Here is a 144,179-nt window from a genome sequence, read left to right on the forward strand (position 1 = left end):
ATGTTTTGCTATGGTTTATTCATTTAGAATAAACAAAGAGAAGAAAAAAGTACAGAGCCTTCTTTAAAGGGTGGATTTCAATAGATCATGGATCTAAATAGAATATGGATTAAATCATATCCTTTCAAAAGTAAGCTCCCTCTAAAAGTGGTTGATATACTATTCATCCCATTCCATGAAACGTGAGGAGTTAAACCCAAATGAAGCATTATGAGGGTAAAAGGTAAAGGACTCGGTGCCTAAAATAGCTTCATGTAAACACCTTGGGAAACCGAGCCAATCATCTTTTAGTAACACCCCCAAGGTGATGGACACAGTAAATCAATAAAAAGACGCTCACCCAGGAACAGCTTCCTGTGATGAGCTCTCGCTGTGTCACTGACCAGCTGCAGGACCCGGGGCCTCACATGTCCTCGTCAGAGTTTGAAGTTGTGGCTGTTCCTTGGGGGTAAGAAATAAGCGTCTGCTTCTAGAAACAAAAGAAGGTAGGGTTATACCATTAAGTATGAAGGATGGATATAGGCCCTTAAACGAGAACATTAGAGTGTGATTTATTCCTTTCAGAAGCATTAAACACACACAAACACGCACACACATTCATGAGTACTGCTATATACACTAAAGAAATGAAGTTCTTTCCTTTTTCAGGTGTGGCACAGTTCCTGAAGAAAGGAAATTTTTGTAATGAAACATATGTTCAATCTCATTATAAAGTATAATTTTCCCAGAATATTTGAGTGCCCAGAAGTAAACTACAGAGATGTGTACAAAGTGAAGCTGTTTTCCTAATGAAATCAATGCCAAGTAAAAAAATCCATTCGAAAGAAAGAAATCTTCAGTAACATAGTGTCGTTCATGTCTTAGATCTAGTTTTAACAGGGTAGCAATGAAAGACCACAACAGCAACCCAGGAGTACTGGCCAGCTGTGTAGGCTCAGCTGTGACACGTCTCATGCTCATCTCCCATGTGCAGATGTGCAGAACTTCCACGGGCTTCAGTCACACGGCCTGTCCCGCCCACCAGCACGCGCACTGGACCAGCCTCCTCGCACTCTGGGCCAATGTCTTTGACTGAATGCCGAACCATCCCTTTCCAACAGTCGTCCAATCACTTAGCTCCCTTCTCACATGGGAACACAAGGCCTCGAATGATCTGGTCCCCATCATACACAGCCAGCCTTCTCTTGGATCATTGCTTTCCACCAGTCACCCTCTTCGGAGTGCCAGTTCTCCACCTTTGCCCACGGTAGTCCCTCAGTCTAACAATATATGTCCCAGCCTCCCCAGCCTGCCAGGGGCCTGACCTAGGTAGCTTCTCGTGCTTCAGCCCTCAGCTTCAAACATGGCATAGCCTCTGGACTTCACTTAGATCAAGTTCCTCCTCCCACTACATCTCCCCCAAACACATTCTCCGGTTTCTAATTGTAAATGTCTCCCTTGGTTAACTGTATGACCTGTTGGGGGATGAACTACATTTGTTTTCTTGACCAATGTTCCTCCAGTACCTGGCACATAGTAGTTACACACACACACACACACACACACACACACCTGACAAAGATTCTGCTTATAGCAGGTAGCCAGCAGAGTAGATATTATTTTTGTTTCTTTAAAGTCTCAAATACAAGGAGAGTGCTTTCTTCATTATAGTGAAAGTTGTCTACCTCCCATGTTCTGAACATTGTATTGCTACGAAGTTGCTACAAATGGCGGCTTTTCCTGTCATTCATTTCTCCCATGACAAAATAACTTAGTAATTCTGAAAAAGTTATCAAATTGAACCTGTCAACAAAGATAATACTTTGAATGGCATTTAATCCAAATCAATTACCTTGTGCCCTACACACACACACACACATACACACCACTCACACGCACAAACACCTCAGACACATGGCAGTTGGGACTTCCGTCTTGAGAACAGTTTGTAGTGAGAGATGGAAAAACAGAGTAGAGGGTGTGGATAGCTTGGGTTAAGGTCCATGTAGATTCAGTATTTTGTGCACCTAACAGATACTTTTTTTAACTTTTAAAATAAAATAAAAATTATTTCTCAATTACAATTGACATAATATTATATTAATTTCAAGTTTACAAAAATAATGATTTAGACATTTATCTAATGATTACCAGGTGATCACCCAGATAAGTCTGGTAGCCATCCGACACCATACATAATTATGATAATGTTAACTAGCAAATCTTTTTAAGAATCTATAATGTATTCATTTAATCATAACTATGAAGTTCCTGTGATTTTTCCAGGCCTGTGCCAGGTGTGTGACTAGACACAGTGTTCTCAGTAATGAATGCAAAAGGTATGATCTCTAAGCGTATGACGCTTATGTGCTTGCGAGGGAAGATAGAAAACAAACCAGGTAGCAAGTAAATGACATAATTACAATCATATGTGCTATGATGTGCTGTGAAGGAAGGGGTCAAAATGCCATACCAGAGAATACTGGGGCATGTGGCAGGACCCTCCTTTCTGCAGGATGGTCAGGAGGGCGCGATGGGACGTTTCAATGGAGACCTGGAAGCAGCAGCTTCGAAAGGTGTGTTCTGGGCAGTGGAAAAGGTGTGTTGTAAAAGCCTGGGGAAAGAAAGCCTTCGCATGTCCTTGCACCAAGAGGAGGCAGTGTGGTTGTAGCTCAGAGGAGATGAAGCAGTGTGGGGTGCAGGTGAACAATGATCCCAGTTTGCCCAGGACTGAGGGGTTTGCCAGGGGGTTGGACTTCCAGTACCAAACTGGGACAGTCCCAGGCAAACTGGACAGGCTGGAATACCTCAGGTTCAAGATGAATTTGGAGAGACTGACTTGGAAACCACCCACACATTTTTTTGACTCATCCGCAGAAGCTAATTATATAACAATAACAGAATATTTGAAGAACGACTTACTTATTTGTTTAAATGGAATTAAATCGTGTTTGTTCTTATAGGTTTATTTCTGGGAAAATAAACACAGCATCTTGGAAAGAATTGGTAATACTATGACAATATTAAACAGCAAATGTTAGAAAAATTAGAAAATTTCTTTAATGATGATAGCTCAATCATTACTTAAGAGTAATCAGACTAAGAAAATGATATGAATGAACTTTGACTTGGAAACTAATCTTATCTTCCAAAGAGGTGTGTGTGTGTGTGTGTGTGTGTGTGTGTAATATAAACAAATAATTCCTTCCTTCCTTCTCCCTTCCCTTCCTTCCTTCATTCCTTCTTTTCTTCCTTCCTTCTTCCCCTTTTCCTCCTTTCTTTATAATTAATGCCATTCTAAAAGGAACTGAAATTGCTCTTTTTGTATTGAGTTCTAGCTTTTCAATACATGATCATACTACCTTATTAAATCCCCACAGTAATTCTATCAAGTAGGTGTTATCTTCAACACAAAGTAAGACTATAAAAATTCAAGTAAGTTGTTTGACATCACATAGTAACTTACTACCAGAACTGGGGCCAGAACCCAGGACGCCTAATTCGTAGACCAGAGTTGTTAATAACACTACCCTGTGCCAGTCCGCTAGCTTAATGACAGGATTTTGTGGAAATTATAGGTAAGCTTAAAGGAAGGAACTATAACTGTGGCGGCAGTTCTAGGAAAATTATCCATCTTCTAGAAATAGTCTGCCACACACAGCAGAGTCATAGTGAACTGCCAAGGACAACAAAATTTCTCCTGGGTCTCATCACCTCATGCCAGGTCACCTTCACAATAGCTGGGGAACTAGACCCTCTTTCAGGCTCTGACATTTTGGTTGCCACTGTGTACACTGAAGGGCATGGCATTTCCCACACCTTTGAAAACATCAGAGAAGATGGAGGAAATTGCTCTCATCCTACACTTTACCTCTGATGGACCAAAGGTTTTGCTGACAGGGGAAGAATAAAGACAAGAAAGGGGAAGGTCCCATAAAGAAGAGAGAAAAGGAACAGAGTCCCGGGCACAAATAGCAGCTGACCCATGTTCACACTTGGTAAAATTTCTTCCTATGATACCTGCACTCTATACCACACCTTTCTTATTGGAAGGATACACTAAAATCTTGAAGTTCTTCTCTCATCTGTCCCCCCAGGATGACTGAGAATGTGGCATTTGCTCAGATGAAGAACCAACTCACAGACATACCGATGGTTGAATGTCGTTTCACTCAAAGAGTTATTCTGAAGGGGTTTGACTACACAAACCAAATAGCCCGTTGACTATGGCCACAAAGGATGTGATTTCCTCAAGGTCACAGAGAAAGTGGAGAACAGAATCGGATCTCGAATTCACACCATCTGAAGACCGCGTTGTGCACCCCAGCTTGCTCCCTCTGTTCATTCACTTGCTTCCTGTGAGTCAGCATTTGGGTGGTTAGCCAACCCATGTTCTTAGAACCACTCATTGTATTGCACCCAGTGTTAAGACTCTGTAATACACTGAACTCTAATTCCTGGAATCATTACCATGTGATCATGACATCACAGAATTCTGACATTCAGTTTCCTGATGTTACCAACTGAAGATGGGGAAGAACTGGGGAGAAAGTCCTGCACAAGAGAGATCCAATTTGCGTTCATTCTCTCCTCCTTAGCGACCTTCTTAGGTGGACTACTCATCTTATTCATTTCCAGGATACTATGGAGGATCATAAAAAATTGGCAAAACATCAAGGGAACAGGAATTCTCTTGGTCAGTTTTCTTATTTGGGATCCCACTGTATGAAGATCAGAGACAGGTTTGACATGTGTTTGTGTTTAGAAAATGATTAAGGCTTCACTAAGCTTTCACAGGCTAACAGATCCAGCTCTGACCTGGTACCTTAGAAAGGGGCTGATCCTCTGGGGACTGAGAAACAGGCCCCAGGCTGCTATTCCAAAGGCCTCAGGTACAGGGCCAAGCCGCCTCTCACACCACTTGGAGAAGAAATGTCTTGTGCGAATGATGATGAATGTTAGCTCTGGAAACAGATTGCTTCCCTCCCACCCCAAAAAATCACCACAAACATTATGTTTATGCCTCTATTTTGAATTTCAAAATAACAATTGTGCTAGGTCCTATGAGGGAGGCAAAAAAGAACACCAATTCAATCTCCCTTTCATAAATTCAGCATTCATGATGCATATGCATTCACGTATGTATACTGCCTTTGATGTACCATGTTAACACAACACATCGAGTTGCACATACCTACACATGGACACTCATGCACACACACAGATGACATCCAGCCTCACATGCAGAGACGTTTTCATGTCAAGACAAGTTTTGAAAGGGTGGGTGCTATTGCATGACAACTGCTAAATGATGATGACACAAATAATGGTATATTACCCAGATAAGATGTTGCTTAAGAGCTTGAAATAAAATTCTTAAATTCTACATAATGGTAGTCTATTACCAGGGGCCCACGGCAAAGAGCTTTATTATGCCCTGTGTGGCTTATTTCTGATTTGTGTTTCCCAATCTTTGTTTCTCTGATTATAGTAATTTCCATAACAGAACAAATTTCATCTGTGCAAAATAATTAATATTGAAAGGCTGCTTAAAACATTTATCTTCGTGCTAAACATTGACACAAAATAACAGAATTTATAATGGCCTGGTAACTTTTTAAGATTACTGGCAATTTATAATATGGAATTCAGGTTTCTGCATTTGAGAAGTACCCAATATTGAAGTTCATAAATTTTGTTGTTAAATAAGTTCACTCTATTACTAAGTATTTCTACAACTTAAGCAGTGACATAAAAATTTGGGAAAGATTCTAGGGTACTGACTTCTTAACAATACTCACAGAGTACATGAATGGACAAGGTGAATCAGCCTTTTTTCCTATTTTCAATGCCTAATTCATGGCAGAATTATTTAATCTTCTTAGACTTCTGCTCTAGGAAATATATCTTCTTTCCCATTATGTTCATTGGCATGTGGTTTCAAATATGTGAGAACCCATTTGTCTATATATATTTACTGCATTTTAAAAATTTCTTTCTTTGAATGTAATTCCTTCAATCCAGAGGTACCTGTTAATTTCAGATAGGAAGCAAATGTTACACAATGTTAAGAAATGAGATCCAACCAACCAGAATACTATACTGTTCTGCTCTTGAATCTTGAGGATTTGAATGGAAGTTGAGTGACTTCTCAATAATTTGTTATATTAATGTAAATTGAGAGTGCTGTATTTTTTCTCTAAAGTTTTGAGAAAGTTAGCCTAATGTAAAAATGTCACAAATCTGGTACTGTCAAAAGTTCTTTTAAAAATTATTTGGAAAGTCACAATATTTCTCCTTAAATGTGCATTTTTAAAAGGTTTCCTACATTAGTAAGATTTTATTACATCTTGTTTTTCCACAGCTGGTACTTCTAATTTTTGAAATTCAAATGAGTCTTGTATATTAATGTCATATTGAATATTTTTAAAAAATCAATACTCAAGCATCTCAGGAATGCACATGGTGAATTATAGGGCAAATCATGGATCAAAATATGAACTCTATCCAATAGTCATTTACTGAGACTTTTCTTCCAACCACTCAGAAAATATGAGTAGAAAAATTAAGTCATTAAAAAAACCCTGGCACTACCTAAAATAAACTTTTCTACAAGTCAGAGGGTCTAGTCTGCATGGTGTGGTCGGTCCTAATTTGCTTGTGTCTTTCTCGGTGGTAGTTCAAGACCATCGACAGGCATGGAGACTATTTTAGACTCCAGTCTTTCCTGATAGGCAAGTTATTTAATTTCTCTATGCTTTGGTTCCCTTATCAATATAAAATGGATTTAATCACACTTTTTGTAAATCATAAGATTATTATAAATGTCAAATATAGTTAGGTAAAGGCATTGTGCAAATGTCAGGAAGGGTTTTAATTCAGCCAGATATGATACTAGATAAGGAAATAAGAGGAACATCAAATTCCTAAAACTTGCCTTCCTCTTTTTCTCTCAAAGCAGCAGATATTTAAGTATTTACCTGAAAAATCGATTTGTCCATGTATTTTTGTGTGTGTGTGTGTGTGGTACGTGCCCCTAGCGAGAACCAAATCCGGGACTCTCTGGTCCGGTCCACAGGTCAACGCTCAACCGCTGAGCCAAACTGACCAGGGCTGTCCATGTATTTTGATGGAAAAGGATAGGACCCTTGTTCCCAGGGCAGAAAGAAGCATGGTGCTCCCAGACCTGATCGTTCCAATAATGTCAGTTTGAAGGGTCAGGGTTTTCGAGTGTTTGAGAAAAGCAAGATGGAGACTGTAGAATCCAAGGTTAGAAAGCTGTGCCGAGACCTGTGAAACGCAAACTCAGTCAAATTCACCTCTTGAAATACTGAATAAGTGACTGCAGGGCTCTCTGGGTTGGGCTAGGTGGGGTCATTTCTGGCTGAAACCACAGCAGGAGAATCTATCAATTGGTTACTTTCTCTGAGGTCCAGTTCACACTCAATTTCTTTCTCTCGCTTACAGAACCTCATCTTGTCAAAGAGCACCGGTAAAAGAAACTTAAGAAGTCTCTACCTCCATGGAGTATTTCGTGATCGTATAGAAATGTTACTTTCGGCACAGACCTTTGTGGGGCAAGTGTTGGTGAGTACATTTTTATTGTTACCTTGCTAACAAACGTGAGCCACGAGCATGGTTATTGTCGGTATATATAATTTTATCATGCAGGTAAGCATCTAATGTTCCCTAATGGCCTTATCTAAAACATCACTGCCTCCCAACTACCATCCCCTACCTCCTCTCTTTAGCCACTGTTTTGCTTGTTTTTTCTTTGGAGTGAATATAATTACTTGGCAGTATATTTTACACTTATTGTCAGCCCATCCCAGAAGAAAAGCTTGATTAGGGCAATGGTTGTACACAGTTTGTTCTTGTACGGATATCTGGCACATAGCAGATGTTCAAGAAATTTTGATGTTTAGTGGATTATCTGGCCTGAAATGTACAGCTATTTTCCAGTCCTTTGACTCCAATGGCCTCTTTTCTTCTTTACATAAACTACTCATTTTTTGCACTTCCATTATATTTATCATTTTACTTTGTGTTTTTTATTTTTATTTTTTTATTTTATCCTCACCCGAGGACATTTTTTTTATTTTTTGTTCAGATAGAGTGGGAGGGGGGGAGAAAGAGAGAGAGAGAGAGAGAAACATCGAGGTGAAAGGGACACATAGAGTGGCTGCTACCCGCACGACCCAACCAGGGCCAGGGACAAACTGAAGCTGAGGTACGTGCCCCTAGCGGGAACCGAACCCAGGTCTCTCTGGTCCACAGGCTGACGCTCTAACCGCTGAGGAAAACCGGCCAGGGCTACTTTGTGTTTTAATCTGGAAAATTTGGACATATTAAAATTCAAACCAGACATCATCTCCTTGCAAAAATCTTATCTCCATATTAAGCTAAGAATGTGTCTCTAAGGCTCTATAATACGCATCAAGCACTGTTATTAAAATTATCTGTGCACACGCCTCTCTCCCCCGTTACCCGGTGAGCTACTTGAGAGAGAAGATTATGCCGAGAAATGTCTGTATCCTATTGTCTGGAAATACCAGATGCCCTATAAATGAATATTTTACTGATCATTATTCCAGTAGTATAGTTTGATCTGAAACATTAAAATTGGAATCTGTAATCTGAGGGTATACTGCCATCAGATGGTGGTATGATAGAGGAGACATATGTAAGCTAGAGTTTCTTCTGCTTTTTTATAATTGATGAAAACATTGTTACTTTTTAATTATTGTTGCTTAATTCAGATGTGATTAATTATTAAAACTTATTTGGAAGTACATACGTAAAATTGCTTTGATAAAATCTGCAAGGAATGTAGAATCATCTGGGAATGTCTCTCCTTTTTCTTCCTTCTAAAGTTTTGTGTGTGTTTTTTTTTCCCAAAATCTCTGTCAGAATGATCTGTTAGAGAAGAATTTTGTGATTTTTCTCTGATTATAAGAGGGCTCTCTTCAAATGTTCTAATCATGTTTGATTGTATGAGGATAATGTCGGGGTAAGGCAGAAGAGAATATATACACTCTAACAATTTCCTCTTTTTGTAAGAACCCCAGTCATATTGGATCAGAGTCCACCCTATGACCTTTGCTTAAATTGAATACACCAGCAAAGACCCTATTACACTTTAAATATACCAAAATTATTATTTTGAATTATATGAGTCAAGAATCATTAGAGAGAGATTTTTAAAATATTAGCTGTAAGGTCTTTGTTTTGGGTTCTTTTTTTCCCCCTGGGTTTATTTATTTATTGTTTTACCTATTTATTGCACTCTATTCAGTTAATGTTTTCTGTCTACTTTGTGTGTTTCACAGTTTGGATTTTTTGTGGCCAAATATATGTAAGTGATCCAAACAAGATCACTCTCTGAGGTACTAATATGCAGGGCTTCAACACATATTTTGGGGAGGATGCCATTCTACACATAACCATTGTAATGATAAATATAACAAACTTCAAACAAGATATGACATTACAAATAGCACTACAACAAAAATATAAGTTAAAGATAATGAATAAACGAGACATACAAGAAATGAAGAAGAAATATTAAAACACAAAGGTAGTAGAAAATTTTAGTTGTTATATCAGGATATATAAAACTGGGAGAAAAATCATCATCATCATCATAAAGACCACAGTAGCTTAATTAATAAGATTGAGCTGATTGAAATGGTCAAACTCCACATGCTGAAAACAGAATTAAACTTACAATATATATGGACAATTTCTAAAAATTCAGCATATATTTGGCTACAAAAAATCCCAACTATAAAACATACAAATTAGAGACAGACAACATTAACTGAACAGAGTGTAATAAATAGATAAGAACATAATAAATAAACCCAGGGAACAAAGAACCAAAAACAAAGACCTTACTGCTAATATTTTAAAAATCTCTCTCTTTAATGATTCTTGACTCAGATACCTCAAAATAATAATCTTGGTATATTTAAAGCATAAAAGTGAAAACACCACATATCACTTGCACCTATAGTATAAGATGAGAATGATTTCAGATTAAATGCATACCATTAAAAATTTATTCTGAAAAACAAAAATATTAAAATAAATGAATTAAGGATCCATCTCAAAAAGTTAGAGAAAACACATTACATCTAAGCAGAATAAATATAAGAAGTCAGAAATTAATGAGTTATAAAACAACTGATTATTTGAAAACAACAATAAAATAGAGAAACCAATAGTCTAAAGAGGGAAAAGGCACAAATACATATGAAATAAGATATTAAAATGAGAAAACAAGTACAGATATAAAGAAATGTAAAAGATATATTTAAAGTTAAATTTGAAAATTGGATGATTCCTTAGGACAATATAAATTACCAAACTGACCATAAAACAAAGAAACTTAGACCAAATATCTAGAAGAAATACAGATGTTGTCAAAGACCCACATTAACATCACCACCACCACCACCCCTTGTCCTTCTCCTATGGGAGACCTAGATGATTCCAAGGCCTGTTCTAACAAGTCTTCACTGAGTGGATTTCTCTAATGATAATTCAACAGTTCCAGGACATAGGAAATAAAAGAAAACACCCACTTTCCTTGTTAGTGAAGGTACAGTATCAACATCAAAACCCCTTAAAATGGCAAATTAAAAATCTCTACAGACTAATGTCCTTAATACTTTGAGGGGGATTCATGGCCAACCACCCCATGGAAGAAGAAGAAATGGTAGGGAGAGGAACGGGAAGGTGAAAAAGAGAGAAAAAGAAAAAGATGGAAAATAAGGAAGAGGAAGAAAAGGATACCATCTAGAGATTAAAACATAGCAAATTATCAATCACCTCTATGGTTTTTTGTTGTTGTTTTTTTTTCACCCGAGGACATTTTTGCATTTTTTGTTCAGATAGAGTGGGAGGGAGAGGGAGGGAGAGAGAGGAAGAGAGAGAGAGAGAGAAAATCAACGTGAAAGGGACACATCGAGTGGCTGCCACCCGCACGACCAACCAGGGCTGGGGACAAACTGCAACCAAGGTTCAGGCCCTGAGCGGGGACCGAACCCGGGTCTCTCTGGACCACAGGCCGATGCTCTAACCACTGAGCCAATCTGGCCAGGACTGGGTTTTTTTGTGTTTTGTTTTTCAAGTTATCACAAAGTTTGTTTTTACAACTACTTGTGGGATATTTTCTTTTTAATTTAGTTCTAAATATAGTCCTAGTCTAAAACAGTATGTTCCCTCTTTTGGAGGGGGTATTGTTAATTATGTAATTAACTATGTTTCTTTGATGGTTATACCATTTGGAACCAAAATCTTTAGTAAATATATCTATTTTTAGCCTCATTCTAGACATACATTATGTATACATTCTGTTTTTCTGTCTTCTCTGACTTCTATTTTTTAGGTAATCTAACATTATGCATCTTTGTATTCTGCCTTAGCTCCTTCCTGTAAAAGTGAACTATTTTCTGTGAATGTGTAATATTTTCTGTAAATAAGCCCTTAGCTAGAGCAACAGTTGTCAATCTTGGTATACAGAACAAATAACTGAGCAAAGAAAGCATTACAATTCATGTCAAAATGAGGAAGGGTGTTTCAAAAATGATACTGGGAAAATTGACTAAAAATTTATTTTGCTGGATTTTGCTCATTTTTGTAATGTAAAGCTATTTCTAGAAAAAGAAATTATAAAACACACTACAAATGATCAGTCTCTTCACACTTTACATCCATTATTTATGTTAAAAAATTAAATTAAAAAGTTTTTTCTACTACCTTGAAATATATCTTCCTATGTTTCTCCCCCCCCATTTCCTTTCTTATTTCATATTTTATATATAATATAACATCAAGCATCAGGAACTCATTTTGTTATATAGTATGAAACTATGCTTTAGTTTAGAGATCTTTATCACATGAATGAAGCAAAGACTGGTAGGAAGAACAATATTCACACTGACTATTTCTGGATGATTTCATTGTCTTTTTATGCACATGATAAAATATCAAAAAGTATCAAAGAGTACATAGTAAAAAACATGGTTTGTTTCTTACCCCTATTTCTATCCACGGCCACAGGTTTCTTCCTTCAACCCTGCAGATGCTTAGCATCACTATCAGGTATATTTTCTTTAGTTGGTTAGGTAACTTAATATAACTTTTTCCCCCACCCCCATAGTTATATCTAGAAAATTTAAATTATGAAGTGATACAATTTATTATTCCCTATGGCAGTTTTTAATAAAGATTAGTAAAGTGCATGGTTAGTGGAGCCAGCGGAGGTAAAATTAGATCTGAATTCAGGGTAGTCCACTCAGCTGGTGTCTTCAAAGTAAAATGCACCCCGGGAAGGAGGGGTGGGTGTCTCAACAGACTTCTGAAGGGTCAGCAGACACCATCACTTCTCCAACTTTCATTCTTAAACTGGATCTACCTGAGGACTCCTCATATCAGTACTCTTTTCCTATCATCCTTTCACAACCCATTTTACAAAAGAGAGGTACTATTATTACCTCTTTTGATAAATGAGAAATTTGACACATAGATAAAATGTAAAAGTTATAAAATGGAGATGAATAACAGAATTTATAGATAGTTTATTTCAACGAATAAGTTAATATATAAGATGCTGAACCATATATCAGTATAGAAATAATTAATATCCATAAATACATACCTTTAAAAAATCCAACCCTGGCCGGTTTGGCTCAGCAGTGAGAGAGTCAGTCTGTGTACCAAAGAGTCCCGGGTCCGATTCTAGCCAAGGGCACGTACCTCTGTTGCAGTTTGTCCCTGGCTCCAGTTGAGGTCATGTGGGAGGCAACCAACTGATGTGTGTCTCTTCCTCCCATCCTCCCTTCCTCCTGTTCTATCTGAAGATAAATGAAAAAATATCCTCGGGTGAGGATTAAAAAAAATAATTTAAAAAAATCCATCTCAATTGTATGAATTTTCTACAAAATTTTGCTTTTTTATAATGATCAGAATTTGTAATATTGTTATATTGCTTTAATCAAATGTATCTTAACTACAACTGTAATGATAATTCAATCCATATGAAATTTAAAAAATATATTTAGAGACAGCTATCAGAAAATTTAGATTCTTTTAGTTTCTGGCACCTCACTTGAGATTTAAAACCTGTTGCCCCATTTCTTCATTCAGTTACTATTTTCTAAGGGTGTTAAGCAATAATTATTGAATGCACATGACATAGGAGGATCATAAACCAGGTTTTTGCCAGTTGTCCTGGTGTAACTGTTAAAAACGATTCTTAAAAGAGTATGTGTGTGGACAACAAATAATAGTGCCGGCTTTGTTTTCCAAAGCCACAGGACACGTTCCAAAGAAAAAGAGCCACTAGAGATAATGCAACTTTGAAGGTCTCCTTAACTGCTCCACAGATTCAACTCCACCTCTGGTGACAACACTTTTTATTCTCTCTCCTAATTTACATCATTCCCTTCTCATGATGGGCCATGTCCCTCCCTTTGGGTCTCATTTAGCCTTACTGGAAATTTATATATTTCATTAGTCTCATTATATATATATATATATATATATGAATAATCAATATATTTCTATCATTATTAATTCTGGTACTCTGTTTTTTCCTATTTATTGTGTTTAATTTCCTTTCACCCCAATATCCACTCAGTTTTAATGAATGATACTGTATCATACACAACCCTACCAGTTTAGGGTGAGAATTTTCTAATAAGCCTTTTTTTGACACTAATTCTGCTTCTTTTCTATCATCCAAAGTTGGGGAAGAGTTGACTGGATGGGCCCTAAGTTTATTGGGAGAAATCCCCAAATTGACATATTTCCCTTTTGCAAGGAGATGGCTCAGGGAGAGTAGGTTGTAGCCTCAGAAGAAGGAAGGATGAACAAGCAATAAACATGCTGCTCCAACTGGTAAAGTTTACCCTTCAAAAGCAATATCCTTAATCCACAGGTTATTTTTTCACCGTGGCAGTGGCTCACATTGTTTATTGTGAAGGCCCTGGGCTCCTCCCAGCCTCTCGCCTCCCTCTATCGCCAGTGCTAGCTGGCCAGGTGCAGTTGGCCTCTGCAATCCTGTGCACGTCATGTCTCCTCTAAATCATCCGCCTGGGCTGCGGACAGCCTCCAGCAGCTCCTGCAACAGTTGCTTAGGCACCACCATCTGCAGGTGCTTCTCTGGCACAGAGTAACCATCCTCTAAAAGACCAGGAAGTGCCTGACCCGTGTGGCTCAGTGGCTGAGCTTCGACCCATGCACCAAGAGGTCGCCAGTTCGATTACTGCTGGGGGCACATGCCCAGGTTGTGGGCCCAGTCCCTGGGGCAGGGCCTGCAGGGGGTGGCCAATGGATGTTCTCTCTCCCCCCTCCCTTCCTTTCTAAAATCAATACAGAAAAAAGTTTAAAAAATAAAAGACCAGGAAGCGCTGATCAGCTAGTGGCACGGGGACCTGGTAGAAAGGGCCACTCTTGAGGTTGGGTCAGAGCCTGGTGGGCGGTAGTGTGGGAGCTGTGTTCAGGCTGCCTGTCGCTCTGCAGAAGCAGCATGGCACTTCCCAAATGGCTTGCTTTTCCACCTTCCTGAGTCTGTGCCAGGAGGTTCCCTGAGCGCCTTGCTGCCCCCCAAACCTCATGTTGCTCAGTCACTGCTCCCTGGTCTCCAAACAGAGTCCGCGTGTGTTCCTCGCCGGGGCAGCTTTGATGAGCCCAGTCTCCCTGGGGTGTCGCCAGTCAGCTCTGCCAAGGATCTGCGCTCCTGTCCCCTGTCTGTCTGGGTCCGGGTGTTCAGAACCCCGGGGCGCCGCCTGGGTGCCCAGGCCTGCACTGCGCACGCCCCGTGCCGGTCCCACCACGCGAGCCGGGTCCCCCACGTGTGCGCAGACTTCTCCGCGGCTCTTTCTGGCTGCTTCGGGTGAATTGGGATTTTTTCCTCCCAGTACTTCTTTGGTTATATCTCGCCGAGTTTGGCAAGTAATGTTCTTATTTTCATTGGTGACGATTTCGTCTTTACGTTGTTTTAAACTTTAATTTTTTGTTTGATGGAGGGATGTGGCCTGCTTTTCTTTTCTTCGGGACAGAACCAATGTCTTCCTACTTCGGTAAAATTTATGGACCAAGAATATCGCTGCCTTTACGATATCTAGTTTATAGAATTAATGGAGAAATTGTTACCTAGTATAGTATCACTTTTTATTACTACTTAATGAACTTTTGAAAGAATATGCGTAGTATCTGTTCACAATCTGAGCACTATTAATTATGTTTCCATATCTATAATTATTTAATGACTGATTGAAAAGGGCATGTCAAAATTTTTCATTTCTGATTTAAAGTTTTATCAAATATTTTGCATTTCCAACAGGTTTTGAATATAACATCAATTAGTGCTTAAAGTTATCTATTATAGCTTGGCTGACTGTGCCTTTTATCAATATGAAATAGCCATTTTTGTCACATTCAGTGTTAGTTTGCTTGGCTGAAACATTTTAAAATACAATATTCATATGTAACATTGCTTCCATTTTATTCATACTTCATTGGGATGTCTTAACCCAGCTCTCTTTCAGTCTTATTTTCTTTTAAGTGTGTCTCATAAATATCATGTATCTGGATTTTTACTCTTTTATTGACTTAAGAATAAATTTATGTGTTAATTCTCCAGGGGACTTATTCTTCTTATGGTGATCTGTTTTGTTGGTCTTTATAATATTTAGATATTGAATTTGCTGCATAATAGAATATCTAATATCAGTGACTTAAAAAAATGAATGGGATATCTGTTAGTAAAAAAAAAAAAAAAAGGGAGGGGTGAGGAGAAGATTGGGTATGGATGCACAACCAAACTCATCCCAGTCCAGGTTCTGTATCTTACTGGAGGGGCAGAATTACAGGGTTATAAATTTTGGGAGGCATGGATGTAACATTGGCTCCTCCAATTGAGCAAGTTAGTTTTTCTAAATTGGATTTCATTCTTATCATGTGAATAACCTCCTTTAAAGTATGGTAAGGAAACCCTGGTGGGTTGCTCAGTGGTTAGAGCATTGGCCCTCGGAATAGAGAGACCCGGGTTCAGTTCTCCTAAGGGCCTGTACTTTGGTTGCAGTTTGGTGGCAAGCAGTCCATGTGTCTCTCTCATCTCACATCCATGTTTCTCTCTCTCTCTTCCTCTTTCCCTCCTGCTCTATCTGAAGATGAATGTGAAAATGTCCACGGGGGAGGATTAAAAAATAAATAAAGTATTGTAGGGAAAGTTATATGATAATGCATGTAAACCATCAGGGTGTATAAGCACTGACCATTAGCTGATATTTCAATTTCTGATGCTTTATTTTTTTATTACTTTTATTTATTGTCTTGTATCTTTGACTTGGATAATTCCATTCTTAATACAATAGCCTAGGCACAGCAGGTAAACCAAATTCAGAAGAAACTTACCATTCTGTATTCTCTTTGTATCTCTGCACATTTTATACCTACATCCTTCTCTTGCACGAGGTCTTTTCACACCACCCTTCTTTCCTTCCAGAAATTGAACTAATCTGGCATTCAGTTCTACATTGCTGTTTTGTTTTTAGCATTATACACCTGTAAAGATTATTTTTTAAATATTTGCTTTAGGGTCAAAAATTGCATTATTTGTACCTTTCATTAGGCACCACTTTTATCTTTCTGGTTTGTTTGTTTCTCTTGAGTACTTCCCATATTCATTTGCAAGGGAAAGTATGGGTGGCATAATCTCTGAATCCTTGAATATCCAGAAATGGTTTTTATCTTGCTCTCACAAGTGAACAACAATTTGGTTGGAGGTAGAATCCTTGGCTTTGCAATCCTTTTTTCTAAAATCCCCGTGAGTGTTGTTTTCAATGTCTTCTAGCACTGATGGCTACCTGCTTATTACTAAGCTCTTATCTCTCAGCTCCAAATCCACCTGCTAGCCTCTGCTTTGTGATGTGAGGCCAGGACTCAGCAATTACATGGATTTTTTGTGAGCTCCCTTATGCTCCTACTTAGGCTTTGCTGACTTGGGGTACAAGAGGAGACGGGACTGGAAGCAGGGGGGGGGACCTGCTCCTTTCGTGTTTTGTGTCTGTATTTTTCAGCTTCACCTATTCAATGGCTTTTGACTCCTATAGCAGTCAGTACTTGAATAACTATTGGAAAAAGGATTGCTAATTTTTGTTTCCAACACTGCCAGACCGGGCTTACAGCATCTCCTCAGAGGTACCATCACCAGCCAAGCCGGGACCCCTCAGTCCAGGCCTGAATCTCAACTCCTAAGGGTACCTCTTGAAAGATGATAAATGTTGATAATTCTGACCTCTTTGTGTTGATCTCTCAGTCAGTGTTGGGGTGCAGCTTCTTGCAGTCATGACATCTGTGTTACCTTCACATTCCCTTTTTGCCTTTCAAATCCTCCAACACTATTTAACAGATTTTTAGAATCTCAGGAGAAACAGTAATTGTAATTTTTAAACGTTTAATTACACAGTCTATGTTCACTCTTTCATTGAAGGTCATTTCATCTGTTTTTTCTGCCTGATCCTTCTATTTTCTTACACTTCCCATGTAAATGACAATTCCCTATTGTCTGCTAATATTCATCAGTGAAGGTTTAGAGAATTCATAGTGTCCTTTGATAACCTCCGTGACTGCTGTTTGTGTCCTGAAGATACCCACAATTATCCGCCAACTAACCTGGGGATTTAAGCCCCACTGTGGAAATCAAAGCCTCAATTTACTGTGTATTTCCCCACACAAACAACCCTGGGGGATAATGCCGTGGCCAGCAACTCTGCAAACGAGGCTCTCTCGGGATGAGGTCTCAAATTCTTCAGTTTATTTTTCTGACTGCTTTCCAGAGTGTTTCTGAGAAAAAACAAACAAAACAAAAAAAACCACAAAAACATGTTGCTGCCAGCTCAGAGGTCCCTCCTCAGCAACTGTGTGGCTTCAGAGAGCCTCCTCTAGGCCCCTCTGTCTTTGTGGCTCCAGCTTCGATCTGTGCCTTAGGTAGAAAGCTTTCTAGATTTTTCCATGTCCACCCAAGACGTCTTCTCAGAATTATTCCCCACATCTGCCTGACTCCCTAAACAGTGTTCATAAACTTCTGGTCCCAGTGCCTTCTTTTCATACGCATTTTGCTGTTTGTTATATATTATTTCTGGATAATGTTCTTTGGGTTTGTGACACGAGGTTTGTATTGCTCTCAGTTTCAATAAAACTAAAATTTTCTTCTTTTTTTTATTTTTTATTAATTTCTATGATCTGGAGGGTTGTAAACATAGGGCCTACCACCATCGTCTGGAAGCATGTCAATCTATGATTTATACTTGAAGAATCACCTATGAAATGTAGTAAGCGAGAAAAAATATATTCATATGTAAAGAAAAGAAAAAAGATTCCATTAAAAACTGTCTTAATAATTATTAATATGCTGATCTATAAATGTCCCCATATCCACTCCCAGCATTTTTCCTGAGCTTAGCAATATCTCATCAATACTTAATTTAGATGTTGAAGTAGGTGTCAGTAACTCCAGTGTTTTAAGTGAGCTGCAAACTGCCACTTACAAAGCAGGTAGAAGAAACCCAATTCAAGCTCTTAGCGTATTACCCAATCACATGTACATTAGGGCAAGTTGGAAATAGAAAAGGATTTTTGGAACAAGTTCTGTTGTTGCAGAAGTGTGGCAGTATATCCTCTCATGTCAAGCCTAAAGAAAGAGGCTTGTAAAAGACCACTCAGAAATTTCAATTTGCATCTCTTGGAACTTTGAGGACACCTTGAATCAACATCTGGCTCACCTCTGGTAAGGGACTGTCTGGCGAGCTGCCCAGTGCCGGAGAGGTTGCCGCACTGAAGATAATCTCTCCTTTTGGTGTTTGTTGAGGCAAAGAATGACCATGTGAGAGCTCTTCTTACCTGCTCAACGAAGTATCTGGAGGGTAAGGGTTCCAGCAGAATATTAGAGGTGGTGTATACTGAGGAAAGATCTGTCAAGATTTGTAAGCAACCAGTGAGAGAGATGCTTTCATCCAGTTCACGGGAACCACAAACTGGACACATAGCAATGAAATATTATCAAGACTGTAATTCTTCTGCCCCTTCCCCTTGCATTTCTGATCCCCTTTACTTTGCTCTACTCCATTTTCCTACCATGTGTCTTCTAATATACCATAAGGCAGGGATCTTTGGATAGGTTGTTCACTGATATATCCCAATCTCTAGAATGGTACTTGGGTCATGATAAGTACTAAAGAAATAGTTGTTGAATGACTTGAATTGGGTTCTCCAAAGAGCATTGGAAAAACTCATGAAAGTAAACATTCAATACCTCCCATGCAGAGACAGCCCCAGGGTGAGAACATAGTGATCCAAACCAGTCAAGTCCAACATTCCCAGCTCTGATCTTCCCTTGCTGGTCACTACTCCACACTGACCTATAATTCTGCCAAGGCCATAGATAGATAGCCTAGTCATTGGGCAACTGAAAACCCCCAAAAATATTAATAGAGAAGAAACTGACCTCTTTCTTAGTTCAGTCAGTTTGCCCCAGGAATACCTGAGCTGGAAGAGTGTCAAGCTTTAATTGTAAATACAATTTATTTTTTATTATTTATGTTATTAATACTTCACTGAACATATTAAAGAAACAAATGATTGGAAACTGGAAGTAACTGGAGGAACATTTAGTTACCTAAAGTTGACCTGAAAAGTCAGCAGGGTTGTGAAAAATTTCATCTAAAGGCATCAAGGCTTTTGGATGGGTAAATGTCTAATTCTACAAGCTTTGCTTATTTTAGAGACCAGGTACATTGGCAGATTAAAAGCATTAATTTTTCTTGCTGTAGCACTATCCCTCCTGTCAAAATTCTGACCATCTTTTACATGGGTATGTTTGGGACTGTTTCTTCTACAATTCAACTCCAAAATCTATTTCCAGTAGTCCTCATTTGCTAGCATGTAATAAAGTACATAATTTATATTAAACATTTAATAAATGATTGATGAGTGAATGAATGAATAAGTGCTAAGAATTATTGAGATTAGAAAGTTTTAGGAGCAGAAGGAAGGACGAACTATTACGAAGTATGTGAGAGTTCAAATTAGGTAAGTAAAATGGGTGGGGTACAAAATCATTTATTGAATACCCTGTAAAGGTCTGATCAATTTACTTGAAAGAATTAATAAATAAATCAATTAATGAATACTAACATAAATGAATTGTGAAAATGGCTACATCTGTATAGGCAAAGTAAAAAGAAAATAGTTTTGTTGATCTGTTTATTCATCTATATTCATGTCAATAAAATAGATTTGTACATTTGTCTCTGTTTTATTTTTTCAGGTAATCCTTGTCTTTGTACTAAGCATCGGGTCCCTTATAATTTATTTCATCAACTCTGCTGAGTGAGTATAATCCCTAGTCATCTGTGTCTTCTATATCATTAGGTTGCCAGTGAATTTGGAAGTTTTTGTCAAGAAAAAGGGTTAATATACTTTCCAACACATTCACATACACAAGCTCATAAAAAAAGGATAAGTGTTTAGTTCCCCCCAGGAAGTACTAAAACCAACTCCACAAACATGCATGAATTGGCGTGCGCCCTGCAGTGCTGTATTGCTAGGGGCTGGGGTGCCCTACACATATGTCCTCCCTTGGCTCTGGGACTGGAAGCCTCCAGCTGTTGCCTCCTCCTATGGGCCAGTTAGGAGGGTTTTATATGCCTTTGGCTTCTTGAGAAGTTGAAGTGGAAGCTCTGTGGTCATTTCAGGGGTTCTGATAGGTTCCAAACAACGTTGGGTAGTCTTGAGAAAGGAAAGTGCTAGGCCTTACCTGGGATAAAAAGGAGAAAATTATTGTCTGCTCGTCTCTGAAGGCAATTCCTTCGTTTTGCCAAAGTGAGCATGGTTTCTTGAACAGAACTCAATTTCATCTGAATTCCATGCTGATCCTCTGTAGCTGAAGTAAAATTGGGATTGCAGGGTCACAAAAATCAGGCAGCTTTAGAGAATCCCTTACTGACCTTTTAAAAAGTTTTGTTTTTGTTTTTTCTTTTAAAATGTGGCTTGTGTCAACTCATTTGACTTAGAGTAGCTGTATTTCAGAAGGGTTCAGAAGCCTAAATTTCCTGCTAGGCAGATGGTCATGCAAACCAAGGAGAGCCATACAATGTCTAGGCCTCCGAACCCCTGTCGATAAAACAGAAATGGAAGCAATAAACTCTATGAAAGGAAGAGCAGGTACTTTTCCTGTTATTTTATTTTTTATCCTCATCTGAGGACATTTTCCCATTTTTGCTCAGATAGAGTGGGAGGGAGAGAGAGGAAGAGAAAAAGAGAGAGAAACATTGACTTGAAAGGGACACATTGAGTGGCTGCCACCAGCACAACCCAACCAGGGCCAGGGACAAGCTGCAACAGAGGTACATGCCCTTGGTGAAAACCGAACCCAGGTCTCTCTGGACTGCAGGCCAATGCTCTAACCTCTGAGCAAAACTGGCCAGGGCATTCTCCTGTTATTTTTAATCCCATGCACAGTCTAGTGGTTTTATTCATGCATCATGCATACCTCTACTCCCAAGGTAAAAGAAGTATCCTGAGATATGAACTTAAGTGTCTGGATTGACTATTCCTGGTGAATAAATACAAATATTGCCTTCCCTTTCTTTTTATTTGGTTCTGTGTAGACACAGCTTTTAAAATGTATGTCTTTTATAAACTGTCCATGTTTCTCTTCCAGCCCTGTTGGAAGCTGTTCTTCGTATGAAGACAAAACCATCCCTATTGATTTGACTTTCAATGCTTTCTTTACTTTCTATTTTGGGTTGAGAGTAAGTACCTGTTGGAAGTGGGGGGTAAACAGACAAACACAACAGGTACAACATAAAGAGATCTGTGTGTACCTTGGTTACACAGTTGGCCTGTTTTTTCAGGCTCTGCGCCCTAAATTGTTAAGTGTATAGTAAGACATAGTAACTCTCTCTCCTGCATCTGAAGCTGTAAATCAGGACAAAAATTCCAACACAAATGAAGGTTATTTCTTTTTAAAGTAGCATCACCCTGTCACACTGCCCTCCGTATTGGCTCCCCACCTACCATTCAGAACGCTTTACTAATTGTCACAAACCAGCAGAACCTGACTAACAAGCCTCTGAAAATATCCTTGGCTTCTCTGATGGCTACGTGCCATGTGGCTGTATAAAATACCTATCTATCTTTGTCTCATTTCTGTTCCACTCATATATGAAATAGTTCTCTCGCCCCACAGGCATTCACTGAGGACCCATCTGAGACCTAGATTCCAGTGTTTCCCATCCCAGTTTTTATATACATGTAAAAGATATGTTATGCATTTGTTTGTAACTTGTATTTCTATGACTGCCCTTCAGAATGTGCTCTGACCACACTGAGCATCGGAATCTGTTTACAGTGAACGCTCCCTTCTGGAAGTGCTTACTTTCTTAATCTAAATAGGGAAGCTCATAAACACGGGTCTTGGCCAGCCAAGCTTCTAGATAGCTACCTTTTCCATTGAAGGGCACCCTAAATCAGGTTTCTTTATTGCTCACAAATAGAGGGTTTCAGCTCTGTAATTATAAAGCTCTAGGAGCAGCAGGAAGGTCAAAGTATGAGGGTTAAGTTTGAGAAGTAAGTGTGAGAGTTAAGATCCAGTAAGTAAAATGGGTTCATGTTCATGTATTGCACATCTACTAAAGGTACAATCATTGTATCTATATAAATATATTATATATAGCTATATAAATATATATGTGTGTGTATATATATAGCTATATATTGATATATATAATAAAATTTAATGAAAGTGCCAGTTGATGAAATAAAATGTAGCTGAATAAAGCCACTATAGTGTTCACTTTAAAATTCTTAAGGGTAACAGAATTTGGGATCTTTTGTTTCAATTGCATAGTTTTTGGCAGCTGATGACAAGATCAGGTTCTGGTTGGAGATGAATTCAATTGTAGACATCTTTACCATCCCACCAACTTTTATTTCCTATTATTTGAAGAGTAATTGGCTCGGTAAGTATATTGTGGGAATCAGATACAATCTCTATAAAAAAGCCTCACCATTCATTCATAAGTATCCTTCATTTTCCTGTAATGCCTAAGTGCCATCTTCAAGAATTCCTCATTGTACTTGTATGGTTCTATAATATATTTTCAGAAACCCCCCTTTTACTTACCTCAGCACCTGGCAGTGTGATGCACTTGATGTGCTGCAGGTGTGGACGTTGGTTCTTTCTAATGCACTGGCTCACCCACAGCTTGAGAGGCAAGGCCCCAACATCCCATCCCCCTGTGGTCCCTTTGTGCTGGGACCCCACATGGACTGGGACAGGTGGAAAGCCTCTCTTGGTCTTTAAAAGCTATAAGTCATAATATCCCAACATATTAGAGTTATATTCAGTGGCTTAGTCTTTAAGGAGGAGGTATGGACACTGCATGGGAGTTACATGGCTTATACCAGTTTTATGTAATTTTATTATCTAAAAAATATTTCTAGCTTTTATTCTTATCAGACATAAAGGAAAGCATCAAACCAATGTGAGGAACATATCATAGACATTCTGTAGCCAGAAATTTATTTGTGGACAATTTGCTTTTTATTCTAAGGAAGAATTAATTAAAGTGTGAATAGTGCTTATTATATGCTTTCTATCAGCTCAGCAATACTATGGGGTAGGTACTGTTCGCGTTCCCATTCTATAGATGAGGAACTAGACAAGTTGAGGACATTGCTTTAGATTATCACAGCTATTAAGTGTCAGGGCTAGGATTTGAACTGGAGCTCACACTCTTAAACCTACAACATAATATATTATATTTGAGCACTTCAGGGAGAGAAAGATTGCATTCACTCCCGAGTGTGTTATACTTCAGATCGTTCTCTGGAGAAACCTCTTCTTTCAGCAGCTTTCTACTTTCTATTGCTTTCTAGGTCTAAGGTTCTTAAGAGCATTGCGGCTGCTAGAACTCCCTCAAATCTTGCAGATTCTGAGAGCCACCAGGACCAGGTAAATGCCCTTCCTCAAGGACTCCTCACTTACTGGTTTGGACTAGGAAATTAAAATGTGAACTACACCTTTCACTCATTTCTCATCAGAATTCCAGGGCAAAATCATGAAATCCCATAGCTCCCAAGATATCACTCGCTCAAGTTCTCCCACTGCATTAACATCACCCACTGGCTGAAAAGTTGGCAGTTGTTGTGAAGGTTTTGTTTCTTAGATTTGTAGAGCTACCATGTGTAAGCCCATTTAGGCTTTAATTCCCCTACCACCACCACCCACATAAGGAATCAAAAAAAGTCAGAGACTTTGGCTCTATACATTTGCTATTATGAATCATGTCTTTCCTGGCTAGGAACTAAGACAAGCCCTCTGAGCATGAGAGCTGTCATGTAGCCACAGTGAATTGCTGCTTTACAAATATCTAAAAAAAAATTTTTTTTTCCAAACTATCCTTGAGCAGCAATACTTCTAAAGTTTTAAGCAGTTTAGCCTTGTGTTACTCACTCAAAATCTCCATGGCTCTACATTCTCACTAGAAGCGTCAAATATCACAGGCCAGGTGGATCTCGCTGCTAAATGTTGACACATGATGGAGGAGACAAGATCATAAAGGCCCTTGTGTGATAGTTGGCCCTCCCTGAAAACCACAGAGATTTTAACTAAACACGAGGGCTTTATTCAGGAGACAGGAGCTTGTCTGATCCTCCTCTCTCAAAGACCCTGGTATGAATTTAGCAAGACGGAACTACAGTTCTCTAACCTACTCTATTTCATTTCGCAAACCCACTCTATTCCCGGGACACTTCAGTTTGTACAATTACTTTATGCAATATAGCAATCTATTAAATTTATGTTATGATGATATGCATATCATATGCTTTTAAAACCAGTATAATATTTGGCTAGTGGATATCCTAGCAATATCTGAACAAGCATGTGTAACGGGGTGTATTTTAGAACTGTGTACCTTTAACTAGAATGTGTGTATGAATCAAGCAGAGGATCTTTGACACCGCAGATCTGTAGCTAGGGTGGGGCCTAGGATTCTGCATTTCTAATACACCACCAGGTAAGTGTATTATTGCTTGAGGTCTGTGAACCATACTTTGAGTAGCAAGATTTTGGAGGATGAGGTATTTGTGTTGTTCTGGAAACTGTCAGAATCCAACGGCTCTTTGTCTTTCTTCCTCTAGCAATTCAGTGAAGATCTCCAAACTGATATCAATAATTCTCAGTACCTGGTTCACGGCTGCAGGATTTATTCACCTGGTGAGCATCTCATCAAACTCTAATGTTGCCAGTCAGCATAAATGTCTTTTCTTTAAAAAATGAAGGCAATGCTTCCGAGCTCCTGTCTTCATCACTGTAACTAGTGTGAGGTTTATCTTTTTATTTCCTTTCTCAGGGTTTTCTCCACCCCCATATTTATGACAAATTGTCTATCTCCTACACTCAAGGTATCTATGTTCCTTCTTCCAGCTTTCAAAACCTATGCTCAGAAAAGAATCTAATAAAGCTTACCCTTCAAAGGTGTAAGCAATATGGAAAATGTATTGCTGAATCTTCATAAGGGTTCCAGCATTTTAAAAAAGAATAAATGAATGAAGCCAGTGAGAGAATTTCATACTTATAAGTTGGAGAATGTGTGTGTGTGGGGGGGGGGTGCTGAGTTGCAGAGGGGAGCTTTGGGAATTTCTTGGTTCTCCTGAAATTAATCTTTACACATAGTTGCCTCCTTTGCCTATTAAAAAAGCTGGTTTTTAGCTCACATTAATCAGCAATATAATAAATGGACTTCAATAGTAGGAAAGAAACTCCTAGACTTAATGCTCAAGGACAGTTGAGGAGCAGTCATTAGAATATGCAGAAATTGAAGTGGGCTGTTAAAAGCCTGCAAAAAGGCCTTTGAGAAAAGCAAAGCAAAACAAAAACAATAGCAGAAGTCATTTTCACGTGAGTCCTCCTCTCAAAATTAATTAAAACGACAGAAAAAAAAGAAAAGAAAAATGTTGAGCACCAAATGCAAATGGATAGGAACCTTCAAGAAATCTGAAACCAGCTAAATCCTTTCTCAGCACCGAAGCAAGGAGAGAGATTCCCCTGAAACAAAATGTCACCAGCAGTAAAGGCAGTTCCGTGGATCTGCAAGACTGGTCCTGGGGGCATGGGCATCCCATGGGAGAAGCAGTCATCAGTGTCCTTGCGGAGACCTGTTGGCCATCAAAGAATGGTAGGAAGAGAGTGCGAAAGGAGAAACCCTGGTAACAGGACCTTTTGCCTTCATAAGCAGTTCTAATAAGGGGCTCTCGGGCTGAATGTGGCCTATAGTCATATTTTATTTGACCTAATTATGTTTGCATTTTATTTTCCATTTTTTACTGCTTGCTAACTTTTATGTAGAACTCACAATAAAAACACAGATTTGTTTGTGGATATTTTTGAAAATAGGAGGTTCTGGCAACTCTTTCTACCAAGGCCACCAGTAGTCCTAGTGGAAGACGAGCTGCTCCCTGTGAACAGCATGCACTCCTGACTCGAACACAGTCTCTGCCGGTCTTACTTGAATCGCTCAGGTTTTTGCTTTGCTCTCCCAAGCGTGTGAGTATGTGTCCTTGTTGGCCGTCCAGCCACCCGGGCAAGGAGAGCTCCAGGAAGGATGCATGTAGAAAGGAGGAGACGCAAACACACGGCTTGTGACTTAACGGGATCTACTGTAAGTCACACCACCATCTGGAATGTTAAAAACCTAGAAGAGCTATATTCCAGAGCAAAGAAAAGAGCAGATTCTGTTGAGAGGATATTTGAAATGATAACCCAAAATAAAAGCTATGATTGTCCCAACTCCCCATCTTCCCATACTCACAGCTAAAAGTTGATACCATTCAAAGGTGAGTATTACAGAAAGTAATCAATACGGTGCCTATCCTTAAATTCTGCCAGAAAGAACAAGGGAGCATGATGGAGAGCAGACATCAGTTTAAAAACAGTTACATAATATAGCAGTTATAAGAACAACAATTACTAGGTAATTTGCCCAAGGAAACAAAAATTAAGAAAAATCCCCTTATATTTGAAAAAAACAAGAAAAAAATACAGGGCTTTAAAAACTGAAAATGATAATTCAAACAAAACATATAAGATTTTAAACAGTAGCAGGAGTTGAAAATGGGCTGAAAGATAAGAAAGAAAAAGGAAAAAGTAATACAGAGCTGAAACCCACATTAGGGAAAACCCAAATTGAACACATGTGACAAAAACATGCTCAGACACATGGTGGGCAGGACTGAGACAGAAACACGGGCGTGGAAAAGAACAAAGATGCTCAAGTGGTCGCTGGGGAGAAGCGTGGATGCTGGGCCCGGCCGGGTCAGCACACTGTTCAGTTGGTGCTTCTGAAGGAAGGACACAGAAAGTGGCACCAGAAAAAAATACCTAAAGTTCTGGATTTGTAGATGAAAGGGTATCCTGAATCCAGGGAAAAGTACTCCTTTTTTTTTTTTTTTCAACCGTATTTTGGAGCAGTTTACTGACTTTTGAGGATAAGGAGAGAATCCAAGTAGAACAAAGCGAAGTCTGTAAAAGGGGGAGAAAAATCAAACGAGCCTCGGATTTCTTGGCAGCATCACTCAAGACAGGAAGAGGATACAGCAGTGTCTGCAAAGTCTGTGTGAAAGGAAGTGCGACCTATCCTGTCACGTTAAGCACCCAAGAGAAAACAGCACCTATGAGTCGCTTTAAAATATGTGTCTTAATGATGAAGTCCAGCTACAGAGGAGATGAGCCAAAAGTAAGAACTCAAGAATGAAGAAACATTGATAAAAATTAGTGGTGGTGATTATCGAATGGCTTTAAATAGAACTAAGACATAATTAAGGGAATTATGGTTATAGACTAGAACACACATATACAATGTAAAAATAATACAACTAATACAAATGATTTGGAGGTAGGAGGTGGGAGAGTGAACTTCCATCCTCTTCTTCTTTAGCATATATAATCCAAAATTGAAACACACAATTTGAAAACATAAACATTAACATGCTTTGAAATAGGGAGTTAAAAGTAGATAATTCAGTATCATAACTGATTATTGGTCCATAATCCTTTATCTTACCTTTCACTTCTTTCCCATCTCGGACTGACAGGTTGAGGTCAGCATGTTAAGGAGGAAGGGCAAACTGGACAAGCCAACCAGCAGAAGGCTGCCATGTCTTAGAAGGCTGCTTGGGGAGTGGGGAGGGATTTGAAATATTAAATTAATGCTCCCAAAGAGAGTGAGTTAGACATTACATTGTTAAACTATTGTGAAGGAGATTTCCAGGTTGAAATAAATTTAGATTTAGTTCGTACATGTCGTACATGGATATGATTGAAACCATGTGCTAAGATGTTATTAAAAAACACTGTAAGGTCTTAGCTAAAAGGAAACTGTGCCAAGTAATGTGTGTGTGTGTGATTTAAACTTATTTTAAAAAGATAGATAGATAGATAGATAGATAGATAGATAGATAGATATAGTGCAATAGTCTCAGAAAATAGTGAAGACTCTAGAAGCCAGTAGAAATAAATTAGTATGTTTTGCAACATAATCCACTACCAGCTATGGAAATTAAGTGTAGACATACAATGTCTTTCTTCTTTTGGAGTAGGATATTATAGAAGTTCACACTCATAACCTACTCATCAAACTTAAGAAAGGGTCAGCACTGGGCATATAGCTTTTAAAAGGTGATCACACAACTAAGCAAACTACATTATTTTTAATTTCCATTCCAGTTCTTAACAATAAAATAAAACAAAAAAACTATTTTCCCCAGGCATGTTTAGTATTTTATTATTTTTGTGTCAAACAGAAAAGGAATATGTCTAGGGAATATATAAGCTATCTGGAAACATGTCTAAAAGTTGGGGAGGGGGAAGAAAAATTGTATAGGTTCTATATAATTGCTATATATTATCTGAATTGAATTAAGAGATTTTGCCTATTCTTTACAAACGTTCCCTTGGATTCCATTCAGAGACCTTTCCTGAGTCTCTCTCTCTTTGGACAGGTGGAAAATTCTGGTGATCCCTGGATCAAGGGTAGAAATTCACAGACTGTAACATATTTTGAGTCCATTTACCTGGTCATGGCAACGACGTCAACTGTTGGCTTCGGAGATGTGGTAGCCAAGACATCCCTAGGACGGACCTTCATCATGTTTTTCACTCTGGGGAGTCTGGTGAAGAACATTTTCATTATCTTTTGAATATAGCTACATAAATTAAAAGCATTTGGTTAATGGTGAGAAACAAAGTGGTACTGGTTTGAGAGTGAATGTTACATTATTCAGGGGTCGAATAAAAAGGGAAAGATATGTGGATCCCATGTTTTCCCAAACGGACTCCCCTGGAGCACATGATGTAATTGTTTGTTGCCAGAGATGAGAATGGTCAACAAAGGAGAGTAGACTTTCCTTACTAGCCTGTACATTGATTTGCCCATCAGATTGAAGTTGTTCTTCCAAAGAGGAAGGACATTTGAGGTTTGATCTGAAGAAAGTTCTGTTCTTTCCAGCTCAAATGGGTAAGCTCTCCAAACCAGCATTTTACTTCAGATAAGTGAACATACATGTGTGGTTCAGGAGCGTGTGTCGAGGACAGTGGAAGCCTCCTTTTCTTTTAGTTTCTAATTGAAATTCCTAGAAAACCATACCAAGTCCTCTACTTCGCCTTTCTGATAGTCCACTGCTCACGTTGCTACATCCCCTCATTTCATTTTCCCTTAACTCTGCTCTGTCTCATCTGCTTTGTTTTTTTCTTCCAAGGCCCTAAATAATAGCAAGTCGAAGAATCAGAAGGGCGCTTTGGAATGATGAGGGGGCAAAATGGGTGGGGAGGTTGCCTTTCTGGTTGTCCTTCCCCTATCATTGTCATCATTTTGAATGCTAAAAAGCATTTTATTCCTTTTTAACCAAATGCAAAGGCTGAAGTAAGAAAGAAAAAAAATGGTCTCTCTTTAAAAATACAGGTCACAGCGATGCCCCTCGTAGATGAGAGAAAGTGTTGTGTACCTTCTTTCTCTTTTACACACTCAGAATTTTGGAGTGAGAGCCAATGTTGTATTTGCTGATGATTTTAGGTACTATTTGCAAACTACGTCCCTGAGATGGTGGAACTTCTTGTTAACAAGAGGAAATACACCAGTTCCTATGAAGTGCTCAAAGGAAAGAAGTGAGTAGCTTTCAGGTATAATTTCTATAGTTTGAGATATTCTGCTAATCACATTCCTTTCTAAACACCTGTTGCTTGGCCTAGGGGAACATATTGCAGGATCCTTTATTCACTAAAGAGGGTTGTTCTAAAATAAATACCATGAGATGATATTTGCTACTTGATACAAACTACTAAATAGATGCTCATAAGGGCATTAAGTCAACTAAAATAACAGATAATGTTGTCATTCACCATCAAATATTGATTGTGACAATGTTTGAAACTTCCTTATCACTAACTACTCTCTTATATCCATTACTAATTGTCTTATTCATTTTAAGCATGTGGTTAAATCAGGCTAATTTCACATAATGGATCAAATTAAAGCCACAGTTCCAATTTAAAATAATGAATTCAGTTGTCTTAGCCAAAGCTCCCCTAAACTGTATTCCTGGGCAGCGGTTTGCTCGAGTGAGGAGCAGTCAGCCCCTTCGCCACAGCTCCACAGATCGGCTTTCTTCATGCTTCAGTCGTTTGTTCCAGGAGCTAAACAGCTGCTTCAGCGTGTTTCTCTGCGGAAATATTTTACCTCAGTTTCCATTATGCTTGTTCACATCTAAGACAAAAAGAATGAATTGGAGATCTTAAACTTGAAGTGATTCTTTGTCATTTAGTCGCAATCCACTGTAGAGGAAAGAGGCACAATGGAGTAGATTCTCTTGGAGTGGTCTCTCAACACGGTGGATGGAAACCAAGACTGACCCAGGACTAAGAAAATAATGAAATGAATGAAAACAATGAAATAAACTAGATAAGGCAAAGTTCGATCCACTTTATCTCAGGAAAATGATATGTGACCCATGCTAAATCAGCCAGTAAGGTCTGGAACATGTAAGGTAAACTGAAGCTAAAAGTAGGCTTTTCATTTTCTTAAATGACTACTAGAGGAAAAAGTAGGTTAAAAAATATATATTTCTTATATACATTAAATATATATACATTAAATATATATATTTTTAGATATAATAAATATATATTGAATATATATAAGTGTGTGTGTGTGTGTATATATATATATATATAGAGAGAGAGAGAGAGAGAGAGCGCCTAAGGAAATTAACAACTATTTTCCACCATAAAAATTACATACTTGTAATTTTGCACCTGTCCTAGGTGTCTCTCCATTGTACTCACTTTTTTGTGACTACTAGATAATTGTAGATGTGGAAGATAAACACAGATAACCTAGATTCTAGCGGTACTTCAGCCATAGCATTTAACTCTGGGAAAATCAGTGAAATACTCTGAGCCTCGATTTGTTCCTCAGTGAAAACGACTATATCAGCCAATCAGGAATCAAGTGGAGAATCAAATCAAATCACACATTTACAAGTTATAAACAGCCATGAAAAACCTAGCAGTTATGTATTTATTGCTGTATTCCTAAAAAGCTATGTGTAATTCAGATGTTTGGAGTTAAACCCTGTATGACGTGAACTACTGATAATTTTTTTGTATTATAGAGACGCGGTTCTGGGTGTTTCTATTTTTCAAATCTGAGTGATTCAAATACCAAATTTACATAAAACTGAGTGTAAGCCAATTGTCCATCTCTAAATCTAGACAAGAAAATACTTCTGTTCCTCAGATGACCAACCTAACAAGTCCTTGCTGCCTAGGTTCATCGTGGTCTGCGGAAACATCACTGTTGACAGCGTGACTGCTTTCCTGAGGAATTTTCTCCGTCGTAAGTCAGGGGAGATCAACACCGAGATTGTTTTTCTGGGAGAGTAAGTGTATCTGTTTGGCTCATCAGCTCTAATTAATACTTGAAATATGTGTGTGAATATTTTTAATGGAAGAAGGTTACCCTTACAATATTCATAGAAAAATTAAGAAATAAGAAGCAAAAAGAAAAGAAAAAGCAATCTCATGATCAGTGTTAACTTCTGAAAAAATTGGGAATATATCTTGCCAGATGTTTTTGTGTATATGTACTATTAAGTTATTTCCTATCATTAAGGTTATTCTATACTTATTACCATTATATATTATATGACCATCATTTTGTGCACATGTCTGGTACACTTCATAATTATTATTCTAACTGTTAATTATCAGAATTGGAAATCTAAAGTGCAGATAGATAGATGCACAAAGGATTGTTTTGATGATGTTTTTGTCCTGTGCAGTTTACTTTTTCACAAGCAGAGTCCAAGTCAAATATTTTTAAAACACTTGGGCAATGCATATTTAATACAAAAAGATTCTGAAGTAAGCAAAATGATTTCTCATTGTTTTATTATATAATTTTGTTTTGTTTTGTTTTTTTAATCCTCATCCGAGGACATTTTTCCATTTTTTGTACAGACAGAGTGGGAGGGAGAGAGAGGAACAGAGAGAGAGAGAGAGAAACATCTCGATGTGAAGGGACACATCGAGTGGCTGCCACCCGCACGACCAACCAGGGCCGGGGACAAACTGCAACCGAGGTACGTGCCCTTAGCGGGAACCGAACCCGGGCCTCTCCGGACCACAGGCTGACGCTCTAACCGCTGAGCCAAACCGGCCAGGGCTATTATATAATTTTGGTTCCTAGTGAGATGAAACAATTTTTGTGTGGTTTGAAATTCCTCTTTAATTTATCCTCTATCCTATGAGGCTGGTCATCTATTATTTTACTGACTTTTAAGCACTCAGTGTATTTTAAATTAACTGTTTTGTGTCATAAGTTGTAAATATTTTTTCTCTCTCTTTGCCTTTTAATTTGTGAGCTTTTATTTTAATTTGGGAGTATTTGATTTATATGTTCTTCAATCCATCCACTCTTTTTCTTTTTTCTTTTCTTGGTTTCTTGTTTTTTTATATTCTTTGGCCTCTCTGTTCTAGGATTAAGTAAATATCCCTCTAATATTTCTATGTTTTCACATGGAATTTTTTTTATATTTAAGCTCTCTGGAATTGACTTGGTGTAATATGAAGGCAACTAACTTCTTTTTTTTCCCAAATGGCTAATCAGTTATTTAGATATCACTCAATAAGTCAGACAGATTTGAAGTGACATTTTGTTCTTATACAGGAATATATAAGGGATTCATCTCAACCTTTACACATTTTACAGTTAAAACAAAAACCTAAGCGTTGTCTTTGATACTCCTGTCTCTCTCAAACCCTGTGTATACTTTCATCAATATCATCAACTTTGTCTCCTAAATAAATTCTAATTCTATTTTTACCATTACATTTCCACAGTTATAACCCTGCTCAAAGTTAATATCTTCTCTCCTGAATTTCTGTAAAGGCTACTTCCTTGATAGATTCTTTTTGCTTCGAATTTCTTCTACCTTCATACAACCAGTTTATTTTCATCCTTCAGCACTCCGAGAGAGCTTCGTGACCTAACCTATCTAAATTAGTGTCTTCTAATCCGTCTGTCTCTTTACTCTGCGACATTTCCTTTAAAGTACTTATCAGCATCTATAATTGTGGTAGATATTTCCTTTAATGCAGCCATTAACATTTCCACCACTTACTGTGCATTCATGCTGCCCCTCTCAATAAAAGATGGAGTCTCTTTCTCCTCCCTTGGAATCTGAACTGGCCAGTGACTTGATTTGATGCGGCAGAGAGGTGACACTCTGAGGGTCTTAGGACTGGCCTTTAGAGGACTTGGCAGTTTCAACTTTCACTCCAAGAGAGTCCTAAGCCCTAAGCCATCATCTACGTCAGATTTCCTGGGAGAAGGCCCAGGCAGCTGCTCGAGCCAGGTAGCTGGGACAGCCATCCTGTGTGTAAGGTCACTTTGATCATTCCAGCGGCCCGTCAAACCCTCTGATGAGTGTACCCACGTGAATAGCCACAGCCAACACTGTATGGAATGACATTGCTGAGACCAGCCAACCACAAAATCATGAGAAACAATATATTGTTGTTTTAGGTCAAGAAGTTCTAGAAGGGTTTGTTTTTCAGAAACGAAAACTGGTTAGTGGAAGCGGGTGCTGTCATAACAGAAGCCACAATGTAGTCTTTTCCTTGGAACTTGTGCTAGTCAGAGGCTGGAAGGGTTGCATGGAGGTTCTTAGTAGAGGCCAGAAAAGCAATGAAGGAATTGCTATTGCGTGTTAGAAGAAGAGCAGAATTTTGGTAACAATGTCACCAAAAGTGACATGGAAGATAGAAAATGCACCAAGTGCAGTTTTGAAGCTGGCTAAAAAAATTTTCCAAAAGACTGTTCAGTGTCATTTGCCATCATATAATCGTGTATGGTAAGGTAATAAAATTGAACTGAAGAAGAAAGTCTTTAGTTTTCAGGCAGAACCTAAAACAAAATATAGAAGTCCCAGAGCAGTCTCTCTAGCTGACCAAAAATTATCAAACAGGAAAGTGACTTCAAGACAAAAAAAGAAAAAATCAAATCCAGGATGCCACCTATAAAATATGACCTCAAGGTCAAAGGTGAAGATCCAATCAAGGATGCAGCTGAAGACCCTTTGTTAAGACATCAGAAGGATTTAAGGTGGTGACTTATTAATGCTCCTCTCAGGCAGGAACAGGGCTTCTAGGAACATTCTTCCCAGAATCTTAACATTTTCCAACTACAGGTCTGTCACCAGAGAAACCACAAATATGACTTTGTGGGCATGCCATGAACCCGAATAATATGTATAGAAACTTGTCTGTATTTTAGAAAAAATTCACTGGTAAAAGTACTGCCAGCTTGGGGTAAAAGGGACAGAGAGAGTTCAAAGTGAAAAAAAAAAAAAGCCTCTGGACCTTCGATGTAACACAGGCAGGAATCAAGCTGAGAAAGCTACTAACGTACAAACATGGGACATTTATTAGAGAAAAGGAAGGAGGACTCAGAGGATCAGAGGAGAGAGACAAGAATCAAGAAGAACAGCAAATTAGCTCGTAAGGACAGAACTGGGCTCTAATGAAAAAATAACACCGTCTGGCCCTGGAATAGGGGGCCCAAATAATATGTGCTCAGATTGATTACAGAATTTCTATGTTCTATTTTCTAGTGATTTCTGCTCATTACCACCCTCACCTCTTTTGTTTGGGAATGTTTATTGCGAGTTTTCTGTTCCTTATCCATGGTATGTTGGGTGTGGAGATGAGGATAATAAAACTCGTCTCCAGTTCATCAGTCTTCAGATGAGGAGGAACTATACCAGGGGAGCCTCATCCGAATCTAGACCTGACTTAAGATGACAAAATTCAGGACTTTGACCTGATTGCTATAAAAAGATGAGACTTTTGGGGGACATGATGAGAGTATGCTATACAGGGGAGGGATGTGGATTTGTTTTTTTTCTGTTGTTTTATTTCCTTACCTGAGGACAATTTTCCATTTTGTTGTTCAGATAGAGTGGAAGGGAGAGAGAGAGAGAAACATTGACATGAAAGGGACACATCGAGTGGGTGCCACCTGCACAACCCAACCAGGGCCAGGGACAAACTGCAACCGAGATACATGCCCTTAGCGGGAACCGAACCCAGGTCTCTCTGGACCACAGGTTGATGCTCTAACCGCTGAACCAAACCAGCCAAAGCAGGATGTGGATTCTTATAGCCAGATGGATGACTGTGGTTTTTAAAAGGTGACTACTAGCTGTTTCTCCCAACCTGAGCTTCAGACCTATCCGAGGAATTAGGCTAGTGGTGTCAAAAAATCACCTAACCACGTGGGCTAATCATGAATGGAATATAGATGTGTCCAAGAAGAGATGAGAGGTTCTGTTAAATGCAAATAAATAAACAGTCTCTTAAGCAAAGTCAGTTATTTATTTATTTATTTATTTATTTTCATCTTTGGTCCTACATTCTTTGTCCAGGGTTCCTCCTTCTTTGGAATTGGAAACCATATTTAAATGCTACATGGCCTACACAACTTTTATTTCTGGATCCGCACTAAAGTGGGAGGATCTGAGGCGAGTTGCTGTAAGAACTAATTTTTTTTCTCTCCTTGTAGTTAGCCTCAGCTGCAACAATTAAGATGATAGGGTATGTTCTCTTTCAAAAAAATTACTCCAGACCCCCAAATTGGGGAAAATATGACTTTCTCAATTTTAAAAACGGATCATAAAGGAAATATAGTAATTGACTTCCAGTTTCTCCTTGACAAATATCAAGCAGACCTCATTATTTATCTACACTTATAGTTAAATTATTTATTTCACTAAATTCTCTATCTAGAGCAGTTTTATTTTTAGTCTAAGAGATCTGGAAAAATTATGGATAGCAAAAGTGTGTTTGATCTTACCATTCAGATGGGATTCTTACCAGAGGACAGATTTACCAACTTCTAAACACACTGATGTGCCTTCTGATAGGAGAGACATGAAGGAAAATAGCAGAGATCCCACTAAGGTTGGAACTAAAACTAATGATTAAAGGCCAACCCTCTAGACAGTTTTCATTTAAGATCAAAGCCAGCTTCTCATTTTGTAAGTTTCACAGAATCATATAAGCTAAAAGGCTTCAGTTTTTTAAAGCAGAAATCTGTAGAGTTAACGTAAAGAATTAAAGCAGAAAACGACAGACTCAGAATAATCTTTCTCTTTGCAACACTTTGGTCTTTATAAAACTTTGGTTTTATAAGAGCCACATCGATAATTTTCTACAATCTTAAGATTCAGAACCCAAGTTATCGAATGACTACCTAGTTTAAGCTAAGCAGACTTCCAGTTCCTCCATCCTTTGCTGTCCCGAAAGGCAAATAAGTATACAGGCAGTTGCTTAAAAAGATATTATTACTTCTCAGTAGGCATTAACTGATGGTTATGTTGGTAGGAAAAATATAACTATGCACTTGACTCATTTTAAAGCAATTAGCGTCTGTGTCGGAGACCCTGTGCCCTAGTCCATCCACTGAAGCCTCACAGGTCTTGCAGCATCTGCAAGGCTGTGATCCTGATGTCACTGCATCCTTATTACAACTCCTTCCCAAGTGTTTTCTCTTTCTTGTTGGAAATGTTATGAAAAAATATATATAAAAGAAAACCTAATAGAGGTACACTATAGCATTTCCCATGTAATTAACAAGATGGTTACTGTTCAATCTTGAAGAATAGGTGGAATCCGCAGAAGCGTGTCTGATTATAGCCAACCCTTTGTGCAGTGACTCGCATGCTGAAGACACTTCAAACATTATGAGGTAAGAAGCTAACACTGTTTCTATGCTCCAGTGCTGATTTATTTCTGCCTCTCTTAAATTACAGCCTGGTGCATAGGACTGAACAGAAGATGTCATGTATCACAGGTTCATCATATTCTAGGTTTCTTCCTATTTTAGTACGGATGTATGGAAAAGTAATTGAAAATAGAGTCTCTTGAGTGTCTTTCTGAAGTTTCATATCGATAATAGCTATCTAAATTTAAAAAGTAAGCATACAGATGACTGATAACTGTTCAGATAGCATTATTATAACTAACACCTTCTCCCCCTCAAAAATAGAGATGCTATTGGTGATACATGGACCCAATTAGTAGACTTTGCCTACTGGGGCTTTTTTCCAGTAGTTCTGGTGAAAGATTGTGCATGGTTCAGTGCGATGTGTTTGTGACTGCTGGGAATCGTTTCTAAGATGACGGGAATTAGTGTTCCCATCCTTCACTGCCGATGCCTCTGAGCAGGAACTTGACTTGTGGTAACAGGTTCAAACCATCCTTGTGAGGGCAGTGGCATTTTTTCTCACCCACATGCTCTTTTGGCCCCCAAGGCAAAATAAATACAAATAACTGAAGGTGACTCTACAAATAATAAGAAACAGCTGAGAATTTTTAGCATGCATAATACAGTAAATATGACACAGTCTTTAATTTCTTAATTTGTAAAATGAGAAAGCTGTTTAAGAGAGTCTGAGTTATTCCAAGCTACAGACAGTAAGTCAATCTCTACTTTTTCTTATAATTAATGTGTTTCATTTGAAGGCTAATATATACATATGAAACTGTTTATTTCCTTCTCAAGAACTTGTTTCAGAAGACCATAATCTCTTCATACCAAGAGCTGACCTTTCCATAGATTTATTTGACTAAGTCACTAAAACATCTGTACCTTTCGATGGGTATTCTACTAAACAGAACATTTTTAGAGAACAGCATAATAGTGAAACTTACAACATGCCACTTTATTATGCTAACCCACATATCAATTTAACTCTGAATTGAATTATATTACAATATGTGGCACATCACTGATGAGCATATCTGTTGTTTCTGTAGGGTACTGTCTATCAAGAACTATAGCCCTACCACCAGAGTCATCATACAGATACTTCAGTCCCACAACAAGGTATTGTAACTTTCTAGCCTATCTAGTCACCTTGTCTAGATGAACTTAGTTCAGCTAAGTAACAGATGGATTTATTGATGTGTTTACATGTGAAAGGTTTTGCCAAATGTAGGTAAAATTCAGAGTCTCATTAAGATTGTTAATCACTTACAAATGTAAATTCAGAAAGAAGTATATTTGCGTACTTTAAAAACTGCTGCTGAGGGTCTAAATTCCACTCAACGTGAATGTAGGTGAGGAATGACCTCTGCTTCGTGACACTCTACTGGGAACCACTAAGACTAAAAGAGGCTGATTAGACAATTACAAACATTTGAGAGACAACCAAGAGCTAGGTCAGGGTTGATTGATAAGGTTCACAAGGCCATTCCTTTAAGATTAGGAGAGGTTGATGTTTTTTCTAATGCATAAAACCAACACAGAGGGTCAAGGAAAATGAACAAACAGAAATATGTGTTCTAAACAATAACAACAACAAAACCAAGATAAAACCTCAGAAAAATGCCTTAATGAGAGATAAGTGATTTATCTGACAGTTTTCAAACTATCATTAAAATGTCACTGAACTTGGGAGAAGAATGTATAAAAAAAACAAGCGAAAATTTCAACAAAGAGGTAGAAAATAGAAAGTCACACACCTGAGGTATGCAATAACTGAGCTGAAAAATTCAAAATAGGGGCTCAGCCAGACTAGGTGGATCAGAAGACAGGATCAATGAACTGGAAGATGGAGTAGTGGAACTCACCTAACCAGAGCAGCAAAAAAAAAGAAAAAAGAATGCAAGTGAGTGAAGACAGCTTCAGCCCACAACATCAAGTGGACCGTTTGCACTATGAGTTCCACAAGGAGAAAAGAGAGAGAAAGAGGTAGAAAACTTATTTGAATAAATAATGGCTAAAAACATCCCTGACTTGGGGAAGGAAACAGACATTCAAATTAAGGAAGCCAAAAATTCAAAATAAGAGGAACTCAAAGAGACCCATACCAAAACACACTAAAGAGTCAAAAGTTAGCCCTGGCCAGTTTGGCTCAGCGGTTAGAGCATCGGCCTGTGGTCCAGAGAGACCCGGGTTCAGTTCCCACTAAGGGCATGTACCTTGGTTGCAGTTTGTCCCCGGCCCTGGTTGGTCGTGCAGGTGGCAGCCTTTTGATGTGTCCCTTTTGCATCCATGTGTCTCTCTCCCTCTCTCTTTCTCTCTCTCCCTCCCTCTCTATCTGAACAAAAAATGTAAAAATGTCCTCGGGTGAGGATTAAAAAAAAAATTTTTTTAAAAGAGTCAAAAGTTAAAGACAACCAAAAGTGTTTATTTGAGACTTTTTTTGTTTCTTGAGGTAGGTATTTATTGCTATGATCTTACTTCAATGCCAAATCTAAAAGTAAGAAAACAAAAAAACAAATCCTGAACTCATGGATACTGAGAATAGATTGGTGGTTGCCAGAAGCCAGGGATGAGAGTGGGCAAAATAGGTGCAAAGTGTCAAAAGGTGCAAACTTCCAGTTAAAAAAATAAATAAATCACAGAGGTATAATATACAGCATGGTGGCTATAGTGAATGATACTTTATTATATATTTAAAAGTTGCTAAGACAATAAACCATTACCAGTTATCATCACGAGAAAATAATAACCACTATGGTGATGAATGTCAACTAGACTTTATTGTTGTAATCACTTTTCAGTGTATATAAATATCAAATCATTATGCTGTACACCTGAAACTAATATAATGTTATAGGTCAGTTATACTTTAATAAAAACAAAACCCACCAAAAAACAAATAAACAAAAAAAGATTGCAAATTCAGAGTAGAAACAGAGGTCAAAGCCATTTGACCTGATTTTGCAACTATAGCTAGTTTCATTTTAAAAAGTGAAGCATTTGACCACTAACCATTTCTAAATGTTGAATATGTTCGTATCACTTCTGCTGACCTGGGCATAATAAGTGCTTTAAAGTAAGATAAAGATATTCATCTAGAAAGAAATTTCTCAAATTATATTTATTGTTAATGTTTGACCTACTTTCTACAATGAAACAGGTTTTTCTGCCAAAGATTCCCAGCTGGAACTGGGATACTGGAGACAATATCATCTGTTTTGCTGAACTGAAGCTTGGATTTATCGCCCAAGGCTGCTTGGTGCCAGGCTTGTGCACCTTTCTAACATGTCTCTTTGTTGAGCAAAACACTAAGGTAACCTTGTAAATTGATGTTGAATCTTGGCTCCATCCTCATGTTCTCACGTATTAGGATCAGAAATAGATACAAAAATTGAGGAAAGCAAGAAAGCACCAGCAAAGGAGATTTGACTTCTACTTGAGCTGGGAAGGAATTACGACATCTACATTGAGTTCCCATGTACCACATTAACCTTGAAAAAAGTTATTTATTTTATTCTTGCCCAATAATATTTATCTGCGAAATAGAGACCATAACTCTGCTTCCTACCTGCTCCATGATATTATGAATGTAAATGTATTCATAAATGCAGAAGCACTTTGAGTTATTGAAAGTAGAAATATAATTAAAGGTTATGTTATTAGTGGAGAAGTCACATACTTAAATATAAATTAAATACAAAATAATCAACATGATAATAAATAATTATATTCATCAAACAAAAATAATAATGCAAATAATAGTTAAAATCTAATTTTCCAGGTCATTTGGGGGGCATTCCATACAGTAATAATAGTAATGACCACATATTGAGTGCCTACTATGTGTTACACATTTTCAATACATTATGTTTCCCCTCAGTAATAGTTCACTGCAGTATCCCAGTGATGGGACAGTGATGTTAGCCAACTTGGTCATATAGGAAGTGAGTAACAGAGCTAGAATCATCTGACATATGGTCTTACCACTGTGCCCTGTGCCTGTGAGTGTTGGGTATCTATTCACAAAATTCCACGCCAAGTCCTAGGATACCTTTGAGACAAAATAGCAGCTAAAAGGAACTATTGGAATGAATTAACATAGCAGAAAGTATGACTTTCCAAATGCCATTTCCATGAAATGCATAGAGAGTTGTTCTAACCCTCAGCTGGGTCTGATATCCTCTTGTCCAAAGCCCCTCCAAAGACTGACCTTTCTCTCCATTTAATTACGAGTCCACATGTGCCTTTTTTTATGTGCAATTTTCCTCCTGGTCTCTCTTCACACTTTATGTCCTTTGTTCAATAAGTTCAAAAATTTTTGCATCTTCTCTGGCTCTTTTTCTGGTGCTGTCAAGGAAAAGCAAAAGCAGGGGGAGGTGCTCTGGCCGGCACAGTGCTGGCTGGAACTCCTGGGACTCTCCTGCAGCTCCTTCTGCGACGGAGGAGACATCGCCTGATGGACGGAATGGCCACCAGGCAGCAGGGAACGAGCTTGGTGCTACCACCATGACCACGTTTCAGCCTCCACTTGGCGGTCACTCTGTGCGGCCTAGGAAAAGAGGTCAGGAAGTCCTCTTTGTGCTCCAGGCTTGGAAAGTGGAAGATAACTGCAATGTCTGTTGTGATGACTGTGATTTGAATCCTTGTGGCTGGAGAAAATAAAAGGAATGAGTTCTCTCTCTGAAGACCTCATCTCTCTCATAGAAATGGAGAAGGTAGAAATGTGAAACCAGCCCTATTAGACTTTTCTTTTTCTTTTTTATCTAAAGTTGTAACCTCCTCACTGAGATGGTTCACTATAGATGGTTATCTATAAGTCATCATAAGATGGTTTTTGGAATACGGGAATTGAGAGAGATCTGTGGTCATGGGTTTTTTATGGTTTTTTTTTGTTTTGTTTTGTTTTTAGAAGTGAAGTCTAAAGCTCACTTTCAGAAAATCTCAACTGGGCAGAATCAGATAGAGCAAGATGTTTTTAATGCTATATGTTGCCCTGGTGCTTTAGATTCTGTAATTAACTGTTTACTTGTGTTTAATGGCTAGGACTCCAGTGTCTTATGTCCCATTTTACTTGGGTCCTCTGCCCCTCGGGTAGGTTTAGCCTTTTTGAGAGTTATCCCTTCTCCCTTCACATCTCCCACCTCTCTAGAAACCTACTGCTATCCTTGATTTTTGCATTTGCATTTTCATTAATTAGGGTGGCTCTTTGGGTTCATTTGAACAGATGAAGAGGTCTGATACTGGGGGGAAAACATGTATATTTTTTTCTTTGTGGTATGCGGTTACAGGTAAATCTCTGAGATATTGCAGGTTTGGTTCTAGACCATCGCCATAAAATGAGTATCTCAGTAAAATCACTCATAATCTTTTTTTGCTGATAGAGGGCTTTGCCTTCAGTTTGTAAAAAACACATCTGTGAAGTGTAATAAAGTGTAATACGTCTTGGAGGCCATCTGGGAAGAAACTCAGGGTGCCTCCACTTTGTTCTGGACTCTTTAGTGAAAGCAGTTGAGATGTATGTTAAGAGTTTTAGTTCTTCCTTTGACAGTTCTCCAGTTAAGCACTAGGACAAATCTCCTTCCTATCACCTAATGGGCATGGTTTGCTGCTAAGCAAAATACACAACTTGAATTATAGTTTCCCATAATCCATGTCGGGTGCTTCATGTGTTATGATTGTATATCACAGGTTTGTCCTAAACGGCCCTGGCAAAAAATCTTTTTAAGTAGCCTGAAGAACAAAATCCTGACTCAACGTCTTTCTGATGATTTTGCTGGAATGAGCTTTCCTGAGGTTTCCAGGTAAGTTAACAGAAACACTCTCCTCATTTTTTCATGCAATGACATTCTTTCACCAATGGTCATTGATGGCATTTCTGTAGGCCAGGATCCAGGGCAGGCACTGAAGATATAAGAATGTAAGGTACAAGAATAAGTCTGAGTCTCTGCAAACTAGAAGTTGTGGGACACTTTTGTCTCTGTCCCTACAAGTGGGAACTCCATGCTGGGGAGGCCCCTCCCTGCTGAGGCGCTGGTGCCCCCAGGTGTGAGCACAGAGCAGGTCACGGTGTTGTGGAGTAGTGCCCTGCTCACCTCCCTTTCCTCACGACCTTGTCTCCCTTCCCAGGTTCTGCTTTGTGAAGCTGCACCTCATGCTGATAGCCATCGAACACGAATTCTCGCTTTCCAGTTACTGGTAACAATGAGGCTTCGGACCTCTTCCGTTTTTGTTTTGCCTTTTTCTGTTTTGTTTTGTTTTGTTTTTTAAGTAGACTATTTATGATTAAGACTTTTCTAAAAACTACAGCCATAACTAAGCTTCTGCCATTCGTTGAGAGCCAGCTATGGGGCACGCAGGTTGCTGGGTGCATTTAGTATTATCTGGAACAAGGGGGTTTAGGGCGGTTCCCCGGTGACAGGCGCTTGGCCTCTGCCCCTGTGACCCTGCCCCAATTCTCATCAGGAGGGGCCACCTTCTCAGATCGGTTCCTCTTAATATATTACCAGATCTTGTAAATCTTGACCACGAAACTATACTATGAAATAGAATTACTTATGATAAAAATGTTCTCACAAACTCTAGTCTTAGAAACAAATCTGCAAAATGTGGCAAAATGAGAATTTGACTGGCCTGCTCGATAGAGGCTGTTGTTAACAGGGGAGATGAAAGAAAGAGATAACATTGCCCGTATTTCCTGAGAACCCATATTGGATAATGTGAGCAGTAAGAGAAGTTATCATGTCAGAAAAATAAAATTTAGGACAAATAGAGAATCAGCTACAATAATATAGAGAGAAAAGGTGATGAAAAATAAAAAGCAGGGGCTTAAGTGGATGGGGAACAAGAAAGACATTAACTTATGCATGGTTCCCAGTGTAAACCTAACTTGAATGAGGATCGACACACTAGATTCTAATCCTGGTTATGATGTGGTAGCCTGGTGGCCTTGCAAAGTGCCCGTCATCGGTAAAGTGAGGAACTCGAGTTAATGAACACCTAAGACCACTTCCAGCTCTAAAAGCTACTTAACCAGGAACCCTACAATTACAGGGAAGTAGTCAGTTCAGTAAGTTTGAGTGGTAGCACAAAGGGATGGTTTTATGTGAAAGGTCAGAAAGAGCAACAGCTCTGTGCAAGCAGAGAGCTTGCAGAAAGGATCGGGCAGAAGCCATCAGTGGCGCACAGTGCAAAGCCAGCCATTAAGAAGAGAATAGATGATATTGTCTGGCTGGTTAAATTCTTTCTAGCAATCCTGCCCTACTCAAGAAATCTCAAAGTCTAACCCTAAACCAGGCACTTGAGTTTCAGACTGGTCCAAAATTTGATCAAGTTGTAACATCTTTTTGGCCTTCAACAACCCGGGCTACCCATCAGGAATATTTGCAAAGTTTTAAAGACATATAGATCTCAAAACTGTACTTCTTAACTTTACAGAATCAACATCTCCAAGGGTGAGGCCTGAGAATTTTTTTAAGTCTCCTTGATATAGTCAGTTTATTCACTGGCATTTGGAAACAACTGGGCCAAATGCATTTAAGATCCTTTTCAACTCTGACATCCTGGATTTCTCTAAATATTACTAGAATGACTATGAGGACATCATAGACCAGAAGCATGAGTATCTATTAAGCCACTAACTTCTACATCTATTTGAGAATCCTGGTGCTGTTTACTGTCAAGCACACATCTACCCACAATGAAAGAGGTGCCTGGTCTAACATAGATTTAACTTTGGTTTTTCACCCAAAAGTCAGGTGAATGAAAGGAATTAAATCCTGATTTGGCAAAGGTATTGATGACAGATCTCTTACGTGATTGCTGGTTCATGACCAACAGTGCTGTAGGCATTTTACATGAACTCTTGAGTCCTTACAACACTGTGAGATGTGCACAACTATTAGTTCCAGTTTACAGCGGGGGCTGAGGCCCAGCAAGGTTGACTAATTTCCCAAGCTCACACTGCGTCTAAGAGGCAGAGGCGGAATCTGAACTCAGTCTGGCTCCAGGGGCTGAGCTTCTCATCACCGAGCTGTACTAAATCCACCACAGCCATACAGAAGTGGAAGAAAATAGAGCATCTCAGTGACTGGGCTTTAGGCGAGTTTATTGAAACACTGGTGGAAACCTCTTTCTCATCTTTTATTTTCTCTTCTAATTGATACACTTGAATATACTCTAAGACTTGCAAAACCCCTGGACAAGCATAAAGATGTGTCTTATGGAATAATTTGTCACCTACTAGGAGATAAAGTTGGACCTGACCCAGTTAGATAGTATCTGAGATTGTTCCAGTAGCAGACATTCTGTAATAAAGCAACTGGTCATGATTAATGAGGAGGGGAATTAAGCAATAATGCCAGTTAAGAAAAACCTTCAAAAGTTCACCTCTTCTTTCAAATGCAACTAGTATCTGCATAACTAAATATTTAGTAAGAGTTCAGAGGATCATTCCTTTAAAAAAGAAAAAACAAGGAGATATGAAGAATCAACTAAGTGTATGCTTCCTAGCTAGTGAACATTAACCAGTGAAATTGGGGGTAGGAGGCACAAATCCATATTCTTCCTCTTTTAAAGTTAAAGCAAGCATCCTACTCATTCATACCAGTCAGTAAATACTCAGAAAATGCCATCCAGTGTCTCAGGTAATAATCACCTGAACATAGCGACTCAGCACTTTCTACTCTGGCATTGTGCAAGCCCTTTTATTTTTGTAAGTCTCTAACGCTTGCAAGTTACTTGGAGTCCCCTAAGAGCAGCAGCTTTCCCAGAATTAAGACTTAACCTCTTTCCAGTGTGAGTATAAAGGGAGCGTCTTAAAGGAGGAAAGGGACGCTTCTCTCGTGCAGATGAAGTGCGGGGAGTTATACGGTTACAGACCTTATCACACTAGAGGTCTGAGTAAATCAGGAGCTCTGATAAACGGGGGAAATGTGAGGAACTCCCACTATAGTCATAGGAGAGGACTGCACCAGGGAGTATCACGTCTGAAATAAGAGCATTTTCAAACACACAAACCATAAGAAAATCGAAAATCAAAATGTTCAAGTAATGTAGAAATAGAAACAATTCATGTTCCTGCTCTCATAAATCTTGCCACCAGGAGACAAATATGAAGTCAAAAGAAGTATGCAAGTTCAGAAAATGTATAGGCAGATGAAAGGAACTTTTTAACACAACTGAACAGTAGACTAATCTAATTTTAAAGGTCAAGTAGGCGAGGGATGAACACCACTCGCAAGTCCAGCAGCTGTGTGGCCTTGGCCTCGATAGCAATGGATAGCCTAAGTCATCAAGGCTCCTTCATACGTCTGAGCTGGTGTGACCATCTCAGACTCAGGACACCGTCCAGGGAAGAACTCAGCCTTAGCTCAGCTGTGTTCGCAGCTCAGCAGTCGTGTTGTGTCCTGGCTTCCCTGCGCGTATTTAGCAGCAATGAGTATCAAATATAGTCACATTCACATTTTCTGCCATGTTTAGCAGTGAAAGGGGATTGAGTCCTGGTAACTCTGCAACTTAGAGGATCCATTGGTAATGACAGAATGAAACACCAAATATCGGCACAATTATTGAAGGAAAAAACTTACTGTATTTTTATTTTTTGTCTCTAGTGGTCTGTTACTAAATCCACCTGCGCAGGTTAGGCTGCATAAGAACACATTAGGATTCTTTATTGCTGAATCTGCAAAGGATGTCAAAAGGTAATTTCTTTTTATTACTTTACAGGGAGAAAGTCCTAAAGCACATACAACTTAATGGCAGGCGGACTGAGTCAGCGCCATGCTACCTTAGTGTTAAGCCTCACATAAGTCATTCTTGATTTGCTTTCATTGTCCAGAGCCTTCTTTTACTGTGCCACCTGTCACAGTGATGTGTATTCTCCTGAGCTAATTGGAAAATGTTGCTGCAAAAGCAAGAATAATCGACACTTCCCAGGTAACTGCACTTTACATCTGGCTGTCCTCAGCCCAGCTTCTGGGGGTGTGGCCAAGGAACGAGGAGAGGGTCCATCCTTTAAAGGACAATGCCCATTTGAACTGGGCCAAGAAGTGGCGGATATTCCCCCACTGTGCATATAAGACCTGACAATCGGCCTTTGAGGGCTGAAAGCAACCTGACTGGTTGTCTAGTTCAGCTCGTCCACCGGCCAGGCAAATGAGTTCTAACGGAGATTCACTGAGGAGCAGGTCCAAGGAGCTGCTCGTGTAAAATCAAAGACTCTGTCTCAACCCTGTCTCCATTTTCTCTGAATCTTTCAATTTCCCTTTGGGACTCTAAGACAGTTTGGAGCATAGAAAAAATAAACAAATAAATAAATAACTATTCCTATATAATGTCCTAAAATGCTTCAGTCTGAAGAATATTGTTAATTAAATGAGCTTTAAGACCCTATTTTGGATTCAAAAATTAAACATTGACTCTTTTTGAATTCTATGACAATACGAATATTTTTTTGAGGCCATAGATGGGGCTGACTAGGAAAATGTCCACTAAAGAAGATGTGAATAAGAAGGATAAGATATGCTACAAGTATCATCTAATTGTACATATCTTTATACAATGTGAAAATTTAGCATGGTTTCATACAGTAGACATATTTCTATAAATACGATGTACAAATAAAACTTTTGCAAATAAACTATACACACTCATACACTTGCACTGCTATCAAAAATGTTTTATAAAAATGAGTAATCACCCCTTATTTGGCTGACTTTTACGTGTGGTTTTACTATAAATATTTTAAAGCAAGAAGTTGCTCCAGTATAAAGATGGAAATGCTTTTGTTTAAAGAGAAAGGCTCTCCCTTCATATTTGTATGTACGCCAATGTTCACCCACTTCTATGACATGTATTTGATAGTATCAAAGGAATAAATTAGTGAGATTTTCAATTTACAACATAACATTTGAGCTTCGATGTAGTTATCACATTCCTCAGAATTTTTTATTCTTCTCATAATAGAATTATTTCTTCTTCCTGCTGCGTACTGATCCTCAGTCACCACCCCTATAAACCCTGCCCCACTGGATTCAGAACTCTATGAATCTGGTATTGAGTCACTGTCCTTGACTTCAATTTGCCAGATGATGGCAGCAGAGTACCATGAAATGCTCGCTGGTCTGGCGAGTGAATTTGAATCCCAAGAGTTCCTTCTAGCCAACATGTTGCCAGAGAGGACATCATTGTAGAAGCTGACTGCTTGGCCTTAACAGGTTTAAAAGTCATGATAATATCTGGAAATTCTCCCAGAGAATTAACTTTCAAAAAAGGACTTAGGAACTTACCTATGGATGCTGAAATAGATACTTGACTGACTTTATTTCACATTTCAGGGCCAGATAAAGGGTATCTATCCCGAGTCTACTCCCTTCAAATAAGTACCACTTTATTGAGCTAATTAAGTTTGCTCGGTCCCACGAGCTTCTTCCTCCTGCTATACCAAATGTGAAGACTTGCAGAAGACTTGAATTCTGGCCACCGCTGTACCACTCCTTAGCTGTGGTTGAGGGAAAACATGTTACCTTTTGGGGTCTCGGTGTCATCATTCCCATACTAGGAAGTTCCCATCACCTCTGTGGCCCTTTTCCATTCTGATATTCGAGCGATTTTCAACCGGTATGCCACAAGAATTTTTAAAACATGCAATACCTAACTATTTAGTCAGGGGCACTTACTTCTTTTCCCTTATTAGGTTGTCAAATTTAAAAAAATGATAACAGCCAACACAATAGCCATCTGGTGTGAATGAATCAAAATTAGACCTTATTTTTTGTTTGTTTTTTTTTTTGTTAGATCGGCATAATGTATATTTTTTGATGTGCCACAGAATTTTGGTAGTCAGTTTATGTGTTCCATGAGATAAAAGAGGTTGAAAATTGCTGTGATATTTTATGATTCATAATCCCTCTACTTTTGATTACTTTCTTTTTTAAAACTAGAACCACAGCAGAGGTTCTTCACTTAAATTCATAATCCAGAGTTTTAGAGAGGCATCAGGTTGCTGTGGTTAGTAGAACATGGATTCGGCGTTAGTCACTTACTAGCTATGTGACTTAGGGCGAATTATTTAAGATCTCTCTATGCTTCATATTTCTGCAAAATGTTGACGACGAGGTTACAGATCTCAGAGGGTTAAATGACAATATTAGTACTTAAAGGGATACTAGTGGAGTATATTAATATAAAAAGCATTAAGACCAGTGCCTGGCAAATGATAAGTACCACATATATGTTAATTATCATATTACCTATGGGAACATAAAAAGCATCATTATTTTTTTTCTAATCAATGAAATACAGGTAAAATAAAAATTGGCAGAGACGTTCTGGTGGATTATATTTATTTTGACCCATTTCTCGATTTCCTTTGGGGGGTGCAGAGCGTGAAGACTGAGAGGGCTAGCCTTCAGGGCAGGAGCATGATTGTCTTTCTGCTTTTCCGTGAGTTTGATAAGTTATCGGGCAGGAACTTCCCCAGTGCCAACTGTAGAGCTCACTGCCGGCTGTTTCAAGTGGAAATTTCTAATGGCCGTGGTTTTAGAGAAGGTCCGCAGCCAGGGCAAGGAGGGGCACTTGAGAATCATTGTATGTGACGGAGGGGAGGGAGTGGACAACGTGGACGTGGCCCTCAGGAAAGTTGTGGCACCTCCTGGGAACTATTTCACATTCTCATCAGAATGCTAATGTTTGTGATGGACTCATACCTAAAAGAGAGAGGAATTATGAAAATGAAACTGAAAGAGGGTGTGAAAAGAATTAGAAATGGTTTGAATAGGTAACCCAAATTTGAATTAACCTCACTTCACAGTTTTCTTTAGGTGTGGCCCTGGGTCACTTTTTTCATAAACATCCAAGAATAATTGACCCCTTTAAGAAAAGAATCAGAGCAGCTAGTGTCACCCTGATGACTCCACCAGCTCCTCTCCCCAGACTGGCTCAGCTCCGCGGCTCTGAAGTCCAGGGAGAGCTCTTCCTGTACCGCCGGCCTTAGGTAGCAGAGAGTCGAAGGTGTTTCTGTGTGACTCTCCTCTAAAGCACGGTCAAGACCACATGCCCACTGAATTCCAATAAAAAGAAAAGCAATTTGATAATAAGTCCACAAAGCACATACCAAAATATCTTGAATTCCTATATTCAGGACAGTTGTTATTGCTCTTTCTAATCCTACAGTTGTCTGTGGGGCTCCATATTCTTCGGTCCTTATTGTCCATTTCCACCTCAGCTGTGCCCCTTTTACTTCTCATCTTAATGATTGCAGTAGCTTTCTAGCTGGTTTCCCTGGATCTAGCCTCTTTTCATGTCAAATCCTGCCATTTTTCATGGCTATAATGATTTTCATGAAATCAAGTTCTGGTCAGGATGGATATATAAAGAAATAAATAGATAGATAAATGTTATCCTTACCTTTGCAAGACTAACAGATTGGCTGGATCTGTTGTCCTGTTGATTCCTCAGCTCCTACGAGCAGTAGTTCTTATCCAGAATACATGATATCAATTTTTAGGTGTGTCACAATTATCGGTAAATAAAAATTTTATGAATAATTGCACCAAATTAGCTACTTAGTAAATTGGAGAAGATTCAGAATTACCCAAATAATACAGGAATTATTTTCACTCGTTTGAACACGTAAGATTTCTTGAGGGAAATAGAAAGTAGAATTATTGCTATCCATATGGTAATCATATATGGGGCATATCTTAATATGTGGTCTTATCATGTATGCCAGAAAAGGATAATGTTTGCACGTAGCTTTCAAGGAAATCCCTTCTTGAAAAATAGAGAGAGAGAATTATAATGTTGGCCAGGTATAGCACTTCAATTTTTTCCTATCATTTGTAGGTCTTAGATGCCATATCTTTTGGGGTATCTAATGCTTTATTCAGAAAACTTTTAAAGAATATCCATAGGAAAGTCATGGTACGTCATGGCAAGATATAATCAGCCTAGCTACAGTGTTAGGCAAAATCTATTCCATTTTTTTCTTGCCTAAAATATGAAAAACTAATTACTCGCACACTGTCAGCTGTAGATAGATATATAGATAAAAATATAAATATAAAAAGATCAAACTGTTTTAGAATAACTTAAGAGAGGTGACTTTGTCTTCCTTTTTCATTTTATTCTTTGCTTTGTCCCAAAATGTCCAAAGCAGCATAGAAACTGGGGTCAAGGGCAACAGTAGATTGCTGCTCGTTCTTAACTGCCCTGTCTGCACCCTACTAGAGAGAACACTTTTCGACATTTTTTAAAGTCATTTGGATTATAGAATTCAGAATTGGAAAGGGCCAAAAGAGATCATATGTACCAATTTACCTTTTACCTTCAGGCCACCAGCACATAGCCAGAGACTTCCTCAATCCTCATACAGGCTGCTCCCCCCCCGGCCCCCCCCCCCACACACACACACATACCTGCACATACTTCGATAATTCTGAAAGCTGCCAAAATTGTACAAACCATTAATGTGTTTTCAGAAGACATTTTATTAAGAATGACACAAAGAAAGATTCAAAGCTTTAGCAAAAATTGCACACTCTGTTTTTAGTACCGGGCAAATGTTGCTGGCTGGAGAGGTAGGCTTTGAGAAGGCTGAGACTTCCCGCAAGTGCCATTGTTCCTGAGCCAGTGTGAGCATGTTGCCTTTCACATCCCACAGCTCAGCTTCTCTCACATGCAATAAGCCGCTGGCCTTTAGAGACTGACAGTTGGTAATGCACTAGTTCTCACTCAGACTTTTCTTCAGATGTTCCCTCCCTGGGCCATTCCCCCAGGGCAAAAGGTAACCACGAAGTAAGGAAACATCAGTCAACTGAAAGTCCCCATCAAGCCTCCATATGTAAGTGGAGGTTTCTGAGGATTACAGGTAGGGAGCAATCTTATGCCAAACCTGGCTCTTCGCACACCTGGGTGATGCAGTAACTGATGATTTAAGCTGACAAATCACATATCCAAAGGACATCCCTCTTCTTCCAGAAGGTGCACTTCAACTCAGTTGGTATTTTCCATGGATTATAGTGGTTCAGAAAGAATTACAACAAAAGAAGAGGGATACCAAGATTTTCTTGTGGCTTTTTCTGTCTGCCGTTATCCAAAGCCTGGTGGTATATGGGTTTAAAGCCTTGTTCCACATGAACTCCCCATTCTGAGTAGTCTCAGTACTGAGATGATTCTTAACACTGGAGGTAAAGGCCATGTATGTCTCTTTTCTCTACTTGGGTGGGTGGGGGAAGAGGAGTAGCAATGATGTCTACTCCGGAGGTTATTTTTTTATCATAATACCAAGTGCCAATCGACCGATAAAGGCTTCCTATCCCAGTGTGTTGAAAGGACTCCTAAGCCGAATGTGGGTTCTGGAATAAGAATGGCATGTTGTATGCCAACATGTGCATGCAGGCAGAAGTAATGGCTCACGTGTCACCTTTTCCATTTCAGTGCAGCTCCATGTGGCTCATTTAATTATTAAATTTGAAATATTCTTGCATTTATCCTCACAATCACCCTCTGACGTCCCAGTATTATCCCCATTCTGCAGATGAAAGAGTTATTTGCTCTTGCATTATTTCCAGATTTTGAACTTTAAAAATGTTTTGGGAATTAATAATAAAGGAAGCCATGGAGGAAAAAATGAAAAGGAGGCAGTAGCCGAGTAGAATGAATTGCAACATGAGCGCTATCTGTAGAAGGGAGAGGGGGACTTGCATAGGGTTTTTTTCTTAGAGTCCTATAGTGTAGACCCTGCCTGTACCAAGAAGACTCCCTAGATGCAATGCTTTTGGGTGAAATGAGAGGAATGATGGACTAGAAAAATACAGCAGCAACCCAGTAGGTGCTTATTTGAAGCATACTGTATGGTATTGAAATCCTCACATTTTCCACTCACTCTCAATTCTATAGAAGGAAATTACAGAGTCCTCTAAAATTGGTCCTTTTAGAACTAGTCTGTAGCTAAGGGATCCCCAGCTTCTCCCTAGTTAAGGACCTGGAAATGTCTCAGCCAACAGTAAGTTTCAAAATCTCCTAGGAACAGATACTATGCCAACGCACTAAGATTGCTGTACTATTGCAGGGTCAAGAGTAATGGTAAAGACAACCACCGCCCCGAAGGTCTTCAGTGAGCCAGAACTGTTTGACCCTTTTCCATCCTCACATCTAAAGAGGATTAGCGCCTTGAGCTCGACCACCAGGTAAGAGCCTCAGAGAACCCCGGTCTCCTGTGGCCTCTGAGAATTTCAGGGCAATAAAAATTTGACTTAAACTGGAACATTTGCTTTATCAGCTCCTGTTCAGACCACTGGAATTGTTTCTCACAAAATAAATTCATCTTTACTTCTCCCAATATCATTAAGCTAAGTAAACATACCTCCCACAACAGACCTGAAATCATTTACACCTATGATAACCAAAAGTTGTGTACCCCATTTCTTTCAAATCACCTTTCAGTCACTCTAGAAATGTGGGTTGGGATGACATTTCAACTATTCCCAAGTGGCTTTTTAAATTATTAATATATTCCCCATTTCTAACAAATTGATGATGAAATTGTCTTTGTTTCAGAATCTACAAAATAGAGTCAGTAAATCTCCCCCCACCTCACTCTCTTTCTCCCTACAGATCTTTAATACATTAAATCTTTGATTAACTAGAATGCAGGGTTGGAGGGGGAGGGAGTTCTGTCTAGTGATTTTAAATAAAGGGTTGATCTAAAAGTTCTATTACTCTAAACTTCGTTATGAATAACTCTGTCATGTGTTGGCAACATTGCAATTTTAGTATCTGTCCTATACCAAGAAAGCCTTTAATGGCCGAGGAATGCGATCATGGGCCATTCAATATTATATTGTCAGCAGAGCACAATCACCATGTTCTGGCTTTGCGTAAGGCAAGTTCAAGTGCTGGCTCCAAGCTGTGTGATCTTGGGAGAGTTGCTGAACATCTAGTGTCTCAGTTTAGATATCGTGAATGAGTAGAATAATAATGAATTCTTTATAGGACTTTTGTAATGAGATTAGGTGTTTAAAGCACTTTTCTTGATTCCTGGCTGAGAGTATGTGCTCATTAAATATTTCTTAATATTGAAATTATCAATTATTATATCTAGGAAGGTGTACAAAATTGGAATGAATATGTAATAAGTGCAGAGCCTTCTAAAGGTGTGGATTTTGAAATAAATCCTTGATCTTATTTTTGCTATAATTCACCTATTTCTTTTATTGATTTCAGAGAGAGAGGGAGAGAAAGATAGAAATATCGATGAAAGAGAACATCAATTGGCCACCTCCTGCATGCCCCCCATTGGGGATCGGGCCCACAACCTGGGCATGTGCCCTGACGGGAATCGAACTGGCCACTTCTTGGTGCATGGGACAATGCTCAACCACTGAGCCACCCCAGAAGGGCTATAATTCACCTATTTTCTTTTCATATGTGAAAACTCATGCTTTTGTTAAGGGTTCTGGATTGATGGGACTCTTAATGGGGGCTTACTGTACCCTTCTAAAGGAGAGGCAGGCATTCATCGTCCGAGCCACCAAAGGCACCACCACTACGTGTGTGCACTAAGAGGAATATAAAAGTCTCAGGAATTTTAGTTTCTACCCTTCCTTGCCTTTCAGTCCAGGATTTTGTAAAACTGAGATCATCTGTGAGAAAGGATTAAAAACTATTTAAAGAAAAGGTGCTGTGAAATTTTGTGAATTTATATTTTCCCTCACTTTTCATGACAACAAAACAGCTACAGACTAACACTAGGATTTGCAGATAATTTTTTTTCTTCTAAAATGGTTGGTAAATAGATATGTATTGAATTCCTCGATGCGCTAAGTAGGCACTGTGCTTGAGTGTCTTTAGATATAGATATAACAATCGCGTTGCAACTCCTAGGCCATCTACTTGGATAAAGGAGATGAATTAATATAAAATCAACCAGAGGCCAAGTAAGGCAGCATTTCTTCAAGTGTTGCATTGATGATTCCAGCAGAAGGTCAAAGGAGGAAGAGGTCAAGGAAAGCTGGATGGGATTTGGGAAGGTAGATGAGCGTGGGAATCTCAGCTCCGCTGTGGGATATGCCGTGGGCAAGGCATGGTACCAACATGCACCTCCCATGTGCCAGCCCAAGGAGAAGAAATCATGGCAGAGTGGTGTGAGAAATGACGTTTCCAGTTGTTTAAGAATACGTTCTTTGCTATGGATATTGGGCATGTGTGTATGTGTGTGTGTACATTGTCTACATTAATGCAAAGTTGTTACAAAAGTTGTTCAAATTGCAAACATTTTTGGATAATATAAAGACAATATGTGTAATAACACATGAAGTGCTCCAATCGTGTTTAAATTTTCATCTGTCCTTTGCCATGTCTTCTTTGTAATGATAGAGGACTGGCAGTTCGTAGACAATCAGAGCCACAGAAAAATCCTTAAAGGTAATTTTAGCCATTCAGTTTCACTGACTTTTCCCCACTATTCTTTAACACAGCTATAAAAACAAAATAATTTAACATATTGGTATGTTTACCGTTGTCTTTACTTCCCGCATTGTCTATGATAAATAAGGAAATGGTCTAAAGCAGGCATCTATCACTAGGATTGGTCCACATGGCCTAGTCCATCCAGACTGGGCCCATCAGCCTCACATCTGGCTGGATGATCCCTGAATATGTTTTAAAAACCTCTAAATAAGGTGAGAGATAAATGATGCTTAATTCACTTGTACCTCTAAATTTAAAAGCAAGATGTGTTCACGTGAACTAGAGGCTTAGGGAAAAACACTGGTCACCCTGGCTAGTGTGGCTCAGTTGGTTGAGTGTTGTCCTGTGCACCAAGAGGTTGCAGGTTCAATTCCCAGTCAGGGCACATGCCTGGGTTGTGGGCTGATCCCCAGTAGAGGGTGTGTAGGAGGCAGCTGATGGATGTTTCTCTCACCCTCTCCCTTCCTGTCTCTAAAATCAATTAATAAAAAAAAAAATACTTAAAAAAACAAACACAAAAAGAAAAACCACTAATCAGAGCCATACTGCTGATTTAGATAGTGGCATACCCTTAGATAGATAAGCACCATTGGTGGGTGAAGTTCTGTAATTCTTCATCAATGGAGTTGGTTAGCTCAGCTGATTTAAATGCAATGTTAATGGGATCAATGACAGATCCTGCTCCCACTTTGTACTATGAAATAGGATGGCTTTTTGTTTTATTTTTCTTTCTTTTTTTAATTTTAAGGGAAAAAGTAACTCCAGCCAGCAAAATGGCAAACATACGTCCTGGGTAACAACAATGAGTGATACAATGGACTAGATGGTTTAATAGAGACGAAAAGGCATTATTGGAGGGGAAATGTCAAGTGTGCGATATGTGCTGTTTGTGATCCATTTTTGATGTTTTAATAGTATTAAATTCACATACCCAGATCAACATAATATTATTTATAGTTTTACAGACAGTGGACTCGATGCTTTTAAAGGTGTTATCTTCAGGCCAACAGTGGGTTTTCTGGTCAGTTCAGAAACTGCAATTTTCTGTTTTTAGTACTTAAAGCAATACAGACAGCTATAACTTATATAAAAGTTGTGCCCAATATACCATGGCATGCCTGGTGGTCCTCATTTCCCATAGTATAAGCAATGTTATAAATAACAGTTAGGTTCTTAGACTAGCACACAAAAGTCTATTTAATAGATGTAGTTGAACATGTATTTGTGGAATGAACACTAGCTCTATTCACCTGAGTTCTGTGTCCTTAAATCAAAGGGTTATGTAATATGAGAGAAGATGAGTGTTTTCTCTTCCTTTTCAGAATGATAAAATTAGACCTATGCAAAACTTTAAACATTTTTTATTGATTTTAAATAGAGAGGAAGGGAGAGGGAGAGGGAGGGGGGAGAGAGAGAGAGAGAGAGAGAGAGAGAGAGAGAGAGAGAGAGAGAGAAACATTAATTGCTTGTCTCCCATATGCTCCCCTACTGGGGATTGACCTGCAACCTAGGCATGTGCCCTGACTGGGAATCGAACCTGTGACTCTTCGATGCATAGGATGACGCTCTAACCAACCGAGCCACACCTGCCAAGGAAGATCTATGCAAAATTTTATGATAAAGAAAATGCATTTCAACCATTCCTAGAACCCCTTTGTTGGGTTCCCATTTCTTTATTCCGGTCTCCCTACTTTGGATGAGCTAAGGGGAGGTTCTGCCGATTTTACCTTTTCTACAAATATCATTCTCTTCCTCTTCTTTATCACAATTCACTTCTTCAGTAAAACTGGTTTTAATTAGATATTAAGAAAAGAATTAGATACAACTCATTCATGGTATGGTGTGACTGACCAATAACACAATATCCACATCAAGTCATTCAGTATAATTATAAGCAGGTGTTTATGAACTCAGGTAAATATTGATAGATATCTATTCAGTGAAACAAGGATGGGCATATATTCCAAACACTGTATGATAGATATGGGCCAGGAGAGGAAGCTCTTTCTAATAGAAAAGTTTGTCTTCTTTGGGCATATCAGCCCTTCTCTTGCCTTTCTCCTAGTGGGCCTTCTTAATTCAACTCCGATAAACTATATTGAAATCTGAACATATTTTCCCACATAATGTCCTTCCCCACTGTGTCTTTGTGAAGTTTATAGTCAAGGTCATATTTATAATACCAACTTCTCTATAGTCTCCATGTTCTTCCAGAGATACCAGAGACCATGAATGTTATTTTTTTTTTCCCTCTTTTCTAATGTCCAACCCAGCCTTAGCTCTTTAAAGGTCAAGGTGCCCACAAACATCAGACCTGAGCATTGTCACTACAGCAGGCATGAGCCCTCGATCACCATTCTCTTTAGCTTTTAAGCTTCAGTTTTCTCATCTGCAAAACTGAAATCCTTTTAGATCCTAAACAATTGAATTGTCATTGTGAGGACTGGATGAGATGAACAGATTCCGTTTTTATGCAGCGCCTAGCACAATAAAAATTGAGCAAGTAAAAAACGATTCATGTCACTATTATTCTATTCCCCCATAGCCCTCTGTCAACATTTCCCTGGCTCTTAGAGTTCCATGCTTTGCAACCAGTTTTTTCACATTCAGAGGGAGAGGGTTTGAAGTTTGAGACCTTGCGAAATTTCACTGTCTACGACACACCATCCATAGGCCATTGGCTCCCTAAAATATATCAACCTGGCGTTCAGTGAAGATCTGCGATGCAGTGCCTCCCACTGGTTCGTGAACTCTGCCACACCCAACTCTGCCTAGAGCTGGCCATTTCTCTCCAGAACGCTCTTTCATGGCAATTCCAGCTTCTTCCTGGGCTATTTCCCAGTGCCTTCCAGCGCGACTGATCCCCTGGGGCCCTCGTTGCTGAGCATACGACAGTCCACTGAGAAGGACTGCCAGCCTGTCCTCTTGCAAGCCGGAAGCATATCAGTGTAAAAGGTACACTGACCCCCAGGGCACGAGAAACCCATCCGACTGGGAGGAATGATTTGTTCTCTTCCGGCTCACCCTGTCCAGCCCTGCGGACTTTATGACCAGGCAGGACTCCTGAGACGTCTGTCCCAGTGACCGCTCACTTTCATACCCTCCACCACACACACACACACTCAGAGTTTACTTAGGAAATGAAACAGGGCCCTTTCTCCATTGTTACTTTCAGCTCTGCACATCTTATTGAAACCTGTGCCCCAGATGATCCTGGCAAGAGAAACACCATCTTTCAGCCTCAGTGATGTCTGGAATCTTACTGAGGACCAGCTTCCAGGTCTTTCCAGGGGCAGAATATTGGAGAGAAATTGCTCTACATGGTTTTTCTCTATCCATACACATCTGTCTGAACTTTCTACAGAAACTAATCATATGAGATCTGAGCAGATAGTTCTCTCCCCTTCTTTCATTTTAAGCTTTTAAAATGGCTTTCCGTCTCGACAAGCGTACACTTTCCTACTTGAGTAAAATATAGTCCGTAACTACGAAATCCAAAGCATACCATTGGTATGAAATTTAATAAGCATTTTATCAAGTTTCAGTCCAAAGTCCAAAGAAAATAATAATACAATATATATTCATATATAGCTACAGGTACAGGTACGGGGGTGGGGACAGAGACAGACGTACATATACACATACAGAAACGGTCTTGTTAAGCACAACCTGAGTTCCAAAGACAGGAAAAAGGCTAGTGTGGCAGAGAATACAGAAGAATAAGAATTTCAAAGAATTGAACATGTACTTTCCTTTAGACCCTCTAAATACCTCTTTTCCAGTTCTTGTCTTGTTCCTACCTAGGCAAAAATTGGATTTTTGAGAAGCAATGTACCACAACTCTAGCAAAATAAAATATAGGGACAATTCATCAAGTATGTATTGAATAAATGAAATTTTTAAATTAAAAAACAATATTTTATTATTATTACTTGAAAATAGAAGACAAAAAATCCTTCAGGCTTCATAAAAGTGTCAGAATAATACCACAGAAAACTCAACATGTCCCTCCATTACTCTCGTCGTCCTCACCCTGTCTGTCTGACTAGCTTAGGAGGCTGTAATAAAGGAGAGACAAAGGCCTTTTAAAAACCTCTTTGTGATTCTGTGGACAGGTCATAAGAAAAATGAAGTCAAATTCTCCTAGGACTTGTGGTTATGGAAATTTCCATTGATTCAGTTGGGTGGTAAGACGAGGGAGCAGCCTTCATAACATAGGAATAAAAATTACAGTGTGACAGCAGATCATTTGCTGAGTGTGTATATTTATTTGCATTAAATAATTAGTTTTTTTGCATGTTCTCATTCTTCTGTATAATCTTCTAAAAGGCAGGGATGAGATCTTGTCGGTTTAGGGTCGTATATAAAAGGCCAACTCGACAAGACAAGGTGAAGATTATGTGAAGCTCAGTCACTGTTTTTAAGTAAAACTATTCAAGGACTAAGGACATGACAGATAGTTTCTAGGGGAAAAAAATGTGAAGCCGGCAATTGCCTCAGACTTTTCATTCTTAATTTCTGCCCTCCATTTGACACTCTGCCGTCACCCTTCCCAGGGACTCACACCCCTAGCTACTTACTGCCCCCATCAACATCGATTTGAAACATCGTTTGCAAAAACAAAGTTTAAAATATTAACCCTTCCAAGGGTAGCTTTTCTTTGATCAGGGATCCAGGACTTCAGCTGAGGAACAGATCTCTAACTGGGACATTTCAGGCATCAACCAGACGGGGAGGTAACGATTTTAGGTGACATTCAGTAAAGGTCTCCTGGGTGCATCAGTACCACACCCCAAAGCCTATTGCATGCTGTGGCATGTTTGTTTTTAGGCTACAACAAGAGTGATCAAGGAGGAGGCACCCAGGCCTCTGACTACCATGTGGGCTGTCAGGGGTCAGATCTCAGCTCTTTGACTTCCATGCTACGTGATCATGAACAGGTCCCTTATTGTTCTGTGGCTCAGGTTTCTCACCTGTAAAACAAGTGGTATGAATCTCACAGGGCCAGTGAGAAGATTAAGTGTGAGACTCTTGGCCAAGCTCTCAGTAAATGTTAGCCATTGTCACGATACGGAGGACAGCGTTGTCCACAAAGCAATTGAACCCATGATTTGGAGACTCACCTCAAAGCAGCTTTCTGCTAAATTTTTACAAGCATTCTACATTTGTGGTGGTACACCAATAGCATAAGTTGGAGAGAGAGGGGACTTAGAGATAAATGTAATTTTAGTTAAAAGAGGAGGGTGGCAAGGCTGCCGCAGGACTCATCCTTAGGAGAGTGAGAGGCAGACCCAGCTCCTGTCCCCCATGAAGCAGTCTGGTCTTTTCCTGGTAAAACTTGCTTCTTTTTTGTTAGCCCTTTCTCTAAGGACATGAGACTAAAAGAATTTGTAGCCTATGTTAGACACATACTTGGCTCCTAAAGACCACACTGGCTTTGATAGTGAAAATCTAAAATAGGACCAAAATCATCCTGAGACAGCATCACCTATCAGGGGCGTTCACTCAATAGATTATTGGCTTTCATGCAGTTATCTATAACGTTTCATTCAAACTTGCTATGAACAAGTTAGAGTTTGTAACAGTTCCCAAATAACTGGGAAAATCTTTCTTGCCAAGAGAGGACTAAGAAAAGGTACCTTTAGCAAACTGCTCTCCTCTTGACTCCAGAACCCACAGCCCTTTCCCTCCCTGGGTCCGGTCCTTTTCTACAGCCACCGGATGAAGGCAAACGAGGGGGCAGCACTTCAGGGTTGCTGGGCAGCTTTACACCTGAGCAGCTGTTTTTAGCGCATAGCAGCTATCAGGACGTTAAAACATCGCTCAGTTCTTCCACCCCACAACCAGTTAGGTCGGCTGTAAATATTGGAATGCTCGGTCAACACGCTGGGAGATTGTGCTGACTTGTTAATATAAGTGAAAATGCAATTAGATTTATAACACTTTTTTTTCCCCGACCATAATTTACAACAACAACAACAGAAGAAAAAAATTCTCTTGCACTGCTGAAATATCATTATTAAAATGCACATGAAAAGTCAATTATGCCAGAGGGAGGCATTTAAGAGAAGTGAGTTTCCATGCCCTGGGATTACGCCGTGGGGATTCCATATTTCTTATTCACTTATTTATTTATTTTCCCTGAGATCTCTGCTGCTGCCAAATGAAAAGGAACAGACATTTTACTTATTTCCCTCTGAAATACTGCTGCAGGTAGTGCTAAAAAGTAAACTAGAGAACCTGGCTCCCTGGAAACCTGCTCTCTCTCCCCAAAGCCCAGGAAAAAGCCAAGTCATCCCCATTTTTTATGTACAAGTCCGTCTCTCTTTAAACAATAGTTCTATTCCTTCAAATGTGGAAATTAAATACTTTTTCTAAACGTTATTTTGTTTTACACTCTAAAGGAGTACATTATTATATCTAATTCTATGGAGAATCCTTATGTAAAGGCAAGAAATAACCCCTTTTCATTTTTTTTTTAAATGTGGAGTTTCCTCTACTCCCTGTGGGGGCAAGACGCCACAGGGGCCGCCTCTTGCCCTCCCACACGCTGGCACCTGTGGGCTTGCTGGTCCCTGTGCAGGTGCGGCTCCGCCCCTCTCCCAGAGGCTGGGACTCTCATCCCGGTGCCCATTGTAATCCAGAGGGTTTGCTGCCCTCTGCTTTCTGGTTTCTTCATAACGGAATGTGGGTATTATTATATTTTATCTGCATTTAAGGCACCAGTGGGGGAAAGCTAGTTTTTGAAAAATCATAAAGCATTGTATAAGTATGAGAGAAGCTTCATTTTTAATCTTGAACTTCTCCTAATATGTTCAGTTTAGATAATGGAAGAAACTTTTAATACATGTTCTTTAGAATTGCTAATGTGTATATTGTGGATAAATTACCTTTGGGGGAAAGTCTGGTGTTGCTGTGTAAGAATTAATAAAGTAAATCATATATAAATATATTTGTACATATATGCACAGATGTACGTATATGCACATATATGCAAAGATGTATGTATGTGCTTTACTTTTCACATTTATACTTTATACACCCTTCACATACATACATTACAGCTATATATATTTACAGAATACCTACAGGAGCCGAAATGGAGAGTAACAAACTTACAGACTTTGATTCATAGTAGCATCACAATCCATCCGTGTGGCTTAGTAATTGAGAACAATGCGAATGGTCTTCCAACATAAAAATATTCACAGTTTTTATTTATTTACTGATGTTGTCATATGATTAATACCTTGATAGTCACATTTTATTACAAGTAAAGAGCACTTTAATATGTCTTGTTCTTAATATTGCCTGCAAAACATTTTCGTACCGATTAGTTAGATTTGCTTCAGCCAAATAGTCTGTTGCTCTCCCAGTCGGCCACGCCTGGTGCCTGGCTTTTGCCCTGATGGGGTCAATCTGAGTGTTGTTGGATCTTTCAGAAGATCCCTGGTTTCAGCTTTTGCCCACAGCGTGAGTAAGTATTCAGCCGTTAGGATCATGTCTGTGTTTTCCTTTTTTCTCTCTTGAATTCTGTTTTATTCCTTTGAGGACCGTTTTCCGTGGACCAGTTTTAAGAGATGTAGAGATGGCTCAGAGGGAAAGACAATTGCAAAGGATTTGTCAGGCAGGTCGAGTCCCTGCTTGGCCTGTGAGCTCAGCTTTCCAGGGAGACTTCTCAGTAGCCACACCTCACCCAAAGGAATTGACTGATCCGCATCCCTCAGCCTCACCAGGAATAAGCTCCGAGGTAGGGTGAGAAAGCCAGTGAACCCAGGGGTCCCAGCTCTGACCACTCCCGATGGATTCTGTCTGCTTGGCGTTTTGTTTGTTTGTTTTTTAACAGCAAATTTTTAGGGGGAAAGTGTGAACATTTTAAAGTGTAAAATAGGGTAGAAACCATCCCAGCCCAGTTAATATTTATCTGTCTCTCAAAGTCAAAGGCCTGGGTCAGATGACTGTAAACCTTAGGGACACTGGGGACCAGGAAGAACCCAGGAGAAATCTGTTTTTATGATCCATGTAAGCAGATAATCTCTAAAAATCCTGATGGTATTCCCCCTTCCAGAGGGTCTTTCACAGTCTACTTTCCCACCTACACTATTTTTCTCCCTTGGGAGGGAGCAGGAATGAAGAGGTTCTGAGGGAAGCACCGTTTCACCAGATATTCTCACGTCTACCTCCAGACCTCGGAGGGGCCCCAGGCTCCCTTTCTCCTTCTCGCCTCTTCTTTACCCTCCCTCATTGTACTGTTTCAGCCGCTAAATCTTATCATCGTGTTTGTCTCGGTGTATTTTCCCAAGCCAAGAACTAGGATGAGAGTGGATTGGGTATGACACCGCAGTTCCCAGGAGTGTGGGGTGTGTACTCAGGCACGCAGGTATATAAACGTCAGGTAACAGGAGGCCTCTTTGAATTGTGTCTTGACTCGTGATCTAATACCCCCCCTGGCCGGCCTGTTTTCACACTCAGAATCACAGTGGACAAGGCTAGGTGGTAATGATAGGAACAATGAAGTTGAAAAGAAGTGAGAAGAAATGGAGAAGTAGAAAAAAATAACTGGATTCTGGAACAATTTTACTATACCAAATTAGGGAATCAAGTTATAACATTAAAACTTTTCCCAAGTACCTGACTTTTGCCTCTGTTCACTCCACTCAGAAACACACGGTAAGGTAGGCAAAGACAAAAGGCAAAACGAACAATGAACCTGGACAGATCAGTAGATGCCTGACACCTGGGCTAGCAGTCTGGATAAGGGATAAAAGAATTGATTGAGTAAGGAAGCTGAGACAGATTTCTCTACTAAACTCAATCAATTCTCGTGTTTACCATGTTTTACCCCTAAAAAAATCTTGAATCTCTCTACCTTTTCCATCTCTAATTCTACTCCCAATCCAAGCCACCATCTCCTCTTTCCAGACCACCGTTGAAACGCCTTTTGACGTAGTCTCTCTACGTCTCCTCTTGTCTCTTCCTGTGTGTTCCTATATTATACTTATGATGATGTATCAAAAGTGAAAATGTGGCAATATTGCTTCCCTTCCATGGTTTTTCGGTGCCTTTAGGAATGAGATCAAAATTCTTAACACTGGCCCTGGCCAGTGTGACTCAGTTGGTTGGAGCATCACTCTATGCACCAGAAGGTCACAGGTTCAATTCCCGGTCAGGGCACAAACCTAGGTTGAAGGTTTGATCTCCAGTCAGGGTGTATACAGGAGGCAACCTATCAATGTATCTGTCTCACATCAATGTTTCTCTCTCTCTCTAAAATCAATTTTTTTAATTAATTCTCATTTGAGTATATTTTTCTATTTATCTTCAGATAGAGTGGGAGGGAGAGAGAGGGAGAGAAAGGGAGAGAGAAAGAAACATCAATATGAGAGGGACACATCAACTGGTTGCCTCCCGCACCCCAACCAGGTCCAGGGACAAAACACAACCAAAGTACATGCCCTTGGCTGGAATTGAACCTGTGTCTCATTGGTCCGGGGGCTGACACTCTACCACTGAGCCAAACCAGCCAGGGCTCTAAAATCAATTAAAAAAATTTTTTTAACACTGCTCTAGATCATGTGGTCCCTGCCTCTCACAAACACCCTCTGAACTCAGTACTACTATATTCTCTCACTTCTCCAAATATGCACCGTCATTCTTCCTGCCTTGGGCCTGTGCACATGCCTAGAATGTACTTTCCTTCCCACCTTTGTCTAGTAAATTCTTACTGTGTTCCAAGGTGTACTCCAAAACTCAACTCAAAGTACCCTGGATTACCAAGATAGAGAGGTCTTTGTATTTGACAAAATCCAGAAACAGTCCAGCACCTCCTAATAAGGCACAAATGCCTTTCTAACAAAAATAGGTCTCTCACATTGTCTTTATAAAGGTGATTTATCAATAGAATGTACACATTTCAATTAATGCCCAATGACTTGCAAGTAGCAGAAATCCTTCTAAAATAAAAACAAGAAAGTTTCTAATAAGGAATCACAGAACAGAAAATATGTAAGGGAGAAGGTGACGTATGCCTTCTGCGGAGACCGGGCAAGGAAGTGGAGGTCCGTATGACGGGAGGCGGCTGCACTCTGCCACTGGCCACCGGAGCTGCTGCACAGGCTGCGTCCTCTGTACAGTGGCTTCCTGCAGCTCTGTTCTGCAGCAGGTGGCCACTCCTGTCCTAAAGCACCATCCCAGCGTCGGTTCTACAAACTAGGTGACTAGGTTCCCAATATCCCAGCTTCCCATTTCAGGAGGAGAGTATCTGATTGTACCAGCTCAATCAGGTTCCCTGACTCGTCCAGTCAGATCCAGGAAGTGGAGTCGTCAGGAACAAACTTAACCATTGTGTGGGGGCTGATGCACTTCTCAAAGAAGATGTGCAAATAATGGACCTGGTAGGCACCCCAAAGGTTCTGCTCCAAATGAACACCAGAACCATAATCGCAATACATAAATACATTTAAACACTATCACATCAAGTAGAGGGTATATATATCATGTCCCTGCACAGTACACAGTGGTATAGTGAGCACTGGTGGGGCCCATTAAATAGTAAATCTATCCTCAGAGCATGTATGTGATATGCAAGAGAAAAAAAAAACGAGGCATCAGTTAATTTTAGAATGGACCTCATTAATCAATGCACCGTGTATTTCCACCTAGTATTTGATGAGTAACTTTGATGTGTATTGTGCTTTCATTGTGCTTTCGTGGATTAATTAATTACAAGGTCGCTTTGAGGGATGGGTCAGGTATTGTGCCAGAGATCAGAAAATTAGTAGAATTAATAAGGAAGGCTTCCTGCAGGAGGCGGATCTCGAGCTAAGTTTGAAATGCCAAATGCTTTAACAGCTGGCCTACTGTGATCTGCATGACTGACAAGTAATTACCACAAGGCAAAGCAACCCTGCGGGAAGGAACGCGCAGGTTGGCTTTCCTCCTGTGCAGTTTACCTGGCTGCTGGTCAACCCTGGGCCTTTCCTCAAGTCACTTTCCCAGGTATTCTTGAAGGCCTGCCTGGAGTGGGCTGCTGTGGAGATCAGTGCGTGGATTAGGTATTTGTAACATTTTAATAAGGCTTGGAAGCTTGTATGTTATTCACTGGAGCTGCCAATCAAGTACCTGCGTGAAAGCAAGACAAACATAACAGTAAATGCTCAGCACTCCAGTGCTCAGCGATGCTGGCAGGATGCACTGCGGCTTTTGTGAATGTGTGAGAGTGAATACACAGAAGCTTGGGAAAAGGTCATTGGTATTTTTGGAGCAATAAATCAAGTACGGAAAGATTTGCATTTTGGCTGTATAACATACCGGGCTGGATTAGAGGGAGAGAATACTTTGAGGTAATATTTCTCTGCTGACTTGTTTTATTAGCTTCCTTTAAACATGTTACATTATTGCTTATAGAATTTCATTTACTGGGATTGGCAGCTTGATAAATACGTCTATTGGCGATGATTTGGATTGCTCTGGGCATTAATATTATTAAAACCTGTCACAAGGAAATGTCTGAAAGATGACTTACTGTAAAGATTACAGCATGAAATAAATCATCCTGTGGTATTTGTTACCATTTATGGCCTCTTGGAGCTGAGTCAATCCCTTTTTATGTTGCATTATTTTTCAAGTTTTTATAGCCTTACATTATATATTGCTGTCAGGAATGAACAGATGGGGTGTCGAACATGAGCTTTCTGAATAATTCCCACCCTCCAGTTATTTGTATGAAGGACAAGTGCAAAACTGTGTGTTCTCAAGCAAAGAGGAGAGAGGAAGTGGTGGAGAAGCTGCTGTTGAGGAAAAGGGATCCCTTTTGTCAGATTGTTTAGGCCAATTCCACCAGCTGGTTGGAATCCCTGACTGGCATTCACCCTGTTTGGGTTTCAGCAAGAGCCGATGTGGCTGTAGTTGGCTCCAGACAACCAGCCAACAATTGCCGTTTTCAGATGCATTTTCTCAGAGTGCCTCTTGCTGAGACACTTCCACACTTGGAGGTGAATGTGTCATACTGTCTTCCTAAAAAGCTGGGACACTTGTTTAAAAAAAAAAAAAAAAACAACCCTACACAAACAGTAGAACAACAAGAAGAAAGACGTATTGAAAAGGTTTCCTATTCTTTACGTGAGTGATGAATGTGTGAGGACTCTGTGCTATCTGAACTGTTCAACCATCTGAACTGTTTAGAATAAGCATAAAAGGAATGCAAGAAGCCCATGGAGATTTGAGACCCCTCATGGAAGAGGCAAGAACAGAGGTCTGCAAGGCCAGATGTGCCTTATTCTCCCTCCTCTGATGGGACCAGGAAGCTGCTGAATTGTCCCACAAGCTCCTCTGCAGAGTCCGAAGGCTCTGCCACCATTGAAGAGGAGAGGAAACTCACCCACGAAAATGCCAACCAACTTTTCTTTTTTTAATCCTTACCAGAGGATATTTTTTATTTATTTATCTTCAGATAGAGTGGGAGGGAGGAAGAGAAAGGGAGAGAGAGAAACATCCACAGGAGAGGGACACATTGACTGGTTGCCTCCAGCATGACCCCAACCAAGGCCAGGGTCGAACCGCCTCCGAGGTGTGTGCCCTTGATCTGAATCAAACATACAGCTCTTTGGTTTGCAGGGCCTGATGCTCTAACCGCTGAGCCAAACTGGCCAGGACAGGCCAACCAACTTTTGAAGAGGATGTTGGGTGGGGTCAGTATGTGTGAATTTTCCTCACTTACCTACCCTACCCACCACTGCATCCATTCTGAGCTTTCTACGAAGTACCAGCACATTGCAGAGGAACACATAACAGGTTCAATGACTGGCATTCAGCGCTTATAGTCTTGTGACTTTGAGTGAGTCATTTGATTTCACATCATTGCAACTGTGGATGAAAATATTTTTTTTCTGCTTACCTCATACTATAGCTGCAAAATGTCAAATCATACAATAGATGCACATGCGTGCGCACACACACATACACCGTAAAGTTTACTGGCACCTATATCTCTCAAAGATAGTTATTTTAATCACCATGGTGCAACCAGTCTCTAGCCTTGTCTCTTATAATATCTGTATTTTCTTGAATTTATCATTGTCTTTTACTTGTCTGATCCCCAGGTCCCTTAATGTCAAGCCCTCCCTCCACCACCTCTTAAAGTTGTTACCTTACTAGGAGTGATTTATAGACAAACCATCTGAGTTTCAGTAGCCACTCCCCAAGACCACACCCATTCTGTCATACTGTACCTCTGACTCTCTTGTCCCCCATCTCTTTTCATTTGTCATCTTCCTAAGACATTTTCTATGAGCTTCTGTTTGTTTGTTTATCTCATTTGCATGAAGATGCCATCGGGCTACACCCATACAAATGTTGACATTCACCAGTCACACCTGAAAGACCCGGGCTGAAGAGGACCGCTGCATTTTTGGCAGTTCACAGTTTGGCTGTCTTTCATTTGAGATTTCACTCTCTAGCAGCACAGGACGTTTTCTGTCCTTAGCCCAGGCAGGGAGTACCGCAGGATACATTTCACATCCTTGGTAAATTAATAAAGGCAGTCAATGTTATGCAGAGTTGAATTTCTGTACCTCTGTAAGAAATAGCGCTCGCGCTCCCTCTCTCTCTCTCTCTCTCTCTCTCTCTCTCTCTCTCTCTCTCTCTCCCCCTCCACCATTGCCCCTCACAAAGGAACATTTGCATAAGCCCCATCCCCTACCAAACCAAACTGGCCATGCTGAGCCTCCATAGTCTAACTGAACATAAAACATCTGTCTATAAAGTATTCAGTATTCATTTTTTTTCTTTTTTTTTCCCTTTACTTTCTCCCCTCCTCCCTTATCTTATTTCTCTCTTCTCTTCTTCCTTCCTTATCTTTAAATGTTTTTTACTTTTGCATCTGCAAAGATGTACCGATTTAGTCATCAAAGTTCTTAGCCTCTTTTGAATAAGCACCATGACATCTGTGTTTCCATATATAGTCTCTCTCTTGTCTCAGCTGAGACCATAATTCGCTAAGTTAAACAGTCAGAGAATTACTTTTTCTGTACCCTGGAAACTTGTCATGGACCTGCTGCCTTCGATGACTTCTTATCCACTCCCATGCAAGAAATTCCCCCATTAATCTGTGGCCTTCTAGACAAAGAGAAGGGTGGCACTAAGCTTGGAGCTCGGATCTCTTATTCACTGGCAGCCTGGTAATTTCTCTAGGCTAAATCCCCTATCTTTAAAATTAGGAGATGAGATATGATCATCTAAATATTCTTCAATATTTAAGTTATCACTTGTTCTTGCCAGATGCCATAGTTGGAAATATCCTCATAGTAACTGATTTCTCCTTGTGATTTTCCTTTTCTGGAGAGAAAGGGTTCCCTGATGATAATTACCAGTGTCTTTTTTTTTTTTTTTTTTTTTTTACCAGTTCCTAGATCCTTCTCTTCCTTGTTTTAGCTCTAATTACTAAAGTTATGATAAATCCACTAAAACCGTTAAGCCATTTATTAAACTACCTTAAAGGTTTGTGTGTGTGTGTGTGTGTGTGTGTGTGTGTGTGGTGTTGGAAGTGGGGTCAGGAAGAGATGCAGTATAACCCAAACTGACATGACATAATAAAGCTTCATAGCAATATCTAATTACTGCTACTCACCTCTTTATTATTAATTCCACAATTCCAGCACATAAAATAACTTAATCATTTTAGAATTTGCATGACTAATGGAGTGAGTTGTGATAGAATAAGGATAAGTTTCATAATTAGGTTTTGCCGGGAACTTGTGCAAACCAGTCTATTTATAATTTGGTCAGCTCCTGATTTTTAATGAGGGCACTGAGAGTGACTGAAGCCTCTGGCAGCATTCACTTTATATTTTAATTACCCACAGTAATTCTGACAATTACACACATGTCATAAATCACATTGTAATGACCCATGAAGAAAGTATATTTAATTACTGAAGGGGGAGTTCTCAGATTGAACAGGTAGATGGGATGTGCTGCAGTGTGAACCACATTTGAAAGCTTAGTTTTTTGAGTCCATGACATGGAAGAACCAGCCTCCGAAACTTGCACTGTAGAGAGTAAGACTGGACATGGCCAAATGTCCAGTTTTAGTTTGACATGTAAAAAGCTTTGAAGTCATCACTCGTGTCCTTACAACAAGAAAAACCTGATAAAACTGAAAATTGAAGACTTTTCTTCACCCATCAGAAAACTGAAGTTGTGGGGTAAGCCATCACCCCAAAATCTGGAGAGTCATAGCCAAGATTTGTCTACCTGGAATCGGAGTCACTGGAACCATAAACTTGTAGGAACTTACATGGTAATTTTGATGAATTACCACAGGTTGAGAGTGAAGAAGGTACATAGTGAGACACTCTTGAGGGCTATAAGCTTAGAGGGACCTCCACACTTTGGGGAACTTTGTGTCCAGGGGTTAGGCTCAGTTCTTATAGTGAAGAGCCCAAAACAATGCCCTCAGTATCTCTGGCTGAGGGAGAGGAAGAGTAACTATAGTGAAACACACCCAGGGAAATCTCCATAACAAAGACCTACTTTCCAGGGAAGAAGATTTTACCAATGCCTTCAGGTGAAGGAATAGCATTTCTCCCACTCTAGCTCCTTCAAACCTTCCTGTCTCACCTGAGGGGAGCAGGGAGCAGCTAAAATACACTTGTGAAGATCACAGCCCTGAGATACAGACCCCACTGAGAAACTGAGCTTTAACCATAAAATTGGGTAATCTTCTCTTCTACAATTTACCACCATACTAACAGGGTTCCAGCATAACAACAGTGAATTATAATAGAAAGAACCTCAAGATGCAGACTATTCAAGACAGATTTCTTAGAGAAACGCACAGTCAATAAAGGATACAAAATCAAGGACACTAGAGCTATTTGAAACCTGCAGAAACTATGGCTACAGCAAACATTAAACACAGTGCAATTGTTAGACAGATTAATATACAGCCTCACACTGCAGATCTATCTGCCGTGGTTCCTGTTATACAACACACCACATCTCATTTTAAGAGAATGACAAAACATCTAAAAGCCAAGAAAAAATTCTATCTGAAGAGAAAAAGCAAGTAGTAGGACAAGATATGACATGAATTTGGAATTATTAGACAGGGAATTTAAAAGGAGTACGATTAATATGTTAAGGGCTTTAATAAAAAAAGTAGACAACGTGGAAGAACAAATGGGTAATGTAAGCAGAAAGATGAAAACTCTAAAAAGGAATCAAAAAGGGCTGCTAGAAATATAAAATATATTGTAACAAAATTAAAAATGCCTGACAAGCTTACCTGTAGACTAGATAGAGTGGAAGAGAGAATAAGTGAGCTTGAAGATATGTCATCAGAAATTTCCCAACTGCTATGAAAGAGAAAAAGGAAGGATTAAAAAACCTATAAAATACTGAAGAAATATGGGATAATAATGTGTAACACGAGCATAACTAGTATATAAGGAGTAGGAAGAGAATGGAGCAGAAGAAATATTTGAAGTAATACTGAGAATTTTCCAAAATTAATGAGAGCAAATTATAGATTCATAAAGCTCAGCAATACCAGTTATGATGAATAACAAAATAATTACAACTGTGCATATCACATTCAAACTAAAAAATAAAGACAGAGAAAACTGCAAAAGAAGCCAGAGGGAGAAAAAACACTCGGCTTATGAAGAAACAGGGTAAGAATTATCTATAGTGGTCTTTTTTTCTCAGAAACCATAATAAGTATTGAAAGAAAAACACCAACCTAAAAGTTTATATATAGTCTATGTTTTCCTTCAAAAGTGAAGGAAAAATAAAGACTGTCTCAGACAAACACAAATTTTGGAAACTTATCACCATTAGACCTGTTGTACAAGAAATGTCAAAAGAAGGTAGGAGTTCTTCTCAAAAAGAACCAAAATGATACAGGTTAAAAATTCAGATCTACATAAATAAAAGTACAGCATTGGAGAAGGAATAAATGAAAGTAATTTTGTATTATTTTTCTTATTCCTAATTGATCTAAAATATAACTGTTTAATAACAATAAAATTATTTTAGGTAATTATAGCATATAGGTACATAAAATGAATAACAACAATGCTATAAGAGATGGGAGAGAGGAACTGGGAACACTTTGTTATAAGCTACTGGTACTAAACATGAAGCAGTACAGTATTATTTGAAGGTGGACTTAGATTAGTGAAAAATGTATTTTTCAAATTTGAAGAAATAATTTAAAAAAAAAGATGAACAGGTAATATAATAATAGGGAAAATAAAATGGAATAATATAAAATGCTCAATTGAAACCAGAGAAGGCAGAAAAAAAGGAGGATGAGGGAAGAGCAAATACAGCAATGAGCAAACAATTACTAATATGGTTGACAACCCAACTATATCAGTAATCACTTTTAATTAGAATGGTATAAATAAAATGAGATATTGTGAAAGCAGATAAAGGAAGAGAGCCCAATTATATGCAATCTGTAAGAAACCTACTTTAAATATAAATGTTTTAACTGGTTAAAAATCAAAAGCAGGAGAAAGTTAAGCCATGCTAATACTAACTAAAAACAAAGCTTGAGTAATTATTAATTTTAGTCATGGATAAAGAGAGGCATTACATGGTTATAAAGAGGTCAATTCTTCAAAAGATATAGCAGTCTTAAGCATGCATTTACCTAAAAACAGAACATCAAAATACATGGAGCAAAAATTGTTAGAACTGAAAAGGGAACTAGACAAATGAAAAATTCACTCTTGAAGTTGGAGACTTTATGATCTCTTATGCAGCAATTAATCAAGATATCAGTAAGTAAGTATACAGTTGATCTAAATAACATGAGTCAACTCGATCTAATTAACATGTGTAGAATATCCAAACAGCAGCCTATTCTTAAATGTACAGAATATACTACATTCTATGCTACAGAATATACATAAAAAATTTAAAAGAAATCACATAAAATGTGATTTCTCATAATATAATGGAATTACACTAGAATTCAGTAACCAAAAGGGAGCTGGAAAATTCCCTAAGTATGTAGAAATAAACAACTTCTAAATAACATCTAGGTTGAAGAAAGAGTCTTAAAGAGAAATTTAAAACCATTTTGAATTAAACAAAAATGAAAATACAAATGATCAAAATTAGTGGGATGAAGCACAAGGAGTGCCTACAGGGAAATTTATGGCATTAAATGCATATATTAGAAAAGAGGCGAGAACTAAAATAAAAAAATCTAAACTTCTACCTTAAGAAACTAGAGAAAGAAAAAATTAAGCCTAAAGCAAGCAAACAAAGTAATAAAATTAAAGGATAAATTCTCATTAAAATGAAAACAGGAAAACAAAAAGGAAAATCAACAAAACCCAAAGGTAATTCTTTGAAAATATCAATGAAATTTATAAACTTATAGCCAGACTAAAGAAATAAAGGGTCATAACTCCTGATCCCATATACATTAAAAGGATAATTTGGAATTCTATAAATTTTGTGCAAAGATCTGACAATTTAGATAATATAGAACAATTCCTTGAAAGACACAAAGTACCAAAACATACAAAGAGAAATAATATTTATTAAATAAATGATCCAATGATTAATAAACTCCCCCACCTTCCCCTCAGAAGCATCAAGTCCAGAAGGTTTCATTAGTGAATTCTACCAAACATTTAAGAAATGATTACAATTATTTACAGTCTCTTTCAATAAATACAAGCAAAGTATATACTTCCTAACTCAAGGCCAGCATTACTCTAGTAACAAAATCAGATACAGATATTATTAAAAAGGAAAACTATAGGCTGATATCTCATAAGAACATGCAAAATTCATCAACAAAATGAAGGCAACTCAAATGCATCAACGTATAAACACAATAATGCACTATGACCATGTAGGTTTATTCCAGATATGCAAAACAAAGCTGGTTCAACACTGAAAGTCAATCAATGTAATCAACTACATCAACAGACTAAAGTAGAAAATCATATGCTTATTTCAGTTCATGCAATAAAAACATTTGACAACATACAGTACTCACTCATGATTTTAAAAAATCTCAGCAAATTAGGAAAGGAAAGGAACTTCCTCATTGTGATAAAGAATATGTACAAAAAAACCTACAGGTAACATCATATATATTGGTCAGAAGCTGAATGTTTCCCCCTTAAGATGATGAACAAGGCAAGGATATACCTTCTCACCACTCTTATTTAACAACATACTGGATGCCTTAGCAGGTGAAATAAGGCAAGAAAAAGAAAATAAAAGTTCTACAGATTGGAAAAGAGGAAGTAAAATTATCTTTCTTCAGAGATGACAGGATTATTTATGAAAACCACCAAGATTTTACAAAAATATACCTGCAATTAAGTGATTATAGCGAAGTCACAAGATAAAAGGTCACTATGCAAAAGTCTATTGTTTTCCTATATACCAGCCACAGACAACTGGAATTTGAAGTTTTAAAAATACCATTTACAATAGCAACAAAAATTTATGTATAAATTTTACAAAATATATATAGAATCTATACAGAAAGTCTGATGAAAAAAACTAAAGATCTAAGTAAGTGCAGAAATATTCCATATTCATAGATTGGAAGACTCAATATTGTTAAGATGTCAGCTCTTCCCAATTTGATCTGTAGATGCAACATAACCTCAACCATAATTCCAGTGTGCAATTTTGTAGATATTGATAAACAAATTCTACCGTTTATTTGAAAAAGACCTAGAATAACTAACACAATACTGAAGAACAAAATTGGAGGACCCATATTGTGCAATTGTAAGACTGACTGTAAAGCTACATGAATCAAGACATCACTGGTATTAGTAAAAGAATAAACACATCAATCAATGGAGCACGTAACAAAGCTTAAAAACAGGACCACACAAATATGGTCAATTGATGTTTGACAAAGGAACAAAACCAATTCAATGGGAAAAAGACTGTCTTTTCAACAAGTGGAAATGGAACCATTGTATGTCCATATGCAAAACAAACAAAAACCCTAGAGGTAGACATTATATATTGAACAAAAACTAGCTCAAAGTGGATTGTATATTTTAATGTAAAATCAAAATTATAAACGTCTAGAAGAAAACAAGAAAATGTCTAGGTGAACTTGGGTTTGTGGATGAGTTTTTAGATGAAACACCAATAGTACAGTCTAGATAAAAAAAAATTTAATATCAATAAATTGGACTTGATTAAACTGGAAAACGTCTGATTTTGGAAGGACATTTAAGGAAATGAGAAGACAGCCCGGATGGTGTGGCTCAGTGGTTCAGCATTGACCCATTCACCAAGAGGTTGCCAGTTCAATTCCAGGACAGGGCACATGCCCAGGTTGTGGGCCCAATCCCCAGTGGGAGGCATGCAGGAGAAAGGTAATTGATGTTCTCTCTCATCGATGTTTTTTTCTCTCTCTCCCTCTCCCTTCCTCTCTCTCTAAAATCAATAAAAGAAAAAAAATTTAAGAAAACGAGAAGACAAACCACAAATTGATAACAGGTACTTACAAAATATATATCTGATAAAGGACTTATACCCAAAATAAAAACTCCTAAAACTCAATAAGAAAACAAAGAATCCAGTTAAAAAAAGGGCAAAACAACTGAAAGGACACATTAACAAAAAAGATAAACAGATGGAAAATACACATATAAAAATATCTCAAGTTATGTGACATTACTGAATTTCAAATTAAAACAATGAGATACCACTACCTACCTATTCTGTGGTTAAAAGTCAACAAAACTGGCATGCCAGTTGCTCCCAAGGATGCTGTACAACAGAAACTCTCATTCATTGATGGAGAAAAGCCAAAATGGCAGTTACTTTGAAAGACAGTTTGTTGGTTTCTTAAAACTAAACGTAGTCTTACCATGCAATCCAGTAATTGTGCTCCTAGGTATTTACCCAATTTTTTTTGAAAACTTATGTCCACATAAAAACTAGCATGTGAATGTTATAGCAACTTATTCATAAACACTAAAAACTGCCAGCAATGAAAATATCCTTTAATAGGTGAATGGATAATAAACTGTGCTATATCCAAAGAAGAGAATTCTATTTAGCAATTTAAAAAATGAGCTATCAAGCCACAAAAAGACATGGATGAATCTGAAGTGGTTTTTGCTAAGAGAAGTCTATATGAAAAGGCTACATACTGTATGATTCAAATTATATGACATTCTGGAAAAGGCAAAACTATAATGATAGTAAAAACAAGTCATTACCTACCCATCAAAACTTAGGCTAAATGGTTGCCTATAAACAAGATAAAATTTATGTATGTTTTGAAACATAGCACGATGTCCCATTTGTTTTCCAGCGAATTCCTTTTACTGCAGAAATACATTTTTTTATTCAAATAATTTCCAATACTTATGCCTTTGTAAATGTTGACATCAACATTTAAACGGGAAAGGCAGGCATATGTGCTTCCTTTCAAGCCTTCTCACAGGATGATATTCATTTTGTTACTTGCCACACAATCAAGTCTGGCTTTGATTTGGCATTCCAGGAAATGATGTACACCAACTAAGTGGTCATGTTACTTTACGTTAAAACTATGTATGAACATAAACTCTCAGGCTGACCAGAGCATCCCTCCTTATTCACAGAGCAACAATGGGATCTTGATCAAGTTACCAAGCTTCCTAAAATTTCTTATCTGAAAATGAGGTAATTGCAAGGTTGCCATGAGCATCAGCAATAATAACTTTGATGCGCCCTGTGCAGTGCCTTCCAAGTAGTACTTACTCAGTGCACACTACCTATTATAAAACAGATTATGATCTGAAATTTTCCTGAAGAATATGAAATTAGAGCAAAATGAGGTAGTTGAAGGATTCTTATGTTACTTAGAGCCTGTTGCATCTACATGTCAGAACCAGGGTCGTGTTTCTAACCTGTGGCCACATGAGTTTGAGCATAAGAACAAGGAAACCTTTTCCCATGGGAAAAGTTTATACAGGTGATATTGACTCCAGCTACTCTTGTCATTTCCTGGATTAAAGGGAGTTTATTCAGAGAACATTTCTTCAAAGATAGTATTTATTAAATTAATTTGCTAAATAACAATTATATTCAACCTACTATCCTGAACATTTCCCCCTGGAATCTGGGAACTTTAGATAATCTCTTGATTTGTTCTCATATATATCCAATGGGACTCATCATGTGGATTGTACTTCTCTAAATTTCACCTGTTCCCATTTTTTAGAGGGGGGCGCATCTCACTGTAATCACCATATACCTACAAATAGATATGAATTTTCATAAAGATCATGTAAAGTGAAAGCTATAAGGAAGTTTAATTTTATTTCTGAGTTTGAATTTCTTAGTAATAAGAGAGATGGTTTGGATTTATAACTCTCTTAGATCAATAACATGTGGCAACAAAACTGGCCAAGTTTAAAGATACAATGAATGGCTTTCATCAGTTACTCAGTCTTCAATAAGTAAGTCAACAAGTATTTATTGGGAATCCCAGTAATTTCAATGTAGTAGACACTGTGCTGGAAGCTAGATCATGTACATGATCTTTATTCTCATGGAACTCAATCAAACATATAGAGGTTGTCTGTAAGCCTTATAGAAGAAATTATAATAGTCCCTCATCTTCTATAAATCTCAATGTCATATGCTACATTCATAATAATTGCAAGATATTTTCAATCTCAGTGAGTAAACTCTTGGAGTGAATCATTCTGTATAGTTTTACCTAGAACTTATCTAAGCAGAATTATTATTTGCAAAATTTTAGATGGAAATAATCCTAGAAACATTGTAGTAGGTATTTTACTGATTTTGTATGGAAAAGTATTGACTATAAATTCTAGATTATTCAATTACCACCATTAGTAATTATATTTATATTATAATACACAGGACAGCTATAGTTAATTGAATTGGAGGAGAATTTGACTCTATAGGAAAATTAGAATGCTGTGCTTTGTTCCTTCTCATGGCTACCTTTAAATGAAAGCTTTATTGATACATAATTTACATACTACAGTATTTACCCTTCAAACTGTACAGCTTTATAGTTTTTAGTATAGTCAAAGAATTGGGCAACTATCGTGACTAAGTTCAGAAGGTTCATCACTCTGAAAGGAAATTTCAGGGTCATTAGCAATCACTTCTCAGTCACCCCTGCCTACCTCTGGCAATCACTAATCTACTTTCTGTCTTTATGGATTTTCCTATTCTGGATACTTATTTCTCAACAATTGAATTATACAGAATATGGCCTATGGCTCTGGCTTCTTTTACTCAGCATCATGTTCTCAAGGTGTATCTAGGTGTACCACATCTACTCTTTATTCCTTTTAAGGACTGAATAAAAAAAAAAATAACTTCTGTTAGTCACTATTATTGAATACTAAATGGTTTCAAAACAGCATTTGCTGCAAGTTTTATCATTTTTCTGAATGAAATCAACATACAATTAAAAGATAAAACAGAGCTTTTATGTGAAATTTATTCTATGATAAAGACATTATAATGACAATTGCTGTTCTTTCAATCACAGGTAATGTCAAGCTTTTATATACACTTCTCATGATGTCAAAAGTTAAAACAAAGTGAGATCATTATTTCCACAAAAATTTACAGTCCCAGCACTGTTTTTTTTTTGTTTTTTCCTTTTTGGACCTGATGCAAGTGCAAAGGAAGTTTCTATATTTTTAAGTTCATATAACTGCAGTTGTGGGGTGTTCACCTAACCTTACATTGCAAATGATCAATCTGCTATATAATGACATGCTAAAAGCAAACATCAAGAGAAGAGTCTAACCGAATTCTATAAATGTCTTCTAATTGATGAATATGCTCAATTACAATGATATGCTCATGGAGTACTATCAATATTTGGAAGTACCTATCTGTGTGAAAAGACATTTTCAAAGATGATATATGTTAAATCACATTAGGGTCAGCATTAACATATGAACCTTTGCAATTGATTTTGATGATAGAGAACACTAAATTTAAATGCCAATTAAGCAAAATCCCTTTTTAAATTTCTTTCTTTTCATTAGTAGATCTGTAATACATAAACTGTACTTATTATTATTACATTTTAAATATCCTCAATGAAAAATTGTGAAAATTTATTCTCTCTCTTGTTATATGATGACCTACATAATAACAGTTTTGCCTCTTGGCCTGCAAAGCTTAACACATTTTTACAACCTGGCCCTTCACAGAAAAAAATTGTCAGCTCTGTTTTAGATAGTTAATGTTGGCCCATATCACATCAGATGTCTAGAAATAATGGATAAAAATAGGTAAAGGTTATTTTTAGCATAATTTTGTAAAAATGATAATCCTCATTTCAAACTGTTACTAAAAGTTTTGAGTTTAGATTAAAGTAGTGTTGAAGAAGTTGGAGAAGTAGACATGAATAAAGAGTGCCCACATGAAGATCAATTTTCCACTGAAACCAAAAAGTATATACGATAAAGGGATCAAAGAGTGGAATAAAATAATCCTTAGAACACCTGAAATTTGGTGTGGTTACTGTTAGACTTGTGCCCTGGAATTCTGAGGGAAAGAGAGTGGGTGCCTGTCAGGTGGTCAAATGGGAGAGCCTGGGAGAAGATTTCACAGCATGATGAGAGCTTAGACATAACGTGGAATTTATTTCCATAGAGATTTTGACATGGAAGAGAAAGAGATGATAGGAAAGCATTTGCATTCTTACAAAATAGTCAAGAAATGACTCACCAGAAAGGCAAATATTATTTATATTTGTATTAAATATCTGTATAAATCAATACAGGTGCCAATGTATTCTGATCTGCAAAAGCCAGAGGCTCTTAGCTGAAAACCTTGACAATGCACTACCTTCCTTTTGGTCTACAAGAGCACTAAAGAGGGACATGCATGCACTTCGACCTTCTGGATGACTAGTGGTGAACCAAGGGGTGATAGTGTCCCTGCTGTGAGCCATAGCAAGAAAGGGCCAACTCAACATTAGCCTATTAGCCTGCACAATGGTTCCATGGTACAGGAGACATTAGGTGAGACAGAGGAATTTTATTATCAAAAGGTGTGTGTGTGTGTGTGTGTGTGTGTGTGTGTGTGTGGTGGTGGTGGTGATTTTTATTTTATTTTTTAAATTCTTACCTCCTCACCCAAGGATGTTTTTTTATTGTTTTTAAAGAAAGAGGAAGGGGGGAGAGAGAGAGAGAGAGAGAGAGAGAGAGAGAGAGAGAGAGAGAGAGAGAGAATCTTAGATGAAGAGAAATATCGGTAGGTTGCCTCTCCTACACGCCCCAACTAGGGACCAAACCGCAACCTAGGTGTATGGAACAATGCTCCAAACGATGAGACAGCCAGCCAGAGCTGGTGGTGATTTTTAAATTACAGGAAAGTTCCCAGAAAGTTTGGACAATCATATTCTCTCTCTCTTCTCTCCGCTTCCTCTCTCCTCTCCTCTCCCTCTCTCCTACAAGTGGCTATAACTAAGTAAACAATATTGGAAAGGCAGCAAGTGACTTCTAAAAGTTCCTTCTGGAGTTGAAGCAGTAGGGGTGAGAGGTGAGTCATTCAGGTGGTTTCTTGATGCAAAAAGCCTCTGCTTTAAGAAATTTAGATATTAATGCTACCTATGTAGTCACACATGAGACAAGGCAAGGACTTGATGTTCTGCAAAACGTTAATGTCAAATTAGAGGTGAACAGAACACTATGAACATTCTACTTCTTTCCTTTTGTTCTGATTCATCTTTAATTTAAAGAGCTAAAACACAGGGAACATCTAAGTCGAGTTCTCATGACCTTCCTGCCTTATTAAGGCCGTCTCACCCTGGGACTCCTATCTCCCACTAAAAGCCTGAGTCTTACCTTTCATCCCTAATAACAGTCTTATTTTAATCACTTCTCCTTTTAAAGAGCGCTAACCACAACCTTTTCCCTTCCACCAGAGACCCCTAATTCTAACTTTTCACCTTTAATTAAGGCACACCACTTTTTAAAAATAGCCATCATGTAACACATGGAGCAGAAGGAGGGCTCCATGTCAGGAGTGAGCCCCAGTGGCTTCCATCTCCATTATCTCCATGGCTTCTTGACAGGTCACTGGCGCTAAGTAAAATGTTACAATACTCAGGATGCCTTTATTCAACAGGCTTCCTTCTAGTGATGGCTTCCAGATGTGAGGAAAGTTTAAAAGTCTGTGGCCCTCAACACATCATTAGGTCCTTCCAATGTTTCCAAAATCGTGAGCACACTAATAATTTGTCTCCATTGGACAGTCAGCCACAGGTATTTCGGAGAATTAAGGCATGTAGATAAGAAGGCTTCATAAATAACTTTCTATTTCTGGAGGGGGGTGGGGGATCAAATAGTATTCATGTACCCTGGGATTATTTTTATTTCCTCTGCACAATTTATACTCATTCAGTTTGACACCCCTCCCTCTCACACACATGCAGACAGGCACGCGTGCACACTCACACCACTAACAGTTTGAGGGGTGCTAGTTTTTCCCGTCTTAATTCCTTTGGTGGAATTTTTGTTAGTAATTGCCCTGGCCAAACCTTTCACCCCACTGCATAAGGAAGGCATTTTTGTCACGCTAATCTCTGACCCTGGCTTAGTCCCGTGAAACCTTTGAAAGCGTATCAATATAATGAAGAATGAGTTCGTTTTCAGATATTTCAAATTTTTACTTCTCACTTCCATATCGCACCAGAAAAAGTAAAAGAAAGTCTTTTGCTTGAAATTTGCATTTGTTTAGGTAGTGAGTTTTCGGGTAAAAGTATCAGAGTAACTGATTCGATTGTTCAGTTCCTCGTCCACTGAACAGAGAAGACTGTATCCCAAGCTGTCTACGGAAAGAAGATAGTTTTCATTTAGGTCAACCTCTACATTTACTCTGTCATTTGATATTTAGAAAGTGTTGGGTGGTGTGGGAAAGAGCATCTAAAAATACAACCTCATGCTGTAAAGATTTGGTTCAGGAAATTGTTCCCAATTAGATGCGAGGCTTGCCTTAAGCCCCAGGCCCTTCTGCTCAGGGCACACACTCCAGCCTTTATTAAAGGGACCTGCTGCTTGAGGTCATGCCTCATTTGTCCTCACATTGTAGGAAATCCCAAATGCAATATCCATAAAATATAAAGGGATTTAAATGAGGGTCCATCTGGGGAATGGGTGAGGAGGAGGAAAGTTGTGTGTGGTGTTTTATCTTTCTCATTGATCTTCTGCCTGGTAACAATTTAAGTCCTGAGATGCCTACATGCATGTTTTCACAGACTATACTCTGAAAAAAAGCTGTCAGTTTATACTCTTCAGAAACAAAGCAGAGATGCTCAGATGCAAGCTCAGATGTGGATTTATCTATTAGAAACACCATCCAATTCTTGCCTTCACCTGGGCTGGAGTCACTCTGACCTTGCGTCTAACTTCTAAGCAAGAGAATGGAAAAAATTCTTCGTAGAGATTTTAAATTGTAAACATTGAATACAGAGGCCATGGATTTGATAGACTCCATCTGTAAAGCAGCATTTAAAGGCAAACAGAACACTATTCACGGCTGATTTGGTTTACCTTAGAACACAGTTTACATTCTTCTATGTAGCCTGAAATAATAATACACTGACTGCAATGATATCTTCAATTTTGGTATCTTGAAAATACCATTTACAGATTTTTTTTTAAAAAAACCACACCTATTACTATTAAAGTTTGTAATTCCGCCATGGCTTTCCAAAGACTTTGCATATGCAGAGAATCAGGAGACAGGAACCAGAAGGAGGGTAGAGGATACAATTCAATGGAACCTGCTTGTCGTAAAAGCTACAGGGTTCTGGCCGCCCAACTGTTTCTCTTCACTGAACACCAGCCAAACTCATCTATATACGCAGAGATGTGGACAGGGTTCTCAACGCACCATGAAGAGTTTTCTGGGCATAGAGTTTCGAGTTTTATTCTTCCTTCCCCTTTCTTCTTCCCTCCCTGGGAGCTTTGCATATCTGCGGGGGAAAGCATCCCCATTCTGGCGGTGGAGCGACCAGTGTAGTGCGGAAAGCCTCCTGTCCCAAGCAAACCAGGATAGTTGGCCACCCGACCTGCCCCACATGGGTGTCTTGCTCCCCTCCTTTCCTACGGTCTTCCCACTTGGCAACCAGGAGAGCATGGTGATTTAGAGACTGCCAGGGTGCTGCCAATGTGTGCTGTCCCGTGCGATGTCGCAGCAGGAGTCTCAGCCAGGAGGGGAGGCTCGGAGCCTGGTGCACACGCTCCCTTCCTACTGGAAAAGGCAGAGGCCCCAGGCCTTGGAGCAGGGAAGGTGGGTCGTGCTCTCCGCCTTCCGGAGATTCTCTGTGGTTGCTTGGTCCTGGAAGTTTCTCCGAGCTCCCTGGAGCCCTTTTTCACTTGCTCATGCACAGCTTCCTAGGGGAATGGACCGTAACAAAAAGGATCCTTGTTTTTAAACCTAAAGTTTCCCTCCAAGGTAAAAATAATACCTTGTAATGAGTAAATGGCAACCAGGTGAAACCCAGAAAATAAAATAGAAATGTGGCCATAAAGGCTCATAGCCTGGAATCTGATTACAGCATGTGTGTAGGTGTGTAGGGATGCGTGTATATGTGTGTAAGCTTTGATGGGGGGGGTCAGGATAGAGTGGGAAGCGCTACTTACACAACTTGCCCTTCATTTCCAACTTTTAGGTGATTTCCTCTTTCTCAATTCACCAAAGGTGGTGCTCAGAACTAATAATAAATGAGTATTTTCAGGTTAAGTATGGGCTGAAAAGTCTTGTCACTATCTACAGAGTCACTGGAGAGAGTGCAGTTGTGGTGTGCAAGACACATAATCCTTAGGAGCACCAATGGCATCCTGGGACTAAGGAGTTTTCTTCCATTTCTGGGAGGGGGGGAGAACTAGGTCACTGCTACAGTGGATTTTCCCGAAGGTTGAACCAATGAGGGCATAGAAACTCCTGGACACACTGATGCATTCCTCCTTTCCCCCCAGCCCTCAGCCAAGGGAGTTGTCATTCTCCCTATGCTAAGACTTTATAAAACTTGTTTTTATTTAACTCAGTTCTTGAGCAAAAAGTATATTGTTCTGCATCCAGGCCAGAAAACTCTGTCCGAAGAATTTACAAGCCGCCTATGGAGTTTTAAGGTTTCAGATGGGATGGTCCCAAGCCAGGATTTGCTAACACATCCCAAAAATGAGGCCTGTAAAAAAGAAAAGAAACAACTATGGTGCCTTTGGAACTTTCCTAATAGGTATCGTGAACAGTGGAGGTGCTCATCCATCGGCAGGTCATTTTCAAGAACAATCTGAATCAAGCTTGTAAGTTGTAGGAAATAATGACCCAGCACTGAGACCTGCCCCACCTTCTTAACAGAGGCTTTTCTGCCTGGTTTCTTCTCTCATCGGGGGCCACCACTGGAAACCAAAGGCATAGTGCCCTCCACTTATATGTCCCTTTAGGTGGTAGAATCTATACAAGATACATTGTTAGGGACATGGCCGAATAACAGTTCCCTTCAGAAGAGTTCACAAAACATAGCGGAAAGGGCAAGGCTTCCTCAGCTGGGACAGGTTTGAGTGTGTGCTCACGGGACATTGACTCCCCGCATAGGAAAGCAGCGTGGAGAAAGGTGGTCATGAGCAAAGGCAGCTGCAGGCTTTGTGCACACACTGCTCTGCACACCCACAAGTGTCCTGGCTGCGAGAGCTGTTCTCACCCAGCACACTGCACCTAGCAGCTTTCAGAGGTGGATGTCAGAGACAGGACTCGGGATGGCCCAAGGTCAGTGCCTCATGAATGATCCCAGGGGGAAGTACAACACATTTCTTCTTCAATAAGAAGCCTATCTTGTGACCAGTAACCAACCCACCTTCATCACGAACATGTCCTACTGAGGGCCCCTCAGGTAATTCCCACCATGTTTCTTGCCAGGCTGTCTCACAGGAAAAAGCCCCATCATCTGAGAAGCTTCTACTTGTGGTCAGGGTGTGTTTATTGTTGTTGTTGTTTTGTATTGTTTTTGTGTGGTTTTTTTTTTGTCCTGAATGACCTGGATGGTGCCCTGTGGCTACCTTTTCCTCCAGATGGCATCAGCCTTTATGTTATAATCCTTGTTTCCAAGTTCTAAGACTGCTAATGCTGCACATTCTCAAAGATGATTTATTAGTCTCTTTAGGAAGGTATATTTCTGCAAGGATCATGTCATTTGCAAGACATATGGCAGAAGGGAGCTTTAGTTAAGGGATGGTGAACTAAATTGCATCAAGTTTTGCTTTGGCAAGGACACCAGATGGATGCCTTTATGATGAAGTGGGTCTCCTCCAGCCTTTTCTTTTACGAAGATCTCCAACAGGTGTTTCCTCTGAGGCATATCTGTTTTCCATAACATCAGAATGAAAAAAGAAATGAATGAAGAATGAAGAAAGCTGTCTGTGACAGCTTGTGTACATAGATCATACTTTTATTATGATAGAAAAGTGTATAGCGAATGATTTGCTATTCTGAGTCAAGTTAAAATGTGCTTCAGAGATTATCTTCCGTTTGCCAAAAGGACGTTTAATTTCCAGAGGAAAGACTCTTTATTCACTATGGGTGGGTCGGGGGCTGAGGGTGGGGGCGGGGGAGAAGCGAGGAAAAGCTGAAGAAAGTGACCAGAAGAAAAACTGTGGGAGTGTTATAGACTTGAGTGCTGAGGGCAGGGTGCAGGAAGCCACCTCCCTAAAGGTAACTTGGTACATTATGTCAGCATCTGAGGGAAGGTGTCTAGGAAACTATACATGGAGAGAAAAGGATCTATGAATGAGTAACATAGTTCTCCAAATTCTGATAAGAATCGAAACCAGACTTGGCCCCTAGGTGTGTTGCCTTTAACAAGCTTGGCATAAAGCCATCGCCATGGCTTTGTCCAGTACCATTAAGAGAGTCTGTGTGGCTCTTAGGATTCTGGGTTGGGGCTCCTGACTTAGGAATATTTAAATCACCAAAAGGCATGTTAATTGAAATGAACAAGGTAACCCGTTTTGGTCAAGCGGACCTTGAGACATATCACAACGCCTGGCCAGGTAAATGACTAGATCCACTAAGGTTCTAAGTAGGCCTTACACGGAAGGACGAGTAGGGATTGCCCCTAGGCCACGGCCGATCTCATCACAATTAGCCTCTACTTTTCCAAACCCTGTCCCAGTGCCCCATCCTCCCACCCCGGCTTCCCTGGCTGGTCTCCTCGCCCCAGTACTGGAGGTATGACACTTCAGTCTCCGTCTAAGTAAGTTCCTTTGTCTGAAAAATGTATGACTTAACGCAGCAATTTAGAAACTAATCTGGTTAAAAGAGAAAACATTGCTTGTCGTTATGTTGAGTCTGCGACTTTGGGCCAGGTGTTGAATAACAAGCTATATTAATTCACGGGGAACACCCCAGCCCTTCAGCGCAGCGAGCAAGCGAGAGGTGGTGTTGTTTCCAGGGTGTGCAGTAAACTCTCACAGGAGAGCGCTGTCATAAGCTATTGATTACCAGGGCAGCACCTATAGTGTGAGGCAGTATACTGCGTCCCAAAAGGGGTTCGAAGGGACAGTAAAAGATATTTTTAAATATAATAAAAGAAGTAAGTACATAAGTAAATGTAAAAGGGTTTTGTGGTGAAATAAGTGTGTGGAACACTGCTTTATACACAATTGAAAGGATTTTATAGTTGCAAGGCTTTTCAGAACCCTCATATGCTAAAAGGCAGTGTGGATCTCAGGCAATATTTTTCTCAAAATTTATTGGATTACAGAAAACAGTTCCTAAGAGCTTCTCCAGTTACCGATATTCCACGGAACGCATTTATGGAAACTCTTTATTTGTGCTAAGATGGGATGGACTTACGACCACCACCGCGGTAGCAAGTATGAAGTCCACGTGGCTTACCACAGCAAATGTGTGCTTCTTGTTTATGTTCCGTGTCCAGCACAGGTCAGGAGGCCAGGGCTCTGTCCTCCACTCGCGTACTCGGCTGTCATCTCTGCAGCAGGTTAGAGAGCCTGAGAAGAACATGGGAGTTGTCACTGTGTCAGCCATCACTTCTCACAGTTCATTGGTCAAACCAAGTTATGTGGCCCCAACCAACTGCCTGTAGGCTAAGGAAGGAAGGAATTGGATATTGTGCACCCCACTGATTTCAACCAAGCATTATATTCAAACACCAGCTTTATAATTTGTAAGCTCTTTGACTGTTATCCGTAAAATAAGAACTACTCCCCAAATATTTCAGTTGCTTCCCATGTTCCTCATCCCCCTTAAAGTCAGCAGGAGCCATGTGACTAGTTCTGGCCAATGAAATGGAAGCAGCAATGATAGGTGCCACTTTGGGCCAAGGGACTTAAAAGCCTGGGTTTGATTCTTCAGTTTCTTTCTCTTCCATTGCCTAGGTGACTGAGGAGGATATGTGTTCCATGTGTGTGGCCTTAAGGTGGCAGAGCCTCTGTCTCCCTAAGTCTCTGAGTGGCTCTTCACCTGAGTTAATATATGATGTGGATGAGAAATAACCTGTGTTGTGTTAAGCCCCTGGGATTTTGATGATGTTTTTGTATACTATGTCTAGATTGATTCTCTTGACTTAAATAGGTCCTTTCAAACCCTAAACTTTCTGTGAACAAGTGAATATGCATTCCTTCGGATGTGAATGAGATTTTTCAAAACACTTTCTAACCCATTTTGGTGCTTCATTATTTTATATGATAAACATTGTGCCCAACTGCATTGTGGAGTGACCACGTGGAGGGCTTTGCCAAGATTTAGATCAAGATCGAGCATATTCTAGTCAAATGCAGGTCAGTAATGTGCTCTGTAAATAATGCAAAATGCATTTAATCAGCAGGGATGTTTCAACAGAGATCCATAGGAAAGACATCAAAAGGAGAGGGGAGGAAAACAGACTAAGGAGAGAGATGCTACCCTTGGTCTCACAGCCTTTAAAATTTCATATTCGGGTGTCCAAAACACCTCTCATGACTCCCCCCCAACAATAGTATCGCCATGATAGTATTAAAATTAAGAGTAGAAATAACTACCTTCAAAGCATGTATAATCTAAGGTAAAAGAACTGATGTCTCTGTTAAACACACACAGATGCATGTACACACACACACACACACACACACACACACTTCTTGTGACTTTTGCCCAAAGCGTTTAGTATGTCGTCAGCTGTGATATAGTCTGGACATTGAGCTCCTGATGTACTGCTCTGGAGTCTCAGAGGTCCAGGGTCATTCTCCTGGTGTTACTCTTTACTCTGGGCTCACGGCTCTAAGGAATTTCACATCTTGGCTTTGTTTCAGCAAAAGTTCTTATGCTAACTCTCCATTCTTCTTCTTTAGGACTTTTCTCTATGAAGATTCTACTGACAGTCTTGATAGCACTGGCATGTTTCACTGGTGCAGAGCAACCCGTTTGGACAAGGTGATTCTGGTAGGTGATCTTGCACCAAATCTCAAAGAATATAAAGCTTCTCTTAGGGTAAATGATGCCCTCCCACTAGTCATAAGTACTTGCCATTTCTCTTTGTAAACTATGAATTTTGGAGGGAAAACATAGTTTGCAAGGCAGGTGAATGGTTTGCAGGGTAACAGATGGGGCATTTGACAAAGACTATGTGGATAAAATTCTGGGACTTAAGACAATCAGATTTCTTCAACTACTCCTTCCCCCCTTTAACTATTTAGCTGAGTTAGTTATTCAGAATAATGTTCTCCTGAAACTTTGCTAGTAAATCTAATTAATTTAAATACACACAGAAACCTATTATTTATAAGAACTCTGGAGTCTTTCCTTTTTTAAAAAGTAATAAACATTTTCCTAATCTATTGTTTTTAACATTTGAATTTTCTATAGTAGTTTTCCTTAAAGCTAGTTATATTTATACTTAGCACATTAGCCAAGAATGTTTCTCCTGGATGCCTGCCCCCTACAACTTGGGTGAATCCTTATTGATATTAGAATCCTGTCGCTGTCTCTGTCCTCTCAAGGTGATAAACTCAGCTCACTGAAATGCCAGCAACTAAGATGTAACAAGCCTTCTATCCTAATCTAGTCTCTGAAGCCTGCTTTCTGGATCCCCATCTATTCTCATTTTCCAGAGTTAGAAACTCAAGTATAGTCTCAGTAGTTGGTAAATTTAACTAACAAAAATGATTGCTTGCATGCTGTATGAACCCTATATAATTTTTTCAACTATGACTAATTGACAATTATGGTTTTTTCTCTTGTTTTCCAAAAGTAGCTTAGTTCGATTTTTTTTTTCTGTTACACACACACACACACACACACACACACACACACTCACATACTCCTTGTGCCAGTGTCCCTACAGAATATATTTCAATTTTTGTAAAAGCATGATCAATCATTTGATCAAAAGCACAAAATTGTCAGAGCTGTCATAGCAACCAGAAGACTGTTAGGATTGCTAAACTCACTATTTTAGCAATTATGTCTTATTCTAAACTCAGCAAAATAAACATCCATTGAGCAGGCAGCCAAACATGTTTTCAGTGGGAGGGGCATTTTTAGAAAGGTTGGGGAGTTGGTTGCAGATGAAGGCATCCCAGCGACTGAGAAATGGAAATGGATGTTTTGTTAGACATACTTCTTAAGCATGCAGGCAGGTTTCTATGGTAGATACATCTCCTTTGCGGCGCTTGATGTGGAATGTAGGTCAGAACACCAGGTGAGTCTCTGGTAAGCACAGAAGGGCTTGTAGTTTAAGAAATTGTAAGCATTTTGAAACCTGTGACCCTAGAGGAGAAATGTCCAGATTGCCAAGTTCAGGGAGGCTTTGAACTAGGTTTAGTTCACAGAAGGGTCGAGTGGAAGTGGTTACTGCAAGTTACTTTGAACAAATAGTAAACCTTTTCCTCCCCCCAAAAGCTACCTCTTTTTTTTACAGGGAGACAGCTTTATGCCACAGTTCCTTGGGGAAATCGCCTCTCTAGCGGTGCCCATTAGTGCACTCTGCCATGTATCTTGTTTCTAATTGTTTAGTTTTACTCAGAAGAGCAATTGTTGGACTTCAGGCATGTTGCATTAAATACTGTTAGAGGCTTCATTATTCAAGTTAAGACTAATTAGATTAGCTGGAGATGATTATTTAATAGATTTGGTTAAGATTCATATCACTCTCTAGGAAGGCTTTCCAGACAAGTAGCTTTATTTCCCCTCACAGGGCGATTCCCTTTGGAAAGAGAGTAATTGCTAGTATGTGCTAATTTGACAGACTCTAATTGTTGAGATGTCAGATGTTACTTATTTATCCTGTTATATTTCATCAGCCCGTTTCACAGAAGCTTGTCATTTAACCCAGCCAAGGATTGGCATGAGGGAGAATGGTGTATCTGAAATACTCTGTCTTCATGTGCTCAGGAATGTAAATCACACTCATACATGATGTACTTTTAAAGACATTTAACGTGTTGTCTACCATCTTCTAAGAGCCCGCCTCTGAAAATCTCGGAATTTCCTAAGATTCAGATTTGATTAGTAGTTACTGAACAACAGTTAATGAACACTGTACTTCCAAGATATTGTTTAGTTTCGACAACAGAATTAACTTCTATTTATTTTTAAACCATTTAAAGTCAGAGATATTAACTACTTTGTTCATACTCGTACAACTAATGGCAAAACCAAAATGCAAACCAGGTCCAGATCCTACCTCCAGAAGAGATGGTTACTCATTTTCTAAAAGAAAAGGTTTGAAAAATATTTCCTCCAGGAATTTCATTCCTTTTTTTTTTTTTTTTAATTACAGTTATTGTTTTTAAAAGTGTGAATGTGGGAAAATGTAATCTAAATTTTCAGCATTCTATTTTGTTTTCAAAGTAGAGCTACGGGGGAGATGCTCACAGTTGGCAATGCTGGTAACAGTATGAGACACATTCAGCTGTTTGGCATCAAATGGAACTTCTGTAGCCTTCTAATTTCTTTTGTGAACTTTCTATGAGTAATTTTCTCAATTCTTGAAAGAATTGATTAAATCAGCTCAGTTTTTATAAAAGCATGATCAATCATTTGATCGGAAGCTCAAAATTGTCAGAACTGTCATATTAACTAGAAGATTGTTAGAGTTGCTGAAACTCACCGTGTTAGCAATTATCTTATTCTAAACTAAGAAAAGGGGTTATTAAATATAAATATTAGTTTGAACCATGTGAAATTGCTGATATTCAACCATTTTTGACCCATAAAAAGGTCATTTCATATGGTTCAAACGAATATGTATTTTTATCTGTATGAAAATCTGCTGAAAACTGCAACACGTTGTGCAACATGTAATTTTCACTGCTCACTGGAAGACAGTTTAGCAAAGGAATTTGGGGTGTTTTCATTGGCCATTGAATCTTATTATAACACATACAAGGCTATACACGTGATGAAAATAAGAGATATTTTCCCCATTCGGTTCAGTGATTTCACATTGAACTGTGGAATGATGTTGACTTAAGTTTTACTTGATGTGGTCCAGAATAACAGAGGACTAAAAAAACAAGTGAAATAAGAAGAAACTGCACAAAATGATCAAAACTATAATTGGCCCACCGTGAATAAGTTCCATTTTTGTATGAGCAGTTTGTAAAATTCTGTTATCTTTATGAAAGCATTCCTGTGGGCGGACCTTACAGAACGGGGGTGGGGGAAGGAGCCCTCTCTGAGGGACTCTCAGGGACTTATTTCTAAGAATGACCAGATTCTGACATGCTTATGCTTAGAAACGAACTGACAAGGCAAAACATGAGTTTCGGAACCACATTGTAGTATGTATCTTTGGAGATGCCCACTCAACACTGATGGGGCTTCGGAATTTTGTAATGCCCTTGAGAGCTAGCAACTATACCCGGCGGGAGCTGAAGGACATTGTGTTCGTCGGGTCTCTGGATTACCTGCAGAGGGAATGGCGATTTCTCCGGAATTTCCCCCAGATATACATCCTGCCTGTAAGTATCACATAAGGAATAGTGAATATTTATAATGGTAATAACACAGGCAATACTAGCATTACTACTACTGCTACTAGCTTGCAGTGATATAGTTGTACCAGAAATTGTACTATGCATTTCACATACATTAACTCATTTAACCCTCAAAATACCTTTATGAGGTAGATTTTAAAGATGTTGAACTTTAGGCATGGAGAAAGTAAGTAACCTGTCTAAGTTTACATGGCAACTAAGTAGCAGGACCAGGATTTAAATCCAGACATTATGCTCAAGAGCCACCATGTTTAATGTTTAAAACCATGTTTTATGGTCTTTATATTAATAAGAGTTTCTCTGCATTTCTGAATCTGATTCTGACTTAATGTCTAAACCTAAGCTGACACTAGCCACTCTTTTTGCTGTAACTTTCTCATATTTTATAGCACATGTAATGCCACATGATCTTTGATAGACATGAAAAGGAGAAATGAGGTTTATATTTCTGAGAAGTGGATCCATTATGCATATGTGGCATTCTGGTTGTAATTGTATTTACTCTGATCCCTCATAGGTCTATATCCTATTATAGGTCACCGTCTCTCTGGATTAAAACAAAACATTATGTATAGTGGGAAATGCACCAAAGTCACACTAAGATATTCATGATTAATAAGGCTAAATGTATCAGATATCAGATAACAAAGTCTCAAAACCAACTCAGTGGAGGCTGGAGAGACGTGGGCTCAGTAATCGTTATCACCCACAAAGATTCACCACCTTGAGCCATGATGAAAATCTGTCCATCTAAGAAGTCCCTCCTCTACCCTGTTTTGTCTCATGAGGGATCTGCACTCTATGCTGGAGACCTCTATGCAGTCAACATAGAGGAATGTGCCATGTGCGCTGTCCTGTCCTCCCCATCCAAGTCACCTTGCCAGACTTTGGTGGACACAGAGACCATCATGGCCACCCTCAACATAGGATCGCTGCGGATAAGCTGCTCTGCTTCGACACCCTCAGATCCAGGTAAGAACAGCGTCCTACAGGAAGAGGCCAGGGAGAACGAAGGAAAGAGAACTAACTTCTCTCTGAAGTACTTTCACCAAAGGGAGGAGTAGTGGACACTTTAGTTCTTGGGAATCCTAAGTCAACTCAAAAATTATATTCATCCTCTAAATGCACATAACACTTCTCCCGTTTTAAGTAAGATCGCAGAATTGCAAGTGCTAATGTTGTTACTAATCAAATATCAGTGAAGATAACCATCGGCATACTATTATAATCAATAGCAGGAATTATTATCATGGAAATCTCACTGGATCTTATAGATGTTCAAGTTATTCTTAGTTTCGTGGTTGAGAGAATGAAGTATAATTCTCTTTCACTATTCAAGATGCTTTCAATATATGAATTTTAGAAGATTATCTCTAAGGTAAGGTCTCTTCCAACTTCTATAGACTAAAAATGTCAACATTCACCTTCAGAGTGGAAGGAGATGGTGAGAAGTGAGATCTCTCTGGGAGGGGATCATGTCTTTGACTCCTTTGTATTCCTCTCAGGACCTACCCAGCAGTTATGGTCACTTAGTAAATGCTTAGCACACTTATTGAATGAAAGAAAATGAGCCAGTGAGCTGGACTCTTGAGTAGTTTCCACACATTTCCTGTGCCCAAATGTATTTAACATACATTCCCACAATAAAAATTGCCCCTCCCCCCATAGGAAAAGGCTTATATATCAGTCTGTTTCTAAAAAATACTACTGGTCACTGAACCTAGTATGAAAACACTCTTACTGAAGAACTTTTCTGTATCTAAAGCAGATTTTCAATTCAAGTAAATCATGATTGGAGTTCCCTGGACCCAGTATTTCCCTTGGGGATGTTGATCCTCTACGTCAAGATTGGGTACTCAGGCCTCTGGCCACGTAGCTTCTGACTACAGCTATTCCACTTTGCATGGAGCTCAGAGAGGTCAGACGTCGAAAGTATTGCAAGGCTTTCATGGTTATGGATGTGGATAAAGTATTTATGAATCCAACTGGAAGGCGAAAGAACTGTCTCTTATGCCCAGGCACTGTTGCTAGGTGGGAAAATAGAACGTTCTTGGGACAAAGGAGTAAACCGGTAATCTAGCCCACTCTTCGGTAGGTGGACCAAACGAGCTGTATGACACACCCTCACTAAGCAACCAAACTCCACTCAGCACTCAAGGTTTCAGGGTTTTTTTGCAAAGCAGAACTAAAAACAAAGCACTTCAAAGTACACTGCAAATCCAGACTAAGAAAGTGTGAGCCATACTTCTGCAGAGCAAATCTGAAGATCCATAAAAGGCTGCTGTGTGCTACCTGTATATCCTTAGCTCAGCCATTAGGGCCGCTTAGATTTACCCAAGATTTGTGTGTGGTGTGGGTGTGAGTGTGGTGTGGGGAGGGATGTGAGAGGTGAGTGTGTGGTTTGTGAGCATATGCATGTGTGGGTATCTGTGTGCATCATGCTTGCAACTTTCTATAATTGGGCAGAGAGGTATTCACTTTAAAGGCAGCCACATCAGTATACAAATGAAGACGTCCACTCAGTAAATGCATGGGATAAACTGACAACATCATAAGCCACCTAGGTGATCATCTGGGTGACTTGTCCTTCCTATTATTATTTTTTAATCTTTACATCCTATATAAGCTAGAAAGATATAAACCTATGATTTCAATTCTGGTTTCCCTTATATCTTCACTCTTTCACTTATTCATCCTACAAAAATATATTGAATCTGTGTGTTGTGCCATGTGCCCTGTTAAGGCTATAAGGCTGCCCTTAGAGGACCAACTGATTGGATGGGCAGAAGGAGGAGAGGAGAGAGGGAAATCGGACTGGAAAGGAGGAAGAGGAAATAAAGAAATGGCAAAGTACAGGGGTGGGCAAAAATAGGTTTACAGTTGTAGGTATGTGAAACAGTGTATTCTTGTATTACTCTTTATTAATTATTACATTGTTATTTGTATAACAAGTGTAAACCTATCTTTGCCCACCTCTGTATTTGTGTTATGCAGCATGAATAGGTTCTTCCCCAAAGACAAAAGGGAAAGTGTAGGGGGAAATCACCGTGTAGGCCTGTACTCCACTTGCGTGGTGGGGAGTTATCAGTCCGGGCGGGTTCTGCTGAGCTGCCTAACGAAAGCCCTTCAGTCTGCTCACCTGGTGCGGCCGCAGCAGTCCAGTCACGTGCTGCGCGCAGGAAAATAGCAAAGGACTGTTCCTCAGAAACCTCGCCAATTACTCCAGCATCATAGGAATCTAACTGAAGTTCATATATAGGAATCCCCAGTCCACAGAAAAAACGATTCCGTTCTTTTAACCACTCTTCCCATTTCATGGTCATATCCTCTTGCCCATACGAGGTGGAGATGGGACACCCACCTTCCAGAGGCGACAGTGTAGAGGGCTGTGAAGTCCGCCAGGAGGGAGAAAACACCTCCCACTGCTGAGCTCCATCATCAGACTAGCTGCTGGCCACTTTCCTTTCCCTTTCTCCAGGACAGTGGTTCTCCAGAAGGGGCAGTGTTGCCCCCCGCGGTCATCGGACCATGTCTAGAAAGTTTCAGTTGTCACAACTTGGGGGGATGCTGTCGGCGTCTAGTGGGTTGAGGTCAGAGATGCTGCTACACATCCCACAATGCACAGGGCAGCCCTACATGACAAAACACTTCTGGCTCAAAATGTCAATAGTACTGAGATATCACTCGAGCATATCTGACGAGCCTTTTCTCGGCTCAGTGGTGGGCTTCTCCACATCTTCACAGTCATGATAAACGTACACATGAAGGCCATCTAGGACCACCAGTGCTATCCCTTGCAGTGATTCACCAAGGGACAGCAGAGGGCAGAATCTCTGAAGTATCAATTAAAATGCGGGGCCTCCTGGCCACCTCCATGGAAAACTTCAGGTTTCCTAGTGATGCTCTAATTACAGCCCTGTCACATCACAAGGGAACAGGTTGGCAAACCTAGGTACTGAACTGAATAATCTGTGGCATAATCTAAACATATAATGGTAATTAAGTCTGACAACTTAATATGCTATTGAAATTTAAGTGTACAGTAGTAATCTACAATTAAGTACTCTTTTGTAATAGCACCCTGCCAGCCTGGAAGATTTCAGGTATAATACTGTGTCCTATGAGCCCACAAAAATATTGACATTAGTGAAATGCACCCAAGCTATGATCTGACACATACTCAAATTAACCGTCCGTCGCTCCACCAGGAGAGGTGGAGTGAAGGCGGACACTCCGTCGCTGTCCTTGAGCTCATATCAGGAGCAGACAACTTAAGCAGCCACGTCAGCCAATGTGGACACTTCTGTATCCACTAAGAACATTTCACTTCGAAAGTCAGGGCTATCCAAGCCCTTTTCTAGAGAGAACTAGAATCAGAAAGTGGGGTTCAAAGGAAGTTGCCCCTTTGAGGGAAACTGAGCTCACTATTATACTGCAAATGTCAGCCAAACCTTGTCTATTTTAATAGGGCTACAGAGTGGCCCCAAAAAGGGCATGGACTTTGAAGTCAGTGCCGATCGGGGTATGAAAGCCCATCCATCATTTACAAGCCATTTAATCTTGAGCAAGCTGTGTACACCCTGCGTGGGTTTCTGCAAGGGTAATCTAACTATATTGATTCGCAGATTTGTTGTGACCTGGTGTAATTCTCATCTCCCTGAAGCTTGTTCTGCGCAGCAGCCAGAGGGCTCTTTTACAAATATTTATCGAATCTTGTCAGTTCCTTGCTGCACACCCTATAGTGATGACCCACGACAATTGTGGGAAAGCAGGGACACGCAGAGCAGGAGGAAGTTTAAATCTTCTCCTTCATGCTGTTTACACTGGCTCTTTCCTACCTTAAATCCCCTTTTCCATCCCCTCTGGCTGGAAGGCTTTTTCTCACCTTGCAGAACTTCAGTGCCAAGTCAGAGAAGCATCTCTTCAAACCCTATCTAAACTCACCTCCTCAGCTCAATCACTAGCCCCTAAAGGTGATTTTTTCACAGGTCGCATCACTGTCTGAAAATATTTTGCGTTTACGACAGGTGACATGTAACCAGGCAGAGATTCCGCAGTCCTGGAGTGGGGGTAGATTATTATTATTATATTATTATTATCATCATCATTATTATTATTATCCTCACCCAAGGATATTTTTCTCTTCATCTTCAGATAGAGTGGGAGGGAGAGAAACATCGATGTGAGAGGGACACATTGACTGGTTGCCGCCTGCATGACCCTGACCAGGGCTGGGTACAAATCACAACCAAGGTACGTGCCCTTGGCTGAAATCGAACCTGTGACTCATTGGTCCATGGCCGATGCTCTACCACTGAGCCAAACCGGCCAGGGCAGGTAGATGCTCTTTAAAATGTGCAGAGGAAGGAAGGAAAGGGACACAGCAGATAAAGCTTCTGGCACAGTTGCGAGAAGAGTGTGGAATCTCCCTTTGCTCCGGTACTTTCTGCATGATGGAGATCTCAAAGGTTCTTTTAGTTCTTTAAAGAAAAACAGTTTAAGGTATTCGGATTCATTATGACCAGGGTTCACCAGTGAATTAGGATATCTGAGCTATTGCTATTGATGCTAAACTTCCTTTTTTTCTTTTTGCTGAGGTAACTGGTTTATAACATGCTTTAGGTGTGCACTGTAATCCAATGTCTGTGCGCATTACAGCGTGCTCACCACCAAGAGTCCGTGTCTGAGTCTCACCGTACATTCTACACCCTTTACCCATTCATCCTCCCCCACTCTGGTGACCACCAATCTGTATCTATGAGATTGTTTTTGTTTTATTTGTTTCTTTTTTGTTGTTGTATTGGATTTTCTGTTTTATAGTCTACAGAGGAGTGAAAACATATGATTTTTGTCCGTTTCTATCTGACTTATTTCATTGAGCATAATACCTTTGAGGTCCAACCTTCCTCTTCAACAGCTGAGTGCACCCCGTTAGTCCTCCTGGCTTCTGCTTCCTCGCCTGCATTCCTAGGGTCACCGCCAGTTCTGACTGTGAACCCAGCTTACTGGGCTCCTCGGGGGAGCGCAGTTTTCACCAGACCCCCCTGAAGCATGACTCAGCATTCCAGTGGCCATCAGACACGCCTCACCTCCGCTCTGCGTTAACGAGAAGGGGCTGTTCTGCTATTTCTTGAGGAGATGGAGCCGGTGGTGAATATTGCAGGATATAGCATTTTCTGCCCAGACATCTCCCTTTGGGTTTTCTCTGGTCCCCTGTCCCCATGTCAGAAGCCAAAGTTTCCACCGCCCTCCTTTTGTCTGTTTCAGGCTATCTCACCTGCCTGCTCATTCTGTTCCTTTCACATCTCACCCTCCTGCCCTGCCTCTTCCCTGGCTCAGGACGCAGAGGGCCCTCCAGAGATGTCACCTCTTCCAAGGCAGCATGGAATTTTAATTAAAAGCAGAATTTTAACTTTCACTTTATTTTGGATTCTCAGATAAGTTGCAAAAGGCAACCAACGATTTTAAAGCATAACTTCGGATGAGATAATTGTGTGTTTGTTTCTTTCTTTATACTTGTTTAGTTTAACTTGGAGACCAAAACTCTGGTGTCATGCTTGTTTTGAAACTCTTCACAGTTCGCTGCCTGATAAGGCTGTTTTGGGCCAGGGCTGTGCGTCAGCTCTCTTTCAGAGTCGAGGCTCACAGAGGTAAATGAGGGGTTTCACCTCCTCATGCAGGAGGAAAATCTTGTCTGTAAACCAGCCGAACGCAAAGGGCAAAGGCGACAAGTGACAACCCACCCCGGTCTTTAAGGAACTCCCAAGGCATTCTGGGTTGGAGCAGACCAACCAGAGATGGGAGGCAGTCGGTTCTCTGAAGAAGAAAGAAGTGTGACTAATGTCTTCACCCAGAGAAGATCTCGGAGGCAGATAGCGCCAGCAGCCAGAAGCCACTTGCGATGCTACCATACGCACGCGTGGAGCAGCCTCACCTGTGTATTCATAGTTTCCTCGAAGTTCTACAAGCAAATCGATGTGGTCCGAGGCACTGCCTGCTGAGCCGTGCCCCAGCACTGCCAGGCCATGGAGAGCCAGCATATTTTACTTATGATGTCATCAGCAAGTACTAGGAGAGCTTTACATTTTTCGTAATGCATTAGAAGTGCCGTGTAGAAAACACACACACACAAACTATGTCTCAAAACGAGATGCTGAGGATGCCCAAATATGTTGTTTTTCTAAATATAGAAGAGGATTTGGGATTTGGGCATGAGAAGAACTTTTCAAAGATAAAGCTTCAAGTTATAAGGTGTGCTTCTCCATCCTTGTCACATTTTACAAGCCACTGTGTTTGCATTTATCAATCTCTTTTGCTCTTTGTTGTTGTGTCTACAGAGGGGATTTCACAAAGTTTCTCTGGACCTGGGAGCTCAAAATACCGAAGAGTCCCCATCCTCACTGAACTGAGTAAGTACTGCTTCAAGGACAAAACTCAAGGGACAAATCTGTATGATCCTTAATGATGTCACAGGGTTCTTTTGAAAATCCACAGTCCAAGCACTGAGCAGGCAGAATGGGGCCCAGAGAGCATTGAGTTCGTGGTGGCACATTACACGGGCTCTTACCTGATTGTTGGCATCATCCAGCAGAGCCTGCTGGATCGGGGTGTCAGGGTGCAAGAAGATCATCTGCCTTCTCAGCCCTCCCAGTTACCAAGAGAGGGAGACACAGAGCTGACCCCCTCTTATTCAGAGGGAATCTCCCCTGGTAGGGGACATGGATGTAAAGACTGCCAAAAAGGATCTTTCTACACCAACCTATCAGCTTCCTTCCCTAGAGTGATACCAGGGCCGGCACTAGGGTGAGGCCCCAAGATACAGATCGAAGGAGGTGCTTACTCTTAGGATCCTTCAGTTCTGTGTCCAGGTATCTCCCTTGTCTCATCTTGATTCTGGTCCTGAGTGGTGGTCTTCTCAAAAAGAAATACTAGATGCAGAAATATCAGAATAAGCTGTTATCTCTCTCCAACACCTTATGGAAGGTGCACATTGTGAAACGTCCCTGGATCTGAGGAGCTCTGGGAGCAGGAAGTAGGGGAGGGAGGGTGCCTGTGTGCATTGGGGGTGGGGGAGGCACTAGGGGATTTAATAATGGTAACAATTGATGAGAGAAAGGGAAGACATCACAAAGATTCGATCAACTCCAAGACAGCCTGTAAGCCGGTCCTGGGCATGCAATTTGACTGCATTCTGTAGCACAGCAACATTCTTAATGGGCATCTCATGACTTTGAGTATCTAAGCTGAGAGACACTTACACCACGCTAGATGAACAGACCTCTTAGTCCCAGAAAGGAAGCAGGGTGATGTGGAGAGGACTCAGTGGGTGACACCACCACGTGATCTGGGCGTGACAGTGCAGCACACAGGACACCATCTGCTCACAGCGGATCCCAGAGCAGTAGCTCTTCAAATTCAACTCTGAGGACCTCAGCTCCCTCGAGCCTACCTGGGACTGGCCAGCTTACTTGGAACTATCTTTAAGCTGTTAGCTGCAGTTTTTATTTATAGTTTAATTTTACTTTTCTACCCTTTTGAACCATCTCTAACCCTGAGGTGCAGCTACACGAAGGACACTGGTTAGAAGACTGTAAGGGAAGTTAGAGTGGTTGGAAGGGGACCAGTCAGGTGCTCACCGGCCCAGAAGTGCATCTGGTCGCTCTCAAGGGACTTACAGCTTTGTTCAGCTGAAGACTTTCTGGCACCTGGTGGCCCTTGTCCGGTTAACCTAACAAATCACCTGCCAGCTCACTGCTGCCTTGTCCTTCAGCTGGCTGGCAAGGGTCACGGTGATATGGGTGCTGCAGACCTGACCACCAGCACTTTGGTGCAGAGTGAACAGCGGCCTGCAGGAAAATGCCTGGGAGAGCTGAGTCACCAGGTGGAGCATGACGCAGCGGGGTTTGGACAGGGGCTGCGGGGATGCGTGCATGTGTTGAAGGTCAGCAGTGCAAGGAGAGTAAATCATGTGTGCATGGGAAATGTGGGGTGGTACTAGTCAGACCTTGCCGCTCTTTTCTAAAACTATGTAGTTCGTGGAAGAAAATGACTCACTAATACTAGCAGTGTATCATTTCCCCCAAACTTGCAAAGGAATAATTTAAAGAATTAGGGAACAATCCCGCCTTAGTTAGGAATGTATTTTGAGTTGTAGATCCAATAGATTTGTTTTGATCTGTTTATGACTGACAAGGGTTGTGAAAAGTCTAGGGCTTTAAACTACATGCATATTAACAAGTTAACCTGCCGTCATTTCATGGATGCTGATAGAAGACACAAAGTCGCTAGGTCAGAGACAAAGCATGATTTATCACTCACGGTAATAGCAGTAGCCAGAGTATCATCATTTTTGTGCTGGTTGCCCAAGCCCTCACTTCCACTGGGTGAGGTGAAAAGGGCGAGGTGATACCTGTACCCACTGTGGACTGCTTTATAAGAGAGGAGCTGGCATCTCTCGTAATGGGCAGTAAGCACGCCTTCTCCTTGCTCTGGTGGGAGACACCTCCCTGTCTCCTAGTGCTGTTCTCCGTGCAAACATTTTCAAAGCGGTAGTCGTTGAACAGAGGCAGTCAGCGCCTCGGCTGGCACTCCCAACCACGACCAGCTCCCTTCACTTTGGAGGCTGCTTTCAGGGGTCTGAGTTGCACCCCTGGGCCAGTACAGATATGCTAACAGGTAGAATGGCCACTGCTATCCTGGCCTCCATTAGGATAATTTTTTGAGCCCTTGCTACTCAGAGTTAATCCATGAATCAGCAGCATCAGCAGCATTTGGAAGCTTGTGGGACACGTAGACTCTCAGGCCCCAGTCTAAACCCGTGAATCAGAATCTGTAGTGTAACAAGATCCCTGGGTGATTCACATGTGCATTAAATTTTGACAGGTTCTGCTTTAACGCATTCGGAACTCAGATAACCTAGGAACCCAAGTAAATACCAAGGTATCTGTGGCACAGTATTGTGAAACAAGACTGGAATTGGAGTGACCATATGTTCCTATTTATGCCAGTTGAGACTGCCCCCTTCTCCTTCCAAAAGTGTCCTGGTTTTGAAGATAAATTAGATAAGGGTGACAATCAGGACCTTGCATGGAGAAATTGAGCCTGAGGTACAAGGATATCCCCTTGATGATGAAGGTACCCAAGAGGGATTCATGTCTTTAAGAGATAAAGAAGTTACTTGAAAAGACCCCCCCCCAAAAAAAAAATGTCCTAAAGTAGTGGCAGATCCCACATGGACCCCAAAGTAGACATCAAACCCTTTGATCAAGTGGTGACCCCTTGGTCTGCTTATATTCTTAAGGCAGTTCCTATATTCTTAAGCTTGCCTGCCTGCCTTTTCCTGTTTGCCTCTTTTGCCTTGCAGAAAATCCTTCCAACATCCACTTTATTGAACAGCTTGGTGGGATGGAAGGGCACTTTCCAGGAACAAGCCTGCATCTCAGCACTTCCTTTTCCACAGGTGCTGTCTTTTCTGGCAGCTTCTTGGATTCCCTCCTGGCCACAGTAAGTACAGCTAAGCTGCGGAGCCCCTGGCAGAGGGGAGAACGGTGGCTTCATGGGTAGACGATGATAATGTCTCACAATTCTAAAGTCTCTTTGATTTTTCAAAGTAGCTTGTTCACATACAGTATTTCATCTTTCCTTACAACTATCTGGCAAGGACAGCAAAGTCTTTACATTTTCAAGATCAAAAACCTAAGAGCCCTTAACACTTGATACCAAGGGGAAGGAGAGGGTAAGCTACCGCGTGTCTGCGTCTGCCTTTCAGCTTCAAGTGCGTGGGGCCCTTTGGTGTCAGAGCCTAGAGATACTGCCTTCTCCTCTCTCTAAAATATCCCCAAAAGTTTATGCAGAAACCAGCCACAGAGGGTCATGGAGTTCAAGGCAAAGCTTTGGCCTTCGGTGGTATGAGTTTTGTTCAGAGCTAAGTGGCATCCCCTCCACGCTGCCCCTCCTCTGCGGTTGGTCTTTGACTGCATGATTGTTCTTCAGCTCTCAGCACCTCCTTAGCCACTGAACAGATCCTTGCATCAGTTACAGGATTTCCAGAAGTAGAATCAATTCACTGTGCAACTACCTGTTGAACAGCTACTCTGTGAGGGGCACTGTTAGGTGCTGGGCACCCAGAACTGATTAAACAAACCACAGTGTCTGCCCGTGTGGAGCTCACGCTGGTGGAGGAGACTGACAGAAACATGATGAGTCAGGAACAGATAAGGTACACCGGGTAGATACGGCGGCCAAGGCGATGTGAGACAGGACATGTAGGCTTTGAGGAAGGGGGTACACATGTCAATGCCGTGACCAGGAAGGCAACACTGGGAAGGTGACCCATGTGTCAGGCCTAGAGGAAAAGAGAGTGCACCCCATGCTGATCTTTGGGGAAGCAACACTCAGCAGGAGGGAGAAGGGAAAAGGTACTAAAGTGAGAGCACCCCTTGTGTGTGCAAGGAATTTGACTGAATCTCACAAAATCTCTGCACAGCCATTTGTCCACGGCTGCAGGAACTCCTCCAAGGGAAACCCTTCCAACCCCTGCCTTACAGACTCCTCCTCCCCAGATTTCCCAAGGGAAGGGCAGGAAAACGGCTGAATATCTATACACAGAGGCTACATGCACGAGGCTCAGAGCACTTTGACAGGCTTGCTGCCCTCTGGAATTCCATGTAGAAGACGCATCGTTCCCGCATTGTATGGGTTTCTCAAAAGTGCACCTTGTACTTGTGCAAGAGTGTAGCTGGTGCGCATGAATCCCCCAACTCGTGGATTCAGTGCCATTCAGTTACTCTGGGCCAAGCTCTCCAAGCCTGGGGGAACCGGGCTCTCATAAAGCCCACCGAGATCTCAGAGAGAGAACACCGTGTCAGTGAGAGTTTAACAAGTTAACAGACTGACTTTCCTAAAGGGTTAAGTGGCTTTCAGCTTGGACTGAGCCAGGGAGGAGTTGAGACAGGTTACTTTTCTGGGAAGATGGCTGCGTCTGTCATTAATACATCAGTTACCTCGCCTGTAATTAATGACTGACGTGTCAGGCAGAAGGTGACTTTTGATGAAGTGGACCTGTCTGCAGCATACATTCTTGATGGCTTTCCGTCCCACTTCGCTTCAGAGATTCCTAGATGGCAGGCAGCGTTGTATCTTAAATTAAATTTGAGCCTTAACTAAACTCCACTGGCCCACACAGGTAGGAACACAGTCACAGATTCCAGTTAAAGTTGGTGGGAAGAGCAGGATGGGCACAGAAGGGCTGAAAGAGTAGAAATAAAAACAAATGAACACATAATGTAAGCATAGGAAACACAACTAGTAGGAGTCAGCACCTACGCTTCTCATCACTCACCACGTGAGAGTGACTTCCTGACCTCCTTGAGGTGTACCCCTTCCTTCCAGGCTCCTTCAGGTATTATATCGATGGGCTCCTTGGTGGGAGAGGACGATGTAGTCCTGCTGGAAAATGAAGTGAGCTATGTAAAAGCTCAGTTGTCTTCTGAGCCCAGTGATGAAATCTGTGGGGGAGAGAAGAGGCCACGTTCTGTGGCCTGATACACGGGATAGTCACGTGAGTTCACAAGCCCTTCAGAACTCCTGGGAAGTGTTTAGTTTAGGAGTGGCACATGGTCAACTGAATGTGGCATGAGGATGGCCCTAGAGCTTCAGGAGAAGACATCCTTCATGTGAAGGGGCCAGCTTGGATCTCGAACCTGCAAATCTCTACCTGTGGTCTTCTGCCTCAGCTCTTGAATCCTGAATGATGTATGGCACAGCAAAACAAACACATTTAATTCCAGTTAGAGCTCCAGCCCCAAGTCTCTGACTATGATGAGCTGAACTAGACCTTCGAAAATATTCGGAGAACCCTGCTCACTCATTCCTTTTCCTGGGGCCTGGTACTGCTGGCTCAACTTGGTTTTTCAAGTGTGAAGGTGATTTCCTGTCGTCCAGCCACACAGAAAGGAAGAAGAGCCCAAAGACCAGGCCTGTGCTTCAAATTCCATCATCTCTGCTCTTCTGAGGACCATTTGATCTTGGTTGGCCTCTTGACTTTACACCTGCTCAGTAGCTTCAGAGAGGAAGAGAAAATTTATCCTCTTGCAGTAGAAACATTTTGAGGCCACTATGGTGGCTCCAGAATATGTTCTCCAACGTCCCATTTTATTCTCCAAACATATCAGAGCATCTTCTTGTGAGAAATGTGGGAGGAAGGCAAAGATCTTGACCTCCCCTTAAGTGAAGACGGCAGTTAACGGAGCCTGCCACTCCCTCCGGCACGCTCCCTTGGCAGACTCCATTAACAACCATGGTTTTCTGCCTCCAGATCTTACCTGCATCTTTTTCTTTTTTTTTCTTTTCTTTTCTTTTTTGTGGTATGTGCCCCTAGCGGGAACCGAACCCGGGGCTCTCTGGTCCGCAGGCCAACACTCAACCGCAGAGCCAAACTGGCCAGATCTTACCTGCATCTTTTTCAACGCAGACCTTGAGTCAGCTTCTTCTGCTCAGTTTTGTTGTTGAGATAATGTTAGTAATCAGAGCAATATTTGTGATAGGAACGGTAATAACCACATCTCAAGCACTCACTTTGAGCCAAGGTCTTTGCTAAGTACATTACCTGCATTACCTTGTTTAATTCTCCTATCAACCCAGTTAGAATACAGTTATGAGTCTCAATTTACAGATAACGAATCTGAGGTTTAGAGGGGTAAATAATGTGGCAAAGGTCGCAGTACTTACTGATGACGAGTTGGATTTCAGACACAAATTTGTAATGGTCACAGAGTCAGACCACAAGTGCCTGCCGCTCCAGGAATCTCTCTGGCGATGACGACTAGTTTTCCAGTACGCTGACATTGACATTTTGCGTAGAGGAGCCTGCCTCCCAGAGTGCTCCAGAGTTGCTGAGGAGGCAGGCAGGGAAGACCCCACCTCACCCTCCCACACCTTCCCTCCGGTCAGAACCACTCTGTTCGTCTGGGTTGTGTATGAGGCTCCTGTGTAAGATTTGACTTGAAGAAAGGTTTCTGCTGTTAAGAAGGCTTTGAAAACCACTCCCTAGAAGTTAGACCATATGACCAACAGAGAGATATAAAATAAACCAACCAGAATGCTGCTCTTCTCTATTCTGAGACACGTTTCCAATTTCCAGTCGGGAGTCCTGTATAGGAGACGGGAGTCAGCCATTCTGCCCCATTTTGCACGTCCCTTCTGTCCTATAATTTCCCCTCCCCAAAGAACATCTTCTGGTTTGGCTGTTCCAATCTGCTGCCCAGCTTAGTGCACCAAGAAATGTGTTTCTGGTGCTGTGTAATGAGAGGTTATAATTAAAATCAAATTGTGTGTTTCTCTCATGCCCGTATTGCCCAGAAGGGCAAGGCTAACTCAGATGGGTTCAGAACAGATTCCCTCAGGAAAAAGGCAGCTAACACCTCAGCAGTTTCTGGAACAAAATGAGATCATCAGTTTTGACTCCAATTTGGTCAACTGTATTTGCAACCTAATATTTAGGGGCTCTCCCTCTTCCTTCTCACAAGTACAAAAGACATGACAGAGCCTGTCCACCTTTCCCTCCAAGTTGCCCTCAAAAAACAGAAGAGATTGAACATACAAGTCCCAAGGACAGACCAAAGCCTGAGTAACATGGTGTGGACTTGCCTCTGAAGTTTTGCTTTAGATTTTCAAGGAGGTTATTTCCCACTTTCCCTCGAAATACCTATGATTTTCCTTTTCAACATAAAGTAATGTAATGTGGTTTCCCTTCAAATCTCTTGTTCCAGTTGCCACTGTGGCTTCAGATACCCCTAGTATACTACTGTCCCCTAGTATACTACTGTCCCCTAGTATACTACTGTCCCCTAGTATACTACTGTCCCCTAGTATACTACCGTCCACTCCTGCCCCCATTGGAGAACCATCCTACGCGGTATAATTGAAACTCACTTTCAATCCTCTATCAGTTCAATTCTCTAAAAACAAAAATATGGAGAGGCACCCGGTCCCACAGGCAGGACTTCAGAACGAGGCCCAAATTTGGGAGCATTTCCCTTTATTTATAAGGAAAGGGAGGCCCACAGAAATGGCGCGACTTTATCAAGCTCATTCGTCTGGTTAGTTCCAGTTTTCCTGTCATATAACCTCATTCTCAATTAGAAGTATTTCTCAAAGAAGGTTTGATCTTAAGGCCTTTTGAGATCCTCAGAATAGCAAGCAGCAAGTGGCTAAGATGTTGGTAGTTCAGGTTATGAGAGAGGCCTCAAGCTTACTTTGTAGCTAAAAGTTAAAACACTAGAACTGCAGTGTTTTCTAACACTGGACGTCTACATTCTAGTCATTAAGATTGTGTTAGAAACACTATTCAACTTTCATATTTTCTTGAGAAATAAAAAAAAAGGGAGAGAGGGAGAGAAGACTGAAAAACGAAAGAGACCAATAAGGCCAATACCATAGAACTCCACAAGATAAAAATACGAGATGAGCCCACAGAGTATGGGTGACATGCAAATCCAATTATTTTCCCCAAGAGAGAATTGCAATCCTTTTGCTGTCAAAACTGAAGAAATTATATATTTAAAAGCTAAGCCTCTCTCAGTTAAATATATAAAGTACACGTTTCCTAGAGCCTCTGGCACCAGGATAACCCTAGAATTTACTCCTTTTCTTTAATTGGTGCAGAATTATTCTAACAGCATTATGTTTGATTACACTATGGCCACTTGTTCTTAAGCAGATTGTGGCTCCCCCTGGATTTACATCCTCTACTTCCTCCAGATTTCAGGGAGCTGATTTCACAGTCAGGCTTCTGGGTGGTGGCCAGACGGAACAAAGAAGAAATGTCAGGGGGTGCCTTCAGCCTGGATGTTAGGGTGAAGGAAACATTAAAGTCTTCTTTTAATCCAAAAAATACTATGAAAGCTATTTTTCTTTTTCTTTATGAATTTACATAGATTTCATTTTCTAGGTCACCTTGTGCCAGTAGCCTCTATTTTACTAACAATATTTGTTTATTTGTTAAAAAATCAACTGCCAGTGGCAGTCAGTATTCTTACAGTTTTCAAATAGTGTGTGGTTCAATGCACACCTGAGGGTGTGGATGATAATGAGACAAAGTCCATCCTCTGAAAGAGCACATGATTTAGGGAAGTGTTTCCCAGAGTATGATCTGAGGACCACCAGTATCAGATCCACCAAGCATGCCCTTTAATTCTAACTGATTCCCCCTCCTGTTTGTACCTTCTGACCCAGTAGATCTGGGATCCCAGAAATCCATACTCATGAATATCCCTCTAGGTGATGCAGGTACTTGAGCACCAATGTTGGAGAGAACAGGATTTAGTCATGTGTGCTGTATGTCTCCTTGAATCCTGCAAACACTGCTCAAAGGCGGGCATTATTGTGCCAGCTTTGAAGATTATGAGACTGTTGCTGAGAAAGAACACAGGAGTTGTCCAAAGGCATTCAGCTAGGACATACCTGTACAAGGTTCAAACTCAGGTGTGCTTCAAACTACCATAATGTGAGGTACAGGAGAGTGAAATACAATAAAAGCCGGTGGCCATGGGACCACAAAGAAAGGATAACTTTATTCCAATGAGGAGGCCAGCACAGAGCTGGCCAAGTTGATGAGAAGTGAACAGCTGTTCCAAGCAGAAGCTTGAGGGAGCGAATGTATAGCATGAGCAATTACAAGCAGACTGTTGTACCCTGGAGGGTCTGTATGGAGGAGCTGAGCGGGGGGCTTCACAGCCGGGGTCTGACACTGTAAATTTGAGGAGGTGAATAGCATGATCTGATTTGTTTCTAGAAAGTCCCTCAAAGCGTTCTGCACGATAGATTGCAAATGAGAAGAAGAGCAAGGACAGCCAATAAAGAGGTTCTTATTATAACCCAGGCTTTGGGAGATAAGTCTGTGAATTTGGGAGTAGAGAAAATGAATGACAAAATTTCTAGAATCATAACAATTGAAGCCATTCCTAGTATTTATAATAAAATCTAAGTTATTGACTTTTGTATAGATAATATATAAGCATATAAATTCTCATTGTCTACTGAAGTAAAAGTCTAACAGATAAAACAAAGGGTGGAAAATATAAAACGTTATATATTCAATAGACTTGAGAAAACCTAGTGAATAATAATATTACACTGCTATTTACATGTATTAAAATGCTTAGTCTACACCGAATTAGGAAAGAATCCTTTGGAAAAGGAGTTTCAGAAAATGGCTAGGATTATTCAGCCACAGGGTAGTTTCAGAATAAGAAGTTGACCTAAATGTGTTCCCTTTGGTGTCATTTTGATGCCAGAGATTTTAAAATCCCATTAATTTATTCAATAGCTACAATCTGTGAAGTATACGATAAGAGCTATGGGAGATCTAAATAGTAATAAGGCCTAAGGCAATACCCGTGCTCAAGTAGGTCACAATGAAAAGGAATATAAGGCCCTGGCTGGTTTGGCTCAGCAGTTAGAACATCAGCCTGTGGACCAGAGAGTCCCGGGTTTGGTTCCCGCTAAGGGCACGTACCTCAGTTGCAGTTTGTCCCCAGCCTTGGTTGGGGTCATGTGGGTAGCCGACCACTCAGTGTGTCTCTCTCACATCAATGTTTCTCTCTCTCTCTCTTCCTCCCTCTATGTCCTCGGGTGAGGATAAAAATAATAATAAAAAAGAAATATAAGTAGATTCACATCCAAAGGATTCAAGTATGGATGACAATATCAGTAGTCCCCTAAAGAAAAATCTGTAAAAGTCTCATTGAATATATATTTTTAAATATATGTAGATGATTACTAGGGTATCTGTGACCTAACATACTCCTCTGGTCATTTTTGGAAGAGGGGACATACTTGGTGTCAATATGATCACCCATTTCTCTCTTCATTATAGTGTAACCCCCAAGAGAGCAGGAACTGGGTCAGTGTCATTTTCTCCGCACTTTGCCTAACCCCGCGCCTTATCCAAACCGCCCGCTTTTAGTTAATTTTAAGAATGATAATGAGAGACACTGCTTTGCACCAGTGGATCCATTTCAGTGATGCCCGCAAGATCTCCAAGACTAAACAATGCATCGCTTGGGAGTGGGCTCTTCTGACGTAACGCGTGGCCTGTCCTTGCTTTCCAGGCCTTCTACAATTACCACGTCCTGGAACTGCTTCAGATGCTGGTGACAGGAGGCATAAGTTCTCAGATGGAATACCATTTGGGCAAGGATAAGTTCCAAAGGCTGAGTAGCAGCTTCTCGACCATTCTGTCCGAAAGAAAGCGCTGCAAGCTGGGGCTTCTGTCCTTACACCAATCCGTGTTGTTGAACATTGAAGTGAGTCTGCTCTTAATGGAGCTTCCTGCTGCTTTTTGTGTTTCTGGAAAGGGTCCAGGCTACCTGGGTCCCTAGATGGCCTATAGCACAGAAATAATACCAATAATAAGAAGAAATTAAACAACTCATATGTATAGTGTATTTTACAGTGTGCAGTGCATTTTCACATATGTTACATTTGTTTTGACAATGTCTGGAGGTAGGCAAAGCAGTTGTTATTATACCCATCTTCCAGATAAGAAACCCAAGTCTGCAGACCGCATCAGAGAGGTCCAATAATGTGGACTATGACAAGGGTATCAATAACAATTGGAACAGCTGTTATTTACTGAGCATTTCCTCTGTGCCTGTCTGCTTTTTTGTTTTTTTCACTTAATCTGCCTAAGGATTTACATGGTAGGCATTGTTATTAACCTCACCAAACAGATCAAGAAGCAAGGGCCCAGAGAAATAAGTGCTTACCCCCCGAGACCACGTTGTCTACCAGTGGCAAAGCAGGGGCACCTCAGGGTGCCTGACCTGACCGAGGTCTGCCCACTCTCCCTATACCTGCACCACTAAAAGAAATCTAATCAACTCAGCTGAAATCAGGCAGACCTTGTGTTAGGGTCTATAAAACGGACTAGAAAATGCTTGAGTTTTCTTAGCCCACCGAGCTAGTGAACAGCAGATTATAGCAAGGGAGGAGATCACCATTCTGGCAGGTTCTCATGGAGCACCTGGGCATTTGGGGATCAGAGTAGAGTGCTGTTTGGGTAGTTTGCACTGGCATTGCATTTAGCTCTCCAGTGTAACTGTAGGGACAGGCTTTATCGGGGAACATCCTCTGTTGGTTCAGAGTACGTCAGCAGAACCCCCTTCACAAGGAGCAGGCTCCTCCAGGCCCCTGCCTGGCACGTCTCAGCAGACACGGGCCAGAGGGCAAGCCCCATGCTCTGTGCGTCTGTCTCTAGGTGCAAACAGCACTCCAGAGCGCCCTCGGTGTGGTCTGCTCCTTCGTACTTTTGTGACCCTAGTTCCTCCCCGAAGGTTGGCTTGTGAGGGATCCTGTGCCCAGGAAGACAGCCACTGGCAGTTTCCTCTTGGTATCAGAAGTGACAATGGACTGGCCCACACACTTCTCCTTTCTTTCTCCATTTGGGTCTTGTCCTTCCCCTGTCCTTTCCCCCGGGGAGTCACCCCCAGACTGAACAGACTGCCTTCTTTTGACTTCACCGAGCCAATAGCGGCTGCCTTTGGACCTGGGGCCCACTTGGCTGTGGCCTGGGAGCAGGGTCAAGAGGAGTGCTTGGGGCTGGACCCTGCTGTAGGGTTGGATGAGATCACTCTCTGGGGTCACCTAACATCCCAGCTACGTATGTCCCCTGACAACGTCATGTTCCAACCGATTCACTGTTGCTTCTTCATGGGTACCAGAACAGCAGCGGTACTAAAAATGAGCCACACCGCACCCAGACGTGCCTGAAAGACTGGAGTGAGAAACACAGTCACTGGCATTAGAGGCTCCAAACTAATCAAAAGCCTTCCTTCCAGGCCACTTAACGCTGCCACCATAGAGGTACTAGGGAATGGTGCTAAGGTCTTCCACACTCCTATAAGTAAAAGCAAATGACACTCCAGTAAGTGCTTGTCATTGCTTGGTTCAAGCGCCAACAGACATTTGTTTTTCTCTTCTCTCCCCAGCCAAAAAAGATCTTTGGGCAAGTTTTCTGTGGCTTATTAGATCATTTTGGAATCCTGTGCCTTGGCTTGTACCGCAGGATAGATGACGCGGAGCACAAAAGGGGAGTATGCTAGTTTAGCAGGTGCTGGCCGCGCATCCAGCATAAAAGGGAGGTCCCGAACTCAGGCTGCACAGCTGCAAAGGAGGGTGTAGGAATAAAGAAGAATGCACGTAAATGACATGAATAAACTCTGGTAATTATGATCCAATAAAAGCCATGTAACGATGGTGTCTCTGTCCCCAATGCAAACTGAAATGTAGATCCAGATTTTGAACCAGTGTTTTTTTATTGTTTTTTTGTTTGTTTGTTGTAACTTAGCCCATCCTTATCTACGTAATTTTTTAAAGCTAAATGCCACTATTCACGTTGGAAAGATTTACTTGTTTTATGCTGGTTTCCTTGGGTAAATGTTTACTGAGTGCCTCTTTCTAGCCACTCTGCTTTGCACATGTCATTTATGGGAGTTATATATCCAACGTTAAGTTTAAGAAAAGATCAACCTGACAGCAGTGAGGACGATGCAGGAAAAGCATGTGGAGGGCAGGAGGAGACAAGAGAAGGGGCAGGACACAGACGACACGCCACGGAGGTCCAAGCTAAGACTGGCACGGGGGGTGCACAGCGTCGGGAGAGGAGGAGAAACTGAAAATAACAGAGTGGAAATAGATGGATAGAACCTGGTCCAGGAAGAAGGGGGAAGAAGCCAAAGACTGGGAATGGAGTTGTCTTGAATAGGAAGAAAAACAATCTCTCTGTTCACATGAGAAGAGAAGGAAAAGGATGGCGGCCAAGCAAATATAGCTGTAGATGAAGGGTGTGCTTAAGGGAATTTCTTTGTAACACTGGGGTTTCTCAGTGAAGTACAGCGGTGGCCATCGCTGGGAGAGAAGATGGAGGAGGACGTGCTACAGGAGTTGAGAAAGAGGTACGAGGTTAGACCAAGCGCTGAGGAGAGGGAGGAGAGCGTGACTGTGGGTTTTAGCAGCAGTTCCAGACTGAAAGGACACAGGGTTGGAAGTCCTGCTGAAGGTAAAGAGCAGGTGCACTCAGAGTATGGGAATGAAAGAGAAAGACCGACAGGAAGCTGTTATGGACAGTGCTATGTTAAAGCATAAGACTTTAGAGGTGAGACCTGTCAGGAAATTCTAATATCCAGTATGTGGCCAAGAAAGTGTGTTTTGGAGATAAAGTTCACGGGAGAGTGGAAATTAAAGAAATGTGTCTGGATGTGGATTTTTAAACCACATAGATGCTGCAGCTACCTAAGATGATAGGGGCACGAGAGTTTGAAAGAAAAAGTGTCCCAAGTGTCAAAGGTCTAACTAGCCATGGAAAGTTATTGATGACACTGACCAGTCAGGAGGAAGGGTGATAGGGCTGGAGAGCACCACCATAAAGGTGGTGGGGAGGGGTGACTTTCTGCAGGCAGCCCTGGGAGAAGGAGCCATGCTGAACTGTCCCTCTCTCCCTCTCTCCCTCTCTCCCTCTCTCCCTCCCTCTTTCCCTTTCTTCCTCTCTCTCTCTCTCTTTCTCTCCCTCCCTCCTTCTCTCCCTATCCCTCCCCCTCTCCCTTTCCCTTTCTCCCTTTTCTTCTTCTTCCCCTCCCCCTCCCCCTCTCCCTCTCGGCCAATCTGGGAAACATGGTGACTGGGAGAATGTGCAGCCCATACTTGAGAAGACCTCAGTGAAGGAAATGAGATTTCTGTTTTAAAGAAAGTATATGATTATAATAGACCTTGTTTAGGATATTATAGAGATTACAGGGGACTCAGTTGGAAAGATAACAGTGGGAAGATTATTCAGTAAAAGAAAGTCACTGTTGAATTGGGAGTGGCGTTTAGGAAAGGAGAGGTGATCATTGGGCAGCAGTGAAGAAATGCAGGAGGAAAGTCATGAAAGGCTGTCCTATCTCAGCGTTCTGATGTGCACACTGGTGCGTTAATTCATGTCACTCACATTTATGAGGATTTGCTATGTGCCTGACACTGTGTACGGCATCCTGCCTCCCTGTGTTCTTCCCACGCAGGTCCAGGCTGTGGGTGTTCTTGAAGACTCCTCAACACTCCCTGTGTATTTACCGGTCAAGGTTCAAAACAGCATCAGATTGATTTCTGTTTCTTTCCCTTCTTGATGAACTACATTCTATGTGAACATTGGTGGCACCAGCATTAGGGCTGACCTCAGCCAGGATGGAAATATCTGGGATGCCTGTAATCTTCCCCTTTTGATAAAGCTTGGCTGAACGTCCAGGGCTGTGCCAACGGAATTCATTAGCGCAGTAGAGGTTAAAAGCAGCGAAGCCTGGGGTCAGAAAGGTCTTCAGACATCTCTCAGTCGAAACCACAGCCTGACCCTCTCCCTTTCAAACAATGAGAAAAGCAAGGCCCGGAGAAGGGGGGTGCCATGTATAAGTATGGTTACTGTCAGAGGCAGGGATGAAAACTAGCCTCTCAGTTTCTAGTCTGGGACCTCTCCTACTGCACTGTGCCAGACACATTTACTAGTCACAAAGCACCAGTGAGGCAAAGCAAAACAAAGGCATTTCCTCTTCTGGCCCAGCAAAATGACTACCTTACTTCGGCCATTGCCTGTGGCCACCTGGTCCCAGCTGCAGAGGCTCAGACTCATCTTTGCCTTTTCTTACAGGTTTGTGATTACCCGGCCAGCCAATAGGTTTAAGCTGCTGCCCTCGGATCTTCTGTTTTGTGCCATTCCTTTCAACGTTTCTTGTTATGAAAAGGACAATTCTACCTATCTAAGTTCTTACGAAACTATAAATATAGAGCCAGGGATACCAGGGGTGTCTGAAGACACAAATTCACCTCCCGCAACTGACTCAGCTGGCCAGACGTCAACACAGTCATTGACCACATCAGCCCTGTTTCGGGAGCAAAAATCTATCCCTGTGAGTTCGAAGTCAGCCATTTTGACTCGGGGTGGTAAACTGTCACTGCAGACACATCCAGGAAGGATAGACCTGAAGGAGCCCAGTGAGGGGCCTACCAGGACACATTCAGTCTAGACCTGCCGAAGCTCCCAGCCCGCCCAGCGCGGCGTCTGCAGAGATGGCGACTCGGAACAAGGAAACTGGAAACGGAAGCCACGTCCATGCCCACTGCTAAGTGGTTGATCAGCAAGTCTGCACTACCGGGGAAGAAGCAAAAGGCTGGTCCAGTCTCTCTAGGTCTGGTGTGATAAATAAAGAAATATATTCTTTTTAACATGCCTCTGGAAGGAACATTCATTGCTCTGCCCCTTGAGAAGAAAACAAGGTAGTCCTGGCAGTGTTAAAGAAGTTCTCCAGAACCTCTGGGGTCTTCCAGTCAGAGAATATAAGTAATCAAAGTAAACATAAGAAGGACTCAGACACAGGAGACAGGAAGTAAAGAGCCCCCAAATCAAGACTCTTACATTCTTTCTCCTCAAACAGGGAGATAGTAAACTAGTATATTATTTATTTCTCTCTCCTCTTTTTTTTTTTTTTCATGCTTTTTCTTCCTTCATCTCTCTTCATAGGAGGAGAGAAAGACCAGATCAGGAGATGCTGGTTTGAACTAGAAACCAATTTGTGTAAAACTAAGACCTAAGTATATGCCTCGCAAAAGAATGAATATTAAAATATCTTGCGATGGAGTGCCTGGGTGAGGTCAAGTAGATTGAAAGATAGAACCATCCAAATTTTCTAATTCCAGAATGAAGACATATAGCATAACAGGTATGAAACGTTCTCCATATTCAAAAAGAAACCAATCCACTGCCCTATAACCCACGTATCTACTGAAGGCATTTCATCTAGGTATTTAACATAGGGAACAAATGGCCCTGGCCAATTTGGCTCAGCGGTTAGAGCGTCGGCCTGCGGTCCGGAGAGACCCGGGTTCGGTTCCCGCTAAGGGCACGTACCTTGGTTGCAGTTTGTCCCCGGCCCTGGGTGGTCGTGCGGGTGGCAGCCACTCGATGTGTCCCTTCACGTCGATGTTTCTCTCTCTGTATCCCTCCCACTCTATCTGTACAAAAAATGGAAAAATATCCTCGGATGAGGATAAAACAAAAAACAAAAAACAAAAAACATAGGGAACAAATGTTCAGCACATCCAGAAAGTATTCACTCCCAACTGGTGATCTTGTGATCATGGGCTTAGTAAGCAGTGTCTTTTTGTGTTGTACATATCACATAGGTAGAAGAGAAAAGAAAAAATAGACCCTACTTCTCAAATTGTTTATTATATCCCTGACATTTTTAATAACATCTTTGCTGATTTGGTATTATTACCTCTGTTTTACAGAGGAAGAAACTATGTCACAAATAGGGTCGCCAGAGAAAGTATACCCAGTTAAATTTGAATTTCAGATAAACAACAAATTTTTAGTATAAGTATGTCTAAATTATTGCACTTAACTAGTAAGTGATCAAATGAACATGTAAACCTGGTTTATTTGACTCCTGTACTTATACACATTATGCCTCCAAGCACACAAATTAAAGAAATAAAACAAAACAAAAAAAATTCATTCACAGGGAATAAAACTTTGCATTAGTTAAGCTTAGGTTATAATGAAATCAGCTTAATCTATGGAAAAAAAGATAATTGTAAGAAAAGTTGTCAGAGATCAAGGAAATATTTTTTTTTCTTTTTTAAGCTTACCTATCCTCTTCATCTTTCTCTTTATACATATAAATGGTAAAATATTTTTCTGTAATTCCAAATTTACAGGTAGAGTTATGGGTGCATGAGAGATTTAATTGGCCTGTCTCTGAATCTCAAATCCCACTTCCTAAAAGAGGCACAGCTTTGGCCACTCTATCCCAATATCAGTGTCTCAGGAGCTGGGTGCCTCTGAATGGAGGACTCATCCTCAGCGAAGGAAGGGAGAGGTTCCTGCTACCCACATCTACTGCAAAGACAGTCTTCTTTCTCCCCATTCCCTGGGATGTTTTACACACACAGCAGGTTTAGCAGAAACAAAATATTTCTGAGAAAGTATGAAGAAGCCCTATGTCTATTCAAAATCCAATAATCTACTTCTGAATACATATGGACCAATCTGTTCAGCATCTCAACCTCTGTTCTCCAGAATAAAACCTTCTCCCACAAATTATCTCATTTCCAACACAGCAGAGTATTTTATTGGAATGGGTACCAGAAATATGGCTAAAGAAATATTGAGATATATGCAGCTATAGCCAATGTGTGAGCTCTCATACTGCCAGGATGAAGAAATAAAATTGGCAGAACACCCCAAGACTTATATGCCAGGTGATTCTATAACTTCAGAACCAAACCCTTTACCTATAGATGCTGATTTGGTATTATTACTCTATTTTACAAAGGAAAAAAACTATGTCACAAATAGGGTTGCAAGTCAACACTAGATCCTTTAGTGATATAGTAGACACTGAAGTCATAATGATTGTTTAATTCTTATTAATAGAACTGATATGAAAACGAGAAAACATGCAAGCAACTTGCAGTTGGTAAATAACATGTGAGACATTCGTTTTTAGACTTTTTTAAATCATTTAACCCTTTTGAAAATTGGATAAAAACTAGAGCCTTCTTCCCCAGAAAAATTAATATATGTACACATTCCACAAAATTAATCATTTAAGTGTGAGGGAGGTGATGGATCATCCTATAGTCTATCCGTAATCTTCCCAAACTTCTAACATAGGTCTTCTATAACCAGTGGAAGGGTCACCAGAAAGAATAGAAGTCAGGAGAGTCAGGAGACCTGAGTCTTTGTTTTAGGTATCTCGTTCAACATTTGTGATCTTAGGCAAGTTCTTAAACTTCTCTCAGCTACTTTACCAGCATATTGTACATTTTGTAAAAGCAGGAAGTTGAACTAGGAGAATTTTAACATCACTTCCATCTTCATTTATTGAACATATATTTATTCACTGTGTACTGTGTATCAGGCACTGTGTTAGATGCTGAGGATCGAGTGATTACCAAGATGAAGTTGCTTTCCTCATGGAGCATACACTCTATGGAGGAGGCATAAAATAAATGAATATGTAAATGAACAAGATAATAACAGATTGTGTCAAATACTGTGAAGGGAATAAACATGTTGATATGATAGAAAATGTGGTGGTCAGAGACCACTGAAAGATGGGATCCTGTGGAAAACTGTTTGTAGAAAAAGGAACTTGAAGTATTCAAGAAAAGAAAGAAAGCCAATGTGGTTAGAACATAGTGACTAAGCCAGAGGAAGGATTCCATAAGATGATATTGGAAACATGACCTGGTTAAGAAAGATTCTATAGACAAAGCAAAACAGATTAAATTATATTCTAAGTGCAATGAGAAACTCTTTAACAATTTTAAATAAAAGAATGATGTGTTGTCATTAATATTTGTAAAGATCACTCTGGCTCTTACAGTTTCAGTAGGATGACTAAGTGAATTCAAATGGATTTGAAATGGAAACTTTCAGCCAGAAACAAGAGGGAGGTCATATTCAAAAAGGGTGTTTGTGAGAGATACAGGATTCATATAGAGAACTGTTCAGTCCTTGGCTGAGATTATAATGCCATGTGGAGCCAGGAGATGTAGATTAGAACTAAGTCCCAATTTAACCATCACCTGGGAAGGATCTGCTGGTCTGTGTAAGAGGCAATAAACAGACTCTTCCCATTGGTCCAAGAAAATAACAAGAACATTTATCTTTGCTTAGGGAGGTAGGTGTAAAACAAAACAACAACAACAACCACACACACACACACACACACACACACACACACACACACACCCCTATCATGAGAAACTGAAGCTCCAAGCTAGTATAATGTTCAGGTGTAGTATCCCAATTTATATCCTGCATGGCAGGAATTAAAAACTGAGTAAGTAATGGGAAAAAAAAAAAAAAGCTGGTTCCAGACCAATAATCCCCTTGAAGTAATTGGTAGAAAGAAATTAATAATGCTCGGCAGGAAAGAGTTCTACACTCAGGGCAAACAGATCTCCATGGGGTGGGGTGAGGGGCATTGAACTTAATACATTTTAAAAACTAATAATAAGCCCATTAAAGCTTAGAAATGAAATGAGAAAAGTATCTTCAAAAGTGAGAGTCAGTAGACAAATCAAACAAGGGGGTCAGCATGACCCCAGATTTTGGATAGTAGAACAATCTGGAAAAGACCATAAAATTTATACATTTAAAAATATTTTTTAAGAATGAAAAAGTTTTAAAAATATGATTAGAAGTCATAATAAAAGAAAAGGATACTGTGAAAATGAGCAGGCAGAGTTGAAAAAGTATCAAAACTTCTAAGAAATTTTAATGAAGTTGAGCAACAAATTAAAATTTTAATGTAGAAGTTGAGCCACAAATTAGATACTGATGAATCTGAAGAACTGGCTTAAAATGTAAAATGGAGAGATAAACACATGGAAAATATGAAAAAGATGGTAAGAGACATGGAAGAAAAAAAGAAAAAGTCCAAAATATAAGTAACTCAATTTTCATATGGGGAGATAATGGAGAAGATGTCCCACAAAATTAGTCTTAAAATTTTAAGAATTGATGAAATACAAGAATCCTGAGATACAAGAAGTCGAGTGAGTTGTGAGCAGGAAAATTAAAATAAATCTACATGCAGACAAATTCATACTTAGAAAAGCAGGTTTCCTACAAAGGGATCACCATTGAGAAACTGAAAGAAAAAAAAAAAAAATATATATATATATATATATATATATATATATATATATATTAAAATATATATATATATGACCAATAGCATGAAAATGGTGAGGCAAAAATAATAAAAGACATAAAAATATGAATAGAATAATATACTATGTAAATTACCATTCAAAACAGTTTTAACTAAGAACACTTAGAGACCTGTACTGAAAGAATTAAAAAGGTATACTTCAATGAGAAGAGCATGAATCCCAAAAGATAGAGAAATACTTAAATAATAAAAACATAATTGGTAATTATTGAAGTAACTATAGATATCACTTGCAATAGCAATAGTTATAGTAATAATTTTAGAAGGGTTAAGAACAAGTTGGAACTAACCAGTAGAAAATATAGTGAGAGAGGTGTAAGTAAAATTATTATAAGATCATAGCTTTCTTCAGGAAGAAAGCAGAGATAGTAACTGTAGCATGTAAAAAATTTTGAAGAATAAAGTCTAAAGATAAAAGGAAGAATACATGACTTTTAAATCAGGTGAAAGACTAAGTAGTAAAGGGACAAAAAATGAAATTAAAAAATGTTAATTTATGAAAAGCCAGCATTTTCTTTTTTTAGAAAAGAAAATTAAGAGAATTGCATATAGAAAAAAAAAAAAAAAAAGCAAATGGTAGTAATAAGTATAGGTATATAAGATATTAAATAAGTGTAAATAGATCAATCTTGTTATATAAAGGATAAAGATTTTCAGAATAGATTTAAAAAACAGTTGTGCACAAAGGTGGCAAGAGCATACAGTGGAGTAAGGACAGCCTCTTTAATAAATGGTGTTGGGAAAATTGGACAGCTACATGCAGAAAAATGAAACTAGACCATCCACTTACACCCTACACAAGAATAAACTCAAATGGATAAAAGACCTAAATGTGACTCATGAATCCATAAAAATCCTAGAAGAAACTGTAGGCAACAAAATTTCAGACATCATACGCAGCGGAATTTTCACTGGTACATCACCTAAGGCAATAGAAACAAAGGAGAAAATGAGCACATGGGACTACATAAAACTCAAAAGTGAAAGATACAATCATCAAAACGGAAAGGCTACCCACTGTATGCGAGACCATAATTGCCAATGATATATCAGATAAGAGGTTAATTTCCAATATATATAGAATGCTCATACAACTCAACAAAAGGAAGACAAAGAACCCAATTAAAAAATGGGCAGAGGAGCTGAATAGACACCTCTCCAAACAGGACATACAAATGGTTAAGAGACATATGAAGAAATGCTCAACATCACTAATCATCAGAAAGATGCAAATTAAAACAACAATGAGGTATCACCTCACACCTGTCAGGATGGCTGCCATCAACAAATCATCAAACAACAAGTGTTGGCGAGGGTGTGGAGAAAAGAGGACTCTAGTACACGGCTGGTGGGAATGCAGACTGGTGCAGCCACTATGGAAAACAATATGGTGTTACCTCAAAAAATTAAAAATTGAACTTCCATTTGACCCAGTGATCCCACTTCTAGGAATATACCCTAAGAAGCCTGAAACACCAATCAGAAAGAATATATGTACCCCCATGTTTGCAGCAGCACCATTTACAATAGCTAAGATCTGGAAACAGCCCAAGTGTCCATCAGTAGACAAATGGATAAGAAAGTTGTGGTACATATACACAATGGAGTACTACACAGCTGTAAGAAAGAAAGATCTCTTATCCTTTGAGACAACATAGAGGGACCTGAAAAGTATCATCCTAAGTGAAACAAGCCAAACAGAGAAAGAAAGTATCATATGATCTCACTTATTTGTGGAATATAATGAACATAACAGTCTGAGGAATGGGGTAGTCCCAGAGACATGGAAGTAGGGTACAAACTGACAATCCCCAGAAGAGGGGGTGGTGGAGGAGAGATAAACCACAGAACTTATATGCATGTATGCATGAACAATGGACATGGACAACAAAGCTGGGGACAGGGCAGGGAGGGAGGGGGAGGGTGGAATCAGTCGGGGGGAGAAAGGAGAAACATTTGTAACAAAAAATAATTAATAAAAAAAATAAAAAATAAAAAGTGCAGTTTACATCACAAACAATAATAATTCAGAAGATATAAAACTGAAAGAAATTAAAAGAGATATGCTAGAAAAATATAGACCAAAAGTAGTGGCACTATTAGTATCATATAATGTATACCTTGGAGTAGAAATCATTACTGAGGAAAATAATTTTGTTTTATAACCATAACACTAATCTTCAGCTAGCAAACAATATAAAAGTTCTGAAATGTTATGCATATTACAAGGCCTTAAAATGTATAAAGCTAAAACTGACAAAATTACAAAAAAAATTTTTGAGAAATATACAATTATAGGGAAGAATTTTAACATACTTTTCTCAGAAACTGAAGATCAAACAGAAAAAGTTGATTCTTATGTCAACTAGTATGAACTCATAGTTGTTTTTGTTTTTTTAATTTTTTCTTTATAGATTTTAGAGAGAGAGGAAGTGAGAGGGAGAGAGACATAGAAACATCGATGAAAGAGAATATTGATTGGCCACCTCCTGCATGCTCCCCACTGGAGATTTGGCCCACAACCTGGGCATGTGTCCTGACTAGAAATCGAACTGGCGACCTCTCGGTGCATGGGGTCAACGCTCAACCACTGAGCCACACCAGTCGGACTGAACTGCATAGTTTTAACTAGCTAGATCTAATAGAGATGAGGTAGATAAATAGATAGATGACAGATAACTAATCTAACAAGCAGCAAATGGACATTTTTATCAGCACACATTTTCCATGACGTCATCAGCAAGGTCATTCTCTATGAACCAATCATACTCTACCAACCACATTGCAATACACCTCACAAATACCCAGACTGCAACAAATAAAATTTACCAACATATTTAGAAACAAACAAAACAACAACAACAAAACCCTTAATCAACCATGCGTCAAATTTAAAACTTCATAATTGATATTACAAACTTCTGAGATCTAAACAATATTGAAAAGACTATAATTAAAATCTGTGGCATACTTCAACAAATGGTGGTAAAAACGCTGGATATACACATGCAAAGAATGAAATGGGACCTTTACCTTATATCATATACAAAAACTAAAGACCTCAATGTAAGTCTTGAAACTATAAAACTCCTAGAAAAAAAGTAGGGAAAAACTTCATGACATTGGATTTGGCAGTGATTTCTTGGATATGACACCAAAATCACAAGCAACAAAAGCAAAAATATATAAGTGGGACTACATCTTACTAAAAAATGTCACAGCAAAGGAAACAACAGTGAATAGGCAACTGACCAAATGGCAGAAAATATATAAGGAATATAAGGAACTTCTACAACACAACAACAAGGAAACTCAAACAATCAATCCAATTAGAACATAAGAAAAGGACTTGAATAGACACATTTGCAAATGGCTAAGAAGCATAAGAAAAGACAGTATCACCAATCAACAAGAACATGCCAATCAAAATCAAAATATATACATGCATGCAATGAAATATTATTCAGCCTTAACATAGAAGGAAATCTTTTATATGCTACAACATGGATGAACTTTAATATGCTAACTCAGCAACTGTCAACCTTTTTCATCTCATGGCATTCATAAAGTAATTACTAAAATTCTGCAGCACACCAAAAAATATATTTTTTGTTGATTTGACAAAAAAATAGGTATAATTTTGATTCATTTACATTAGATGGCTATTGTTGTGTTGGCTGTTGTCTTTTTTTTATTATTTTTTTAATTTAACAATGTAAGGGAGAAGACATCAGTGCCCCTGACTAAATAGTCAGGTGTTGCACACTTTAAAAATTCTTGGGGCTCACCAGTTGAAAATCACTGTGCTAACTGAAACAAGCCAGGCACAAAAAGACAATTACTGAAGATTCCACCTATCTGAGGTATCTACAGTAGTCAAACTCTTATGAACATGAAGGACAATGGCAATCGCCAGGGGCAGGGAAGAGAGCTCTTCAATGGATACAGAGTTACAATGTTGCAAGATGAAAAAATTCTAGAGTTGTGAGATCTGTTGTACAACCGTGTGCATATAGTTAACACAGCTGTACACTCAAAAATGGTTAAGATGATAAACTTTATGTTATGTTTTGACCACAATAAAAATAAATGAGCTAGACATATAAATCAGAACAAAGAAATGAATCTGTAACCTTATATGCATATGTGGAAATAGATAAAATTCATTAAAAATCAATGAGGTAATTGTTCAATTTAGCAAATTAAAGAAGCTGCAGTAATAAAGTCAACTAACATAAGTCTGCGGAGATTTCACATCAGCCTTGGTAATTTCCCAGTGTACTCGTCTGGAACAGGAAACCAGAACACAAATCCAGAGTCAGCGTTACTCAATTGCTAAGTTATTTGTTATTTTAAGAAATAGCAAAAATGCTCTCTATTAGATAGATTGTTCAGGAAGACACAAAATATGTAATGTATAACCACTGTATTACACATTTACATATATAGCATACATACATGCATACGTATATAAATATACACACAGACATAGTGGCTTCTGGAAAATGAAAAGATGTGGAGGTTTGGTTTCAATGAAAACTGCCTCCTCCGACATTTAACTATTTGGCATGTTAACTTCTATTTAAGACCTACAGTACATTCCGAACACCTCTAATTAACTATAAAATCCTCCGGCTAAGTACCTTCGAACTGTAAAGGAGTTAAGGGAGTTGGAGTTCAGTGAAGGTGCATAGTTTCCTGGAGGAACAATAACTTACAGCTCAAAGCCAGGAGTTGATTCTTCCTGGCCAAGAAAACAACAGCCCAGCCACTAAAACCATCTGACTTCGGATCTGGATTGGCTGCTCAGGGAGTGCGGCAGAGTGAGATGGGAGGAGGCAGGGAGAGGGATGAGGGATGCTAGGGATAGGAGGCGGAGAGGGGAAAACGGCCCTAACATTAATTGGGTTTGAAAGAATACAGAATGAGTCCAGCTGAGAAGAAAGGAACCTGGGCAGCTGATGCTAAATGCAGACTAAACTAACTGCAAGCCCCTGGGGACGTCACAAGGTAACTCTGACCGTCTCTGTCATTTACAATCATCATCAGAGAGGCTGCTTCTGCAGTTTTACCGGGGAGCCAATTAACAGATCCCTGCAGCTAGGGAGGTACTTCCCAGCCCTTCTCTTGTTTTTGACGAGGAGACATAAGGCAGGATTTGTGCTGCCGTCTCCAACTGTTGGAGGATTTCAGACACGCAGTGACTCCTCAGCTCGGTGAATGGTTGTAGTCAGCCCTTTCTCTGCCTTCATTCACTCTTTCCTCCAGCAACTCAAATTAGCCTCCAGATAGCCCAGCAAGACTTACTGCATTCTTTCCCGAGATAGGGAAATGCCGTCTTTCACTCTTTGTTGTCTTCAGGAAAATATCTGCAGCATTTCATCTGGCGGGTAAGCGGGGAAAGGCCAGCAAAGGCGCTGAGAAGAAGGAGGCTCCTCACATTCCTCACTCAACCCCCCTTTCCCCTGACGCCATCTCTTCTCGGGCCTCCCTGTCACATGGACTTTTTACCTGGTTGTCTACATTCACTCCTTTATTTCAACATCTCTGATTCACTACTTAAGCCATCCCAGCCTGGCTGAATCCCCATTATTCTGCTAAAAATACTCTCTCTCAGGTCACGAAGACGTTGAAGCCACTCAGCGGAGTAGAACATTTACTCCCAGGCTGACTTGATGCCTCAGCAGGATTCAGTACAGTTGCTCTCTGTCCTGAAACATGGTGTTCCTCTGACTTCCATGAACTCGCTCTCTTCTCCTCTTCCTTTTACTTTTCTGACTCTGAATGCTCGGGTTACTTGCAGCTCTGCTTTGATGAGCACAGTTAGGTTTCAGCAGTACTCAAAGCTTGATTAGGGACCCTTTGTCTTTAGTCTCAGGGATCCCTGAGTGATCCAGATATCTGAAGAACACCTAAATTAAAAGGCCAGGGGCTACTTTCCTCTAGCTATTATTTTCGCTCAGGAATGGGGGCCCATTTAAAAAAAAAAAAAAAAAACCTTTTCAGGGAAATTAAAAATTCTGATGTTTATATAAAAATATTATGTTTTTCGATTTTTGTTTAGAGTGATGATGGAGTAGTTGCAGCAGACCAACCCTCAAGCCAAGAAAAAAAATTTTTTAACTGGATAAAAATTTTAGAACAACACGGTTGAAAGACTAAGACCCAAGGGGAAAGGGAAACACAGAGGTGAGCTCACCATTCCAGTTTTCCCCTCGAGGCATTTGCCAACTACTGCAGCAAGTGGTGCTAGACAAGAGGTCACTGTTGAATTTTAAGGATAAGAGCTTTCGGCAGTCATGGGCTGGGATTGGGGGGGGGGGTGGAGTTGAAGGTTATCAAGGCAGTTTGGAATTGAGGGGTCTTGGTTTGGGAGGAAAGAGAATTGGAAAACTGTGAGCATGACTTTCTGGGCTGCTTTTCACCCTGAGGAACTGTTTATTCCTAATTCTTTCAGCATGAGAGGCTGAGAAGCTAAAAAGAAAGGATCAGCTTTGAAGCTAGAAAGCTAAGCAGAGGTTTTGCCAGCTTCCAAGGGTTAGAGAGGTGGACGTCGGCATCCGGGGCCTGGCAAAGGGGTAGGCGCAGGTGAACAAGCCTTGCTTTCAGCAGATCTTGAAAGGTCCTGCTCTAGGGTTCCTTCAAACTAAACTAGGACAGTTCTCACAAAGCCTGGAATCAGCTTTGATACCTCCCATTTTCTGATTGAATCAAGATGATCAATCTCTATTATAATACTTACAACCATAAAAGTAATTCTCTCTGCTGGAAGTTAGTGTTATTCAAAGTTTCTACACTTTTTCTACACAGTGTTCAGCATTCAATAAAATGGTTGGAGTCGATTTTATCTCTGCCTTAAGTTATGCTTTTCTCGAGCAACCTAAATTAGCCTTCCGATAGGCCAGCAAGCCTTGTTTTCTTCAAGTTTCTGAGATAGGGCAATGTTGATAGGCTCCTTTACTTCATTTTTTTTCTTTAAGAAATAAGTAAATAATTACCACGAATGACAGTATAGAGATTCAAATGACAAAAACTAAGGAAAAAGAAATAGAAAATGGAGACAACCCACAAATATCTAGATATAATAACATAAAGACTTTAAAGTAACTGTGATTATTGCCCCCGCTGGTGTGGCTCAGTGGTTGAGCATCGACCCATGCACCAAGAGGTCACCGATTCGATTCCCGGTCAGGGCACATGCCCAGGTTGTGGGCTGGATCCCCAGTGTGGGGCATGCAGGAGGGGCCAGTTGATGTTCTCTTTCATTGATGTTTCTATCTCTCCCCCTCTCCCTTTCTCTCTCTTTAAAATCAGTAAAGAAAGAAAAATAAACACAGAGTGTGTAGTTAAAAAAAAAAAAAAGTAACTGTGATTATTAATATGTCCAAGAAATTGGAGATACTTCCAGGCAGGTTTGGAGGGTCAGTGTGGAGGGATAACCCTAGTATGACAGGTGGGGGGATTCTGCCTGCTTTTTAACTGTGAAGGAAATAGACCAGGAGGCCGTTGAGACCGTGGTCCAAAGGGTTGCCGGGATGCTTCAGCGCCTGAACCAGCTAGCCAAAGTGGAGCAGTATCACAGAAGAGAGGCCAGATTGGAGGTCCCTGTCCAGCTGTGTGGAGCATGCATGGGCCTGAGCAAGCCCCGCAATGCACTGAGTAATGTGAAAGACTTCCACTGACATCAGCAAAGACTGGAGTCAGAGCACCAACACCATCGAGAGGCTCAGGCACACAAAGGATGCCTTGTGTTGTGCAGCTCAGCCAGCTTGCCAAAAATGTGGAGCCCCCAAAGAATATCTCAGTGCCCCAGACTGTGAGGAGATCCAGGAGCTCATTAAACAAGGGGCTCTCCTGCAGGCTCACCCGAAACTGATGGACCTGGAGTGCTCCCGAAATGGGCTAACGTATAGGCAGCACTGCATGGAAACTGGGAACATGCACAACTTGAGTCTCATCCATGGCTGTTCAGAAGCACGGAGGGACTTTCAGATGAGCCGGCCAAGCAGCTGTGGATGGTGCTGCAGAGGTCCCTGCTCGCCATCCCCTATGACTCCACTTTGCTGGTCTCGGTTGTCAGGATCATCGAAAGGGGGGAAAAATTGACAGGTACATAACTGACCCCAAAAGGCAAACTAGCATTGTTCCTTCCAGGAGTTCCAAGAATTGGAAGGAGTGAATATTTGCCATTTTGGACAGAACATGACTAGAATTGAGGGCATGCAGGCAGACACCAGGGAGTCTGACAGGATGTGGTTTGTCTGCCACCTGGAAATCACAAGTAAGTACATCCTGGATGACCTCACTTTGCCAAAAACCTAGTGGTTAAGTGTTTTCCTCCCTATGAGGTTTTCAGAAACCCCCTGAACATATACTACAAGGCCCTAAGTACATAGATACAGGAGCTTGAGTTGAAAGACCTAGAAGCAAATGAGACCATGAGCCTGTCGTTGTGGGTCTTAAACACCTACCCAAGCACAGAGATGATGGGGATGTGGAGCTGGCCCGGGAAGTTTTACTTTCTCCAAACATGGTGTACACGTCAAATCTCGCTTCAGCCATCACTGCCTGGCTCTGGACAGTGCTGGAAACAGACAAGAAAGACTGGATAAAAGAAACTGAGCCTGGCCCTGGCCAGTGTGGCTCAGTGGTTAGAGCGTCATCTTGCGGTCCAGAGAGACCTGGGTTTGGTTCCTGCTAGGGGCACGTACCTCGGTTGCAGTTTGTCCCAGCCCTGGTTGGGTCGTGCGGGTGGCAACCACTTGGCGTGTCCCTTTCATGTCTATGTTTCTCTCTCTCTCTCCCTCCCACTCCATCTGAACAAAAATATGGGAAAATGTCCTCGGGTGAGGATTAAAAAAAAAAAAAAAAACAAGAAACTGAGCCTGAAGGTGACCAAAGTGGGTACAATTACTCAACAATTCCTGTCATCGTTCTCCAGATGTTTGAACATATTCTTCGAGTTGCTGCTCAGATATGTGAAGATTTGAAAACAAAGGTACTAGTTGGTGTCTTTAGTTAACAGATACAAAGATGAAGCTCAGTCGTCTAAAGAAGACCTGAGAAACTGGGAGGATATAACAGCAATTAACAACTGCCAGAATCCACAGTCAGTCTAAAAAAGTACTTAAAAAATGAAACGAAAGAGGGAGTGTCTCTGAGCCAACTGGGCATGGATGGGATTGGAGACACCTTTGCGAAGAAGGGCTGAAGCCTGCTGAAAGAGGTCTCCTTGGTTCTGGGGTAACATTTCAAGCAGCTGGTGCCAAAGAAGTGGCTATTAAGCTCAAATGCTATAGACATTATCTGTGTCACCATGAAAGAATATTTCAATGATTTTGCCAAAATCAAAAGGCCATCTGAAAAGAGGCTGATGTCGAGTGGTGGTGGAGTGCCCGCGGGCCCCACACAGAAGCATATCTTGCTCTGGAGTCTACAGGAACACAGGAGGGTGCTGGGAGGCTGGTCAGGGAGGCTGAGCCCCTCCTTCCTGTTCCAGACGCTGGCTTCTGGACTTGGCAAAGATATGGACAGACATGGTGACACAATGGTCACCATGGCAGAAGTTATAAGATAATGGACCCTTCTCTGCTCTACCTGGAAGTCTTGAGTGTGGTCAGAAAATGCCCAGACATCAGGGATGACCGCATAAACATGCTGCAGGCCATGCCAGGGGACACCAGGCGAGACATGAAGCAGACCCTCATTGAAACTGGTACAGGGTCTGATGCAGGCAAACCCAAACGATGTACCCGTCTGCAAGCAAATCGTTCTGAGTCTGACAATGGCAAAACTTCTCAAGCAACCTGACAGTTACCAGCTTTGTGGGCATTTTTCTGCACTCATCTCCACCTTCAGAAATATATTAGAGCAGAAGTGACTCTCAAGGGCTCACATTAGATGTCTCAGTTCCTAGTGCCTGTCTCTAGAGGGGCCAACCATGTTGTTTGTGAGACGCCCGAGCACACAGCTTCTTGACTAACAATCCGCGGGCTGTGATTCTTCGGGCTTTCTCATGTTTACTGTCAGCATCCTTTGTGAGGCAGGATGCTGGTGTCGGACGCCTCCTGGTTGATTGTGTGTCACCATGGTTAAGAGGTGTGTGGAAGGGACAGGGGCCTTATCTTCACTCAAGTCTTGGTCCTCACTCACTTCTGCATGGTGTAAAGACTTCTGAAATCCTGATGCTTAATGAAAGGGTCTAAATTCCTGCAGAGAAAGGAAAATTAGGGAAAAAAAATTGGATGACAAGATGGATATATTTACTAAATTTTTTAAATTAGTTCTTTTTATTTTGTTAATCCTCACCTGAGGATGTTTTTTTCCATTGATTTTTCGAGAGAGTGAAAGGGAGAGAGGGTGTGTGTGGGGCGGGGGAGAAACATTGATGTGAGAGAAACTCATGGATTGGTCGCCTTCCACACATGCCTTAACTGGAACCCGGGAAGAACCTGACTGGGAATCCAGCCCAAGACCCTTTGGGGTGCAGACTGATGCTCTAACCACTGAACAACACTGGCCAGGGCTGTTTATTGGTTCTTAGCATTTTTTAGTGGAATCTTTAGGGATTTCTATTTTTAGGATCATGCCATCTGCATACACAAACAATTATACTTGTTTTTCCCCCTCATGTGGATGCCTTTTACATCTTTTACTTGCCTGATATCTCTGGTTTGAACTTCTAGTACCATGTTAAATAAGAGCAAAGAGTGGGCACCCTTGTCTTATTCCTGATCTTGGAGAAAAAGCTTTCAACCATTGACACTGTTTTATAATTTTCAGCCTTCAAGTCTTTTGCTTCTTTGGTTAGATTTATTCCTGAGTAATTTATTGTTTTTAATGCTATTGTAAATGAGACTGTTTTCTTAATTTTTTTAAAACTATTCATTGTTAGTATATAGAAAGGCAATGTTGATTTTATATCCTGCAACTTTACTGATTCCATCTATTCCATCTATTAGTTCTAACAAGTTTTTCTACATATAAGATCATGTCATATGCAAACAAAGATAACTTTATTCTTTTTTTCTAATTTGAATGCCTTTTCTTTCTTATACTTGCCTAACTGCTCTGGCTACAACTTCCAGTACTGTGTTGAATAGAAGTAGTGAGAGTGGGCATTTTTTTGAATGGGCATATTTGTGATTGTATCCTTTCATTTTTACTAATATTTTATACATAAAATGCCTGACAATGTCAATATTTTTTTTCTTAGAAATCTAAATTTTTTTGTGTGTGTTTTGTTTCTGCTGACTTTTATCATTACCTGCATTCTCTTGGCTTGCTGATATTTTATTTCAGGCATATTGTTGATAGTGGTCTGTGGAATTATTTATAAATGCCTCCTAATAATGATTTTATAGTAGTCATCAGCCCCCAGGTCAACTGCATCCCTGAAAGCTGTCCACTCCTGGGGCATAGCAACCAGCTGCAACTCTGGCCATAGGATATGGATTTTTGTGTGTTTGTTTCTCTGTTCTGAGGTGTAGCCCACAGGGAATTCCTCTACATTTTGTGTAGCCAGCAATACCTCAAAACACATTTCCTATGCAGGGTGGATTTTTTTCTTCAGTGAAAGGGCTCTCCCAGCACACCTGTCAACTATAATGGCAAAAGCAAAAGTTCTAGCTTATTTTGGCTAGAAAGCAAATGGGATGTTTTCATGACTAACTTTGATCAACTCTGGCCAAAAGCAAAGCTCTGCTGGGGTCAATGGAAGTATGACACAGAGATGGTGGAGCTAGATGCCAGTGAACTCAATTATTCTTGAATTTCAAAACCATCTGGCATTTTGAGGAGTGACAGTTTGAGGGAATTAGGAAGGAAAAAGAACTCTTGGCATGTACACTGGCATTCTTATGGAGGCCTTCTTTGGCAGAGATAGTGGCATACTGGCTTAGCAAATCAGATTAGATGCTGTCATGGAAAGGAAGCACATGCCATCTATACTATAAAATCATTTATTTGCTTCTAGAGATCTGTGTGCATATAATTCTCATATTCTTGTACCTTTTCTTTTACTTTTCTTAAAAGGTGACTTAAGATAATCTATTACAGAACCAACCAAATTAGACTTCCTGTTCCTATCATGTAGATCTCAGGGACTCCCAGGTTGTGGGGCTCTCCACAGTGACCTGAGTAGGACTGGAATTGGAGGAGCAAACCGGAGCCTTTGCAACCAGGAAAAGGCTAAACTCGCGTCTGGCTGTCTTCCATCCCAGCAGGAACTGTTCTATTATTTTGAACAGCAAAGGCCAATCACCTTAATAGTTCAACAATTCTCCTGAGTGGTCAATTGATTTTACCCATGGATTTTACCTGTGTTTTGGTGCTTGAATCTGCTATAAGTAAAGAGCTTACAAACGAGCTGATTCAGTGTCAGATGATGGGATACGAAATCTAACCAGCACAGTGGTGCACAAAGCAATGATTAAAATCTGCTTCCACCTGACAAATGGGAATAAAATACACAGATACTTGAAAGATGGCAGTACTTGCTTTGGGGTGCCTGAAAGTCACCTTTATTCTCATAAAATACAAAGCAGACAGCTACAGTCTCAGCTGCCTGAGTTTCTGTTGTTTTGGCTCCTAGAATAGCCTCAAAATAAGTTTTACTTTGATAGTAAAGCCAGAAAACACATGCTCAAAAGCCCTGGGCTTTTGCTGAGGAAACCAGAGTCTTGATCAGAGACAGAAGAAGAAACTCTGACTCTTATGGAACCTGTGTAGTTTGGGATTTGACTTAGAACTCTTCTTCAACAGACACCCACACATTAACACACACAAAACTGGACTTGTCTCTCTACAAAATTATTGGTACTGAGTTGGCTTCCACACACATTTAAAATCATAGACCTAAGCAGCAGTGCTATCTGAAATACATCTAGATTGCAGACACCAAAAATTAGATGGGATTCTGTCCGTATAGAGGGAGCAGAGCCCTTGATCAGCAACCCCTCCCTGATATCGTTAGTGGTGACATCATTGTTGAATTCTGAACAGGGCTAGAAGGCTGGGTCGCTTGGTCGGGTGAAAGGGACCTAGAGTTACTTAAGCCAGTGACAATTTACCAACTACCATGGAAGTATTTTAATACTGTATCAACCAGTATTGTCATGTCTATGTATACTGGCCACATATCAATCTCTGGAGAGACTTTTTCAGAAGTCCTACTTCTTTCCAGATGGAACATATGATATTTATTTGGTCATGGGACTGAGATTATTTTGAGAGTCCTTAGGTTTTTTTTTTTTTTCCCCAATCAAAGTGGTTGTTAGTTACTTGACTTATTTTCTCATCCCCTATTCTTTCTTCAACTCATTCCAGTTGCTCTTTCTATTAGATACACAATAGGAACAGTTCTTGTCAAGGTCACCAGTGACCTGCACATAATTCAGTGGAGGGGCTCACTTTCTGTTCTTATTTTACATGACCTCTCAGCATTTTATGTAGGTTATTATGTCTTCTTCTGAAAACCCCTTCTTTACTTCACTTTCATGAGAACATCACTCCTGGTTTTCTTCCTTTTCCACTGTCACTCCTTCCCAGGGGTATTGAAGAGATCCTATAATCGACCCTTTAGAATTGAAATATTTCATAGCTCAGACCTAAAGTGCCTCATCTTCTCTATGTTTATTATCTTCCTTGGTGATTTCGTTCAAGTCCATAACTTCAGATATTTTATATATGTTGACAACTTTAAAATTCATATCTTCAGCCTTATATCTCCTGTGAGTTTCATATATTTATTGATTTCAATACCAAGATTTCTGATAGTATGTGAAATTTAATATGGCCAAGACAGATTATTGATTGCATCATTCTTTTGGCTTCAATCCCCGCCTCTTCCATTATACTATGTCTCAGTAAACTCCACCCACATGTGCCCAGTTGTTCAGGCCAAAGGAGGAAGGTCCTATCCCCTCCTTCCCTGGAGTTCTATCCAAACCATCGGCAAGTTCGGTTACTTCCTCCTCTAATACATGTCTTGGTTCCAGCTGTGAATTGACCCTCTATGTTACCACCTAGGTCACTCTAGTTCATCACTGTAAAACTAAACTCTTTTAACGGCCTCCTAAGATATTTTATTTTAAATAAGAAGTAAATTGGTTTTGAGATTTTTTTAAAAGATTCATTGACCCATTCACAACTGTATTCTTTATACTTAGAATAGTGCTTCACACATATTATATTCTGTGAATAGATACTAGATGAATGAATTAATAATAAACATGAGATTTTATACCAAAGGAATGCTTTTTATGGTTTTACAAAATCTTACTTAATTCACAAATAAATTTATAATTCATCAGAACATGCGTCCTGAAGTATCATGACACTAAAGACATGAACAAAAGCAGTTCAGAATAATGGCAGCTCATTATTTTACTGCTATCAAAGCTACTCTGTGTTTGGGCATTTTTACACATGGGGTTCTGATCTGAGACTCAGAGGAAACCTTCCTAGTCTGCTGCTGAGGAGTTAGCACTCTAAGAAATCTGGGAAGAACTGTTCTTTTGAAAATATTCTTCAGAAAGTGTGTTCTTTCATAATCCATGTGTTTAAAGTAGATTATTAAAAGTTTTACACTTAATAGAACCTACCACTTTCTTAAGTCACTCCAACATTTCCCAAACACGCTTCTCACTGCATTCTCATTGTATTCTTGCCTTTTAATAACCTTTACACCAATTAGGCTATTTGGTGTAGCCTAATTAACCCTCATTAACCAAACATTGTCTTCCTATTGGAGTAAGGGAAATCTGAGCACCAGTCATGTGTGGAATGCAGAATGAAGAAAAGAAGCTGGTTTCAAAGGCAGAGAGGCCCAGGCTCTAGTTCTGGCCCTGCTGGATTGTTGTACATGAATTTGGGGAAGTGGTGTAACTTTTCTGAGTATCATTTTCTGACCCAAGAATGGCAATTAATAATGCCTCCCTTGCCTGGCTGGTGTGGCTCAGCAGTTGAGCGTCAACTCATGCACCAAAAGGTCGCCAGTTCGATTCCCGGTCAGGACACAAGCCCAGGTTGTGGGCCAAATCCCCAGTGGGGGCATGCAAGAGGCAGTCAGTTGGTGGTTTCTCTCATCGATGTTTCTATCTCTCTCTCCCTCTCCCTTCCTCTCTCTCTAAAATCAATAAAGAAAAAAATGTATATAAAAAATCTTTAAATAATGCCTCCCTTATACGGTGCTTACAAGAGTAGGCAAGTTCTGAGTCTGTGCACACAGGTTAAGTACAGGCCTCATGCCTGGAGCTAGTTGGTTTAGAAAGTTGTTTTGTTCTGAACTTTCTCGCCAAGGGCTCCATTTTTGTCTCTGTCCACCAACTATCACCGATTACTATTACTAGAGTCGGTGGCAGGGCCTACCTCTTCCCAGGATCCAGACAACTTGAGGACAATGAGAAATGAGTGAATCCTGAGACAGTTGCAATGTCTCACTCATTGAATTACATGTTGCTACCTGAGCTGACAGCAGTCACAGTGGAGATCATCAATAAACATTTCAGAATAAATTAATAGACGGATGCTTTATTCTTAGTCATTTACCGACTCAATAAATCTGGCCACATTTTTTCATTAGTTTGCAGCACTTTACAGGTAAGAAACTCTTGGAATTGCAAGATGGTACACACAGGAGTGTGGCAGGGCTGAAGGATACTGGAAAGCCAGAGGAGTGGGGCTGAGGGGGAAGAGCAGGGATTCAGTTCTACAGAGAAAATTCTTACTGGGTCAAGGCCGTGTTTGCATAATTCTATTATCACCAGGAAGAGGAGAAATAATCATATTAGGTGTGTGCTGTACTGCTCGACGTGGCTTGGCTTACCATACTTTTGAAGTCAGACAGGTTTAAATGCTTTGTGTGAGCAAGTTATTCAGAAGACACCCGATCAATAAGGCAGGTGCTGCCAGAGCCTAGCAGGAAAGTTTTTTGATGTTGACAATGACATATATTCTTGTGCAGAAAGGATTAATCCATTTGGTCACGGTTAAGAAAAAGTGTGTGTTGCTTTGGGGAACAGAGGTAGTGCCATCCAAGAGCATGACACCCAGGCAGGCCAGCTTCAGGGTATCAGTGTCATGGTGGGTCACCCAGGAGCCTTCCTGGCCTCTGAATGGGAAAGGGGACATTTGCACCACAGCCCCCAGGTCTGCTATCAGCATTGGCTCCACCTCACCTTGTTTACAGATCGGGGCAACTCATGAATTTGTATCCAGTTTATGCTTGCCGTTGCCTCTCCCTGAAGTCCAGCACAGCCTTTAGCAAGGCTCAATCTCATTTAGGGCTCTGTTGATTCCAGGTCAGGATTGTCTGAAGCCTTCCCCACAATGGACCAGAGGTGACCAAGGAAACATTATTTTTCCTGCCCCCCACCACAGAGATATCCAGTATAAAGAAAGAGAACAAGAGCTGTGGTCTTGCGAGAGTCAAATATGAACATTTCTTCCAAACTCCAGTGATGTTACTAGTTTGAAATTGGCTATGGTGGGAATATTTGTATCATGGAAACCAGCAAACTCTACAAATAATGTGTTTGGGGTTTTTTGTTTGTTTGTTTTTGTTTTCATTTTTGAGAACTTGTTATTAAATATTTACCAGGACAACACTGGATGAGGTGCAGGGGGAATAAGAGGGAATCTGGAACTCAAAGTCCTTAATTATCCTCTCTCCTGGTGGCTGCTTAGATGGCTTAGCTATACCTCTTCTCTGTGGTTTGACAACCACTGCAGGCCATAGCCAGCCACAGAAGATTTTATGTGTGCTTTTGTTTTCAATCAGATTTGTATTTTAGAAAGGTAAGCCTGGCCACAATGTGTTGGATAGACTGAAAGGGTATAAAATCAGAGATAATATCAGAGGCAAAGAAATAAGATGGTAGTCTAATTGCCCTTGTCCAAATAAAAGATTATGGGGTCTGAGCTAAGGCAAGAGCAGTGGGAATGGAGAAGAGAAAAAATATATGATACATTTTAGAGAAATAGAGATCACAGGACTTATTGATTGATTGTGTGTCAGGGTAAGATAAAGAAAAGGCTAGATGATAACATTCAAGTTTCATAAGACATTGCCATTCATCAAGACAGAAGGATTAGCAGATTTGGGTAGACATTTTACAATTTATATTTAGAGCAAGCTGAGATGCCTGAGAAGCAGGTAGATAGTATGGCTGAAGGTCTCAGGAGCAGAGTTGACTAGAATTCATTTTGAAAGTCAGCAGATGGCAGTAAGTGACAGCAGGTGATAAGAAGATGCTATAAAGTAAGAAGTGGACTAGGTAAGAAACAGGAATAGAAAACACAACATTTAAGGCACATGCAGATAAATAAGAGTGAACAGAGGACTGGGGATGGATTGGTCAGTTAAGTAGTGGAGAAGTATGAGAGAATCAAAGAGACAGAAGAGTTAGAGAATTGGATAGCCATTAATGTAAAATATTGGGTCAAGACCAAGAAAGAGAAAATCAAACAAATGCATTAGGTGTAGCTGAAGATTGTTAGGGCCTTTGCCAGATCAGATTTGGGGAGTTGAGGAAAAGAAGGAGCCAGACTGCAGGTGTTTGAAGAACAGTGAGAAGAAGGTGGAAACAACAAAAACAAGTGAAGAAACACAAAATCAAAGCTTGGGAGGTAAGAAAAGGCACGAGGAGATGTAGGGTCAAGGGAGGACTTTATTTTTTAAATGGACAGCAGACTTGATCAAATTTTATTCTATGCAGAAGGGACCAATCAAGATGAAGCTGCCGATTTAGGAAGAAGAAAGGGAATTACAGATGCAATAAAGTCTTAGATGAGACAGGAGGGTCAGTCAAGAGCACAAATGAAGGGAATGACCTTATGAACAGAAATAACAGTTTCTCCTGCAAGATACGAAGGATGGGGGTAAGACTAATTGCAAACATAAGTAGATTTTTAATTGCTGGAAATTGAGGAAGCTTAAGCCTTGTGTTCTCAGATCTTTTTTCTTGAAGTTCCAAAAACTTTAAGGAGAGTGGCAGAAGTTTGAAATACGAACCATGGGGGATGGAAGAGGGCATAACACTCCATTATAAGTCAATGTTACATGTTAATACTTTTATACACAGACATAATTTTATTGTTATATTTTTTGTATACTTTATGCCCCTCCCCCTTAGCATCTGTACTATCACAAACAGACATAATAGCATATCTCATACTGCATTACTATTGCTCATTTGATTACCTGTCTTTTCATCTAGCAGTAAACCCACATAAGGTAGGAATAGTGCTTCTAGCCTAAGAGGGCCTCAAGTAGAATGGGTGATTAACAGTTATTTGTTGACTGGAAGGATGATCGGGTAAATGAGTAGGTGTCTGTATTCACCCAATCTTCCCAACAAAACTGTAAACTCTACTGTGTCTTAAATTTGGTTGGATTACTCAACATTTTCAGTACATAGGAGCTGCAGAATCAGAATAAAATAAAATGAATTAGGCCACTTCAAGACCAAAGTGTTGACGTAAAAATTAAGAAGTGATTCCAAGGAAGAGGCTTGTGATGAGATGATGGAGAAATGGAATTCAAAACTAGCAAAACTTGTATAAGAAAATGCAACTATCTTTCTCCTCCCAACAGCTTCCAGTTATTAATCCCACCCTCTCCCCCACCCTGGTTTTAAGGAAAGTATCCTTTGATCATCTCAGTGCCTAATATTTTCCATTTCTTTGTGGAATCCGCAAGTAATGCACAACATCCTTCTGTAAACCTCATGGTCTGGAGACCGAGGTCCAGAGAAGGTAACCAGCTAATGTCAGATGAGTCCCTGCATTGTCGTTTCTCTAGTTCTAAAACTGTGCTCCCAGTTCCCAGCCCTCTGTACTGATAGACAGAGAGAAACCTTTCAGGCAAGCAATGACAAGCATTTCCTCCCTGCCCTGCTCTGAGGTGTCCCATAGCAAATGATAGTGGCAGGGAAACGTCTTAATACAGAGTGGTGTTTAGCATAATTGATGTTCAGATGCAGCTTTGGTTGAAACAAGCCCAGTTAATTGGTCTCTCAACTTACATTAGCTCTTGCATTGCAGCCAATTAGGCAGGGGCCAGAGGGCCCTTTGCTTGGCCATTAGAGCCCCCCCCACGGGGACCAGGAAGGTGCTGGCAGTTAGGCAGCAGACCTGTTATGAGTGACTGCAATGAGCTGTGTGTGCAGCTGCACCACAGCCGGAGCCATCTGTCTGTTTAGGTACGCGAGATCTTAAACAACCAATCTTAAAGGTGACAAAAGGCAGGTAATGTTCAGGAGAGGGAAATCTGGGCTCTTCCAAGGGGTGGAGCGCTGGAAGAATCTTTGAAGATTATAGTTTAAAAGATATACACCTAATACCAGTCCTACAGCAAGATTTCTAATGAACCAAGAGCCTGTCTCTGCTGAGACTCGGTGTTTTTGGAATACCCTGGACATAGAAAGGAAGGACATATTTCAAGGAGATACTGAAGGGTTGTTGCTCAAGGTAGGGTGTTGGGAATGCAGATGTCAGGCCTACCTCTGACTCACGGCGTCCGAATTAGCATTTGGACAAGAACCCCAGGCATTCCACTTGCCCATTAAAGCCTGAGAAGCAGCCCTCTAGGCCAGAGTTCAGCAAACACGTTTTGTGAGAACACAGCATGTCCATTCGTTTGGCTCTTGATTATTCTGCTTTCACACTAGACAGCAGGGTTGAGTACTTGCAGTGGAGACCTGTGGCCTGCAAACCTAAATTACTACCCTCTGACTCTTTGCAGAGAGAGTTGGCCAACTCCTTCTCTATGCAGAAATCTCAGTAACCAACTGATGTGACTAACATTTCTGTTAGTCCTTAGAGAGCATTAGTACCAGATATTTAATTTGCTGTTTAAATGTGGTCATGGACATTGTGGACACATGGAGCAATATCTGTTCAAAGATAATCATCTCAGTTCTAGGGGCTTAGCAGTGTCTAAGTTTGTACAGATTCCAGCAAAAGTTGGGAAAACCTTTGAACTTTCTGCCACCTTGACTGAGTCAAATGATTTGAAGGAGAATAAAGAAACATTTTCATGGAGAATGAAGAAACAGTGATCATGGTGATTGCCTGAGGGAAGTGGGGGTGGGGGAGGTAGAAGAAGGAGACATAAATGGTGATGGAAGAAGACTTGACTTGGGGTGGTAAACACACAATACAATATACAGATGATGTGTGTGCAATTGTACACCTGAAGCCTGTCTAATTTTATTAATCAATGTCACCTCAATAAATTCAATTAAAAATAAATATGGGATTATACTATTTTAAGATAAAAAAGAATTATTTCTACAAGTATACTAGTTATAATAGCATTTTAAATGAATCATTTATGACCCTCCATTAAAAAAAATATAAAGAAACAATGACAACCTGGCATTCCCAATAAAACAATCACCACATATTTATTGTGACTGGAAGTACTAACTTTCTTCCAAATATACCAAGAATGTTGACTGCATGCCAGTGTTGGGATAATTTTACACCCAGTGAGTCACCTAAAGAGGCTGCATTCTCTTCGTCCTGATTTTCACCGGGGCAGAAGGGTGAAACAGGTGCGAAGGCTCTGCTTTACATATGGCGAAGGGCTGTTGGAATGCACCTTCCTTCATGCGTGCCACGGAGAGAGCTTAGGCAGAGACTCCGCAGAGGACCACAGTGACTGACAGTGAAGAAGAGGCTGCTAAACCAACGTCTCTGAAATTGCCAAGATATTTTGATAGGAGATCCTGGCCTGGAGCTCCTAGACTTGCACTTGCAAGAATATTAAAGAAGCACCTCATTGTGTTTTTGAAATCCTTGATGTTTTCCCAAGTGTGTGCTTCCCAAGTCCCTCTCTCTCTGTCTCTCTCTCTGTCTGTTTCTCTCTCTCACACACACACGCACACACACGCACACACAACGAAAGCCAGTCTGCAGCCTCAGACCCAGACGCATGCATCAATCATAATCGCAGCACTGCCAGCAGTCATGTAACTGCTTAAAGACCTCAACAGCCTTCTGGCACTTAAAGGGAAAAAAAAAATTCATCTAATTAATCACAGGTGAAACAGCTTGGACTGTCTCTAAAAGCCCCTGAATTTACTGCCAAGCTTTGATGCTAATTTTCTTTCTAAGTAACCCCCTAAAGAAATTTACGATTAGGTAATTAAAGTAATGAATAAAGAGACACTTAGGTGGAGGGAAACCAGGAAAGGGAAAAAGTCTATATTTCCGTCCTGCAGCAAAGGCATCTGGGCATGCATCATTTGTGAACCCCACCTTAAAGGTACCAAGTGGCTTTCTTCCAAAGAATATTTTTAAGATCAATATTTGAAAGACCAAAATGAGGCCTATAAATGAAGTTAGGAGCAGGTCACTTGTAGAACCTATAAGACAGGAAAAGAAATCTACCTTCTGCCTGAACCTTTGGACTCTGATTTTAATGCCATAGCTTGTATCCTATGGGAAGATTGGTGGTGGACCCTCCCTGGGAGCTGATTGGCTAGCATCACGGGGTTTGCTTTAGAGATTCGCCTTCCTCATATCCTCCATGTCCCTGCTGGGATAGATCCTGGATTTCCAGGTTTAATTGGCTGGAAAGAAATTGCTTCAATCTTTTATTCAGGGAGTGTTCAGGGATGGGCTTTGGGTTTTAGCCTTTCCTCTGTCTGGCAACATTGGAACACTCCAGGCATGGGAGCTTTAGTTAACTGACTACTCTAGTTTTTAGAATTAAACAGAAATAATCATTTCAACCATGAATCAAACAAGTCCCCGCTACACTTCAAAGTGCCCAGAGCTCCAAGCGTTGCTGAAAAATCTTGCTAGCAACTATTTTCCTGCCTTCATAAATATGGTGTTAAAAGCAGAATGTGTTTTTAAATAATTCAGAATCTTGAATGTTTGACTGAAAGGTCTGCCCTGATTGATATCTGCCTTCAAGATAGTTTTCAAAGTTTTTGAAAGCAAAGATCAGAGCAATTCCCCTGTTTCTTTACCAAGTCTAGCAGAATGTGAGTACTAATAATTTATTATTTCTTGATAGTATCATAGGTTTATCTAAAGGAGGTAGAGGAGATTGTACTAAATAAGTACTGACTCAAAAATGTTCCCTGGAAATTTAGTTTTTGTTTTGTTTTTTTAAACTAAGTTACCATGGAACTTTTGTGTTTATGTTTTTCTCCTCCTGAAACAGGAGAGGTGAAAAATGTAGAATCAAAATTTTGATAGCAAAGTGAGCTTGGAGATTTTATAGTCTTAAGCTTTGTTGCAGAGCTGAGGGGAGGGGCTGAGGCTCAGAAAGGGAAATAATTTGGCAAAGACGCACAGCCACCTAATGGGTGGCTAAGATTATAGGAGCAAGACAGAGTTCATTTGCAAACTGCTTACCAGCCTTGAACTGTGATGAACGAGTTGCCTTCTGAACCTCTTTTACCAACTTACAAGATGAAAACAATAATATTCCTGAGTTATAGTAAACATTAAATGTGCTAATATAGGTAAGATGCTCAGCATCATGCAAACACTATAAAATATGTAGCTCTTATTAGTGTAATTTATTTTAAGTATTATGTATTTAATAAGTTTATTTTATTGACTGGGTCCTTTTTTTATTATTTGCAATTCCTTACTGCCCACCAAGGAAGGCAGAGTCAGAGTCACAGCTGGCCCTTCGGTTGCTCGGACCAGAGGGGCGTGACGTCCCTGTGTGGGGAGCTGGACCGGAGCTCAGTCGCTCTGTATAAGAAATAGCCACACGTTTGAGAGGCCACTCTTTCAGACTTTTACCTTCTTTCTAGACAACACAGAATGATAAGAATTTTGAATCTCGTTCCTAATAGAGGAGTGAAAGGTTTTCTCTCAGAGAAGGCAATTTCAGGACATGAGTGAACCCAGAAGAGAGGTGGAGGGTGGGGATGGGGTCCTTCGAGGATTTAGGTTCCTTCCTAGTTTTCCCGATCAGCCAACATTGAAGGTGATGATCTGCTCAGCTCTCATCTCCCTGATCTGCCTTCAAGTCCTAAGAGCCTTGGTGCTTGGTGCTCTGCTGAGCCTTTATCCGAAGGGCCAGGGAAGTCGAAGAACCCTGCCAAATCGAAATTAAAAATGACAGAACAGCCGATTAGATCGGAGGTGACAAGAATGAGAAATAAAAGCCATTAGAGCCCATTTGCAACGTGCCCTCAACAAGTCAAGCTTCAAAGTGTTCCTCACAGATTATTAATGGCACGACAGTGTTTCCCGTGCCGGAATCTGGTACCTGAAATAACACCGTGTACACGCACTGCATCTAGATGGTGAGAGGGACCTGCCCTCATTCATTTAGTTTCACTGATTTGAAGAGATGCCCTAATTCGGCTGTCAGGGTGAGTGCTGGCATAGGCACCCAGCGCTTGGAGGACAGATTTCCACAGTAAACAGTTTTCTTCTATAGCAGGGGTCGGCCAACTCTGGCCCATGGGCTCAACCTGGTCAGCTGCCTCACTGTTTGTATGACCAACAAGCATAGAATGGTTTTTCTATTTTAAAATGGTTTCTAAACAAATCAAAAGAAGACTATGTTATGACCTGTG

General features: G+C 40.3%; 1 protein-coding gene and 1 pseudogene across 1 annotated transcript; both read left to right on the plus strand.

Annotated features, from left to right (window-relative positions):
• Positions 1-2,512: 2,512 nt before the first annotated feature.
• Positions 2,513-115,899, plus strand: KCNU1 (potassium calcium-activated channel subfamily U member 1). Its single transcript, XM_036249773.1, has 30 exons — positions 2,513-2,555; positions 4,509-4,675; positions 7,447-7,566; positions 20,318-20,379; positions 21,713-21,803; positions 22,901-23,012; positions 23,932-24,007; positions 25,198-25,273; positions 29,056-29,226; positions 30,126-30,217; positions 31,879-31,989; positions 36,037-36,142; positions 37,276-37,358; positions 38,429-38,498; positions 40,540-40,692; positions 43,068-43,180; positions 43,506-43,574; positions 46,988-47,077; positions 47,215-47,312; positions 53,449-53,566; positions 54,153-54,261; positions 87,616-87,953; positions 89,201-89,291; positions 92,588-92,812; positions 93,637-93,820; positions 100,186-100,257; positions 103,212-103,351; positions 110,959-111,153; positions 112,837-112,928; positions 115,494-115,899. The coding sequence occupies exons 1-30, from the start codon at positions 2,513-2,515 to the stop codon at positions 115,897-115,899; spliced, it is 3,873 nt and encodes a 1,290-aa protein (XP_036105666.1).
• A 10,053-nt stretch (positions 115,900-125,952) lies between these two features.
• LOC118622321 lies at positions 125,953-130,501 on the plus strand (annotated as a pseudogene).
• Positions 130,502-144,179: the final 13,678 nt, after the last annotated feature.

The sequence above is a fragment of the Molossus molossus genome, unplaced genomic scaffold (genome assembly GCF_014108415.1).
Source record: "Molossus molossus isolate mMolMol1 unplaced genomic scaffold, mMolMol1.p scaffold_m16_p_9, whole genome shotgun sequence".
Taxonomy (NCBI): Eukaryota; Metazoa; Chordata; class Mammalia; order Chiroptera; family Molossidae; genus Molossus; species Molossus molossus.

Excerpts from the sequence above, each read along its gene's own strand:
- KCNU1 (XM_036249773.1), top strand. The coding sequence starts at position 2,513 with ATGGGACGTTTCAATGGAGACCTGGAAGCAGCAGCTTCGAAAG. Across the intron at positions 2,556-4,508 it reads GGAAGCAGCAGCTTCGAAAG|ATGGGGAAGAACTGGGGAGA; the intron begins GTGTGTTCTGGG and ends TACCAACTGAAG. Across the intron at positions 29,227-30,125 it reads TTTTCACTCTGGGGAGTCTG|GTACTATTTGCAAACTACGT; the intron begins GTGAAGAACATT and ends TGATGATTTTAG.